We start from the raw sequence: 142,120 nt of genomic DNA on the forward strand, positions 1-142,120 counted from the left end.
CTTCAATTTATACAATTCCATTTATCTAGTTTTTCTTTTATTTTTTAGGATTTGGGATCTTTACTCTGGAAGTTTCTACAATGTCAAGGAGCCCTAATGTTTCCCATATACCTTCCTGTTGTATTTTCAGGGTATCTGCTCTTCCACTGATTTTTTTATCCAGTTGGAATTGATTCTGGTGCAGGATGATATAGAATGAAATCACTTCAGTTTTCTCTATGTGCATGGCCAATTTTGCCAGTACCCTTTCATTCCTCTGTTTTTGGCTCCCTTATCATATGTAAGGTGGTTATAGGTCTGAGGTCCATTTATGGGTCATGTCTTCCTTTGGTCCTAAGGCCTATTCTGGTGCCAGTATCACACTGTTTTATTGCTATGGATTTATAATAGAGTTAGAAGCTTGGTTTTGATATTCCACCAGCACTGTTCTTCCTGCTGAGGATTGTTTTTGGTATCCAATATCTTCTATTATTCCACATGAATTTTTTGGATTGCATCTTCCATATCATGAAAGAAGGTCATAGGGATTTTGATGGGTATTGCATTGAATTTGTAGATCTTTTTGCAGTGTTGCCATTTTCCCAATGTTAATCCCCCAATCCAGGAACATAGGAAGTTTTTCCAGTTCCTTCAATCTGCTTTAAATTTTAAATTTCATCATAGAGGTTCTTTGTATCTTTAAGTCAATTGTTCTGTTGCGTTTTTTATGTTATTGCAAATGGAATTGCTTTCCTGAATTTGGTCTTGCTCTCCTCGTGGTTGGCATAAAAAATACTACTGGTTTTTGATTATTAATTTCACACCCTGCCACTTTGTCAAAATTTCAGATTAGTTGCTGTAACTTTGGTTAGGAATTTATGAGGTTCTTTTTTCCCCCTATTTGTATTCCCTTTATGTTTGTGTTTTTCCTTATTGCTCTGGCTAGGAATTTCAATATTATATTGTTGAGGAGTGGAGAGAGAAGACATCCCTTTCTTGTTCCTGATTTTAAATGGAATGCTTTTCACTGATCACCATTGAATCTAATGCTGGCAGTAGGTTTGTCATATTCAGTCTTTGTTATATTAAGGAATGTTCTATGGATTCCTAGCTTCTCCAGTACACCAGCAAAAAGCTGGAAGAGGAGTTGTGGCTCAAGAAGTAGAGTGGGAGCTGCGAGTTAAAAAGCTGAGGAATTACTTCTGCCTCCATGCTGGTCTCGCCTCCCACCTTTCCCTGTGTAATTTGGCTTAACACGAGTCCCCTCCTCTTTTATTATTTTTCCTTCCCCTCTCTCTTTCCATCCTGTGTGGGCTCACAGTTTGCTGTCCCCCCAAATAAACTCTTTTCTGCCTGGACCACGAGGTGGTTTCCTTTCAACGAACCTTACATCAAGAAGTATAGACATTCAGTCCACAGGACTGAATAAGTCTGGCAGGGAATGAGACAACTCCTCCAGAGCTGGTTGGCCACTGTATGATTCCAATAAAGATTAGAAGTGACAAGATTGCATGTAGGACAATTAAACTCAAGACAGAAAGTGACTGCAATGTGTCAGCTTCATTTGTAGGTATTTATTGGTGAGAAGTGATTAACACACAAATAAAACCACACAGATCTGCAGTTTAATGAGAAGTACATATCCATCAAAAAGTATAGTGCACCTTGGCACTCCTGCAGCACATTTCTGTAATCCCAGAGACTAGGAGGCTGAGAACTAAGGACCACAGTTTAAAACTCCAGGCAGCTGATAGTGGTAAAAGAACTTTATTCCCGATTAACCATCAAAAAAACAGATGCGGTAGTGTGGCTCAAGTGGTAGAGCACTAGCCTTGAGTAGAAAAGGCTAAGAAAGATTGTGAGACCCTGAATACTAAAACCAAAAGAAAGGAAATTAAGAGTAGAGGAATCTATTAACTTCGCACATGAACTGTATGAGAATTAAAACATATAACAAAGGTGCTTCTTATATATGGTGCTTGGTAAATAAGAACTTGAATCAGGATCCAATCACAGATCTTTCTAGATTTGATATGTATGATTTTAGCTGTGACAATGGCTTCTCCTGATAAGGAACTGCATAAACATGAGTAAAAATTGGGAGTTTGTATGTTTGTGTAACAATGAAAGCCACCCACCCCTCACTTTGAGCAACTGATATATACTCATAAAAAGTATTTAAATAATGAAATACCTAAACGAACATAGTGACCCCCATGTCTCACATTTGTAAAGCAAGCTACTCAGGAGGCTGAGCTCTGAGGATCGTGGTCCAAAGCCAGCCAGGGCAGGAACGTCCATGAGACTCTTATCTCCAATGAACCAGCAAAGAGCTGGAAGTGGATTGCTAGCCTGGAGCCTGGAGCCCAACAGCATTTAAGTCTTGTTTTTATGCCCCAGGACCACAAACACACACACACACACACACACACACACACACACACACACACACACACACACACACACACACACCAGAAGTGTGGCAAACACCACACAGGAGAAAGTAGTCCCCCCGTCCCCATGCCCCCCACCAATCATCTATGGTCAGGGGTCAGCAGTTACAGAGCCATGGGATGCAGAGACAGCCATTCTCAGAGCTGTACATTTCTGCTCTTATGCTATCTCTGCTTTGGGCCCCACTAACTGACAAATGATGACCCATCGGCCCTAACATCTCTGAATAAATGAACACTGACAATCTAAAAGCACCCCCCACCCCCAGTGCTACCCGAGCAGCTAAAAGCCTTTGGTACTTTTCTACCATCTCTATTGTATTAGTTGCTCCGCCACCATCCTTGAGGCAAAAGAAGGTAAAAGGTCTCAGTGATGCTCACAGACTATTATTACGAAGGGGAGTTCTTTCCCCACTCAGGCACTTTGCTCAGCTCCACTACGTAACCTACCTGCTACTTGCATTTACTATTTGTTCCTCACTCCTTTTCCCTTCTTAATTTCCATCCTCAATAGGTAGTAGCACCAAACATTGGTTTATCTAATAGAGCAGGGTTTGCCAGCTGGAAGGGGTCACACACGGATAACAGCTTGATTCCTCAGCACCTTCACTACCAGTTCCCTGGATGGGTGCTCAGATATTCACAGGCTGTGTGTTGTGTAGCATTTTTAGAGTATGTTTTGGTTTTTGGCTCTGGGCCAGTACTGAGAGCTGAACTCAGTAAGAAGTCTTTCTGAGGCCCCATTTCACTGATGATGGTTAGATATTAAGTAATCATACCTTTCTGTTTGTACATTTTCGTAGGTGTGGGACCTGGCTGTTGTGTGTACATCTGGGTGGGCAGGAAGCGAATGTCACTTGTAGAAGAGCAAATGATGTGTGGCCTCCATTCTCAAGGAAAGTTAGGTCAACTCTGAACTGGCTTTACATCCTGAGATTTGTCGTCCCAAATACATTGGGATGTCTTTTGGCATTTGGTTTTGAATTCTTTCTCTAGCTTTTCCACAGAATTTGACCTTCGTATGTTTGAGGTTGGTCAGGGGTTTGTTTCCTTGTTTGTTTTGTTGTGTTCTGTTGTGCTAGCTGTGGGTCTTGAACGCAGGGCCTAGGTGCTGTCCCTGAGCTTTCCTGATCTTATGCTTAAGCCCCAGGCCCACTTCTGGCTCTTTTGGAGCCAGAGGTCCTCCAAAGCTGGCTTTGAACTGTGATCCTCAGATCTCAGATATCTGGAGTAGCTAGGATTCTAGGCAAAAACAGCACTTTCATTACATGGTTTTGAAAAATGAGCTCTATTTATGATTGATTGATACAGTAAATTATAGATAGTAAGGGATTGTCCCACATCTCAGAGGGTTGCTTATAACCATCAAGGAAAAGAATATTGTTTTCCAGTTCTTTTCAGGTCAGATACTCCAAGTCCTGAGGGTGTATGCACAGGACACACACTGGGTACCTTCAGTCTCCATGATTTAGAGAATTTTTCATGATGGCTTTTGATGTTAAGCTCTAATTTTATTCCAATTTGATCTGAGAGAATGCAGGAGATAATTTCAACATTTCTGAATTTGCACAGATTTTCTTTAGAACCTAAAATATAACCCATTTTGTAAATTGCATGTGCTTCTGAATAGAACGTGTATTCTGATGCTGCTAGGTGAGATACTCTATAGACATCTGTGAAGTCTAATTGGTCAATGAAGTTCTTTAGTTCTGAGTTTTCTCTGATTAATTTTTGCTGGGTTGATCTATTGAGAGATGACTTGATGTATTAAACTCACCAACAATCTGTTCACTTGTAACCACATGTGTTTTAGGGTAAAAAGTATCAGTTTGATGAGATTAGATGCTCCAGCATTTGGCGTATAGATGTTTAGAATTGTTATGTCCTGGGCTGGGAAGGTGGCTCAGTGATAGAGTGCTTGCCTTGCATGTATGAGGCCCTGGGCTCGAGTCCTCAGCACCACATAAGCAAAAAGAGAAAAGTCCGAAGTGGCACTGTGGCTCAAGTGATAGAGCACTAGCCTTGAGCTGAAGAGCTGAGGGACAGCGCCCAGGCCCAGGGTTTAGGCCCCACAACCAGACCCAAAAAAAGAAAAAGAATTGTTATGTCCTCCTGTAGGAGAGATCCATTTATTAATATGTCACGTCCTTCTTAGTGTCCTCTCATAATTTTAATTTGAAGTCTATTTTTCTATCCACTAGTGGTTTTGCTGTTCTGGCCTGTTTATGGGGCTCTTTGCTTGATAGATTTTATTCCAGCCTTTCACATTCAGAATGTTTGCTTCCTTGGGCAATGTGTGCTTTTTGGTGACAGAAGATAGGTGGATCTTGCTTTAGGATCCAGTTAGTCAATCTATGTCATTTAATTAGGAGTTAAGTCTGTGAATATTGACAGGACTGAGAAGTGTTTGGTAATTTCTGCCATTTATCTATCTTCTTTGGGGCCACGATTGTCTTTTCATACTGTATTTATATGGTCCTCTAGTAAACAGCTTTTTCTCTGCCAGTATCAAGCCTCTTATTTATAATAAACTCCCCAGAAAAGTGAGTAGTAATGTTGTGGCTCAAGTAGATCAGCACTACCTGACAATATGGAGGTAAGGGACAGCACCCAGGCTCAGAGTTAAAGTTCTAGGATGGACACAAGAAGAAACACAGAAGTAAGAAAGGAAGGAGGGAAGGAGGAAGGAAGGAATGAAGAAAGGAAGGAAGGATGGAGGGAGGGAAGAAGGGAAGGAAGGGAAAGGAGGAAGGAAGGAAGGAAGGAAGGAAGAAAGAAAGAAAGAAAGAAAGAAAGAAAGAAAGAAAGAAAGAAAGAAAGAAAGAAAGAAAGAAAGGAAGGAAGGAAGGAAGGAAGGAAGGAAGGAAGGAAGGAAGGAAGGAAGAAAAAGGAAGGAAGGGAAGGAGGGAAGGAGGGAGGGAGGGATGGAAGGAGGGAGGGAGGGACGAAAAGAAAGGAGAGGAGAGGAGAGGAGAGGAGAAAGGGAGTGAGAGAGGGAGGGAGGCCAGCTTGGGCAGGAAAGTCTGTGAGACTCTTATCTTCAATTAACCACCAGAAAATCAGACGTGGCACTGTAGCTCAAGTGGTAGAGCACTTGCCTGGAGCTGTACAGCTGAGGGACAGCTCCCAGGCCCAGAGTTCAAGGCTCAGGACTGAACCAAAAACAAAACAAAACAAAACAGACAAGGAAGTCCACCATCCTAACTTTTCAATATTCCAGGTCATCTTGAAACATTCCCAATCTTAATCTTAATATTAATATTAATATTATATATACATTTTTGTGTGTCAGTATTAGGGACCGAACTCAAAGCTTGGGCACTGTTGCTGAGCATTTTCCCTCAAGATTGGCCCTCTATCTATCAATTAAGCCACAGCCTGACTCCTAACATTTTGCCAGTTCCCTGAAGATGAGAATCTCATGCACTTTCTTGCTTGTGCTGTCTTCAAACTGTGATAGTTAGATCTCAGTCCACTGTGAAATTAGGAATTCTGGGATGGGCCACAAGGTCCAGCTTCAGTATATTTTAATAGATACACACTCTTCTAGAATTCTTGCCCGGGAATTATTAGTAGCCTCTTTCCTGCAAGTCTTTTGCAGTCTTCACCTGAACCTGCCTTAAAACCCATTCTTAACAAGTTACATGAAGATCCCCTTTTGTGCTGTGCTCTAACAATTCATTGGTATTCGGACAAAAGCCGTCATATTCCAGCTGAGATTCAGGCAAGAGCCACCAGCACATGGCCAGCTGAACCCTTTCTCCGAGAGTCTGCTTTTGAAGCCATCCAGTGATTTGCCTTAGCAAAACGTGGCCACCAAAGTTTCTTCCCCAGACCACGATGAAAAGAAAGAAATTCCAGCCACGCAGAGCTGTCTGTATTTCAGTCTAGACGTCGCCCATGGATCCAGCAGACAGTGTTTCTGCCATCCCCGAGCCTCCGGCCGCTTGGCTCCTCCACCCTCCACGGCCCTGGGAGCAGGCGGCCCCCACTTGCACTGAGCGCGTGAGCTGTGTTCAAGCTGCTTGTCTTTTTGGCTGCTGCTTCTCCAGCATGAAAAGCCAGTTACCAGTCGTTCTTGGAGCTCAGCCACTTTGTAAACAATAGGCACCGTTCTGCTCCTCCTTTCAAGTCTTCTTTTCAGAGAGGAGAAAGGACCCCAATGGGAGAGGCCAGTCACGCTGTCCCCCTGCGTTCAGCGTGGGGACAAGGGACGGCTCACGTGGGGATGTGGCAGCCCAGGAAGCCTCTGCTTGTTCTCCCTTTGTTCTGTCATCTGGGGAGGAAAAGACACAGGGCATTCAGGGCCTGGGCACCGCCACTGAGCTTTTGTGCTGAAGACTAGCGCTCTACCACCCGAGCCACAGCTCCACGTCTGGCTTTTTTGTGAGATTAATTGGAGATAAGAGTCTCACAGACTTTCCTGCACAGGCAGGGTTAGAACCTCCATCCTCCCATCTCAGCCTCCTGAGTAATCTGTATTTCAGGGTGAGCCACCGGTGGTTTCTTTGGTGGAACTTAGAATCCTCAGAGATGCCATCAAGCCTCCCTGGACCTCCCGGGCCCCTGGTGCAAGGTGGGGGAGACCCTGCCTGCTCCACAGCCTCCTCTCCCTGGCTCCCCACCGGAGGCCCGGCACCCCCAGGAGGCCCAGGTCACACCGGAGGTCGGCCCCCACCGGAGGCTTGGCCCCTGGTGCCCAAGCCCCTCACCCACTCTACTCCTGCTCCTTGAGCTCGGCCAGCTGGCTTTACAGCTGCTTCACCGGGCTCATGATGGCCTGTGGCTCCTCTGCAGGTTCTGACTTTCATTGCGCTCACTCTCGCCTTTGCTGCTGACAAGAGACATGGCTCACATCGGAAGAAACCAGTATACATTCTTCCTCTCCCCCCCCCCCCCAAAAAAAGCAAAGAAACATGCAGAAATGTCAGAGGCAAACCTAAGAGATGCTCTTGCTGGGGCCTGAGCTAACTAAACGGCCCCCGACTTCATACCTGCCCCCTGTGATCTGAGATGGTCTCTGCTGCAGCCCCTTTGCTATTCCACAAGCTACACAAAATTCTGGGAGCAGCAGCTCCTGTGGCAGGCAAACTTCCTCTTAAAAGCCATGCCTCCTTCTGAGCATCTCAAGGCGAACACCCAAACTCAGGAGCTCACCTCGCTCCTGCTCCATCCTGGGAATCAAGGACAGCGATCCCACGGATCTCCTCCAAGGACAAAGGCTGCATCAAAGACTGCAATGGTCACTCTGCAGATCTTTCCCACCCAGTCCCCCCACCCCAACCACAATTCTCCCTGTTGAACCTGAAGCCCGTGTCTGCACCCTGAAGACGCTGAAGACGTCCTCAGGTGCTGTCAGCCCCCGGCTGCCCTGAATCCACCTCCTTTCTCTGTCCTTCACCAGCTCTCTCTCTTTGGCCAATGGGGGAGAGTCATTGAAACCAATGTAAGACTGCTTCAGAAACATGGGAAAGAGAAAGGAGCCATGGAAGGAAGAAACCTGAAAATACAGACTTACATTAATGCCTCTCTGTCTCTGTCTCTGTCTCTCTGTCTCTGTCTCTGTCTGTCTCTCTGTCTCAGCCTCTGTCTCTCTGTCACTCTGTCTGTCTCTCTGTCTCTCTCTCTATCTCTGCCTCTGTCTCTCTCTGTCTCTGTCTGTCTCTGCCTCTGTCTCTCTGTCTCTGTCTCTCTGTGTCTGTCTGTCTGTCTCTGTCTCTCTGTCTCTGTCTCAGCCTCTGTCTCTCTGTCTCTCTGTCTCTGTCTCTCTGTCTCTGTCTCTCTGTCTCTGTTTCTCTGTCTCTGTCTATGTCTCTGTCTCTCTGTCTCTGTCTATGTCTCTGTCTCTCTGTCTCTCTGTCTATGTCTCTGTCTCTCTGTCTCTCTGTCTGTGTCTCTGTCTCTGTCTCTCTGTCTCTCTGTCTCTCTGTCTGTGTCTCTGTCTCTCTGTCTCTGTCTCTCTCTCCTAGCTACATACTGATCATGACAGTAGTGGGATATGAACTCAGGGCCTCACACTCTTGCTCATCTTTTGTGCTCAAGGCAGGTGCTCTACCACTTGAGTCACACCTACACTTCTGCCTTTTTTTCTGGTTCATTGGAACTAAAAGCCTCTGGGATCCTCATCTCTCAGCTACCTCGGGAGCCAGGATTATAGGCGTGATCCTTGTGTGTCATTGGTACAGTGTGTAAGCCATGCCCTCGGGTGGCTCTCTCTAGATGCGGGGTAGATCCAGGGTGTGGGGATCAAATGGGGTTTGACCCTGGTGTCCAGGGGCTGGGGGAGAGACCTCAGACTTTCACACAGGTGTGCGGTGGGACTTCCAGCATGGTCCCAGAGGAAACATCTACGACAGAGAATGGGGCTGAAGCATGAGGTAGAACCTGAAGGCCCAAAGAAAGTAGATCCAAGTATTTGGGGGTACAGCAGAGGTATGCACGGCCTCTTTGTTCCCCTGGCATGAGAGAAAGGGCTTCTAGAATAGGAGGGTGGTCAAGAAAGGTTTCCACCCCCACCAACACAGGCTGCTCTCCAACTTCCTCCATAGGTGCTCCGCAGCTTGTGGCTCCCTTTGTACGCAGGGAAGAGGAGAGGGCCGGCCCCGGGGTGCCCTCTATGCTTCCCGCAGAAACAAAGACTTGTCCACACAACCACTGCTTATACCACTTCTGTTTTTCTAAGCAAACTGTGTGTATGTGTGTGTATTCACACATGTGCGTGTACTAGTCCTAGGGCTTGAACTCAGGGCCTAAGCACTGGCCCCGAGCTTTTCTGCTCAAGCTTAGCATTCTGTTAGTTTAGCACCGCTCCCCTTCTGGAATATTGTTGGTTCCTTAAAGATGAGTCTCACAGACTTTCCAGCCCAGGCTGGCTTCGACCTGTGATCCTCAGCTCTCAGCCTCGAGTAGCTACAAGTATAGGCATCCATTTCTTTTTTTTTGTTACTATAAAGGCGATGGACAGAGAGACGACAGTGCTGTAAGTCAGATCATAAGTACATTTCTTCTTGGACAACGTCCCCCCTTCCCGTGCTCTCTCCCAGTTGTTCCCTCCAGCCCCCACCCACCAGCTGCAGAGTTCACTTCCCTTATCATGTGCAGTGAGCACCCTTTGTACTTCATTTCTGTGTCACCGTCTACCCTCCCGAAGACAGATAAATGACCATACAAGACAAAACAACAACAGCTATAGAAACCTCTTGTTTCCATTTCCTGGAGTTCATTTTGATAAATATTATTCTGTCTGATCAGAGGCACAGAGGGTTTTTCTCTAAGAGTATTATACACATCCATTTCTTACCTTACATTTCCCACCTTTGGAAAGCTCTTCAAGTTAAATAAAACCGTCACCATTGAGGACAACATGGATCTGCCCCATTACTGGTGGTTAAAGTTGAGAGTGCAACAGGTGAATTATGAATTGATAACAGCAAGTGAGCGCATGGCTGGAGGTGAAGTCTTCGCATCACGTGTGGCTCTGTGGTCTGTCTCCTCCTTTCTGCCCATTGGCTTCACCAGTCATCTCCGTGTCCCTGGTGGTATGTATAGGAGCAGAAGAAGGCCTTGTGCTAAGATTAGGTCCTTAGGTCCTGTCAATGGATGGCTGGACCTTTGTAGTGAATTCTAGTTTGAAGGTGACTCAGTAAAGGGCGGTTCACACATCACAGATGAAAGTTAAGACACCTGCCAGAGTTTCATTGCTGCCATTAAACAGCTGTGTCTCCTTAGCATTTTCCCCTCTGGATTGCTAGGTTGGCGAACTCCATCGTCAGCACCTCCAGAAATGTATTTAAGGATGAAAGGTAGAGAGGACTTGGCTCTGCACTCTGTGACTGTGGCTCACATCTGTAATCTAAGCTTCTCAGGAGACTAAGATTGGGGGACCACAGTTCCAAGCCAGCTCAGGCAGCCCATGTTTAAGCCTGGAGATTCTATTAAATTCTATTAAATATTTTGTTGGCAAAAGTATTTGTTTTTAAGCTTTTGTTGTTGTGGCATTGACCATGTGGTTCTATCACACATTGGGGAAAAATGCTTTGCCACTGAAATTCCAGAACATTACAGCCAACTTTTGTTTTTAAAACCCAAGTGTAGGAAATGGACTCATTACCTTGCTGACATAACTGTAACCCCTCTGTACAGAATTAGCAAAATGAGTCCTTTCCCATAGCTTAGTCCATTCCTTCCCCTCTCCACTGCTCAGCATGCTCCCTTCCTAGGCAATACCAGACCCATGTAGTAAAGTCAGTAAATCATCAGCCTCCAGCCCTCTGTACCTTGGGATGGCACTCCTCTGGGGCAGCTACCACCCTAGAAGGCCGCCAGAGCCCCTTAGAGTGACTTCAGGTCTGGGCAGCTGCAGGACCCTTGTCTACTATACATCCTAGTCCACCACGATGAAGCCCCTGGCCCGCACGTCCACACCAGGGTCTCCGCCTCCTGGCCCCTCCCAGCCCCTCCTAACCCCCTAGGTTACATAGGTCACCCCAGACAATAGCCGGCGCTGCTTCTCACTTCTCCCTTGTGAGAAGGGGTCTTGCTGGTCCCCCTTTCCTAGCAATAAACCTGTTCATTGTTCTTTGTACCTGAATGTCTGTGTGGTTCCCTGGCAAAGTCTGACTAATCTAATTGAGCCAACAAGTATCCTTATAAAAAAACACCCCAAAACAACTCTAAGCGTGACTCAAAACGTTTGTGCTCAAGTAAGTATGTGTGTGTGTGTGTGTGATGAACTTGCTGAAAACAACCTCATTTTAATGCATAAAAACTCATCATGGTGTGAGAAGAAGTCTTTTCTACCAAACTAGAGTGCTTCTGTCATATCTTTGCTTAACTGGCTCTGCAGGCCAACAGAAAAAACGTGAGCTTTAAAACTCAAACCGCGAAGAAGCTCAGAAGATTGGGCACCTTACAAATGTGCCAGAGCTTTCCCCTTACGTGAGTGCTCATGTAATGGCAAGTGTGTAAAGTGTTGCAGGACTACATCAAAGGTTATTCTGTTTGTTTACGTCAAGGTCCTTCAAATAAGAACCTTTTATTTCTTTACTGAGATTAAGTGAGAAGTAAATTTCACAGTATTGTGGGGGGGTTGGTCTTACCTAAATTCACAGACACATTTTAACCATTGTCATGGTCTACAAAGCTTAGGAACGCTACAAACTTTGACACTACACCTATCTTTTCCAAGTCGGGTAATACATACATTTCTTTCCTTCTGCTCAGTGTCAGCCATTCCATCATTCTCGCTCGTCCCCTCCCTCCCATCGCTGCCCTCGAGTTGCTTAGTTCACGTTCATCAAGGTCCGGTGCAGCCGATGGACTCCTGTGGTGTATTTTTTCATCCATTGCCCTCTGGTGCTTTGCCCTCCTCCTGACTTCCCTCAGGTGTGCAGGTATATATACCATGAGGTCAGGAACATGGAGTCATCTAACAATGATGCAACAAATTAAGAAGAGGTCCTTTGCTTCTTGAGTCCTGTTTACGTTGTCCTATCTTGTTGCAGTTTGAATTTAACATCTGCATATCAGGGAGACCATGTGCCGTTTGTCTCTCTGATCTTGGCTTATTTCACTCAACATGATTTCTTCTGGTTCCATCCATTTCCCTGCAAATGCTATTGTTTTGTTTTTTCTAATGGCTGCATAATATTCCATTGTATATAGGTACCACAGTGTTTGGATCCATTCATCTGTAGTGGGGCATCTGCGTTGTTTCCATATCCTGGCTATTGTAAACAGTGCTGCAGTGAACATGGAGGTGCATGTTTCCTTGTATCCTGGTTCCTGTTGCTCAGGATAGATGCCTAGGAGTGGTATGGCTGGGTCATAGGGGAGGTCTAAACTTAGCTTTCTGAGGACCCTCCAGACTGCTTTCCAGAGTGGTTATATTAGTGTACATTCCCACCATCAGTGCAGTAGTGTTCCATTTCTGCTAGGTTTTCCTTGTTTAGTGAATAAAGATTCTGGAAATAGTTCTTTATGATCATTTTGATGTCTTGGATGTTTGTTGTAATTTTTGCTCTGGCATCCCTGATCTTATGGATTTGGGTCTCCTCTCTTCTTTTTTTTACTATGATGTGTCTAGAAGTGCTCCTCCTGGATCCTGTTTGCTAGGTGTTCTGTATACTTCTGATATGTAGGTGAGATTTTATCTTTTAAGATTAGGGAAATTTTAGGTAATAATCTTGTTGAATAAGTATTGCATCCCCCTATTCTGTATCCCTCTCCTCCATCAATTCCAGTTATACAAAGTTTGAATTTCTGGGCATTGTCTGCCCGTTCTTGGACTTCTCTTTGGTAAGTTCTGAGTATTTTCTCCAAATCTATGACTTTTTCTCCAGCTGCTGCATTTTGTCTTTGGCTCCTGATATTCTATTTTCCATCTCATTCATTCTGTCAACTATGGCTTCCATTGTGTTTTGCATGGTGGAAATGGAACCATTTATGATATCTATATCGGTTCACAAAGTGTTAATTTCATTTTTAACAGCTATGTACCATGTCTATTCTTGACTGTATCTCTTGAAATTCTTTGGCTATCTCTTCTTTGTATTTGAATCATGGATCTATTCATCACCCTATTTCTTTGGCCAATTCCTTCATCATCTCTTTCATTGATCATTTGTCCTCCATTTCTTCTTTACTCTCACTAGAGTTCTTTCCTGAGTTGCTGCTGGCTATGGAGTTGTTTTTCTGTCTTGACGATTCATGCGTTTTATAATTTTTTTGCTGCGATGTTCACCAGAGGATCTGGGGATTAGCAGAGTCAAAGCCCAAACTCTGACTGATTTTGGTCAATAGGTGGCAGCCTTTGCTTGGTTCTGGGTTTGTTCCTGGTTGGTTGTCAGTGGTGATCTCCAGTCACAGGCTGGCTGAAAGGAATTCTGCCCAGTCTGCAGCCAAGAATGAGCGGGTTGATGGGTTTTCCAAGGTAGTAATTACTTTCAGAAGGGTTGGGCTTGTGATGGGTGCACTGGGTGTGTTTTTGGTTGTGTGTGCCTTGGCCCTGGGTGGTTTCTCTCCTCTCCAGGGGTGCTTGATCCCTTGCTTCTTATGCATACGGGCGTGCTCCGCCCACGGTCAGCACGCACACTTATGGCACCTCAGACTGGACAGGGATTTCAGCACACACAACACCCGTGGGAGTGTGCTGGCCGCGGGGTCAGGTATGCTCTTTCCCTGCAGGAGCTGGAATTCAGGTGCCCCGGGTGGGCAGATCCTGTGAGGAGAGAGGCCCAGGCCTCCAGCCACAGGGTTGCTGCCTGGCGTGGCACACACATCGGTGCCCTGGGTGCTGGGGGGGGTAGGGAGTGGACGTCCTCTGCTGCTGGGCATCCCAGCTAGCAGGGGAGGGGTGGACACTTGCCTCTGAGCTTTGCCAGGTGTGAGTGCAGCTTAGCTCCCCAGCTTGGCAGGTTTGGGTGGGGGTAGTGGTGGAGGAGGCTTCTGTCCTCTCTGTCCCCTTACAGTGCCGCAGTCCTTCCTGGGCAGGGCAGTGGGGGTCCAGTAAGCCCTGCTGGTCACCGCCAGTGTTGGCCTCTATGGAGGAGGCCCCCCCCCTGGCAGGATACGCAGAGTCCTGGGACCGGTTGTAGATTGACCAGTGTGCTGTGGGAGGTGCTGCACTCCTGGTCTCAGCCTGTCTGCGCTATCCAGGTGCGACTCTTCTACATCAGGGTTCCCACAGATCCCTGATGGTGCTGAGATGCTGAGCAGCTGCAGGGCGCTGTCCAGGCCTGGGGTGCTGAAACATGTTCCTGCCCTGTGTACACAGGGAGGTCCCTCTTTGTGTGCACAGTTGACTTGCTTCCCCACCCTTCTTTACTCTGTCTGTTCCTGTGATTCTCTCTTACTCAGTTGTTTTGCTGTTGGAGGTCTCTTGGAGGGTTTAGGGGGTGTGGATTCTCCTTTCTCTCTTTTTGGTTGGAGAGACTTAGGGTGAGTCTTGGGGTCCTCCAAATAAACACCTATAACTCAAATGTTATTTTCCATTGTTTAAGGTCTGTTTCCCCGAGTATGTAAGGTACAGTGGATACAGTGCCAACAATGGTTTCAATCTTCATTAGTAACCTACAGGGCTATATTCAGCTAAATTTAATCAGTTCCATAAGTTGTGGTTTCTAAACTCTCATCATGACCACGATTGAGATTTGTTGTCACAGATTTGATCCTCTGCAACATTTACAGTCAGACCCACATAAAGATAAACAACTCTTACCAATATTTTTTGGTCAAACTTAACTTTTATTGTTAATAAGTTCCAGGTAAGCCTTGCTTAAAAAATGATTTATGAAGTTCTCCTCGTTGCTTCAATTGGAAATGAAAAGGGCCTCTTGGCATCGACGCTCGCTTGATCTGCCAGTCACTCCCTATCCACCATGGGACATGCCATCTCAGCACCTAGTAAGAAGAGACCTCCTAGACCCCCGGGACAGAGCTAGTCCTGGTGATAAAGTCTACCCTGAGGCACTTGGAAAAAACTGCATAAATGAGGGTGGATGGTGCGAGATCCTAAATGGAGTCACTCGGTGCTTGCCCTTCAAAACTCACCAGAGCGAGAAGGTCAAAAGAAAATATTTATAAGTATGCCTATTTAATGCCCATACCCGTCTTTCTTGTAAGTGGACAGGAACTTACACTCTTGACCTTGATACCTACTACGTCTACTTATACCGGGTCTCCCATACATACTCTGTAGTGCAAACATCTGTAATCCAGATATCTATAGTCCAGATACGGTAAGATCAAGGCCTCCCACTGGGATCTTAACCACTGCAATCCAGCCATAGCTTCAGAGTGGTAATTCTTAACCAGTCCATTTTGCTCTCCCCTATGCAGTTGCTGGATATTAATCAGTCAGAAGTAGTCAGGGACCTGATCCACCAGTCACAGGGCCACCTGGATTTCAAGAGAGCGGGACTTGCCAGATCATCCACCGTTTGCCCTTTCCACTGTGACTGGATGGCTGCCGGTCCCTCTGTGTTTGTGTGCCCTCTAGTAATGTTTTGACTTACTGTTCAGTCTCTGCCTCATAAGACTTCTTTCAGATTTCAGCCAAGGATGCTTACATGTGTTCACCACCCAGGAAGGGTTACTGCTGCCTCCTCCTGGACCACATGACACCTCTGCCTTCTATCCCAAGCTTAACTCCACCTGCTAGCAGGAAGTAGCTATAGAGATTTGGTGCTCCTTTTTAACTATCAAAAGTTGGGAATGTTAAGCATGCTCAGGGAACAATGGACGCTTCTCTTCTCTCTTCTGCAGGGGAAAGCATATGTGGATGCACAACCCTTTGGTATCCCCAAGGGACAGCAGGCAGAACAACCTAGAAGTCTCTGCCCAGCACCATAAACCCAGATAACTGGTGTACCTGGGAGTACCCCATGCTAATGGGTCACTTCTACATTGGTAGCCATACCCCCTCGTGCCTGCCCTAAGTTGGCTCTGTGCACACCAACTGATCATGAAGGGTACAAGATGGGCTCTCCCCAATGAACTCCCTTCTTCCTGAACCACGTGGCAGTCTCCTCTCAGAAAACTGTACACTTGGGTGCTGAGAAATCATAACCTTCTGCGTACTTTTTTGGAAATGACTTTATTGATTCATTAATACAGTAAATTGTGAACAGTCAAGGACTGCCCTAGAACATGATCCAGTTGCTAACAATCATTTAGAAAAACAAGGTAATGGTCCAGTTCTTTCCAGGCTGAATCCACTACAGATTCCTGATAATGTGTGCCCATGTAGCCCAACATAGTTATGATTGAAATGAAAAGTCCAGAAACAGAGGTTCTCTCTCTTTCACCCATTCTGAATGTTGAGGACAGTGCTCCTGGAGAATGCTCATATGTCACATCTTTCATTTTGTCTTTTTCTTTCTTAATTTTTTCCAGCCCAATGACTTTAAATAAGGACCTGAACACTGTCTCTGAGCTTCTTTTGCTTAAGGTTAATACTCTGCCACTTGAACAATAGTGCCACTTACACCTTTTTCTGTGTATGTGGTACTGATGAAACAAACAAGGGCTTCGTGTAAGCCAGGTAAGTGCTCTACCACTGAGCCACAATCCCAACCCCAACTTTCATTTTGGAGTGTTCAGATGAGAGCCCAGGAGAGGCTCCTGACTACAGAGGCAGAGCAGAAAGGCGAGGAAGATTCTCGATAGAGATGACCCAGTAGCCATCAGGCCCCAGGGTGTAAAAGGTCCAGTATTTGTAATGATGACAGAAACCGATACAGATCTGGACCTTCTGAGTAGTCCCCATGTCTCTCAATGACTGCTCCAACTGAGCCTGAACATGGGCAAATCTCTCAGGTTCGAAGTTCCCTACCCACCGTTCATGATGGGGGTAGCACTCCAGAGGGGCAGGATAGATCCCTTGTCTCAAACAGCTCAGTCTGGCTGTGTGGCTCAGGAGGCTCTGCAGGACAGAAATGGAGATGTGGTTTCCATAGAAACTGAAGAAGCTGAGGTGGGAGCACTGGCTCAGGGCGGGCAGCATGCACAAGAGCTGGGGATCCATGATGGCACAGTCCTCCTGAGCCAGGGTTTCCAGGGTGCTGGCCCCGTGCTCCAGTAGGGCTCTCAGGGGCTCAGGACTGAAGTTGTCCAGGGGCAAACTCCTCAGACGCAGGTGCTTGAGCTGCCTGGAGCAGGGACACTGGGACAGGAACCACAAGTCAGCCTCGTTCAGTGGACACGAACTCAGAGACAAGGTCTTCAAAAGGGTGAGGTTCCTGAGGATGGTGGGCAGCTGTCCATAAAGGAAGAAGACTTTGTGCACATACAGCTCCTGCAGATGCTGCAGCTGTCCCAGATGTACAGCGTATTTGCAGGAATATGAGAAATTCTTGTATCTGCAAGTGACATTGACTCTCATCCTGGAGAATTGGAGGATGCGAAGGTTCTTCATCTGACTTAGGTAAGGGACAACTTTTTTCAAGGTTTCTCGATGCCAGAATTTATTCACCTTCAGCTCCTGGATGGAGTCCAGCCTCACCACACGCAGAGCCTTCTGGATTTCAGAGATGGAGTCAGACAGAATCAGCAGCTTCCTGGAGCACTGCTGGACTCGTTCTTGCCTCTCCCTGGCCCACTGGAGCAGGCGGGCTTGGAGAACATCCTGGGCGCCATCTTTGATGGTCAGGTCCATGAGTAAAATCAAGGGCTGCTCTTCAGTCATCATTAAACGACAGCTCTCTGTTGGCTTGTCAGTCAGGACATCTGGATAAGCGACTCGGGCCATTGAAGGGTAGCCCTCTATCCAGATGTTGGGGTGCTCATTCCGCAGGTTGAGAACTTGCAGTTTCCACTGACTGGGGCGCTCTTTCTTGGCCAGTAGCAGATGGAGCCCATCCAGGACAGCGCTTAAGGTTTCCAGGTCTGGAGACTCTGCCAGATCCCCCAGGGGGAGGCAGGAGAAGGGCCAGGCCTGCACCAGGGCCTTCAGCATCTCTGTGTGGGCCCTGGCATAGACCTCCACGAAGAGCGAAGGGAACAGCAACACCGGTAGATCCTCCAGGGCAGAGATGGCCAGGGCCTGGTTGCTCAGCAGGCTCTGCATGGCCAGATACTGGAGCGAGGGTGGGGTCCTGTCGCTCATCTTCATGGCAAGAACTGGAGCAGATGTGGACCAGGTGTGCAGGACTCTCTGAATCCCAGCAGGGCTAAGCACTCAAGGCAGACTCAAGGCCTCTGCTCTTCTCTGGCCCTTTGGCATCTTTATACCCCAGTCCCACCCTCCCCTCTGTGTATCTACCAATGGGATAACAGATTCTGATGGGATTTCTGAGTAACACCCACCACACCCTGGCTGGGTGTAACAATCTAGATTACTTGAAAGAGAGATTCTACTCAGAGTGATAAGATTATAGGCAGGACCCAGGTGGCCCAGCTTCCATTTCAAATGTGAAACACACACACACACACACACACTCACACACTCACACACTTTGGCCCTTATTTGTTAACCCTTTGAGAAATTTCCACAGATATTTCACTACCTTGAGCCTGCAAAAGTTCCAAGAACATCAGCCAGCCCAATCTGATAGCATCCACAAACACTTCTCTAGAAAATTATTTCCCTCCCTCCCTCCCTCCCTCCATCCGTCCCTCCCTTCCTACTTCCCTCCCTTCCTCCCTCCTACCCTCCCTCCATCCCTTCCTCCCTCCCTTCCTTCCTTCCTTCCTTCCTTCCTTCCTTCCTTCCTTCCTTCCTTCCTTCCTGTCTTTTTTTTATTGTTCATCTCACAACTTGAATTGAGGGCATGGCCAGTGTCCTTGAGCTTCTTTTCCTCAATGCTTTTGCTCCAACATTTGAATCACAACACTAATTTCTTCTTTTTTCTGTGGAGTTTATTGAAGATAGGAATCTAAGTCATGGCAGAGATATGGCTGTTTATCAGAAAAGCAGAGAAATACAGTGAGAAATGTCAAGGCAGAGTCCCTAAAAAGGTGGATAACATGGCAGGATTACCAAACACTTCCTAGTCCTCACTCTCAATGTTAATAGACTTAACTCTTTAATTCAATGACATAGATTCACTAGTAGGATAAAAGAGCAAGATCTATCCATGTGCAAGACACATCTTGCCAAGAAAAACAAACATTTTGAATGTGAAAGACTGGAATAAATGCTTTCAAGAAAATTGCTCCCATAAACAGGTTGGAGTAGCAGTAATAATATCAGAAAAAATAGATTTCAATTTAAAATTAGAAGAGACAAAGGGCATTACAAACTAATAAAGGGATCTCTTCTAGAAGCTTCTAACCATTCTAAATATCTATTCACCAATACCAGAGCACCCAACTTCATCAAACTAATACTATAGGACCTAAAAAAAAAAAACCCATAGAATCAAAAATAGTAATTGTTGGTGATTTTAACATACCACTGTTTCACTGGATAAATGAACCCATAAAGTGTAACAGAAAAAACTCAGAACTAAATCCCCTAAATATCTGCATTGACTGACTAGACTTCACAGACATCTACAGAATATTTGACCAGGCATCATCAGAATACATATTTTTCTGAGAAGCACATGGAATATTTTCCAAAACAAATAACATATAAGTCTGTGCAGAAAGTCTGCACAAGTTCTGAAATATTAAAATTATTCCCAGCATTCTGTCAGACCACATGCTGTATTATTATAGTTCAATATAAACAGTCATCATGGGCTGGGAAGGTGGCTCAGTGGTAGAGCACTTACCTTGCATGCATGAGGCCCTGGGTTCCATTCCTCAGCACCACATAAGCAGAAAAAAGCCATAAGTAGCTCTGTGGCTCAAGTGGTAGGGTGCTAGCCTTGAGCTGAAGAGGTGAGGGACGGTGCCCAGGCCCAGAGTTCACCCCACCATTATTGACCAAACACACACCCACACACACACACTCACACACCAACCAGTCATAATAAAATCTCTATAACTCATGGAGACTGAATAATATATTGTTGCAGAAGAAGTGGTTCATTGAAAAGATCAGAATGGAAGTAGAAACACAAGATGGAAGATAGACAGCCTGTGCCACAAATAGTGCTGGCAGTTTTGGCTATCCACATGCAGAAAACTGAAGTTAGATCCTTCCATAACACATCGCACAAGAGTCAGTTCCCATTAGATCACAGACATCAATGGAACACCAGACCCCCTGGAAATATTACTGGAAGGGATAGGAGAAGCAGGAAGGCTCCTTGGTATAGGCCAAAACTCCTAAATAAAGACCCAGAATCACCACAAGTTAAATAATAACTAGATGAATGGAACTGAAAAAACTGAAGAGCTTCTGCATGGCAAAGGACACAGTAGCAAGACAAATAGCCCACAGAATGGGATAACATCTTTACTTACTAGTGCCTCCTATCTAAAATGTAAGTACAGCTAAACAAATTAACCCTACCAAAAACAAAACCTCAAAGTAATGACTAGTCCGCTAGAGCTTTAAAGAGTGATTTCTATGAAAAAGAAACATGAATGGCCCATAGACACATGAAGAGGTGTTCCACATTCCTAGCTATAAAAGGAATACAAATCAAATCAACTTTGAGATTCTACCTCATCCCAATTAGAATGGCTACTATCAAAAAAAAAAACCATCCAAAAATCCCTAACAATAAAAGATGATGTTGAAGATATGGCCAAAAGGGAACAATACTACAAATGTTGGTGGGGAATGTAGACTTGTGTAACTACTAAGGAAGGCAGTATGGAGGTTCCCCAACTAACCATCCATAAAACTTCATTCTTATGCAAATGGCCCAAATCAGGCCACATTAAAACAGCACAACCCTGATCTCTGCAGCACTGATACCCTAGCTAAGATATGGAGCCAATCCAGTTGTCCCTCAGTGGATAAAGGAATGAGGAAAATCTGGTATATATATGCCATGGAACTTTATGCTTCCATCAGAAAGAATGTTATTTCCCTACTCATGTGGAAATGGAAGACTTTGAGAAAATTACACTAAGTAAAGTAAGCCAGACCCAAAGAAACAAAATGCACGGTTTCCCTCATTTGTTATCATTCAAATGTGCGTATAAATCTATGGTAAATCCAAAGGATAGTAAAAGACTTGGACATGATTAATCAAACAGCCTTGTAAATACTCACACAGTGAGAAGAAAGGAGGATATGCTTAGAAAAGTATCATAAGGGTTCAATTTGCATGATGGGATCATATAAAATGATGCTAATCAAAATGAACTCTAAGAAATGGAAGCTAGCCCGATTTCATTGCATTCTCTGTTCCTTTTATTTCATTTTTCTTTTCTTTTTTGCCTCTTTTTGTTGTTTTTTATTTCTGTGCCTTTGTCTTGTATGCACATTTATCTCATTTGGGAGAGGATGGGGAAGCGTGGAAATGGTGGGAAATGAACTTTACACTTTGGAGGGGAGGTCAGTGGGAAGGAGAAAAAGTGGAAGGAATGAAGGACACCGTTTTAAAGGAAATGTACTCAAATTGTAATCCTTCTGTATATCATCTTCACAATTAAATTTAAAGGTTAACAGAAAGCTTCTCAACGACTTTCTGGTCAGACTGGCTTTGAACTGCCATCCTGACATCTAGTCTTCCTGACTAGGAGAATTAAAGGTGTGAGCCACCAAAGTCCTGTGTAAGTCAATATTCTTTCTTTTTCCCTCCTTTCCTCTCTCCCTCCCTCCCTCCCTCTCCCTCCCTCCCTCCCTGTCTCCCTCCCTGTCTCCCTCCCTCACTTCCTTCCTTCCTTCCTTCTTTCCTTCCTTCCTTCTTTCCTTCCTTCTTTTCTTCCTTCTTCCCTCCCTCCGTCCCTCCTACACCCCTCCTCTCCTTTCTTTCCTTCCTGCCTTCCTTCTTTTTGGTGTGCTAGGTGAACAGGAGGTGAATATTTCTTATTCTCAAGTTATGTTTCATCAAATCGCAGTGACTACAGTTTAACTACTGAGAATTCTCATCCAAGAGTACACATGAGCTTAAGAAATAGATTTAATGTTCTCATGAGGGAGTATTCAGTATTTGATGGCAATTCCCCTACACAACATCTTTTCAGCAAAATTAGATCTATGTATGTTGGACCTTGATGCTGGCTTGTTTCAGGTTTTTTTTGTGCCAGTTGTGGTTGTCTGTTAAAATCTTAGAAAGAGGGAGGGCCTCTTTGTCTTGTCACTCAAAAGAAAATTAGCTGCTGCTGTCCCGTGTATCACACCTGTAGTCATACGCACTCAGGAGGCTGAACTCTGAGGTTCATGATTCAAAGCCAGCAACACAGATGAGTCTAAGGGACTCTTGCCTCCAGTAAACCCACCAAGAAACAGAAGTGGAGCTGTGGCTTGAGTGGTATGCCTCAGCCATGAGGGAAAAAGCCAAGTCAAAACAAGAGGCCCTGAGTACCTTCATATAAGGAGAGAGACAGGGAGGGAGAGAGGGGGGGAGACAGAGAAAAAAGAGAGAGAGAGGAGAGAGAGGGAGGGAGGGAAGAAGGACGGAGGGTGACATAAGAGAAGGCAGACAGGAAGAAAGGAAGGAAGGAAGTGAAGAAAGGAGGATGGAAAGGAAAGAAAGAAAAAGGGAAAAAGACAGAATAAAAAGAAGGAAGGAGGGAAAGAGGGAAAGACAAAAGGGAAAGAAATAAGGAAATTTGTAGAACTCGTTGTGAATGCTATAAGGTTGGACTGAGTGATTTTCTTTGAGCCTTTTGCTGGCTCAGGGCAGAGTAACATTGGAAATGTCTGGAGGGAACAAGATATAAGGGAGGGAAGTCTCTGTGTCCATTTTATTTCAGATTTGAAAGAGAAGCTTGACTGAGTGGGTCCAGACTATAAGGCCATTGGTTTTGTCCCGGAATCCTAGTTTGAATTAATCTGCAAGGTGGCACCTTTCCAGGTGTGCTGGGTGTGTCTCAGAAATCCCATCAGAGGCTGCTCTCTGATTGGTGGATCTGCAGTGCTGAGGGTGGGGTTGGATTATAAAGATGCCCAGGGTCCAGAAAGAAGCAGAGTGCTCTGGAGTCTGCAGTGGGTGTCTGGCCGTGCTGGGAGGCAGAGAGCCCCTCACAACTGGCCAACTTCTGATCCACATCTCATCCATCAAGATGAGCCTCAGGAACCCACCCTCCTTCCAGCATCTGGCCATGCAAAGCCTACTGAGCAACCCATCCTGGGCCATCTCTGCCATGGAGACTCTGCCAGTACTGGTCTTCCCTTCACTCTTCATGGAGGTCTATGCCAGGGCCCACACAGAGGTGCTGAAGGCCCTGGTCCAGGCCTGGCCCTTCCGCTGCCTCCCCCTGGGGGACCTGGCAGAGTCTCCAGACCTGGAAACCTTCAAGGCTGTCCTGGATGGGCTCGATCTGCTACTGGCCAAGAAGGAGCGCCCCAGTCAGTGGAAACTGCAAGTGCTCAGTCTGCAGAAGGAGCACCCCAACATCTGGACATGGGGGTACCCTTCAATGGCCCGTATCTCTTCTCCAGACATCCTGACTGACAAGCCAACAGAGAGCCACTGCTCAGGGATGACTGAAGAGCAGCCCTTGATGATCACCATGGATCTGACCATCAAACATGGCACCCAGGATGCTCTCCAAGTCCACCTGCTCGACTGGGCCAGGGAGAGGAGAGAAAGAGTTCAGCTGTGCTCCAGGAAGCTGCAGATTTGGTCTGACTCCATCTCTGAAATCCAGAAGGCTCTGCACGTGGTGAGGCTGGACTCCATCCAGGAACTGGTGGTGAGTGAATTCTGGAATCGAGAGACTATGAAGATCTTTGCCCCTTATCTCAGCCAGATGAAGAACCTTCACCTCCTGAAGCTCTCGAAGATGCGTGCCGACTTCTACACTGCCAGCCAAAAGAACTCTTGGTATTCCTGGAAAATTGGGGCCCATCTGGGCCAGCTGCAGCATCTCCAGGAGCTTCATGTGCACGAAGTCCTCTTCCTTTATGGAAAGCTGCCCGCCGCCCTCAGGAGCCTGAGGCCTTTGAAGGCCTTGTCTCTGAGCGCATGTGCACTGCAGGAGGCCGACTTGAGGTGTCTGTCCCAGGCCCCCTGCACCAGGCAGCTCCAGCACCTGCAACTGACCAGTTTGTTCATGGATAACTCGAGTCCTGAGTCCCTGCGAGACCTGCTGGAGCACGTGGCCAGCACCCTGGAGACCCTGGCCCTGGAGGACTGTGCCTTCACGGATGCCCATCTCTCGGCCATTCTGCCGGGCTTGAGCCAGTGCTCCCAGCTCCACGTCTTCAGTGTTTATGGGAACCACATCTCCATGGCTGCCCTGTACAACCTCCTGAGCCACACGGCCAGGTTGGGCCACTTAAGCCGAGGCCTCTATCCTGCCCCTCTGGAGAGCTACCACCCTCAGGAGTGGGGGCTAGAGAACATCGACCCTGAGAGACTTGCCCTGGTTCTGGCAAGCTTGGGGCAGGTATTGAGAGACCTGGGGCCAACCCAGAGGGTCCAAATCTGTACTGATTTCTGTCATCACCAGAACAAGTGCCAGTTCTACAGCCTGGGCCCGGATGGTTCCTGGGTGCTCACAGAGGAGGGGCTTCCCAGCCTTTCTGCTCTGTCTGTGTAGTTGGGCTCCTCTCTTCTGGAATCTCTTCTCAGCATCAGAGTAAAAGCCAGGACATAAGAGAATTCTCCAGGGCCACAGACCCAAATGTTCAGCGTGGGTGGAAGAGACAGGGCTTATTGAGCAACCTGAGCAACTCTCTTTTTACTTAAGACCCCAGCTCAGTTCTGCAACTTAGCCCTTGACCTAAGCCAGCCACAGACAGTCCTGGGAACCCTGGATGCCAGGATCTCGAAGTATCTGATATAGCCTTGCACAGACTATCCTGGGAACCAGAGATGCTAGGATGTCAAGGTATCTGAAATTCCAGAACAGCCTTCCTGGGGTCTGGTGACCATTCTCTGAACTGGACACCCTGCTAAAGTTTAGCATGCATCCTCTTGAAGACTCCCCTGTGCAAGCCAACCAGTGCAAATTACGTCTGGATCTAACCAACAACCTGTTTCTGGTCCTTTCTCTCTGTGTAGTGTGCCAATCATACTATGGAGTTGTTTTATGATTTTCCCATGGTGTGTAGTGATTTGTTACAAGATGCTATGATGTATGCAAAGCCCCTGCCTTCCCTAAAAAGTGTACAACAGGTGCTGTAATCCTGGGCTTGGGGCCGGCTCTCAGCATTGTAGGCTGCTGACTTGTACACAGCGGGAGGGGGGAGAGGGGTTGAGAGGGGGAGGGCAATAGGGAGACCAAGCTTCAGTTTGAAATAAAGACTCCTTTGCTTTTACATTGGTGACAGTCTCTGGTGGTCTTTTGGGTAAGGATTTCCGAATCCAGCTTTACCTTATGATCCTGAGATTTTCAGGTCAATTGTAGCTCTGGAGCCCCAGGTGTTTCTGGGTACTTTCGGGGTACATGTGTCCTGTGCACCCACCATCAGAAATCTCAAATGAATTCTGCCTAGAAAGAACTCAAATACGATCTTGTCTTTCTAAATCGTTGTAAGCAAACTTCTAACTGTGTACAGTTTTCTATGTCTACACATCAATTAATTCATTTCCAAAGAAAAAAGAACAGTAAGCAGAAGGATGTCATTTCTCAGAATCCAAAAATCAGAGTACTGCTTCTGCCCAGAATTCTAGCCCCTAAACCACTTAGAAATCTGAGAATCACAGTTCAAAGACAGCTGGTCAGGAAAGTCCACGAGACTCTCATCTCTAGTGAACCACCAGAAAACCAGAAGTGGAGCTGTGGGTCAATGTGGTAGAGGACTGGCCTTGAGCAAAAGAGCTCTGCATTCAAAGTCAAGATCAGTAACAACAACCCAAAGAGAATAAGTCACCCCTCAGGCTCAAGCTGGTGGCTCACACCTGTAATTATAACTAGTCTGGGGATCACAATCTGAGGATCACAGTTCACCTTCAATCTGGGCAAGAGCCTCTTAGACTCTTATCTCCAATAAGCCACCAAAAGCTGGAAGTGGAATCTGTGGGTCATGTGGTAGATTGCCAGCTTTGAATGGAAAGAGCTGGGGGACAGACAGTGCCAGACCATGAGTTCAAATCCCACTAGAAGCACACACACACAGACACACAGACACACAGACACAGACACAGACACACAGACACACAGACAGAGACACACACACACACGCACATACATACACACACACACACACACACACACACACACACACACACACACACACTGAAAGAACAAAGAAGAGAAAACCGGAAAGCATGAAAAGAAGAAATAATCTTGCCTTCTTAGAGACTGAAAGCATTTTTTGAATGAATAAATAAAATAACTGAATTAATGAATATGTGTGTCCTGCTATGTGGATGATACTTACAAAGAGCAGTCAAATGCCCTTTCTGATCTTCCAAATCTGATGCTGAACCGCAGGGTTGGTGATATCAGCTGGGCCCAGCATGTACTGAACACAACAGGTTGAGACCTTAGAAAGAGAGAGGGCCTCTGTCCTGTCCTACAAAAGAAACTAGCTGCTGGCACCTAGTGTATCACTCCTGTAATCCCAGGCAAAGAGGAGGCTGAGCTCTGAGGTTCATGGTTCAAAGCCAGCGAGGCAGATGAGTTCAAGGGATTCTTGTTTCCAGTAAACCCACAAAAAACAGAAGTAGAGCTGTGGCTTGAGTGCTCGGCCATCAGCCTTGAGGGAAAAAGCCAAATCAAAACAAGAGGCCCTGAGTACTTGCATACAAAGAGAGAGGGGGCAGGAGGGAGGGAGGGATGGTGAGAGAGAAGGTGAGAGAGAGCAGAAAAAGGGATAGAAAAAGAAAAAAGGGACAGAGAGAGAGGGTGAGAGAAAAAGCAAGAGCAAGAAAGAGGGAGAGAAAGAGAGAAAAGAGAGAAAGGGAAAGAGGGAGGGGCAACGTAAGCAAAGGAGGACAGGAAGGAAAGAAGTGAAAGAATTTTCTAGAAAAGTGTTTGTGGATGCTATCAGATTGGGCTGGCTGATGTTCTTGGAACATTTGCAGGCTCAAGGCAGTGAAATATCTGTGGAACTTTCTCAAAGGGTTAACAAATAAAGGCCGGATGTGTGTGTGTGTTTGTGTGTGTGTGTGTGTGTGTGTGTGTGTGTGTGTGTGTGTGTGTGTGTGTGTGTGTTACACATTTGAAATGGAAGCTGGGCTCAGTGGGTCCTGCCTTTAATCCTATCAGTCTGGGTAGAATCTCTGTTTAAATTCATCTAGATGGTTAGACCCAGACAGGGTGTGGTGGGTGTTACTCAGAAATCCCATCAGGATCTGCTCTCCCATTGGTAGATACACAGAGGGGAGGGTGGGGCTAGGATATAAAGATACCAAACAGCCAGAAAAGAGCAGAAGCCTGGAGTCAGCTGTGATTGCCTGGCCCTACTGAGATTCAGAGTGTCCTGCACACCTGGTCCATATCTACTCCACTTCTGGCCCGTGAAGATGAGCCGCAGAACCCTACCCTCGCTCCAGTATCTGGCCATGCAGAGTCTGCTGAGCAACCAGGCTCTGGCCATCTCTGCCCTGGAGGATCTACCGGTGTTGCTGTTCCCTTTGCTGTTCGTGGAGGTCTAAGCCAGGGCCCACACAGAGATGCTGAAGGCCCTGGTGCAGGCCTGGCCCTTTCCCTGCCTCCCCCTGGGGGACCTGGCAGAGTCTCCAGACCTGGAAACCTTCAAGGCTGTCCTGGATGGGCTCGATCTGCTACTGGCCAAGAAGGAGTGCCCCAGTCGGTGGAAACTGCAAGTCCTCGACCTGCGGAATGAGCACCCCAACATCTGGATAGAGGGCTACCCTTCAATGGCCCAAATCTCTTATCCAGATGTCCTGACTGACAAACCAACAGAGAGCTGTGCTTCAATGATGACTGAAGAGCAGCCCTTGATGGTCATCAGGGATCTCACCATCAAAGATGGCGCCCAGAATGCTCTCCAAGCCTACCTGCTCCAGTGGGCCAGGAAGAGGAAAGAACGAGTCCAGCTGTGCTCCTGGAAGCTGCGGATTCTGTCTGGCTCCATCTATAAAATCCAGAAGGCTCTGCGTGTGGTGAGACTGGACTCCATCCAGGAGCTGGTGGTGAGTAATTTCCCATGTCAAGAACTTCTGAAAACATTTGCCCCTTACCTGGGCCACATGAAGAACCTTCACATCCTCAACTTCTCCAAGATGTGTGGCAGCTTCTTCACTTCCAGCTCCAGGAATGGCTGGTGTTCCTGCAAATTTGGGGCACAGCTGGGGCAGCTGCAGCATCTGCAGGAGCTTTATGTACACGATGTCTGCTTCCACTACGAACAGCCGCCCTCCATCCTCAGGATGCTGACGTCTTTAAAGACCTTGTCTCTGAGTTCGTGTCTGCTGAGCGAAGCTCACCTGAGGTTCCTGTTCCAGTGTCCCTGCACCAAACAGCTCAAGCACCTGCGTCTGAGGAGCCTGTCCACGGTCTGCTTCAGTCTTGAGACCCTGCTAGACCTGCTGCATGGAGTGGCCGGCACCCTGGAGACCCTGGCCCTGGAGGACTTAGCCTTCACGGATGTCCAGCTCTCGGCCATCCTGCCCGCCCTGAGTCAGTGTTCCCAACTCAGGTTCTTCAGCTTCTATGGAAACCACATCTCCATGGCCGCCTTGAAGATCCTCCTGTGCCACACGGCCCAGATGGGCCATTTGAGACGAGGGCTCTATCCTGCCCCTCTGGAGAGCTACTACCCTCAAAATCAGTGGCCATGGGACATCCACCCGGAGAGATTTGCCCAGGTTCTTGCTGTCTTGGCACAGACTTTGAGGGACATGGGACCAAGCCATAAAGTCCAGATCTGTACCAAATTCAGTCATTACCTGAACAAATACCGATTCTGTACCCTGGAGTCAAATGGCTCCTGGCTGCTCACAGAAGAGCATCTTTCTGGCCTTTCTACTCTGTCTTTGTAGTTGTGCACCTCTCTTCTAGAATTGCTTCCTAGCAGCAGAAATGAAAGCCAGGAAGAGCATTCTCCAGGGGGCACAGACCCCCGTGTTCAGTGTAGATGGAAGAGACAGGGCATCTGGTCCTGAGTTTGTCAGTTCAATTGTAACTCTGGAACCCCAGGAGTTTGTGAGTGCTTTGGGGTTCCATGTGTTCTGTGCACACAGCAGCAGGAATCTGGAGTCAATTCTGCCTGGAAAGAACTGGATCATGATTTTGTTTTTCTGAATGGTTGTAAGAAAACCCCTAAGTTGTAGAATAATCCCTTACCATCTATAATTTTCTGTATCGATCAAAAATAAAAAAATGAAAAAGCATGAGTAGAAAGATATCATTTTTCAGCACCAAAGAATGAGGAGTGTGCATACCTAGAACCTTAACTCTGCAAGTCGGAGATCTGAGCGTTTCCATACATAGGCAGCCTGGGCACAGACATCTTTGAGACTCTTATCTCTAGTGAACCTCCAAAAGTGGCAAGAAGTGGAGCTGTGGCTCAAGTAGTAGAGTTCTGGCATTGTGAACCAAAGCTCAGAGATAGCACCTAGATGCAAGAACTGGCACAAATACACAAACAAATAAACCCTTACCCAAGGTCTAGAATGGGGATTAAAAAGAAACTTGCATGAAAGGAAGGGAGGGAAGGATATAGGGAGAGAGGGAGGGAGGGAGGGAAGGAAGGAAAGATGAAGAAGAATAGGAAGGGATTCAGAGAGGGAAAGAACTCCAGAGAAAAGATTTCCTGCAGGCTTTGTGGATGTTATCAATTCGGATGACTTCTCTCCTTGCAGGCTTTGCAGTGGAACATCTGTGAGAATGTCTGGAGGGATTAAGGAATAAAAGTGGAGGTCATTTTGATAAAGTGTGATTTACAATACAGAGAGAAGCTGGGCTGTGTGGGACAGGCCTTTAAACCTATCCCTTTTTGGTTAAAATCAATATTTGAATTAATCTCAAGTGCAAAAGCCAACCAAGGTGTGCATGGTGTGTCTCAAAAATTCCATCAGAAGCTGCTCTCTCATTGGCAGGTATGCAATGGTGAGGCTGGGGTTGGGCGTGAAGGATATCTAGGGATCAGAGAACAGAAGAAGAATTCTGGATTGCACAGTGAGTGCCTGGCCCTGTTGGGATTCAGAGAGCCCTGCACACCTGGCCCACATCTGGTCCATCAAGATGAGCATTGGAGCCCCACCCTCGCTCCAGCATCTAGCCATGCAGAGTCTGCTGAGCAACCAGGCCCTGGCCATCTTTGCTGTAGACGATCTTCCTCTGCTGCTGTTCCCTTCGCTGTTCATAGAGATCTATGCCCAGGGCCACACAGAGGTGCTGAAGGACCTGGGGCAGGCCTGGCCCTTCCCCTGCCTCCCCCTGAGGGATCTGGCAGAGTCTCCCGACCTGGAGACCTTCAAGGCTGTCCTGGATGGGCTGGATCTGCTACTTGCCAAGAAGGAGCTCCCAGGCAATGTAAACTACAAGTTATCAATCTGTGGAGATATGGACATGGGGGTATGTCTCCATGCCCGCATCGCTCCTCTAGATGTTCTTACTGACAGGCGAGCTGTAAAGCACTGCTCAGCAAAGACTGCAGAGAAACCCTTGGTGAAAATTATGCATCTGCTCATCGAAGATGGCGCCCAGGATGCTCTCCAAACCCACCTGCTACACTGGGCCAGGGAGAGGAGAGAATGAGTCCAGCTGTGCTCCAGGAAGCTGCAGATTTGGTCTGACTCCATCTCTGAAATCCAGAAGGCTCTGCTTGTGGTGTGGCTGGACTCCATCCAGGAACTGGTGGGGAGTGAATTTTGGCATCCAGGAATAAGGAAAGAACTTGCTCCTAACTTGGGTGGAATGAAGAACCTTCACATCCTCAACTGTCCCAATACGGGTGGCGACTTGGACCCTCACCCTCATAAGGAGTTCCAGTATCCCTGGATGATCAGGGAGCATCTAGGACAGCTGCAGCATCTCCAGGAGCTTCATGTGCATCACATTGTCTTGCTTAATGCAAATATACCCACCATCATCAGGAGCCTACCGCCTTTGAAGACCTTGTCTCTGACTTCATGTCTTCTGAAGGTGTTATGCCAAGGTCACAGGCCCCCTTCCAAGAAGACCACCAAGATTCAGACTCTATAGCTGTTTTATCTAAATGGGCTGCAGCTCAGGCCTCTTCCTACACTCCGACACAGCGGAGCCTAGGAGGAGAGCCCCGAGCTAAGGATTTGCAGGTCTTATAAAGGCACACAATCAACGAGGTATTTTGATTACCACCATATGTTGCTTTGCTAGATAGAAACAAGCAACAAGTGGTCACTGCCTCAAACTTTAACCTTTCATTCCCCTCCTTGACTTATGGTCCTGAGCCACAATCTTGTAGCTCTGGCCCGAAACTAAACTCCAACAGCTCTTGATCTTGAATGAGTATACCAATAACAATCAGTCCATTTTTCTTTTCTTGAGGCGTATGTGGAGTGGTTGGGTAGGATGCTTGGAGACTTCCCATGTTTCTCCATGGTCGTCCAGGGCAAAGGGGTCAGCCGGTCTGGCGTGGGAGCAGTGGATCCAAGCAGCAATGCCATCCACCTTAAGAGCAGTGGGTGTAGCCAGTAGCACCATGTAAGGTCCCTTCCACCATGGATCCAGAGATCTCAAGTTGTGCCTTCGAACACCCAGTCCCCTGGTTTAAACAAATGGGGGGGGGTAGGAATAGAAGCAGAACCTTATAATGCTCTAAGCTGGGGCCACATATGCCCCAGCTGTAAATAGTCAAGCTTACACAGAAATTCAGTATCATCCAAATCAGCAAGCAATTCAGTCTGAAGGCTAGGGATAATGGGTGGAGGCTGTCCATACATTATTTCAAAAGGAGTAAAGCCAAGCCGATAGGGTGAATTTCTTATTCTAAACAAGGTGAAAGGAAGGAGTGATACCCAGTCTGCGCCAGTCTCTAAGGCCAATTTAGTTAAGGTCTCTTTTAGAATCCCATTCATACCTGCCCTGAACTCTGGGGTCTATAAGCACAGAGCAATTTCAAATCCATCCCCAGTGCTGCGGCTATTCCCTGACTTACTTTTGAGCCAGTACATTGTCTGACCCGGTGGTGGATGGGAAGCCATACCTGGGTAGGATTTTTTCCAGGATCTTCTTAGCCATGATGTTCGTGGTCTCATGCTTTGTTGGGTAAGCTTCAACCCATACTGAAAAGGTGTCTACAAAAACTAGCAAATATTTATATCCAAATTTTCCAGTTTTAATTTCTGTGAAGTCTACTTCCCATTACACACCTGGCCTATCTCCACCGAGGCAATCTCTTTTGGAACCGGTTGATTGGGGGAATTGGTGAGCTGACAGGCTTTGAAATTTTTTTTTTAATTGTATTTTATTTTATTTGAGAACATACTGTACAGAGGGGCTACAATTACATGGGCAGTATAATGCATACATTTCTTACCAAGCATTGCAGCCTCCTTCTTTGTTTACCCTTCACCTCCCTTCCCAGCCTCCCCCCTCCCCCCACCCAATTATACCCCCCTCCCCCCCCACACCGACATTGTAAAGTTGGTTTTGACATGACATTTTGTACTTCTCATTGTTGTAACAGGTCCACCTGAATCCTTAAACGACTTGTTTGTCCCCATCTCCTCCACATGTTATACTGACATCAAATATAGCGAAAGCGGGGGTTACACTGTGGGGGAGGGACATACAAAGCAACAAAGAAATAATCTTATAAATGCGTTAGAAACACATGCATGAAACAAACGAAAACATTAAAATACATATTTAAGGGTTCGTTTTCCTAACATCACATTATCTGACCTTTTCTGCTTGACTCATACCTATACTAGATATTGCAAATAAGGGAAACCATGGGACCTATGCTTCTTTGGGCCTGGCTTACTTCACTTAATATAATTTTTTCCAAGCCTTTCCATTTCCTAACAAATGGGGAAATGTCATTCTTTCTGATGGAGGCATAGAATTCCATTGTGTATATATACCACATTTTCTTGATCCATTCATCTACTGAGGGGCATCTGGGTTGGTTCCATATCTTAGCTATGGTAAATAATGCTGCAATAAACATAGTTGTGCTGGTAGCTTTAGTGTGGTCTTGTTTGTAAACATTTGGGTAAATGCCCAAAAGTGGGATTGCTGGCTCATAGGGGAGATCTATGTGAAGTCTTTTGAGGAACCTCCATACTGCTTTCCAAAGTGGTTGAACAAGTTTACATTCCCACCAACAATGAAGTAAGGTTCCTTTCTGTCCACATCCCCTCCAGCATCTGTTGTTGTTAGAGTTCTTGATTTTTGCTGTTCTAACTGGAGTGAGGTGATATCTCAATGTTGTTTTGATTTGCATTTCTTTTATGGCTAGGGATGTTGAACATTTCTTCATGTGTCTATTGGCCATCCTTCTTTCTTCTTCAGAGAAGTTTCTCTTTAAGTCTTTCGCCCACTTATTTATTGGGCAGTTGTTTCTTTGAGGATTTGTTGTTGGGTGGTTTAATTTTTTGAGTTCCAAGTATATTTTAGATATGAGACCCTTGTCCGTTGTATGGCTAGTAAAGATCTTCTCCCAATCGGTGGGCTTTCTATTGATCTTGCTAGCTATGTCATTTGCCCTGCAGAAGCTCTGCAGAAACTAATTGTTGGGGATTTTAACACACCACTCTCCCCACTAGATAGATCAACTCGGCAAAAACTCAACAGAGAAACCGCAGATCTAAACAGCTGCATAGATCAACTAGACTTAACAGACATTTACCGAACATTTCACCCAGCAGCATCAGAATTCACATTCTTCTCAGCAGCACATGGAACGTTTTCTAAAATAGACCACATTTTAGACCACAAAGCAAACTTGTCTAAATTCAGAAACATTGAAGTTATACCTTGCATTCTCTCTGACCACAAGGGAATAAAATTAGAACTCAACAGCAAAAGCCACCAAAGAAAGTCCGGTATCACATGGAGGCTGAACAACACACTGCTGAATCATGAGTGGGTCATGGAAGAGATTAGAATGGAAATTCAAATGTTCATGCTATTCAACAAAAATGAACACACAAATTACCAGCTCCTCTGGGACACAGCAAAGGCAGTACTCAGAGGCAAGTTTATAGCTCTGAGCTCCTACATCAACAAATTGGAGAGATCGGAAACTAACAATTTAATGACACATCTAAACCTCCTTGAAAAAGAGCAGCAAGATAAACCCCAATCCAGTAGACGGAAAGAAATAATCAAAATTAAATCAGAATTAAATGAATTAGAATCCAAAAAAACTATAGAAAGAATCAACAAAACAAAGAGTTGGTTCTTCAAAAATCTTAACAAAATTGACAGACCCTTAGCAAACCTTATCAGAAAAAGGAGAGAACACACCCAAATTAATAAACTCAGAGATGAGAATGGAAACATCACCACGGAAACAACCAAGATTCCGAACATTATAAGGGAATACTTCTCAAAACTTTATGCTAATAAGTTTGAGAACTTGACAGAAATGGACCTTTTCCTAGCAAATATTGACATGCCAAAACTAAACCAAGATGAGTTAAACCAGCTTAACAGGCCCATATCAAGCATTGAAATAGAAACAGCAATAAGAGACCTCCCAGCTAAGAAAAGTCCAGGACCAGATGGTTTTACAGCGGAATTTTACAAGGCCTTCAAAGCAGAGCTCACACCAATACTCCTCCAACTCTTCAATGAAATTGAAAGAGAAAGCTCACTACCAAACACATTCTATGAAGCCATCATAACCCTCATCCCCAAACCAGGCAGGGACTCATCAAAGAAAGAGAACTATAGACCCATTTCTTTGATGAACATTGATGCAAAACTTCTCAACAAAATTTTGGCCAATCGACTTCAAAAATTCATCCAAAAAATCGTACACCATGATCAAACAGGATTCATTTCAGGGATGCAAAGCTGGTTCAATATACGCAAATCAATTAATATTATTCATCACATCAACAGGAGCAAGAATAAGAACCACATGGTTATCTCAATAGATGCAGAAAAAGCATTTGACAAGATCCAACACCCCTTTATGATGAAGGTTCTGGAAAAATTAGGAATCCATGGATCATTCCTCAATACAAAAAAGGCTGTATATGACAAACCTACAGCCAGCATTATACTCAATGGTGAAAAACTAAAGCCATTTCCTCTTAACTCAGGAACAAGACAAGGATGCCCACTCTCTCCACTTCTCTTCAATCTAGTATTAGAATGCCTAGCTACAGCAATAAGACAAGATGCAGACATAAAGGGGATCCAAATAGGGAAAGAAGAAATAAAACTCTCCCTCTTTGCAGATGACATGATCTTGTATTTAAAGAATCCCATAGACTCCACTCCCAAATTACTCAAGCTGATTCAAAACTTTGGCAAAGTAGCAGGTTATAAAATTAACCCCCAACAATCAATGGCTTTTCTATATGCCAACAATGAGAAAAGTGTGGCTGAAATTAGGAAAGCAACTCCATTTGTAATAGCCCCACAAAAAATAAAATACCTAGGAATTAACTTAACCAAAGAAGTAAAGGACCTGTATGATGAAAACTTTAAAATCTTGAAAAAGGAAATCAACACAGAACTTAAAAAATGGCAAAACCTCCCATGCTCCTGGATTGGCAAGATTAACATCGTGAAAATGGCAATACTTCCCAAGGCTATCTACAAATTCAACGCGATACCTATCAAAATTCCACGCTCATTCTTCAAGGAAATAGAAGAGGCAATCCAAAAATTCATATGGAACAATAAAAGACCCCGAATAGCAAAAACGCTCCTCAACGGAAAGAACACTGCTGGAGGAATATCAATACCAAATTTCAAACTCTACTATAAAGCCATAGTAATCAAAACAGCTTGGTATTGGCATAAGAACAGACATCAGGACCAGTGGAATAGAATTGAAAACCCAGAAATGAACCTACAGACCTATAGCCATCTAATCTTTGATAAGGAAGCTAAAACAATAGAATGGAAGAAAGACAGCCTCTTCAGTAAATGGTGCTGGCAAAATTGGTTAACTACATGTAGAAAACTAAAGCTAGATCCTTATATATCACCCTGCACCAGAATCAACTCCAAATGGATCAAAGACCTTGAACTCAAAGCAGACACTCTGAAAACATTACAGGATGGAATAGGAGAAACCCTAGGTCTCCTTGGCTCAGGCCGAAATTTTCTGAATAGAGACCCGGAAGCACAACAAATCAAAGAAAGGTTGGACAAATGGGATTGCATAAGGTTGCAGGGCTTTGAAATTTTTAACAATGTCCTCAATAAGTTGATTTCCTTGCCTAATTTTTACTTCTGAGTGTCAGAGCAAGTCCTACATTCTTCGGGTTCCCATGTGAGAAACCCGATGGATTCTCTTAATAATCAATCCCCTTGCCCAATCTTTGTGGCAAGGTAAGTTTCCTCTCACCAGTTTTCCACCAGTCTTTGTTTCCTTCTTTGTCTGGGGGTTTATAGGCCATGGGAATTTTCTTCATCCACTCCAAGTCTTCTTGGGAGTACTGAGGCTCAGGAGGCAAAGCTCATGGTCCTGGGTCTACTAGAGTCAGTAATTCCGCTCTGGGTTGGAGGGCTGCCTCCTTAGCTGCCTGATCAGCCCAGTTATTTCCTTTGGTTATAGAATCAGTTCCCTTTTGATGGCCAGGGCAGTGCATAATGGCAATATTTCCTGGTTCCCATATGGCCCGGATGAGGCTTTAAATTTCTTGTTTGTTTTCAATAGTCTTTCCCTCAGCTGTCAGCAGCCCCCTCTGTTGGTAAATGGCTCCATGTATATGGACAGTGACAAAAGCATACCGACTGTCTGTGTAAATGTTTAGTCTCTTCCCTTTTCCCATCTGTAGGGCTTTTGTTAGTCCCATTAGCTCTGCTGTTTGTGCAGACATTCCCTGGGGAAGTGCTTCTGCCCACACTATCTCAGTGTCCGTGGTGACTGCTGTGCCCGTGTACCTTTTTCCATCTCGAATGAAACTGCTGCTGTCTGTGAACCAGGTATGCTCAGCATGAGATAGTGGATAGTCTAACAAATCTGGCCTCTTTTCCTTACCCCGCTCTCTCTTTTCACACTCAATTTCATGTTCTCGGTCCTTCCTTTCCTGTCTTTGCTCCTCTGTCTCTCTCTTATGTAGAGAGCTGCGAGAGGCCGCACCTGGAAGATGGTGCCGGTTTCCGCCCTCCGCCTTCCCGATGGTGAGTGCTCTCGTGGTAAACAACTCCTGATATGGCTAAGGCAAAGAATCTGGCTTGCTTCCGCGCACCTGAACCTATTGGTGGTTCCCACGTGGCGTATCAGGGTTGGCTACCCAGCGGGTACTTAAGGCTGTGGGGAATTCTCCCCGGTGTTGGGGTCACAAGATTAAAAAAAGGTCCTGAATAAACGGCAGAGAGAAGAGTCCGGTGTCGCGTCTCCTTGCTGGTCCAGGCGGTAGCGACACGTGGTGGCCCGTACGGGGACTCAGCCATAACCCCAACGAGGACTCAGAACTCTCTGCGGTCAGGGTGGTGCACCGGTAAGTCCCCAGGTAAAAGGGGAATCCGCGACAAAAGCGGGGGTAAGTCCCCAGGTAAAAGGGGAATCCGCCACAAGAGCGGGGAGTAAGTTCCCAGGTAAAAGGGGAATCCGCCAGAAGAGCGGAGGGATTTTTGCTCTTCTCGGTAGATAAAGAGAGAATGAGAACCCGGGGCTAGTCAATAGAGTAGCCAAAAGTGAAAGTAAAAGTTTGTTTACCAGCTTTAAATGTTTAAAACATGGGCGCTTCTTCTTCGCACCCAATTTTTTTGGCTCTCAATGAGCTACTGCACTCAAAAAAGTTAAAAATAAAAAAGAGTACTTTAGAGAGATTTTTTAATGAATGTGACACCGTTGCCCCATGGTTCGCTGTCTCTGGAAGCCTCACGGTGGCCTCTTGGGAGAAACTAGGGAGGGACCTAGATTTTGCCTCTGAACAAGGAACGCTTAAGAGCGGAGTGAGACCAATATGGAAACTGATAAGAGGCTGTCTCGAGGACCAGCGTTGCAGTGAGGCGGTAGAGAATGGTCAGGCCGCCTTAGAAATGCTGCAGGAAGAAAGATCAGAAAGGGCAGACAGCGAAAAGGAGGAGAGCGGGGGTGGGGGGTCATACCCTGATTTTGCCGAACTAGAGACCTCTGAGTCTACAGACTCAGAGGAACTACAATCACTCATAGAACAAATAGAAAAAACAAAGATAAGAAAGAGGAGGAAAGGGAAGGAGAGAGAGGACCCAGATAAAGACGAATGCACACCCTCCGTGAACCGCCCCACACCTTCGGCCCCTCCGCTCTATGCGGAGGACCCCGGAAGTGGCAGCCCCGGCTGTTCTTTCAGCCCAGGCGTGTGGAAAGCGGTCAGAACCGAGTTACATCTAGCCTGTCCAATATTTCAGGATCCACAGGGACAGCGATATCATGAACCCTGAGATTTTAAGGTTATAAAATCTTTAGCTGAGTCTGTGCGGACATATGGAATCACAGCCTCCTTTACTGTAGCCCAGGTGGAGGCCCTAAACAGACATTGCATGACACCCGGTGATTGGAGTGGGCTCGCACGAGCTTGTTTGAGCCAAGGTCAGTATTTAGATTGGAAGGCCTTTTTGATTGAATTTGCTAGTGAAGAGGCTGCGGCCAATCAGGCTGGGGGAAACCCAGCTTGGGACAGAGATATGCTGCTTGGACAGGGGAGATTCGCCAATCAGCCGATAGGCTACCCGGTCCAAGTTTATGAACAAATCAATAAAATTGGCATAAAGGCATGGAAGGCCTTACCAAATAAAGGCGAGGTGAGTGGCAATCTCACCAAAATCCTGCAGGGCTCTATGGAGCCGTTTTCGGACTTTGTTGCTCGTATGGTCGAGGCCGCTGGCAGAATTTTTGGTGACCCAGACGCAGCCATGCCATTAATTAAACAGCTTGTTTACGAGCAGTGTACTAAGGAATGCAGAGCCGCCATAACCCCATATAAAAATAGGGGACTAGAAGCATGGATGAAAGTTTGCAGAGAGCTGGGCGGACCACTAACTAATGCTGGATTAGCTGCTGCTGTGGTGCAATTAACCCAGAAGAAAGGAGGAGGCTCAGGTGCGTGCTTTAGATGCGGCAAGATGGGACACATAAAGCGTAATTGCCCTGAAAGAGGAAGTGTGATAGAAACAGGAAAGGGACAACAGCCTAAGCGGCTTGGGCTGTGCCCTAGATGTAAAAGGGGGAAGCACTGGGCAGTTGAATGCCGATCTGTGAAAGACATCAATGGTCGAACCTTAACGCAGGCCCATTCAAAAAACGGGCAGCAGGGCCCCCGCCCTCAGGGCCCGCAAATATATGGGGCAGTCGAGAACCAGGACAGGAGCTACTACCCAGAACAGTGGCCGACCCTCCGGCAACCCAAGGACCGCGGAGAGCCACGGCGGGCTCAGCAGGACTGGACCTCCGTGCCACCACCAGACTCGTATTAACTCCCCGAATGGGGGTCCAGTTAGTTGACACAGACTTCCAAGGACCCCTTGAGCCTGGCACGGTGGGATTGTTGATAGGGAGGTCATCCACAATTCTGTGGGGCCTTAAGGTGCATCCTGGTGTGATTGACCCAGACTATACTGGAATTGTAAAGATTATGGTTGAATCTCCTAAAGGAATTTTAGCCATCTCCCCAGGAGATAGAATTGCTCAGCTTTTGATTTTACCCAGTTTACATGACCATTTTGCGGCTCTGCCCAAGCTAAGAGGAAAAGGGGGTTTTGGATCCACGGGAACAGACTTAACATTCCTGTCTCTTGATTTGGACCAAAGACCAGTTCTTGAACTCAATGTTGATAATAAGAAAATTTTGGGCCTTTTGGATACTGGGGCAGACAGGAGCATTATTGCCAGAAAAGATTGGCCATCAGGATGGCCTGTACAAGCGTCCTCCCAAACCTTACAAGGTCTGGGATATGCTAAGGCCCCTGACATGAGTGCGAGACAGCTGCACTGGAGTGATGAAGAAGGACATTCTGGTATAATACAGCCTTATGTGTTAGAGCTCCCGGTTTCCTTATGGGGCAGAGACCTTATGAAAGAAATGGGATTTAAATTAAGTAATGACTATTCCCCTGCATCACAGGACATGATGGTGCGTATGGGTTATCACCCCAGTTTTGGACTAGGTAAATTTCTACGAGGGAACAAGGAGCCTATTAAAGTGTACCAGAGAAACCACAGGCAGGGCTTGGGTTTTTCCTAGGGGCCACTGGGGGAGGGATCCCCATATCCTGGAAAACAGAGGAGCCGGTGTGGGTGCCTCAGTGGCCACTTTCCTCTGAAAAATTAACTGCCGCCAGGACATTAGTACAGGAACAGTTAACCCAAGGACACATTAAACCATCAGTATCCCCGTGGAATACACCCATTTTTGTTATTAAAAAGAAGTCCGGAAAATGGCGTTTGTTACACGATTTACGAGCCATCAATAACCAGATGCAAATTGTGGGCCCTGTACAACGAGGCCTACCTTTGCTTTATTCCCTGCCGGCCTTTTGGCCCATTATTGTGATTGATATAAAGGATTGTTTTTTTTTCCATTCCCCTGCATGATCAAGACAGTGTGAGGTTTGCTTTTACTATTCCCTCCTGCAATCATGAGGAGCCAGATAAAAGATATGAGTGGGTAGTTTTGCCTCAGGGGATGGCCAATAGTCCTACTATGTGCCAACTTTATGTGGATGAAACTCTTGCCCCTCTTAGACAAAAATATCCCAAATTAAGATGCATTCATTATATGGATGATATTTTACTAACAGCAAAGAGTAAACATATGCTGGAAAAGGCGTATGTGGATTTGATTGAGATGCTAAAGCACAGAGGACTGTCTATAGCTCCTGAAAAGGTACAGCAGGACCAGGTTATAGATTACTTAGGAGCGAAAATATGTAAACATTGCGTTACTCCACAAAAGGTAGAGTTGAGAAAAGATAATCTAAAAACCTTAAATGATTTTCAAAAATTGTTAGGAGATATTAATTGGGTTAGAAGCTATTTAAAGCTACCAAATTATGAGTTGAGACCCCTTTATGCTATATTACAAGGAGACTCTGCTTTGGATTCTCCTAGACAGTTAACCAAAGAGGCAAGAGAGACTTTACATAAGATAGAAGAGAGATTACAAAATGCCTGCTTACAGAGAATACAGGAAGACAAGAGTATTACCCTGTGTATACTCCCTACCTTGTCTCAACCTACTGGGTTGTTGTGGCAAGAAGGCCCGCTGTTTTGGATTCACCCGAAAATATCACCGGCCAAGTCCATTGAATATTACCCTACTGCTGTGGCTGGTGTTGCACTCTCTGGAATTCAACAATGCTTACAGTATTTTGGAATTGCCCCGTCTATCATTATAGTTCCTTACACCAGCCATCAAGTTCAAACTTTGTGTGCTACTATAGATGATTGGGCTATTTTACAATGTAGCTTTACTGGACAAATAGACAACCACTTTCCAAAACATCCCCTTTTGGGGTTTTTCAAGGAACACCCAATTATCTTTCCTAAGGTAATGACTTCTCAACCTATTGTAAGTGCCCCTAATGTATTTACTGATGGCTCAAAAACGGGATGTGGTGTATACATAGTTGAGGCACAACGACCGGTACAACACCAGTTTCAGCCCGGTGCTCCTCAGATGGTAGAGTTAAAAATTGTTATAAAAGTTTTTGAAGCATGCCGGTTTTCTTTTAATTTAATATCTGATTCTGCTTATGTTATTAATGCTCTCAAGGTTTTAGAGGTTGCCAGACCTATTAAGAGTTCCAGTCCGGTTGGTCCATTGTTTCAACAATTACAACAGTTGATTTGGCAGAGAAAATCATGCTTTTATCCCTTGCATATTCGGGCTCATACGGGCCTGCCAGGACCCCTGGGCAAAGGAAATGATGTAGTGGATCAATGGACCAGACAAGAATGGGTATTTATTAGCTCTGCCTTAGACAGAGCCAAAACCTTTCATAAAACATTTCATGTTAATGCAAAAGCACTACAACAAAAATTTCAAATTTCTCGAGCCGATGCGAGACAGGTGATATTAGACTGTCCTCGATGTGTAATTTATCAGCATCCGCCTAGTGTTGGGGTTAATCCCCGGGGTTTGCTCCCGCTAAAAGTTTGGCAGATGGATGTGACTCACATCTCTGAGTTTGGACACCAAAAATATGTACATGTGTCTGTGGACACCTGTTCAGGTGTTATACATGCCACGTCCTCGGCTGGAGAAAAGGCACGCAATGTTATTGCCCATTGTTTGGAGGCCTGGGCAGCCTGGGGAAAACCTTATCAACTTAAGACTGACAATGGACCTGCGTACACAGGACAACAGTTTGCCTCCTTTTGTCATCAAATGGAGGTGCAACTTATACATGGTTTGCCTTACAATCCCCAAGGCCAAGGCATTGTGGAACGTGCTCACCGCACGATAAAAGAGTGCCTACAAAAACAAAAGGGGGGAATTGGCCATGGCCGTACCCCAAAGGAAAGACTTTCTCTTGCTTTATTTACTATTAATTTTTTAAATTTGGATGCTCAGAGTCCATCCGCAGCAGATAGACATAATGAACCTTATGGCCCAGCAAAAGGGATGGTAAAATGGAAGGATGTCTTGACAGGGCTCTGGCGTGGGCCCGATCCCGTACTGACATGGGCACGAGGCTCTGTTTGTGTTTTTCCTCAGGACCAACAAGATCCGGTGTGGGTGCCTGAATGCCTCACTAGAAAAGCCCAGTGTGAAGAGGCACGAGATGCGGGGGGTGATGGTCCTCCTGCTCATCCTTGCGATGGTGCAACTGGGAAGACCAGTACCGAGATGGGGAACCCTGTCTGTGTTCCCGAGACCGATGCCCATATGACATGATGCATAACTGTTTCCTTGATTACAGCCTTTTCGGGTTCTGGTACCGTGACTGGTGTTGTGGCAACTGCTACGGGTTGTGGCGCCCAAAGTGTTAAACCTAAATCTTCTATTACTCACGGGCCTACCTCTGTGTGTGTATCCCCCATTTTTGTTCATTGTGAGTATGGAAGAACTTACCTTGTGCATTAACCCAATGCTGGAATGCCTCAAAGTTTAAATATGCTTTAGTTACCCGAATGCCTCATTGGGTGTCTGTGCCTGAGGATGCTCCTAATGCTATGACCCAATCATCTTAAGGAGAAGGGCTGGGAAGGTGGCTCAGTGGTAGAGCACTTGCCTTGCATGCCTGAGGCCCTGGGTTCGATTCCTCAGCACCACATAAGCAAGAAGAGAAAAAAGCCGGAAGTGGCGCTGTAGCTCAAGTGGTAAGAGTGCTAGCCTTGAGCTGAAGAGCTAAGGGACAGCGCCCAGGCCCAGAGTTCAGGCCCAGGAAAAAACCTATTCAAAAAACGCTGCAAATTTGTCTAAACAGTTGTTTAGTTATCTTTTAGGTAATTGAACTGGGGAGTTCGACAGCCTGATGGAACAGCTCAGGGTTGCCATCGTCATGGTGAACTCGACCCGAGTGGATGCCGGATTGGCGGAGGGGTTATCTTCATGGATCTCCGCTGCTATGATTCATCTCAAGGAGGGGGCGGGTTTGGGAGCCCTGACAGGCCTCCTGGTGTTAGCCTCCTTGGTATGTCTGTGGTGCATTTGCCAAATTAGAGGTTCTCAGCGTCGCAGTGCAGCCATGATTATCCAAGCCTTTACAGTCATTGGAGCAGGTCAGTCCCCCTAAGCGTGGCTTGCCACCCTAAAACAATGAACACAGATTGCAAAGCCAAAGTACTGCAGTCGAGAGGCATGAGTTTTGCCCTCGAGGAGAGCATGTTTGATTGCACACGGGTTCGATTCGCCTTTTCCTGTCCTTGTGAAAAACGAATCAATGGACAGGCTGAGTCATCCCTAGAGAAGGCGCCCTCTGGGAGAAGGCTTGTATGCAGTCCTTGCAATTGCACAACAGGGATCAGACTTCTGTTCTCATCTGTGTTCTTTAAACAAAAAAGGGGGAACTGTAGAGAGCTGCGAGAGGCCGCACCTGGAAGATGGTGCCGGTGTCCGCCCTCCGCCTTCCCGATGGCGAGTGCTCTCGTGGTAAACAACTCCTGATATGGCTAAGGCAAAGAATCTGGCTTGCTTGCGCGCACCTGAACCTATTGGTGGTTCCCACGTGGCGTATCAGGGTTGGCTACCCAGCGGGTACTTAAGGCTGTGGGGAATTCTCCCCGGTGTTGGGGTCACAAGATTAAAAAAAGGTCCTGAATAAACGGCAGAGAGAAGAGTCCAGTGTCGCGTCTCCTTGCTGGTCGAGGCGGTAGCGACACTCTTATTGTAATCCTTTTCTGCCATGGCTACTAGATCCCTAATAGGCTTTTCACCAAGTTTGTCTAGAGCCTGCAACTTTCTCTTTATGTCTGGTGCAGCTTGATTTATACAGGCAAACATGATCATCTGAGCCGACTCCTGGGTCTCAAGATCATATGGGGTATATTGACTACAAGCTTCCATGAGCCGCTCAAGATATGCTGCCTGACTTTCACTTCCTCCCTGTCTAACCTCATAAATTTTGGCCATATTAAATCCTGGGGTTTCTCAGAAAAGGGGGCATTTTGGGTGTACCCATTGTGTAGATATCTGGTAGAAAATGGCCAATATTGGAGTTGCTGTTGACCATCCACATCCACAGTCCCTACGGCGCGTAAGGGAAAAACAGCTGCATTAGATGGGGGGTTGATCCCACGGCGGCGTCAAGTGACTGGCCCCTCAGAAACTTTAAGAGCAGGTACCGAGGGTTCTATAGATCCCTCCTCCTCTTGATCATTTTCAGGTTCTGCAAAAGGAACCTGGGAAGGGGAGTATGGGGGAGGAAACATTACTTCTTTCAAGTTATCTCCCTGAAAAACTGGGGGGTACCTTTTCTTTTCTTCTTTCTCAGCTTCTTTTTATAAGTCTAGGGGGCTAGATGGAGTGGTGACCATGGTTTCCAGTCCCATCAGTTATTTAGTCCAAAAAACAATAAACAGTACAAACAAGACACATGCAGGCCTGACAGTTACCAAAAAAAGAAGTGGAGATCTCCTGAATTGGTCTGCTGAATCCCGTAATGGGACACACACCCCCACAGCAGAAGGGGCAGACCCACAGTGGGCAAGTTGGAACTCGGAACCGACTCTCACCCCACAATTCACACAGGCAAGGTTCCAAGGACCCTCACCCCACATGGCAGGGTTCCAAGGACCTCTGACCCACATGGTGGGGTTCCAAGTACCCCCGACCCACATGGCGGGCTTCCAAGGATCCCGGGCCCACATGGCAGGGTTACACCCGCCTCACAAGAGGATCTGGGATGCCTGGCATTTCATCGCTCGATTCCAGTTCCTTCTCCAGAATGAAAGCCCTGGCCCGGGTGGATGGAGACGTGATGATTGTGGGCTTCTTCCCCCTCAACACTTTTGGACTGGACCGCAGGGACGGTGGCTCAGCCCAGGACGAGCCCAGGACACAGTGAGTGAGCTGGCTCTCTGTCTGTGGTCGGCCTGCTGATGAGAGGGGGGATTGCGAGAAGTGTCTGTAATCACCTCCAGTGTGCTCACACCACAGCCTCGCCAGAAACAGCCTTATTGTACTGTGTTGCTCAGCTCCCTTCAAAGGTGAAGAGAGTGTCCGTTTCACATCTGCTTAGCTTCCTGGCAGGGCCAGGAACTCATCTCATTCCTGGTTTACAGGTCACCCTCCTCCTAGAACCCCTTTTCTTATTGACTTCTATTTTTTTCATGTTTCCTTGTTTTCCTTTAACTTTCTAAACTGTACCTGAATATTGTCTGTCAATGTGCGTATGTAGACAAATTTATTCTTGTGCTTGCTGCTGATGCCCATTGATTTGTTCACTGCGTTCTCATCTATAATGTTTTAGGGTGGTTGTGAGGAGAGTTTGGTCTGAATACCATTTTGGGCTTTTTTTTTTCCTTTTGCTGGTCCTGGGTTTTAACTAGGAGCTGTGTCCAAGCTTCTCAGACTCTAGGCTAATGCTCTACCACTGGAGCCACAACACCTCTTCAGGCTTTTTCTGAGTAGTTTATTAGAGATAAGGGTCTCAAGTACTTTCCTGCCTAAGCTGGCTTAGAGCCGCAGTCCTCAGGTCTCAGATTATTGAGTTGCTAGGATTATAGTCATGAGCAACCTGCACCCTGCACTAATTCTGTTTTACATAAATATATAGAGTAAATATTTGTCTACCTTACTTGTTAAAATAGCCAGTGATGCTGGGTGCCGGTGGCTCAGGCCTGTCATCCCAGCTACTCAGGAGGCTGAGATCTGAGGATCACATTTCAAAGCCAGCCCAGGCAGGAAAATATGTGAGACTCTTATCTCTAATTAACCACCAGAAAAAAAAAAAAAAGAAGTGGCACTGTGGCTCAACTGGTAGATGGCTATCCTTGAGCTGAACAGTTCAGGGACACTGCCCAGGCCCAGATTTTACTACTGTCCTGTCCAAGTTTTCTCCATTTTCTCTGATCGAGATTGGGTAAGCTGTACAACCCTAGGGGTTTGTCCATTTCTTCTGTTATCATGTTTATAGACATCAGTTATTTGTCCTGAAAAATCTCCCTCTTGTCTTAGACTAACCAGGGATCCTTTTGTGTACTTTTTGAAGAATCACTTCTTTGTTTTGTTCACGTTTGGTAGTGTGTGTATGTGTGCTGCTTGTATTAGAATTTGAACTTGGGGCCTGGGCACTGTCCTTGAGCATTTTTGCTCACAACTAGCATTTTACTACCTTGAGTCACAGCTCCATTTCCATATTTTTGGTGGTTAATTGGACATAAGAGTGTTATGGGCTTTCCTGCCTAAGCTGGCTTTGAACTCTGATCCTCAGATCCCAGCCTTCTGAGTAGCTAGATTACCCATGTGAGCCACTCATATCTGATTCTGGTTGTTTTTTTATTAGCCTATTTTAGCAATATGTAATTGTGATGTTTGCAGGCATGAGTACAGTGTATCCTAATCAATTTGCACCCCAACCTCCCATAATGCTCAGTTTCCCCTCCCCCTTCCTAATTTTTGTTCTGTTTTTATGTCAGCCACAATTTTTATGTTTTATTTTCTTGTATTAATTTTGTATTAATTTTGTGTAGTTTTGTTTTGCTTTTCTAGTTTTGCTTGAAATGATGCTAAAGGTTATCTGGACATCTTTCTGTTCCTTTAATTTCAGCATTGATTGTTATCTAGCTGCTTGGTTTTCCTTTTCTGTATCCCATGAATTTCATTATGCTTTGTTTCCATTTTGGTCTCAAAAATCATTTTCTTCTCAATTTTTGCTTTGCTACATTGGTTGTGCAAAAACAATGTATTTAGCTTTCATACATTTCTGTTGCTTTCCAAGGTTTTTGTTTTGTTTTGTCAGTCCTGGGGCTTGAACTCAGGATCTGGGCACTGTCCCTGAGCTACTTTCACTCAAGATTACAACTCTACCACTTGAGCCACAGTGAGCTTTTTCTGTTTATGGGCTGCTGAGAAATTGAACCCAGGGCTTCATACATGTGAGGCAAGCAAACTACTTCTAGGCCACATTCCCAAGCCTCAAAGATTTTCATGTTCAGTGATTTCTAACTCTTTTACAGTATGGCCTAAACATATGTCTGATATGATTCAATTTTTATGAAAATATTTTAAATCTTTCTTATGGTCTGTCACACGATCTAAAGAGATAAAAGAAACAAAGATTTGCACTTCACATGTGTGGGACCAGAACCCAGGTCCTGAGTGTTGGTCTCAGAATGGCCAGTTCATGTTTCATGGATAGCAGTCACTTTTCTGTGTCCACATCTGGCAGAGAAGAGACGCTCCCTGTCTGTCTCTCTGGGCTGTCATGAGGAGATGAGCCTCATACAGTAAAATCCTCTTTTGTGACCTCCCATTGTCCCAGTGACCAACATTCAAAGTTGGACAGCAGTGTGCACAATGGTTAATGTTTCATTATTGATTGTGTGGAGTAACTCCTTCATAGTCCTGTCATTGGATCTGAAGGGAGTCATCTGTAATTCCTCCTCCTCTCTATTCCCACTTCAAGAACTACCAGTTTGTCTTGGCCTTGGCTTTTGCCGTTGAGGAGATCAACAGGAACCCCCATCTTTTGCACAATGTGACTCTGGGATTTGAGATCTACCAGATGGATCACACTGCATCATTGGTATTGGAAAGCCCCTTCCTCTGGTTCTCGGGGAAGCACGGGCTCCCAATTACACCTGTAAGGGCATGAGCAAGTCGGCAGCTGTGCTGACGGGCCCGTCAGCCCTCACCTCTGCCATGATCGGCACTCTGCTGGCACTCTACAGATTTCCACAGGTGAGGGCTCTGGGCCAGGGAGACGTGAACTCGGCTGATGTGCAGGGGTGTGAAGAGAGCAAAGGGAAGATACTGCATTTAGATGCTGCATCAGGGTGTGCAGCCCCAGTGGGGCATCCACAGTCCCTTCATTTGGAAAAGAGGAGAGGGAGAGGATGTGGCACAGGTTCTTAGCCTGATGATTCACTTCCCAGAAAGCTGTCAGGAATTACAAGATGAGCTAAAACGGGATGCACAAACCTTCCTTCCTATCTCTCCCAGATGTGATTGTGGTTCAGGCTGACCCTCCTCCTCTCATGTTCCCTTTCCTTTTAGCTCACCTTTGGGCCCTTTGACCCTGTCCTGAATGTCCATGGCTAGTTTCCTTCTCTCTACCAAGGATTCTCTCTACCAAGGATTCCTCTCTTGCTCTGGGCCTGGTCTCCCTGATGCTCCACTTTGGCTGGGCCTGGGTGGGGCTGTTGGTCTCAGAAGAGGAGAATGGGATTTTGATTCTTCCACAACTGAGAGAAGAGATGGGCAGACATAGGATCTGTGTTGCCTTTGAGGCTTTGATCCCAGTGAAATTTCTGTCAAATATAATAAAAGCCTTGGTAATACAAACAGAGATTATGAAATCCTCCGCAAATGTGATCGTCATTTATGGTGACACTGAACTCCTGGTTAATGTCATGAGCTATTCGATGGATTTTCTTGTGACAGGGAAAATCTTGGTCATGAACTCTCAGTACAATGTATTGGTCAAAAGGAGGTATTTCATGTTTGACACATTCCACACCCTTCTGACTTTTTTACACCACCATGAAGAAATCGCTGGATTCACCAGTTTTATGCAGTTAGTCAGAGTCAGTCCTTCCAAATATCCAGAGGATGTTTACCTTGCTCAGTTGTGGTTTCTGAATTTCAACTGCTCTGAGTCTGAGTCTGCCGGTGTGGCCGGGGAGAGCTGTCCTCGAGAGGCCTCCCTGGCCTGGTTGCCCAGGCACCTTTTCAACATGGGCATGTCTGAAGAGAGTTTCAATGTCTACCAAGCCATGCATGCTGTGAGCCAGGCCCTCCACCACATGTTCCTTCACCAAACAGTCCTGCCACAGGTGGGAAATGTGAAAAGAATGGTGTTCTCCCCTTCTCAGGTAACTTTCTAGAGGGGTTGCTTTCCTAGAGAAAATCTGTTTTACATCCCCATTGGTGCTTTGTGTTACAAATCACCCCCATATCCTCATTTTTTCACTGTTATAAGTTAATCTTTTTTCAATAAATTTCTTAATTCGGAAAACAGGATAATTAGTTCTTTGTTTTTTTTTGGTTGGTTGTGGAGCTTGAATTCAGGGCCAGCACCCTGTCTCTGAGCTCCTTTGCTCAAGGCTAGGGCTCTATCACATGAGCCACGGCTCTACTTCCAGTTTTCTGGTTTTGTTGGACTTAAGAATCTCATAGACTTTCCTGGGATCCTGGCCTTCAACCCCAATCCTTAGATTTCATCCTCCTGAGTAGCTAGGACTACAGGTGTATGCCACTAGTGCCCAATGATAACTGTTTAATAACCAGTTTCCATGGAGCACATTTCCAACTTCATTTAAAACTCTGGGACTATTCCCAAAATTAATGGTGACAGCTAGCTTTAGTTAGGCTGGCCTGAGACCTGTGGTCTTTCTAAATAGGTGGGTGTACTTCCTCCTGAATGTAGGTCTTCAATCCTCTCCTGAGTCACCAAGACTTAGAAACAGGAGGACACGCTGTTTCTGTTCAGGTTTTCATTGATTCTGTTGCCCTGGCTGCTTGTGTTGCACTTGGACAAGGCTACTGGAGTAAGATTATGGGGCGTCCCCTCCTCCGGGTTATCTGATTCATTCTGGGTCGCCCTTCACCGAGAGCTGCATCTCTTTCAGCTGCAGCCCTTTCTGAAGAACCTCCACTTTGAGATTCCTACTGGAGACCACATCATTCTGGATGATGAAAGGAAGCTCGAGGCCGAGTATGACATTGTGAATTTTCAGGATTTTCCAGGAGGTCTTGAACTAAAGGTAAAAGTGGGAAGGTTTTCTCCATATGATTCACGTGGTCTACAGCTGTCCTTGTGTGAAGATGTGATCGAGTGGCCCCAGGCATTTACACAGTGCTTGTAATCATGATGCTGGAACTCAGCCAGGTTTCTCCTGGATTTTATGCTGTTGTGCTCATTGCTCAGCAGTGTACATGTAGCAACATCCAAGCAAATGAATTTTGTCATTAATTGATTCTTGATGGAAAGCTTACTTACAAATGTATTTCTATATCTTCATGTGTTGCATATTGTACAATATAAATGACAGCTGAGTTCCTGAGCGATCTCTCCCTGAGGCAAATCAATTTACAGAGAGGAAAGGGTGAACTTACAAAGTCTGAAGGTTGATTTGCTCACAGGTGTGGGCGCTTTTGTTGTGGTTGTCTGGTCCTTGGCTCCGTATCTTTGGTGAGATAACACTATGGAAGAGTGTGTGCAGAGGAAGACCTCATTTCTAGTAGGGAAATAACAGCTATTGGCCTGAGATATCTATAACCACCAAAAGAGGAAATTAGTGCTTCAGGGTCTGCTTTTAAATGTTCTGGAATCTAGGGACCATTTGCTGGAGCCTCTCAGGAGGTGTAGTGATAGAGGGTCCTGGGCCAAAACAGCCCAGGCAGAAAAATCTGTGAGAATCCATCTTGTTGTGGCTCTAGTGGCAAAGGCCGGCCTTGAGCAAGAAGGCCGAGCAAGCTGGAGGCCCTGAGTTCAAGCTCCAGTAGCACCAGATCATTCGATACATACATGCATGCATCCAACCATCCATCCATCCTTCCATCCATCCTTCCATCCATCGTTCATGTCCTTTCCTTATATATTTAGGGGGAGGATAGACACTAATGACGACAAAAAGCAGCATGATAGGTTTGCTTCTAGAATGTACTTTCCCTCCTCCTGAAGCTTCCAAGATTTCCCAGGGAGCTCACACCTTAGGATTCGATGAAGATTTTAAGCCAAGAGCCCCTAGGGGCCATGTCCCCTTCATCTGAGAAGAGAATCTAATGTCTAGATGTCTGTGGCTGCCATAACCAGGGGTAAGACAGTCCTGGGAGACCCGGCCAAAGAAATGATACATCAAGGGATGGAGGGAATCCAAAGGCTCATTGTGCTTTGATTGCATGGCCTTCTGAACAAGTATGACAGGGGGAGGAGTGACCGCAGATTAGCGCAGAAACTGGGGCATGGGTTTGTCCTGTGGTTACAGCCATTCCTAGGAGATATGATTTGCACACATAGGAGTAGCTGGCCCCTTCTTGTTGCAGTAACACATCCAAGGCCTCCGCCCCGCACCCCGCTGGGCCCTGCACCCCGCCAGCGGCTCCTGAGTCCCAGGCCCGTGGGATGGGCCTTGCACGCGCACAGCGCACACGCAGCCTCCCTGGGACCCGGTGCACATGTGCATGCGCCGGGGGAGGCGGGGACTGCTAGGAGCCACGCCTCCCCCGACTTCCTGTCCCGGTTCGGGGCGGGCTCAGGCCGGGAGTGCGGCCGCCGGGCAGGGAGCAGGTCCCACACAGGTGAGACGGGTCGGCCCCGCGGGGACGGGCAGGCTGCCCCAGGGCCAAGGCTGGAGCCTGGTCTTTCCGGGAGGGGCGCACGCCCGTCACTCATCTGAGCAGTCCAATCAGAGGCCGGCAGCTGGAGCGGCTTCCGGTGCCGCCATTTTCGAAGCAGGCGTGCATGCAGTGTTGTGAGAATTGCGGCCATGTGACTGCTCCCCCCATCTGGAGCCTTGGCACCCACGGTGGGCCCGAGGCTGGCAGAGAGGGTGAGCCCTGGGCGCGTGGTGCCGGCCCCGCAGGCCCAGCGGGCCTCCCTGCTGGCCGGGCGGTGCTGGCCGGGCGGGCAGGGGAGTGGGCCAATGGCTTTCTAGAAGGAACTGGCCGGGGGCGCGGCCGCGGGGGCGGGGCCAGTGTCACAGGGGCGGGGCCGTGGGGCGTGGTCACGAGCCAGGCCCATGCGGAGGGGCGTGGTCAGTGCCACGGTGGGGTGGAGCCTGTGTGGAGAGGCGTGGTCAGTGCCTCAGGGGCGGGGCCCGCATGGAGGGGCGTGGTCAGTGCCTCAGGGGCGGTGTCCTGGGGCCGGGCCCGCATGGAGGGGCATGGTCATTGCCACGGGGTGGGGTCCCGGGGGCAGGGCCCGCGCGGAGGGGCGTGGTCAGTGTCACAGGGTGGGGTCCCGGGGGCGGGGCCCGCATGGAGGGGCGTGGAGGGGCCTGGAGTGGCTCTGGGCAAGTCATGAATAGTTTGCTTTAGTTCCTCTCTTGGGGAGGGGCTGAGAGATTGCCCCTCCATCCGTTTTTTGTTTCCTCTTGAAGAGGAGTTCCGTCTTTATGGAACTTAGATCTACATTCACTTTTCCAATGGTACCCTTTTTGACACCGAGCACATAAGTCTGGTGCTTTTCCTAATCCCTTCTGTTGCTTTTGAGCTCTACACTCCTTTTGAACGTGGCCTGGTTTGCCACAATTATGACATACTCTTTGTTCAGGATTATATCCTGAGCCTCTGGTTACCTTTTTCACATTTGTTTGAAAAGGCGTTTCTTTTATGGCAGCAGCATACGCAAGTCCCTGAATCATAGCAGGAGAAGCATCTATGCAAGCCTTAACATAGTCTTATAGGCCTCCTGTTTTCCTCACTGGCCTGATTAATTCCTGACACACAGTGTTAGCATTCTCCCATGCCAATTGTTTGAGAATGATTTGAGCTCCCTCAGAAGGAGGGAACATTCTTGTAATAGCTTCCTCCAACCTAGCTATGAATTCCTCATATGGCTCCTCAGGCCGTTGCTTAATTCCTGATAGAACAGTGGTCTTTCCTTCCCCTGATGGTAACTTTTTCCAGGCCGTAATAGCAAGCTTAGTGATGGTTTCTAAAATCTCCTTTGAGAGTTTAAGTTGTTTTCTAATGTCTGCATAATCCTCCTGACCAGTTAACATGGAGACTGTAGGCTTAGGGCCTGAATTCGTGAATAATCGCCGTTGCACTTCTTTAACAAGGTCCTCATATTCTGTTCTCCATAATATGTATTGCCCCGGGGTTAGCACTGACTTTGCAGTTTGATACCAATCTTAAGGAGTTAGCCAATCGGCTGCTATAGAGTCAAGGACTGTTAAAGTAAAAGGGGCAGAAGGACCCATAGTTTTTACTGCTGTTTGTAATTCTTTTAGTAATTTTAAGGATAATGGCTCCCACTGAGGTGGGCCCTGGTCCAGGTCAACAATAGGGAAAGTGAACGTAGTATCGCCGAGCTTTTTTGCCTCTAACATAGCTGCTCGGAAACCTGTGAGCGGAAGTGCGGGCGTTTTCATTTCTTCAGCATTATTGTCCCCGTCTTTATCTAAATCTATACATGGTTTTTCCTTGTTACCTAAGTTTGTAGCTTCCATCGTTGTGCCATAGTTTTGACACCGATCGGAGCTCTTTAACTCAGAGGTTTCTTTGACTGCGGGACCTGCTTCCTTGGCTAAGCATTTTTGCTCAGCCTTTTCCTCCATAAGATCTCTTATCTGAATCCATGACGAATAGACTGTCATAGGGACTGCTGCTGAGCCATGAGCTTGGTAGAACTCTTTTATCCCTTGTCCTACTTTTTGCCAATCTTGTAGAGAAAGGCTTCCTTCCTTCGGGAACCAAGGATTAGTTTGTAACACAAAATTATAAAATTTTTTCACTGTTGCTGTGGAGGTCTTAATGCCTCGTGCTTTTAGCATATGTTTTAAGATAGAGACAAACTTATTCTTATTTTTAGAAGATGAACTCCCCATGATTTACTCGTTATCTTTCTCAGTCACAACTGAGGGGCCTGCAGCACCCCAACGAGCTTCTGACTACTATTCCAGGTGAAAGGAAAAGAGAGAGAGATGCTTACCTCCCAAGGTTCCTTGACTGAAGAAACTGCTTCGTGCCCCGCTCTGAGCCCCACTTTGGGGGCCACCTGCCGCGGACCGGGTTCTGTCGGGACGACGGAGGATACCTAGGGGAGGAACCTGGAATAGGATGGGGAGATGGCAAACAGACAACTCACACACATTAGGAGTGGATGCTGAGTGCTGAGTGCTGAGTGCAATTTAATGCAGAGGATAACAAACTTTTATAACAGAAGTCTTCATAAGAAAAGGGGCAAAAGGTTACACAATCTTGCTGCAAGGCTTCGTTCTTGGATGGTCACCAGCTGGTCGCCTGAAAGGGCAAAAGTTTACACAATCTTGCTGCAGGGCTTCATTTTTATTGGTCACCAGCTGGTCGCCTGAAAGGCACTTGTTTCCGGCTTATCTCTAAGAAATATAATGGGTTTCGACGTTTGTCACCATCTCACCATTACCTTATTTTTATAGAGGCCTTAATTATCCCATAAGATTTTTCCTGTTCCTTCTTTAATAGTAAGGTCACGGAGGCCTAGATCTAGCAAGTCTCTTAGTAAATGAGAGTACCAGGAAGTTCTTTCTCCTAAGTAGTTATCTCAGCAATTGCCATACATTCCTTCTGTTCTAGCCGCGCCTACAGCTTCTTGTAAATTTCTTACAATTCCTTCTGCTGGAGTGACTTTGTGAAACCCCCAATACTTTTATATTTGCTTATGGCTTGTCTACTAGCCTCCATAAGAGGGGTTTCAGGGTAGCACTTAACTCTGGTGAGTTAGTCATATTTTTAAGACACTCATCAGATATTGGAGTCATCAACCCTCTTAAGAAAGAGCTTTGAATACGGGAACATTGACAATGAGTAAGTACAATGAACAGCAGAAAGATTGATAGGCACTCTTATGAGAAAGACAAAAACACATCTTTTCCCAGGGGTTTTTCCAGCCTTTTCCCAGGAGTAGGCCTCTTAGAAGCCCTATTCTCCGAGGTAGACTTCAGTGAAGTCCCAAAACTCAGAGATAGGTCTCTGAAGCCTCTATCTTGGTCTGATAGATTGTTTCCCATGCTAAGCAGACTCTACTGGGGTCGGCGTGGCAGTCTTTGCCATGGGGTGGGGTCCCGGGGGCAGGGCCCGGATGGAGGGGCATGGTCAGTGCTTCTGGGGTGGGGTCCCGGGGGCGGGGCCCGCGTGGAGGGGCGTGGTCGGTGCCGGGGGGCGGGGCCCTGCCTCTAGTCAGCGTCCTGACGGTAGGCTGGCGGGAAAGGCGGCCAGCTCGGTGCTGGGTAAAGTCAGGGCGGTGGAGTCGGACATCACAGACCTGAAGGAGGGACAGAGCCTGAAGGGAATTTTCTTCTTTTCTGCCAGTCCTGGGGCTTGAGCTCGGGCCCGGGCGCTGTCCCGGAGCTGCTTCTGCTCGAGGCTGGAGCTCTACCCCTTGAGCCACAGCTCCACTTCTGGCTTTCTGCTTTAATTAGAACTAAGAGTTTCACAGACTGTCCTACCCAGGCTGCATCTGAAACACGGTCCTCCGACCTCAGCCTCCTAAGGAGCGAGGATTACAGGGGTGAGCACCGGCTCCCGCTGCATGGTGAATTACTCATGAGCAACTGCTCCTCCGCTTGGGAACATGCATCTCCCTGCCTTTGGTTTCCATGACATAGACCCTCAGAAAGGTGGGGTTTGGTCCAAGAAGTAGTTATCTGCCTGATACGTGGCAGGGTCCCTGAGCTCTTCATTTCCCACGGATTCACAGGTGAGTGGGAGAGACAAACTGCATTCAACATCCTACAAAACCCTTCCATGAGCACCTGCAGAGATGGATGGGGAAAGTTGGCTATCACCACGATGTCGCATGTGGTTAATGTGATCTGTGCAGAATCATGAGAGTTAATATGATATCATGAAAACAAAACCAGAAACCCTGTAGAATACATTCTTAGCACAATAGAAATGAAGCAATGGTACATTACCAATACATGTTATGGTCATGTGTGAGGTATAAAGATGACAAGGCTGGGTGCCAGTGGCTCACACCTGTCAGCCTAGTTCCTCAGAAGGCTGAGATCTGAGGATTGCAGTTCAGTGTTAACCCAGACGCGAAAGGCCATGAGACTCTTCTCTCCAATGAACCACCAGAAAAGTGGAAGTGGTAGGGCGTTAGCCTTGAGTAGAAAAGCCCAGGGACAAGGCCCAAGCCCTGAGTTCAAATCCCATGACCAAAAAGAAAGGGAAGTACTGAATGGTACCTTATTGTCACCAGACATGGACCAGTGCACAAGATGTGCAGATCATCAGTACGCCAACCCTGAGAGAAGCCGCTGCCTGCTGAAAGCTGAGGGCTTCCTGGCTTATGAAGACCCCTTGGGCACGGCTCTAGCCTGCACCGCTCTCTGCTGCTCTGCACTTACAGCTGCTGTTCTAGGGGTGTTTGTCAAGCACCAAGACACCCCCATTGTCAGGGCCATTAACTGGGCCCTCAGCTACCTCCTGCTCATCTCCCTCACCTGCTGCTTCCTCTGCTCCTTGCTCTTCCTGGGCCGTCCCCACACAGCCACCTGCATCCTGCAGCACAGCACATTCGCAGTGGTCTTCACCGTGGCTGTGTCCACGGTCCTGGCCAAGACCCTCAATGTGGTTCTGGCCTTCACGCTCACGGCTCCAGGCAGAAGCACCTGGCAGTGGCTGGTGTCCCAGGCTCCAAACCTCCTCATCCCCATCTGCACCCTCGTCCAGGAGACTCTCTGTGGCCTCTGGCTGGGGACCTCTCCTCCATTTGTGGACACAAATGCACACTCTGAATATGGCCACGTCATCATCCTGTGCAACAAGGGCTCCCTCACCGCCTTCTACTGTGTGCTGGGATACCTGGGCGGCCTGGCCCTGGCCAGCTTCACGGTGGCTTTCCTGGCCAGGAACCTGCCTGACACCTTCAATGAGGCCAAGTTCCTCAGCTTCAGCATGCTGCTGTTCTGCAGTGTGTGGCTCAGCTTCCTGCCTGTCCACCACAGTGCCAAGGGGAAGGCCATGGTGGCCATCGAGGTCTTCTCCATCCTGGTCTCCAGTGCGGCCTCCTGGGCTGCATCTTTGCCCCTAAGTGCTATGTCATCCTGTTAAGGCCGGAGAGAAATTCTCTGCATAGACTCAGGGATAGACCCCATTCTGGGAGAAACATAGGCTTAAAAACATAGGCTACCTAAAATTAATGAAGGGTCTTAGACAAATCTGTTCTGTTGCTCTGGACAGGTGTTTATACTATGGGATATCTTTGAACTTCTTTTCTCCAGTTGTGCTGTAGTCACTACAAATTGTAACCCACATTCCTGTAAGTTTGCATTGTATTTTAGGTAGTAGCTGTGCCTCTAATTTAAACTATGTCTAATCCTGCCAATCCCTTCCATGCATCTGTCTTGTCTTCTTTTGTCTTCCCCTTTGCTCTCTGTTATTTTTTCCTAAACGTTATCCTGATCAAATTCCTGTCTAAGCCTTAGTAGTGGTGAGTTCTCGAACTCACTGACATTTTTCTCCCTTAAAAAGTTCTGTCTTGCCTGGAGTCAGTGACTCATACCTGTTATCCCTGATACTCAGGAGGCTGAGATCTTAGGATCATGGTTCAAAGCCAGCCTGGGCAGGAAACTCTTTGAGACTCCGATCTCCAGTTAACTACGAGAAAACCAGAACTGGTGCTGTGGTTCAAGTGGTTGAGTGCTCGCCTTGAGCTGAAGAGCTCAGGACTAGCACCCAGGCACAGAGTTCAAGCCCCACGACTAACAACAACAATAAAAAGTTCTGTTTTGAATAAATATGTTGACGATAGCATGTTTTGTTAGCTACTAGTGTATTTCTACTTACACATTTGCGTTTTGGAGTATTTTCTAGTCTATTTTTGCCAAATCTTTTTATAATAGGCCTTCAGACTTGAAGAATAGTACAATTAGCTGGTTATATGTAACCAGAGTATCTGTATGTAGCTGTGTGATATGCAGGATGGCCTAGGGAAAGTAAGGCAAAAACTAAAAGTGGACCCCAGCCTGTCACCATGCATTAACATCAACTCAAAATGCATTAAAGACCTTAACATCAAACCGGAAACTCTGAAACTACTGCACAGGCAGGAATTTCCTGAATAGAGCCCCAGGGTCATCATAAATTGGAGAGCGATTCCACAAATGGGACTACCTTAAAATAAAAAGTTTCTGCACAGCTAAAGACATAGCTACCAAAGTAGAAAGACAACCAACTAATTGAGAAAATATATTTACCAACAATATATCAGATAAGGGTCTAATATCCATTATAGACAGACAACTCCAGAAACTAATCCCTCCCAAATCTATTAAACCAATCATTAAATAGGCAAAGGAGCTAAAGAGAGACTTCTCAGAAGAACAGATAAAAATGGCAAAGAAACACATGAGGAAATGTTCATCATCCCTAGCTATAAAGGAAACGCAAATAAATACAACCTGTGATACCACCTTACCCAACTCAAAATAACCTATATCCTAAATTCAATCAATGACAAATACTGGAGGGGATGAGTTCATTGCTGGTGGGACAGCCAGTTTGGAAAGCAGTCTGGAGGGTACCTCAGAAAGCTAAATATAGACCTCCCCTGTGATCCAGCCATAGGCATCTACCTTGAAAACAGGAACCAAGAAACAAGGACACATGCACCTCTATATTTATTGCAGCACTATTCACAATAGCCAAGACATGGAAACGACCCAGATGCCCCACTCCAGATGAATGGATCCAAACACTGTGGTACCTATATACAATGGAATATTATGCGGCCATTAGAAAGGACAAAATAATGGCATTCATGGGGAAATGGATAGAACAGAGAGACAAATGGTCTCCCTGATATGTGGATGTTAAATACAAAATGCAAGTCGATTCCACAAAGTAGACAAGACTGAAGAAACAAAGGACCCCCATGCAATTTGTCATATCATCTCAAAATGACTCCATGTTCTTGACCACATATATGGTGTGTGTGTGTGCGTGCGCACAACTGAGGGAAGGTAGGTGGAAGGCACAGAAATATAGAAGATAGGGGCCCATCAACTGCACTGGACATAGATGAAAATGAGCTAAGTAACTCAAGGGCAGCAATGGGAGGGAGGGAATGAGAGGGAAAGAGGGAATAGCTTACACTAAGCAAAAGGAAAGAAATGTGCATATCACCTGAGGTGGAAGAAATAGTTGTATTCTCAAAGCTTATAGAATTCACAAACATTATAGACCATGATCATGAAAATTTGTCTTGTGAAGTTTAAAATGTGCTTGTGACTTTAAGTGAAATATGTGAAATGTATGTAATTAATCTCAATGAAAAATTATTTTTAAAAGGTTCACTGATATTTGACTTGGTTTGCGTTTGAACTATGACCCTCAGATCTCAGAATTCCTAAGTATCTAGGATTCTAGGAATCCTAGAATTTTTTGAGAGGAGTTTCTTGGAGATAATATTCTCAGATACATTCCTGCCTGGTTGGCTTCTAACTGACAGCCTCAGATTGCAGCCTCCTGAGTAGAATTACAGGCATGAGACACTAGTAGCAGATATATTTCTTTCCTGCTTTTTGTTTTGGATTTTTTGTGTGTGTGTACCCAGGTGGGCAGAAAGTAAATATTACTTATAGTAGTACATAGGAACATAATTGGCATTTTGAACACATATTTGATCAAATCTCAACCACAACAGCTTTAATTAATGAAAATTCTCATCCCCAAATATCTGGGAGAAGTAATAGTTTTCTGGCTTTAATGAGACTTATTTCGAAGGAAATGAAGGATAGGGTGACAGAGTGCAAACAGAAATGTAGTCATTACCTGAGTCATGAAACTGTAGTCCCTCTGTACATCACCTTAAGAAAAAAAATTAAAAATATAAAAGACTCACAGATTTCTTGCTAGACTGGCTTCTAACTTCCATCCTCTGATCTCAGCCTTTGACTAATAGATTGACCAACAGGATTGCAGGATCCCAGTGTGAAGCTTACTTTCTTTCTTTCTTTCTTTTCTTTTTTTTTTTTTTGGTATGCATGGGTGGCCAGGAAGTGAATATTTCTAGTAGAGCAAATAAAGTATGGCTTGCATTCTTAAAGCAAGTTTAATCAAATCTCAACCACTGTGGTTGAACTACTGAGAATCCTTACCGCAAAGATGTGAGAGACATAGAAATGGTTCTCTAGCCCTCAATGGAGGCCATTTGATATTTGGTGTTGAAATTTCCCCCCTTATATTCCCCAAGAATATGATTTATGTATGTTTGATCTTGGTCTACTACCTGAGCCATAATTCCACTTCAGGGTTATTTGGAGTTTCAAGGGCTCTCCTGCCAGGCTGGCTTTGAACTGTGATCCTTAGTTTTCAGCTTTGCTGAGTAGGTAGGATTCTTGCCATGAACAATACTCTCATTCTTTAATGCCAAAAGTGGTATCTTTCTACTCATGCTTTTCCATTCTATTACTGTGGGATAGTCCCACAATATAGACTTTTTTTTACAACCATTAAGACAAACAAGATAGTAACTGGGTGCAAGTGGCTCACATTTGTAATCCTACCTACTCAGGCTGAGATCTGAGGATCACGGTTCAAAGCCAGCTTGAGCAGGAAAGTCCATGAGACTCTTATCTCCAATAAACCACCAAAAAACCGGAAGTGATGCTGTGGCTCAAGTGGTAGAGAGCTTGCCTTGAGCTAAACAGCTGAGGGACAGTGCCCAGGCCCAGAGTTCAAGCCCCACAACTGCCAAAAATGAAAGAAGAAAAACAAGATTGTTGTCCAGATCACTCCAGGCTGAATTCACTCCAGACTCCTGATGTTGTGTGCACAAGACCTATGTAAACCCCCCCCCCCCCAAGCACTCAGCAACTCCTGGATCTCCAGAGCTAAGGACTAAACCGCCTATCTCTTCCATGAACCCTGATGTTTGGAGGTTTTGCCCCCTGGAGAATGCATTTCTGTCCCTGCTTTCATTTCTGCTATTGAGAAGAGATTGCAGGAGAGAGCCACCATACAACATAGGCAGAGCAGAGAGGCCAGCAAGATCCTTTTCTGTGACCACACAAGAACCATCTGGTTCCAGCCTGTGATCGGTAGTTGTTCTGGTAATGACAGAAAGTGATACAGATCTGGACCTTCTGGGTTATCTCCATGTCTCTCAATGCCTGTGCCAAGCCAGCCCAAACCTTGGGCTACCTCTAAGGTAGGTCCCCAGAGGGGCAGGATAGAGTCCCCATCTCAAATGGCCCAGCCTGGCCATGTGGCTCAGGAGGCTCTGCAGGGCAGACAGAGATGGGGTTTCTGTCAAAATGGAAGAATCTGAGCTGGGAGCACTGGCTCAGGCTGGCAGGATGGCTGAGAGATGGGCATCAGTGATGGCACAGTCCAGGATTGCAAGGGTGCCAGCTGGCTACTTAATTCAGGATGGCTTGCAGAGGCTCAAGAACAAGTATGTTCATGTATAAACTCCTTAAACAGGTGCTTGAGCATTGGGACAGGAACCAAATGTTGGCTTCCTTTAGTGGACATGAACTCAGAGACAAGGTCTTCAACAGCTTCAGGCTCTTGAGGATGGAGGGCAAGTTTTCATCAGGGAAGATCATATCATACACATGAAGTTCCTGGAGATGTTGCAGGTGCTCCAGATATGCCCCAAATTTCCAGGAATATGAGAAATTCTTGGGACTAAATACGTTGAAGTAGCCACCTATCTTAGAGAAGTTAAGGATGCGGAGGTTCTTCATCTGCCCCAGGTAAAGGGTAAGTTTTCCCATAGTTTGTGGGTACCAAAATTCACTCACCCCTAGTTCCTGGATGGAGGTCTGCCTCACCACAAGCAGAGTCTGCTGGATTTCAGAGATGGAGCCACAGCGAATCTGGAGCTTCCTTCAGCACAACTAAACTCATTGTTTCCTCTTTCTGGCTGACACATGGGAGCACATAGGCATGCTGATCATCCTGGGTACCATCTTTGATGATCAGGATCATGGTGATCCTCAAGGGCTGTTCATCATTGCTCAACCACAACTCTCTGTGGGATTATCAATGAGGACCTCTCGAGACGAACTTTGGGCCAAGGAGAGATATCACTGTGTCCAGATCTCTTGAGTACTTGCAGTTTCCACTGACTAGGAGGCTCCTTCTTGGCAAGTAGCAGATGGAGTCCATCCAGGACAGCATGGAAGGTTTCTAGATTTCTAGGAAGCATATCCTTGGGCAAGGATCACAGGGCTCAATACCTTTGGGTGTATTACTACACAATGACACTTGTTGAGGTTGTTGATGGTGGCACATTACAGTAATCCTAGCTACTCAGGTGGCTGAGATCTGAGAATCAGGTTCCAACCCAGCCAGCCTGGGCAGAAACGTCCCCATGAGACTCTAATCCCCAATTAACCACTCAAAAACAAGAAGTGGTGCCGTGGCTCAAAGTGATAAAGAGCTAGCTTTGAGCAAAAAGAGCTCAGGGACACGGCCAGGTCCTTGAGTTCAAGTACAACAATGGAAAAAAAAACCAATGTGCTTATTGAAAGGAACTGCAAGAAATGGAATGTACCATTTGTAGTTCCCCACCCCCTTTCATTTATTCCCTTTTGTCACTTTTTTTATTCTGTACCCTTTGTCTTATTTATATTTTTCTGATTTGGGGAAGAGAAGAAGTGGAGAAACAGTGGGACAAAGGGTGTCCTGATTCATCAGTGATATTAATCACACACTCTGTTGGAAATGAACTTTACACCTTAGGGGTGATGAAAGTGGGAAGGGGGGATTGGAAGGGAATGTAGAAGAGAGTGACACTGTGTAAAAGGAAATGTACTTATTTTCCGAATCATGGAAATGTAATCCCTCTGTACATCACCTTCACAATAAAATTTTAAAATATTAAAAGAACGAGTCTCCCAGACTTTCCTGCTAGACTGGCATGGAACTGCCGTCCTCTTATCTCAGCCTGTTGAATAGTACAATTACAGGCAGAATCCACCAGATCTCAATGTGATCCTTCTTTTTATCTTTCTTTCTTTTAGAGTGACTGGATGATCAGGAAGTGAATATTTCTTATAGAAGAACAAATGAATTGTGGCCTGCATTTTCAAGGTGCCTTTCATGAAATCTGAACTGGTATTAGATATTGACATTTGTCATCCCAAGTATGTGAGAGAAGCAGGAAGAGTTCTCTTGCTTTCATGGAATGTCTTTTGCATTTGGTTTTGAATTTCTTCCCTAGCTTTTCTACAAAATTTGTTTTATGTATGTTTGAGGTTGGTCATGGAATTTTTTTGAATTTTTCTTTTGTTACATTTTGTTGTTCCACCTGTGGGGCTTGAACTCAGGGCCTGGGTACTGTCCCTGTGCTGTCCTGCTTAAAGCCAGCACTCTTACCTGAGCCACAGCCCCACTTCTGGCTTTTTTGGAGGTTCACCTCAGATGAGCATCTAGAGGCCTTTCCTGCCCTAGCTGGTTTTGAATTGTAATCCTCAGATCTCAGACTTGCTAAGTAGCTAGAATTTGGGGGGGGGCGGATAATACTCTCATTCTATGGTGTCTTTCTACTTCCTATTTTCCTTTCTTTTACTTTAAAATAAATTGATTGGCTCATTATACATTAAATAGTATAGAGTGCTGGGCTGCCCCAGGTTTAGAGGGTTTACACATAATCATTTAGGAAAACAAGATCATGTTCCAATTCTTTAGCTGAATTTCTCCTGATTCCTGATGGTGTGTGCACAGAACACAAGCACCCATAAAAACTCAACAACACAGCCCAGCTTCTTTTGCAAATGTATAAAATGAACTGAACACAAAAGATTTCCCACCTAATTCCTCAAGACATTCCTACAGATGTCCCCCTGCCCTGAGCCTGCAAAGAACCTGAAAAGAACATCCAGCCCAATTTACAGCTTCCAACAAGATACCTGGAAATTCTATCTCTGCAGTTCTTTCCCTCCCTCTCTCCTTCCTTCACACCCAACTTTCCTTCACTCCATTCCTTCTTAGCTTTTCTCCTTCCCTCCCACCTTCCTTCCGTCCCTCCTGCCTGCATTCCCTCCTTCCCTTCACTCCCTTCCCTCTTACCTTCCTTTCTTCCTTCATTCCTTCCCTCCTTGATTCCTTCATACCTTTCTTCCTTCTTCCCTTCTTTCCTTACTTTGTCCTCTCTCCCTCAGTCACTGCCTTCTCTTCTGCCTGGCTGCCTTCTTCTCTTCCTTTCTTTTTTTATTGTGTGCTGAACTTGGACTTGCACTCAGGGCCTTGGGAGTATTCCAAATTGCTTTATGTCAAGGCCAGTGCTCTACCAATTGAGCCACAACACTAATCACCCAATTGGTAAAACGCTCTCACTGATTTTTGGCCCAGAATGGGTTTTAACTGTGACCCTCAGATCTCAAACTTTTTGAGTGCCTTCAATTCTAGGAATCCTAGAATATTTTGTGAGGAGTTTCTTGGAGACAGTACTCTCAAATATATTCCTGCTTGGCTGGCTTCTACCGGAAACCCTAAGATATCAGACTCCTGAATAGGATTACTATCATGAGATGCTAGAAACGAATGCATGTTTTCTTCTTTTTGTGTGTGTGCATGTGTGTGTGTGTGTGTGTGTGTGTGTGTGTGTGTGTGTGTGTGTGCACGCATGTACACGTGTGTTCCTCTGTGGATATAAAGTGAATTTTATCTTAGAAGTGCAAAAGAACTGTGGTTTGCATTATGAAGGCACATTTGATCAAATCTCAACCAATACAGATTTATCTATTGAAAATTCTTATGCTCAAATATGTTGGAGAATTAGAAAGAGTTCTCTTGATTTATAGATTGTCATTTGGCATTTGATGTTCAATTTTTCCTCAAACTTAATCCCCAGAATTTGATCTATGATTGACCCATGTCATAAGTTTGTTTGTTTGTGCCAATGTTGGCACAGTGCTCAATGCCAGCACTCTACTAGTTGAGCCACAGCTCCACTTGTGGCTTTTTTGGAGATTCACTAGAGATGAGAATCTCAAGGACTTTCCTGCCCAAGCTGGCTTTGAACTGTGATCCTCAGATCTCAGATGTCCTGAGCAGCTATGCTTCTAGGTGGAACCAATACACTCATTTTTTTGGTGCTGAGAAATGATATCTTTTTACTCATGTTTTTCTTTTCTTTTTATTTATGATTGATTGATACAGAAATTTATAGATAATAAATGATGTTCTCACAGCTTAGATTGGCCCACAGCAAGATCTTGTTTCAGTTCTTTCCAGGCCTAATATACTCCAAATTTCTGAGAATGTGTGTACAGGGCACATGGACCCAAAAGCACTCTTAAACTCCTGGGGCTTCAGAGTTATGTTTGACCTGAAAAACTAAGGACCAGATGCCCTGTGTCTTCCAACCACATTGAACTTTGGAGTTTGCTAGGCCTGGAGAATGCACTACTGTCCAGTCTTTCATTTCTGATGCTGAGAAGAAATTCCAGGAGAGATGGCCAAACTACACAGGCAGAGCAGAAAGCCCAGGAAGATCTTCCTCTGTGACCACCCAGGAACCATCAGGTGCCATGCTGTAGGACTGGCACTTGTTTCGGTGATGACAGAAACGTGTACAGATCTGGACCTTCTGGTTTGTCCCGATATCTCTTAATACCTGTGCCAAGCCAGCCCGAACATTGGCAAATCTCTCATGGTCAATGTACCTTTGCCTCCACTCTTGTGGGCGGTAGCTCTCCAGAGGGGCAGGATAGAGCCCTCGTCTCAAATGGCCCAGCCTGGCCATGTGGCTCAGGAGGTTCTGCAGGGTGGCCATGGAGATGTGATTTCCATAGAAACTGAAGAGGCTAAGCTGAGAGCATTGGCTCAGGATGGGCAAGATGGCTGAGAGCTGGGCGTCATTGATGGCACAGTCTTCCAGGGCCAGGGTCTCCAGGGTTCCCACCACTCTACCCAACAAGGCTTTCAGGGGCTCAGAACTGAATGACTCCATGGGCAATCTCCTCAGACGCAGGTGCTTGAGCTGCCTGGAGCAGGGACACTGGGACAGAAAGCTCAGGTCAGCTTCCTTCAGCAGACATGAACTCAGAGACAAGGTCTTCAAAGGCGGCAGGCTCCTGATGATGGCGGGTATATTTGCATTAAGCAAGATAATGTGATGCACATGAAGCTCCTGGAGATGCTGCAGCTGCCCTAGATGCTCCCCTATCATCCAGGGATACCATAAATTCTTGTGAGGGTGACTGTAGAAGTCGCCACCCATGTTGTAGAAGTTGAGAATGTGAAGGTTCTTCATTCGACCCAAGTAAGGAGCAAGTTCTTTCATAATTCCTGGATGCCCGAATTCACTCACCACAAGTTCCTGGATGGAGTCCAGCCTCACCACAAGCAGAGCCTTCTGGATTTCAGAGAAGGAGTCAGACAGAATCTGCAGCTTCCTGGAGTAGAGCTGTACTTGTTCTCTCCTCTCCCTAGCCCACTGGAGCAGGTAGGCTTGGAGAGTGTCCTGGGCGCCATCTTTGATGGTCAGGTCCATGGCTATGGTCAAGGGAGGCTTTTCAGTCATCCCTGAGCAGTGGCTCTCTCTTGGCTTGTCAGTGAGGACATCCGGACAAGATAGTCGGGCCATGGAGGGGTAGCCCTGTATCCAGATGTTGGGGTGCTCCTTCCGCAGGTCGAGGACTTGCAGTTTCCACTGACTGGGGCGCTCCTTCTTGGCCAGTAGCAGATGGAGCCCATTCAGGACAGCATTGAAGGTTTCCAGGTCTGGAGACTCTGCCAGGTCCCCCAGGGGGAGGCAGGAGAAGGGCCAGGCCTGCACCAGGGCCTTCAGCACCTCTGTGGGGCCCTGGGCATAGACCTCTATGAAGAGCGAAGGGAACAGCAGCAGAGGCAGATCTTCCAGGGCAGAGATGGCCAGGGCCTGGTTGCTCAGCAGACTCTGCATGGCCAGATGCTGGAGCGAGGGAGGGGCTCCAGTGCTCATCTTGATGGACCAGAATTGGACCAGGTGTGCAGGGCTCTCTGAATCACAGCAAGTTGAGGCACTGACTGCAGGATTCAGAACTCTGCTTCTGTTCTCCATCCCTAGGCATCTTTAAAGCCCAACCCCTTCCCCTCCCCATTCCATATCTGCCAATCAGAGAGCAGCTTCTGATGGGATTTCTGAGTCACACCCAGCACACCTTGGTTGGGTGTTTCACTTGAGATCAATTCAAACACTGGTTTAACCAAAAAATGATAGGATTAAAGGCCTGTCCCACACAGCCTAGCTTTTCTTTGAAATGTAAATCACAAGAAATGTACGCATTATCCTGCCCATGTAATTGTAACTCCTCTGTACAGTATGTTCACAAATAAAATAAAATTAAATTAAAAAAAAAGAAATGTAAATCACACTTTACCAAAATGACTTCCCACTCTTATACTTTAATCCCTTCAGACTTTCCCACAGATGTTGCACGGCCCTGAGCTACAAAGCATGCAAGGAGAGAAGTCACCCGAAGTTATAACACCCACAAGACATCAGGAAATTGTTCTCTGGATTTCTTTCCCTCTTCCTTCACTTCCTACCTTCCTTGCTTCCTTCCTCTTCTCTTTCCTTCCTCTCATGTTTCTTTTTGTACCCATTCTAGAACTTTAACTCTGAGCCTGGGTGTTGTTCCTTATCTTTTCTTTGTCAAATGTAGTGCTTTACCACTTGAGTCATAACAGTACTTCTCCCTTTTCTAAGCAGTTGATTGGAAACAATAGTCTTCTGGCAGAGAAATCCCTGTTTAACAGAGAACCATAGTATAAAAAGACAAGTCATGGCCCCCGAAAACATGGATAAATGGCAGAAATTACCAAATACTTCTCAATCCTAACTATTCATATTCATGGACTTTATCAATTAAATGACATAGATTGACTAGGTGGATCAGACAGCAAGACCCATTTATCTTCTGTTACCAACAGGCACACATTGCCCAAAGATTCAAACAGATTCTGAATGCGAAAGGCTGGAATAAAAATCTATCAAGCAGCCGGGCGCTGGTGGCTCACGCCTGTAATCCTAGCTACTCAGGAGGCTGAGATCTGAGGATCGCGGTTCAAAGCCAGCCCGGGCAGGAGAGACCATAAGACTCCTATCTCCAATAAACCACCAGAAAACCGGAAGTGGCAAAGGAACTGTGGTTTACATTTGAAGACACATTTGATACAAAAAATTCTCACCCCCAAATATGTTGGAGAAGTAGAAACTTCTCTTGGATTTCATGGATGTCATTTGGAATTTGATGTTTAATTTTCCCTCAGACCTTTTCCCCAGAAATTGGTCTATGTGTGACTGACCTTGGTCATAGGTGGGTATGTTTGTTTGTGCCAATTCTGGCACGTAGGTGCTGTCCCTAATTTTTGTGCTCAATGTCAGCACTCTACTACTTAAGCCAGAGCTCCATTTCTGGGTTATTTGAAGGTTTGCTAGAGTTGAGAGTCTCAAGGACTTTCCTGCCCACGGTAGCTTTGAACTGTGATCCACAGATCTCAGACTTGCTGAGTAACTAGGAATCTAGCCACAAACAATACTCTCATTCTATGGTGCCGCAAAAAGATCTCTTTCTACTCATGCTTTTCCATTCTTTTTATTTGTGATTGATTGATACAGTAAATTATATATAGTAAGAGATTGTCACATGATACGAGTTTGCTTACAACCATTAAGAAAAACAAGAGTATATTCCAGTTCTTTCTAGGCTGAATTGACTTCAGATTCCTGATGGTGTGTGCACAGAACACACTCAGAATCCTGGAACTGCAGAGCTATGATTTTTCCACCCACACAGAACTTTGGAAAGTGTGCCCCGTGGGAGAATGCATTTCTGCCCCAGCTTCCATTTCTGACGTTGAAAAGCTTGTAGGAGAGAGTGGCGCCTTACTACACAGGCAGAGCAGAAAGGCCAGTAAGGTCCTCTTCTGTGACCACCCAGGTACCATCAAGAGTCAGACTATACAGTTGGCACGTGTTATGGCGATGACAGAAACTGGTACAGATCTGGACCTTCTGATTTGTTCCCACATCTCTCAATGTCTGCACCAAGGTAGCCCCAACCTCAGCAAATCTCCCAGGGTCGAAGTTCTCTAGATACCAATCTTCAGGGTGGTAGCACTCTAGAGGGGCAGGATAGAACCCCCTTCTCAAATGACCCAGCCTGGCCATGTGGCTCAGGAGGTTCTGTAGGGTGGCCATGGAAATACAGTTTCCATAGAAACTGAAGAAGCGGAGCTGGGAGCATTGGCTCAGGGTGGGCAGGATGGCCGAGAGCTGGGCATCAGTGATATAACACTCCTCCAAGGCCAGGGTCTCCAAGGTGCAGGCTACATGCTCCAGGAAGGCTCTCAGGGGCTCAGCACGTTTCATTGGCAAAGTCCTCAAATGCAAGTGCTTGAGCTGCCTGGTGCAGGCATACTGGGACAAAAACCTCAGGTCGGTTTCCGGCAGTGCACATGAGCTCAGAGACAACATCTTCAGAGGCGGCAGGCTCCTGAGGATGGTGGGAATAGTTGCAATAAACAAAATGTTGTGCACATGAAGCTCTTGGAGATGCTTTAGACGCCCCAGATACCCCCCGATTATCCAGGGATATTGGGAATTTTCGTGGGAGCGAGGGATGTCAGTCCACATGCTGGAGCACTTGAGGTTCTTCATATGGCCCAGGTAAAGAGTAAATATTCTCAAGGTTCCTGGAAGCCAAAATTCACTCACCACCAGTTCTTGGATGGAGTCCAGCCTCACCACACCCAGAGCCTTCTGGATTTTAGACACGGAGCCAGACAGAATCCGCAGCTTTCTTGAGCACAGCTGGACTCGTTCTTTCCTCTTCCTGGCCCACTGGAGCAAGTGGGCTTGGAGAGCATTCTGGGTGCCATCTTTGATGGTGAGATCCCTGATGACCATCAAGGGCTGCTCTTCAATCATCATTGAACCACAGCTCTCTGTTGGCCTGTCAGTCAGGACATCTGGATAAGAGATTTGGGCCATTGAATGGTAACCCTGTATCCAGATGTTTGGGTGATCATTCCGCAGGTCAAGTACTTGCAGTTTCCACCGACTGGGGCGCTCCCTCTTGGCAAGTAGCAGATCAATTCCATCCAGGACAGCCTTGAAGGTTTCCAGGTCTGGTGACTCGACCAGGTCCCCTAGGGGGAGGCAGGGCAAGGGCCAGGCCTGCACCATGGCTTTCAGCATCTCCGTGTAGCCCTGTTTATAGATCTCCATGAAGAGCAAAGTGATCAGCACCGCCGGCAGATCCTCCAAGGCAGAGATGGACAGGGACTGGTTGCTCAGCACACTCTGTATGGCCAGATGTTGGAGCGAGGGTGGGGTTCTCATGCTCATCTTGATGGATCAGATGTGGACCAGGTATGAAAGGCTCTCAAAATCCCAGCAGGGCCAGGCACTGCAGAATTCTCCTTTTGTTCTTTGATCCCTGGGCATTTTTATAGCCCAACCCCACCCTCACCTTTGCATTTCTACCAATGAGAGGGCAGCTTCTGATGGGATTTCTGAGACACACCCAGTACACCTTGGTTGGGTGTTGCCCTTGAAATTATTTCAAACAGTGAACCAAAAAGTGATAGGATTAAAGTCCTGACCCACACAGGCCAGGATCTCTTTGAAATATAAAACACACTGGAGCAAAAAGAATCACCACCCTTGTACCTTCATCTTTCCAGACATTCCCACAGGCATTCTGCTGCCTTGAAACTGCAAAGAGTCCAAGCAGAGCACACAGCCCAACTTTGTAGCATCTACAACTAATTCAGTAAATTTAGTTTCTGTACTTTTTCTCTTCCTTCCTTCTTTCATTTCTTTCTTTCTTTCTTCCTTCCTCCCCTGCCTTCCTTTCTCCTCTTCCTTTCTTCCTTCCTTCCTGCCTCCCTCCCTCCCTCCCTTCCTTCCATCCTCCTTTCTTTTTTGGTGCTGGTCCTAGAAATTTACCTATGAATCTGATCACTGTCCCTTAACTTCATAATGTCAGTGATAGTATTCTACCAAAGAGCCACAACAGTATCTGACTTTTTCTGAGGGGTTTATTGGAGATAAGGATCTTGATATTAGAATAGAAATGGCTGTTTACCAGGGAACCAAATACATGTTTTGAGATATGACAAGGCGCAGGCCCTAAGAAGGTGGATAACATGGCAGGAATTACCAAATTCTTCTCACTCCTAATTATCAATATTCATGGACTTCACCTTGCTCACAAAAAACAAACATATCCTGAAAGTAAAAGGCTGGGATAAAATCTTCCAAGGAAATGGCCCCCATAAACAGGCAAAGTTGCAATTCTAATATCAGATAAAATAGATTTCAAATTAAAATTAGCAAGAACAGATAAAGAAGGTCACTACATACAATTTAAGGGATCTCCCCTTCAGGAGGATTTTACAATTCTAAATACATATTCACCAAACAACAGAGCACCCAATTTATCCAAGAAACACTACTTTCCTTCAAATCTCACATAGATCCAAAGACATTAATTGTTGGGGACCTAAACACAGCACTATCCCCCCTGGATAGATCAACCAAGCAAAAACTCAACAGAAAAACCTTGGATCTAAACATCTGCATAGATGAACTAGAATTAACAGATATTTACCTAATATTTCACCCAGCAGCATCAAATTATCTTCTTCTCAGTAGCACATGGAACATTCTCCAAAATAGACCACAATCTAGGCCACAAAGCAAATCTGTCCAAATTCAGAAACATTGAAGTTATGCCCTGCATTCTCTTAGACCACAAGGGAATAAAATTATGAAACACCAAAAGCCATCAAAGAAAGTCCTGTAACACATGGAGAATCAACAAGACACGAGTGGGTCATGGAAGAGATTAGAAAGGAAATTCAAATGTTCATGATATTCAACAAAAAGAAATACATAAATCACCAGCTCCTCTGGAACAAAGTAAAGGCAGTATTCAGAGGCACGTTTATAGCCCTGAGTTCATACATCAACAAATTGGAGAGATCTGAAACCAACAATTTAATGAGATATCTGAACCTCCTTGAAAAAGAGCAGCAAGATAAACCCCAATCCGGTAGACAGAAAGAAATAATTAAAATTAAATCAGAATTAAATGAATTAGAATCCAAAAAAAAACAGCAAGAATAAAACAAAGAGTTGGTTCTTTGAAAAAATTAACAAAATTGACAGATCCTTAGCAAATCTTACAGAGAGAGAGAGAGAGAGAGAGAGAGAGAGAGAGAGAGAGGGAGAGAGAGAGAGAGAGAGAGAGAGAGAGAGAGAGAGAGAGAGAGAGAGAGAGAGAGAGAGAGAGAGAGAGAGAGAGAGAGAGAGAGAGAGAGAGAGAGAGAGAGAGAGAACACCCAAATAAACAAACCCAGAGATGAGAATGGAAACATCACTACAGAAGCAACCAAGATCTAGAACATTATAAGGGAATACTTCTCAAATCTTTATGCTAAGAAGTTTGAGAATCTGGAAGAAATGGATGGTTTTCTAGCAAATATCTACATGCTGAAACTAAACCAAGATGAGTTAAACCAACTTAACAGACCCATATCAAACATCAAAATAGAAACAGCAGTAAGAGACCTCCCACCCAAGAAAAGCCCAGGATGAATGGATTTACAGATGAACTGCAAGACCTTCAAAGCAGAACTTACACCAATACTCCTCCAACTCTTCAATGAAATTGAAAGTGAAAGTTCACTACCAAACTCTTTCGATGAAGCCATTGTAACCCTCATCCCCAAACCAGGCAGGAACTCATCAAAGAGCACTATAGAGTCTTTTCTTTGAAGAACATCGATGCAAAACTTCTCAACAAAATTTCGGTCACTTGACTTCAACAACTCATCAAAAAATCATACACCACGATCAAACAGGATTCATTTTAGGGATGCAAATTTGTTTAATATGTGCCAATTTATCACACCAACAAGAGCAAGGATAAGAACCACATGATTATCTCAATAGATGCTTCTGCATTTGACAAGATCCAACACCCCTTTATGATGAAGGCTCTGGAAAAACGAATCCATGGAACATGCCTCAATACAATGAAAGCTGTATATGACAAACCTACAGCATTATACTTAATGGTGAAAAGCTAAAGCCATTTCCTCTAAACTCAGGAATGAGACAAAGATGTCCACTCTCTCCGCTTTTCTTCAGTTTAGTATTAGAATGCCTAGCTACAGCAATAAGACAGCATGCATAAAGGGGATTAAAACAGGAAAAGATGAAGTAAAACTTTCCTCTTTGCAAATGACATGATCTTGTCTTTAAAGAATCCCATAACATGAGGCTGGGAAGGTGGCTCAGTGGTAGAGCACTTGCCTTGCATGCCTGAGGCCCTGGGTTCGATTCCTCAGCACCACATAAGCAAAAAGAAAAAAGCCGGAAGTGGGGCTGTGGCTCAAGTGGTAGAGCGCTAGCCTTGAGCTGAAGAGCTGAGGGACAGTGCCCAGGCCCAGAGTTCAGGCCCCACAACCAGACCCCCCCCCCCAAAAAAAAGAATCCCATAACTACACTCCCAAATTACTGAAGCTGACTTGAAACTTTGGAAAAATAGCAGGATATAAAATTAACCCTCAAAAACCAATGGCTTTCTTCAGAAAATGGTGCTGGCAAAATTGGTTAATTGCCTGTGGAAAAAAAAAAAAAACAAAAAACTAAAGCTAGCTACTTATATATAATCTTTTTTTTGGGGGGTGGAGGTCCGATCGTGGGGCCTGACTTCTTGGCCTGGGTGCTGTCTCTCAGCTCTTCAGCTCAAGGCTTGCACTCTACCACTTGAGCCACAGCGCCAATTCCGGCTTTTTTCTTTTTTGCTTATGTGGTGCTGAGGAATTGAACCCAGGGCCTCAGGCATGCAAGGGAAGCGCTCTACCACTGAGCCACCTTCCCAGCCCCACTTAAATATAATCTTGCACCAGAATCAACTCCAAATGGATCAAAGACCTTGGAGTCAAAGCAGACACCCTGAAAACATTACAGGACAGAATAGGAGAAACCCTAGGTCTCCTTGGCACAGGCCAAAATTTTCTTAATACAGACCCAAAAACACAACAAATGAAAGAACGGTTGGATAAATGGGATTGCATGAAGCTGCAGAGCTTCTGCATGGCAAAGGACATAGCTAGCAAGATCGATAGAAAGCCCACAGATTGGGAGAAATTTTTCTCTAGCCATACAACAGAAAAGGGTCTCAGATCTAAAATATACTTGGAACTCAATTAAATCCCCCAACAACAAATCCTCAAAGAAACAACTGCCCAATAAATAAGTGGGCTAAAGGCTTACAGAGAAAATTCTCTGAAGAGGAAATAAGAATGGCCAATAGACATGTGAATAAATGATCAACCTCCCTAGCCATAAAAGAAATGCAAATCAAAACAACATTAAGATACCACCTCACCCCAGTTAGAATGGCTATAGTCAAGAACCCTAATAACAACAGATGCTGGAGGGGATGTGGACAGAAGGGAACCCTACTGCATTGTTGGTGGGAATGTAAACGTGTTCAACCACTTTGGAAAGCAGTATGGAGGTTCCTCAAAAGACTCTACATAGAGCTCCCCTATGACCCAGCAATCCCACTTTTGGGCATTTATCCAAAAGATCACAAACAAGACCATACTAAAGCTACCAGCACAACTATGTTTATTGTAGCATTATTTACCATAGCTAAGATATGGAACCAACACAGATACCCCTCAGTAGATGAATGGATTTTTTTTTGGGTCCGGTCATGGGGCCTGAACTCTGGGCCTGGGCACTGTCCTTCAGCCCTTCAGCTCAAGGCTAGTGCTCTACCACTTGAGCCACAGTGCCACTTCCGGTTTTTTTCTTTTTTGCTTATGTGGTACTGAGGAGTCGAACTCAGGTCCTCAGGCATGCAAGGCAAGCGCTCTACCACTAAGCCACCTCCCCAGCCCAGATGAATGGATTTTTTAAAATGTGGTATATATGTACAATGGAATTCTATGCCTCCATCAGAAAGAATGACATCGCCCATTTGTTAGGGAATGGAAAGATTTAGAAAAGGTTATATTAAGTGAAGTAAGCCAGGCCAAAAGAAACATAGGTATCATGGTTTCCCTTATTTGCAATAAGTAGTATATGTCTGGGACAAGCAGAAAAGGTCATAAGCTATGTACATATGACCAGATAAGATGATGTTAAGCAAAATGAAACAAGTGATTTTTTTCTTTCTATTGTTTCTAATGTATTTATAAGGTATCATGTGATTTTTTTTATTGCTTTGTATGTTCCTCCCCCACGGTATAGCCCATTTTCACTGTATTTGATGTCAGTGTAATTTGGGGAGAGGAAGGGAACAAACAAAATATTTAAATAGAGATACAGGTTGACCCATTGTATCAATGTACAAGACACTGTTGGACAACGAACTTTACAATTTAGGTGCGGGGGGGGGGTAGTTGTACAGGTGGGAGGGAAGGGAGGTAGGGAAAACACAAAGGAGGAGCCAACAGTGCTTGATAAGAAATGTACTCATTACCTTACTCATGTAACTGTAACACCTCTGTACAGTATTTCCACAATAAAAACATTTAAAAAATCAATGGCTTTTCTGTATGCCAACAATGAGAAGAGTGTGGCTAAAATCAGGAAAGCAACTCCTTTTGTAATAGCCACCCCAAATTAAAATACCTAGGATTTAACTAAAGAAGTGAAGGACCTCTGTGATGAAAACTTTAAAAACCTGAAAAAGGAAATCAAAACAGAACTAAGGAAGTGGAAAAACCTCCCAGCCTCCTGGATTGGGAGGATCAAGATCGTGAAAATGGCAATACTGCCAAAGACTATATACAAAGTCAAAGCAATACCTATCAATATTCCAACCTCATTCTTCAAAGAAATAGAAGAAGCAACCCAAAAATTCATATGGAACAATAAAAGACTCTGAATAGCAAAAACTGGCCCTAGCAGAAAGAACAGTGCTGGAGGAATTTCAATACCAAATTTCAAACTCTATTTATAAAGCCATAGTACTGGCACTGGCACAAGAACAGACCTCAGGACCAATGGAATGGAACCTAGAAATGAACCTACAGACGTATAGCCATCTATTCTTCTATAAGGAAGCTAAAAATATAGATTAGAAGAAAGACAGCCTTTTCAGGAAATGGTGCTGGCAAAATTGGTTAATTGCCTGTAGAGAACTAAAGCTAGGTCCTTCTATATCACCCTACACCAGAATAAACTCCAAATGGATCAAAGACCTCAGAGTCGAAGCAGATACCCTGAAAACATGAAGGAATAGGAGAAACTCTAGGGATCCTTGGCAGAGACCTCAGATCTCAGCCTCCAGAGTAGCTGGGGTTACAAGTGTGAGCCATGGGTGGCCATTTGGAAACGTTTTAGGTATAAAATTGAACTGCTGCTTTGTCTGAAAGGTTAAAGTGTGAGGCAGTGACCACTTGTTGCTTGTTTCTGTCTACCAAAGCAACACATGGTGGTAATCAAAACACCTGGTTGATTGTGTGCCTATATAAGACTTGCAAATCCATAGCTCGGGGCTCTCCTCCTAGGCTCCACTGTGTCGGAGTGTAAGACGAGGCCCGAGCTGCAGCCCATTTAAATAAAACAGCTGTAGAGTCTGACTCTCGGTGGTCTTCTTGCAGGGGGGCGGGTCCTGCGACCTTGGCATAACATATTAGTAGGGGCTCATCCGGGATACCCCTCAAAGAGCCCCAGGACCTCAGACTCCAAAGGTAAAACATCGCTGTCTTTGTTAATTTGTCTTGTGCTGTCATTTGTCTGTTTTACTTTTGTTTTCCCTTGTGAGGATGGCTGCTCTGATTCGTAAAGGGTTATCGAAGCAGACATGCTTGCACGACAACCCTGGAGGAACTGGGAGACATCCCAGATCCTCGTGTGGGGCGGGGGTCCTTGGAACCCCAGCGTGTGGAGTGGGGTGGGGTCCTTGGAACCCCGCCCTGTGGTGGGGGGGGGTCTTTGGAACCGCGCCCGTGTGAATTGTGGGGCGGGGGTCAGTTTGGTGTTGGGCCGGAACTGACCAAGAGGGCCTCCTACCCGAGGCCCAACTCCACTGTGGGTCTGCTCCTTCTGCTGTGGGGCGTGGATGTCCCATTACAGGAGTCAGCGGACCAATTCAGAAGATCTCCACTTCATAAGCTTTTTTTTTTTTTGTAACTGTCAGGCCTGTGTGTGTCTTGTTTGTACTGTTTATTGTTTTTTGGACTGTACGACTGACGGGACTGGAAACCATCGGCACCACTCCATCTAGTCCCCTGGACTTACAAAAAGAACTAAGAAAGAGGAAAAGAAATTGTACCCCCCGGTTTTTCAGGGAGATAACCTGGAAGAAGAAATGTTTCCTCCCCCATATTCCCCTTCCCAGGTTCCTTTTGCAGAACCTGAGAATGATCAAGAGGAGGAGGGAGCTATAGAACCCTCGGCACCTGCCTTTAAAGTTTCTGAGGGGCCAGTCACTCGACGACGCCGTGGGATCAGCCCCCCTTCTAGTATAGCTGTTTTTCCATTACACACTGTAGGTCCTGTGGATGGGGATGGTCAACAGCAGCTCCAATATTGGCCATTTTCTACCAGTGATCTATACAATGGGCACACCCAAAATGCCCCCTTTTCTGAGAAACCCCAGGATTTAATTCGTTTGCTTGAAACTATTCTCTTTACTCATCAGCCCACTTGGGATGATTGCAGTCAGCTTTTACAGGTTCTTTTTACCACCCAAGAGAGAGACTGTATCCAAGAGGTGGCCTGGAAACATATCCCTGGCCTCACAGGCGCGCCCATCACGGATCCTGCCCTGATCGCTGCCTATTTTCCTGAGATCCGACCAACATGGGACTACAATACAGTTGAAGGTAGGGAGCGACTCCTCGTCTACTGCCAGGGTCTCTTGACAGGTCTCAAGGTGGCGACTCGCCAACCTACTAATAAGGACAAAGTTTATGATTTTAGACAGGGAGGAAGTGAAAGTCCGGCAGCATATCTTGAGCAGCTCATGGAAGCTTTTAGTTAATATACCCCGTATGACCTTGAGACCCAGGAGTCGGCTCAGATGATTATGTTTGCCTATATAAATCAAGCTGCACCAGACATAAAGAGAAAGTTGCAGGCTGTAAACAAACTTGGTGAAAACTCTATTAGGGATCTAGTAGCCTCGGCGGAAAAGGTTTACAATAAGAGAGAGACAGAGGAGCAAAGACAGGAAAGGAAGGACCGAGAACATGAAATTGAGCTTGAAAAGAGAGACCGGGCCAAGGAAAAGAGGCCAGACTTGTTGGACTATCCACTATCTCATGCTGAGCATACCTGGTTCACAGACAGCAGCAGTTTCATTCGAGATGGAAAAAGGTACGCGGGCACAGCAGTCACCACGGACACTGAGATAGTGTGGGCACTCCCCTAGGGAATGTCAGCACAAAGTGCAGAACTAGTGGCACTAACAAAAGCCCTACAGATGGGAAAAGGGAAGAGACTAAACATTTACACAGACGGTCGGTATGCTTTTGTCACTGTGCATGTCCATGGAGCCATTTACCAAGAGAGAGGGCTGCTGACAGCTGAGGGAAAGACTATTAAAAACAAACAAGAAATTTTAAGCCTCATCTGGGCCATATGGGAACCAGGAAATATTGCCATTATGCACTGCCCTGGCCATCAAAAGGGAACTGATTCTATAACCAAAGGAAATAACTTGGCTGATCAGGCAGCTTAGGAGGCAGCTCTCCAACCCAGAGTGTTAGTACTGACTGTAGTAGACCCAGGGCCACAAGCTTTGCTTCCTGAGCCTCAGTTTCAAGACTGGTGGAAAACTGGTGAGGGGAAACTTATGTTGCCACAAAGATTGGGCAAGCAGATTCTTAAGAGAATCCATCGGGTCTCTCACTTGGGAACCCGAAGAATGCAGGACTTGCTCCAACACTCAGAAGTAAAAATTAGGCAAGGAAATCAACTCATTGAGGACATTGTTAAAAACTGTAAAGCCTGTCAGCTCACCAATGCCCCCAATCAGCCGGTTACAAAAGGAGCTCGCCTCCGTGGAGATAGGCCAGGTGTGTAATGGGAAGTAGACTTCACAGAAATTAAAACTGGAAAATTTGGATATAAATATTTGCTAGTTTTTGTAGACACTTTTCCAGGATGGGCTGAAGCCTACCCAACAAAGCACGAGACCGCAAACGTAGTGTCTAAGAAGATCCTGGAAGAAATCTTACCCAGGTATGGCTTCCCATCCACCGATGGGTTGGACAATGGACCGGCCTTTGTCTCAAAAGTAAATCAGGGAATAGCCGATGCACTAGGGATAGATTGGAAATTGCACTGTGCTTATAGACCCCCAGAGTTCAGGGCAGGTAGAAAGAATGAATTGGACTCTAAAGAAGACCTTACCTAAATTGGCCTTGGAGACTGGTGCAGACTGGGTATCGCTCCTTCCTTTTGCATTGTTTAGAATAAGCAATTCACCTTATCAGCTTGGCTTTACTCCTTTTGAAATAATGTATGGACAGCCTCCACCCATTATCCCTAGCCTTCAGACTGAATTGCTTGCTGATTTGGATGATACTGAATTTCTGTGTAAGCTTGACTATTTACAGCTGGGGCATAAGAGTATGTAGTCCCAGCTTAGAGCATTATAAGATTCTGCTTCTATTCCTACCCCCATTTGTTTAAACCAGGGGACTGGGTGTTTGTTCGAAGGCACAACTTGAAATCTCTGGAACCACGGTGGAAAGGACCTTACATGGTGCTACTGGCTCACCTACTGACCTTAAGGTGGATGGCATTGCTGCTTGGATCCACTGCTCCCATGCTAGACCGGCTGACCCCTTTGCCCTGGATGACCATGGGGAAACATGGGAAGTCTCCAAGCATCCTACCCAACCACTCCGCATACGCCTCAAGAAAAGAAAAATGGACTGATTGTTATTGGTATACTTGTTCAAGATCAAGAGCTGTTGGAGTTTAGTTTTGGGCTGGAGCCACAAGATTGTGGCTCAGGACCATAAGTCAAGGGGGGGAATGAAAGGTTAAAGTTTGAGGCAGTGACCACTTGTTACTTGTTTATGTCTAGCAAAGCAATATGTGGTGGTAATCAAAACACCTGGTTGATTGTGTGCCTTTATAAGACCTGCAAATCCTTAGCTTGGGGCTCTACTCCTGGGCTCCGCTGTGTCGGAATGTAGGAAGAGGCCTGAGCTGCAGCCCATTTAAATAAAACAGCTGTAGAGTCTGACTCTCGGTGGTCTTCTTGTGGTGGGGGTCCTGAGACTTTGGCATAACATTTCTTGTGAATTTAATGAATTTTTTGGTCCCTCCCCCCACCCCACCCCACCTCCTGGAATTACAGGAAGATGAAAAAAAATTACTTAAGCATTAGTCAAATGTGTTTATTCTGCATTTATAACGGAAAAGGAAGTTTGCCTTCGTAACTTTCAGTTATGTTTCAGTTCACCTTGAAGCATTCCCAATAATTAATCTCAGTATTGTACTAGACATTTTTTTGTGGCAGTATTGGGGCTGGATCTCAGGACCTTGGAGATGACTCAGGTTTTTCACTCAAGATTGGTCCTCTACTGCATTAGCCACAGCTCCACTTCTAACATTTTGATGATTCACTGAGGATAAGACTCTCATGGGCTTTCTTGTTCCTGCTGGCTTTGAACTGTGATCTTTAGATCTCAGTCCCCTGAGAATCTCGGATTACAGCAGTCAGCTACCTGGACAAGCATCAGCATATATTAATAGATACACACCCTCTCAAAGAATTCTTGCCTGGGATTATTTTAGCAGCCTATTTCCTACAAGTCTTTTACAATCTTCACCTGTACCTGTGTTAAAACCCATTCTTCACAACTTACACAGAGATAAACTTTTGGCTGAGCACTCACAGAATTCATTTGCTTTCTGGCAAAAGCCATCTCATTCCAGTTCTGTCGTCAGCTTAAGGAGCTATGCACCAAATGCTAAATTGGAAGCAATTACACACACTCTCTTTCTGTCTCTGTCTCTCTCTGTGTGTGTGTGTGTGTGTGTGTGTGAGAGAGAGAGAGAGAGAGAGAGAGAGTGTGTGTGTATGCCAGTACTGGGGCTTGAATTCCAGGACTGATTGCTGTCCCTTATTTACATTTCTCATTAAGGCTGGTTCTCTACCACTTGAGCCACAGCTCTGCTTCCCTCTGTGTGCTGGCTAGTTGGAGTTAATAGCCGAATGGATTTGTGTGCCCCAGTTGGCTTTGAATCTCATCCTCACATGTCGGGCTCCTGAGTAGCTGAGCTTACCTGAGTGAGCCAACAGCACCTGGCTAGCTGAACGCTTTCTCTGGGAGTCTCCAGTGATTTGCCTTAGCAAAACGTGGCCACCAAATTTCTTCCCCTCGACTCTGATGAAAAAGTAATTCTAGCCATATAGTGCCATTTGTTTATAAGACAAGATGTCACAGTCCCATGGATTAGCAGAAAGTGTTTCTGCCATCCCTGAGCCTCTGGCGGTTTGGCTCCTCCACCCGCCACATCCCTGTGAGCAGATTGCCCCCACTTGCACTGAGCGCAGGAGCTGTGTTCAAGTTGCTTGTCTTTTTAGCTGCTGCTTCTCCACCATTGAGAACCAGCTACCAATTGTTCCTGAAGCTCAGCCACTGTTTAAACAATAGGCACCGATCATTTCCTCATCTCAAGTCTTCTTTTCAGAGAGGAGGAAAGACCCCATGAGAGAAGCCAGCCCTAATGCCCCTCTGCATTCAGCATGGGGCAGGTGATGGTTCACGTGTGGGGGTGGGTTTTTGGAATCCAGTAAGTCCAGCCTCTGTTCTTGTTTTGTTCTGTCATCTGGGGAGGAAAAGCCACAGGAGCCTCAGGGCCTGGGTGCTGTGACTGAGCTTTTGTGCTGTGGACTAGTGCTCTACCACCTGAGCCAATGCTCCACTTGTGGGTTTTTTTTTTAATTAATTGAAGATAAATGTCTCACACACTTTCCTTCCCAGGCTGGCTTTGAATTGTGATCCTCAGGTTCACTTATTCTTCAGAGCATGGGTATCCAGTAGTTTCTTTACTGAAATTTAGAAACATCATTGACTCCATCAAAATCCCCTGAATCTCCGAGACCATAAGGCAAGGTGGAGGTGACCCCACCTCCTTGGCAAAGCTCCTCACCCACACTCCTCACCTTTGGCCCTGTCCCTGAATCACAGGCTCTTCCCCAGTGTGCTCCACCTGAAGAAACTCCCCCTCTTCTCAAGCCCCTGCCCCAACCCTCACCTATCCCTGAAGCTGGGCCAATGGCCTGACAGCTGCATCACCAGGTTCCTGGTGGCCTCCAGCTTCTCCTGAAGGTTCTGAATCTCATTTTTCTCACTGTTACCTTCATTGCTGTCAAGGATCATGCCTCATATCTATGGAAACCTGTGTAAACTTTTTTCCTAACAGCAAAAAACGTGCAGAAATGTCAGAGGCAAAGTGAAGAGATGTTGCTGCTGGAGCCCAGGGATTAACTCAACGCCCCCTGACTTTGTGTCTGTGCTCTGCGATCTGAGATTTTTCTCTGGTGCATCCACTTTGCCATCACATATTTCCAGAAGGCCCGAGAAGATTCTCAGAGAAGCATCTTTTTTTTTAATTTAATTTAATTTTATTTGTGAACATACTGTACAGAGGAGTTACAATTACATGGGCAGGATAATGCGTACATTTCTTACCAAGCATTGCAGCCTCCTCCTTTGTTTACCCTTCACATCCCTTCCCAGCCTCCCCCCTCCCCCCTCAGAGAAGCATCTTATGGAACACAAACAGCCCCTCACTTGTGCAATGCCTTCTTCTGCACATCTCAAAACAGCCCAAACTCGGGAGCTCACCTCGCTCCTATTCATTCTTCAGACCTTTATCACCTCTGAACCCAAAGTCTCCCTATTGAACATGAAGCCCATGTCTGCACCCCTGAGGATGCTGAAGACATCTTCAGGCACTGTCTGTCCCTGGCTGCCCTGGAATCCAGCTCCTTTCTCTGCCCTTCACCAGCTCTCTTTATTTGGCATATGGGGATGAATGGCCAGAAATAATGTAAGACTCTCCAGGACTGGGCCTGGGAACTAGAAACCTGCTTACAGAAACTCAGGAATAAAAACGGAGACCTACAATGAATAATCCTGAAATTACACAATGCATTATTGCATCTATCTATCTATCTATCTATCTATCTATCTATCTATCTATCTATCTATCTATCTATCTATCTATCTATCTATCTATCTATCTATCTATCTATCTATCTATCTATCTATCTATCTATCTATCTATCTGTCTGTCTGTCTGTCTGTCTATCTATCTATCTATCTATCTATCTATCTATCTATCTATCTATCTATCTATCTATCTATCTATCTATCTGTCTGTCTGTCTGTCTGTCTGTCTGTCGGTCTGTCTGTCTGTCTGTCTGTCTGTCTGTCTGTCTGTCTGTCTGTCTATCTATCTATCTATCTATCTATCTATCTATCAATTTATCTATCTATCTATCTATTACCTATCTATAGACCTATTGATCATGCAAATAGAGGAGTTTGAACTCAGTCTCACACTCATGCTCATTTTTTTTTGCTCACATAGGTGCTCTACCACTTGATCCACACATTCACTTCCAAATTTTGCTGGTTCACTGGAGTTAAAAGTGTATGGGATCCTAAGCTCCCAGCCACCCAAGTAGCCAGGACTATAGGCATGAGCCTTGTGTGCTAATATTACAACATCTAAGCCACACACTAAGGCAGCCTCTGTCCAGAGGAGGGGCAGAGCAGGGCCAAGGGAATCAAATGGGGTTTTGACACTGGTCCCCAGAAGTTGGGGAAAGATTTCAAATGTTCACACAAATGTGCTGTGGGTCTCTCAGGTCCTCGATGAAAGATCTAGGAGAGAGAATGTTGCTGAAGCATGAGGTAGGATCAGTGGGGTGGGCTGCAGAAATGAGGTCCAAGCATGTAGGGGTACAGCAGAGGTATGCACTGCTTCTCTTTCCCCTGGTATGAGAGAAAAGGCTTCTAGAATAGGAAGCTGGTCAAGGAAATGTTTCAACTTGAGCTGCCACAGGCTCTCCTCCAATGTCCACCCCAGGTTTGCTGGCAGCTCCAGCCTCCTGCTGTACTCAGGGAAGAGGACCGGCCCTGGGTTGCTCTCTATGCTTCCTACAGAAACAGCTGTTGTGGAGAAATGATTTGCCCACACAGCAATCACTTGTACATCTGTTTTCCTAGGCAGATTGTGTGTGTAGTATGGTGTGTGTGTGTGTGTGTGTGTGTGTGTGTGTGTGTGTGTGTGTGTGTGTGTGTCTGTCTGTCTGTCTGTCTGTCTGTCTGTCTGTCTGGGTGTCTGGGTGTGCTCGTATTGGGGCTGAACTCAGGGCCTAGTCACTGGACCTGAGCTTTGTTGCTCAAGCTTAATTCTTCTAGTTTAGCCACAGCTCCACTTCTGGAATTATGTTGGTACATTGGAGATAAAAATCTCAGGATTTAAAGCCCAAGGTGGCTTCTACCTCTGATCCTCAGATCTCAGCCTCAAGAATAGCTAGAATCTGAGTCATCATATTTTTTTTGCAATCATTATTAAAAAGTTGATGGACAGAGATTTGACAATGAAATAAATCAGCTCATGAGAACATTTCTTTTTTAGACAATGACCACTCTTGGACTCTTGGCATTGATTCTCATTTGATCTGTCAATCACCCCTCATCCAACATGAGACATGCCATCAGTCAGTGAAGTTATGCCATCCTAGCAATGAGGAGAAGAGACCTCCTAGACCCACCAAGACAGAGCTAGTCCTGGTGACGAGGGTTTACCAGAGGCCCTTGGCAAAAACATCCTAAATAGAGTCACTCTGTGCTTGCCCTTTCAAAATTCACGAGTCAGGAGGTTAAAAGAAAGTAGATCATAAGTATGCCTATTTAAAACTCATCCCTATCTTGTAAGTGGACAGGAACTTACATTCTTGATCATGATACCTGCTATTTCTATTTACGGTGTTTTTCCATCCATACTCCGTAGTTCAAATGTCTGTAATCCAGGCATTTTTGCCCATTTACAGGAATGATGCAGGACTCCCACCAGGCCCTTAAACACTCCAATCCCCCTAGCTTCTAAATTTTTATTCTTAACTAGTCTATTGTGCTGTCCTATGTGCGGTTGCCAGACCTAAATCAGTCACATGTATTCAGGGACATGATCCACCAGGTCCAGGATCATCTGGCTTACAAGACAGACAAGTACCCATGACATCCAACATCTTTCCTTTCCACTGTGAATTAATGGCTGCCCTTTTATCTGTCTTTGTGTGCCTTCTGATAATGTTTTGTCTTATTGTTCAGTTGCTACCTTATAAGATGTCTTTCAGATTTCAACCAAGGATATATACATGCATTCACCACCTCGGAATGGTTACTGTTACTTTCTCCTGGACCAGATGAAATCCTGCCTTCTACCCCTAACGTCCACTCTGCTTGACAAAAGGAAATAGCTATAGATAGTCAACGCCCCTTTGTAACTATCAAAATGTTGGAATGTTAAGTCTGCTCAGGGAGAATGGACCCTTCTCTTTTCTCTTCTCCAGGGGATACCATAAGAAGATGCCCAAATGTTTGTTCTCCCCGAAGAACAGCACATGGATCTGCTGAGAAGCCCCTGGCCCAACACCTTAAACCCACGTAAATGGGAACATAGGGAGGCCCCCCATGTCACTAGGTCACTTGCAGCAAACCCTCCTTCCCTCCCTAAGTTGGCTTCCTGCACAACCACATATCTTGCAAGCTGCAAGAGGGGCTCTCCCAAATGAACTCTTTCTACCTGAACCACGAGGCAGTCTCCTCTCAGAAACCTGTACACTTTGGTGCTGAGAAATGATAACCTTCTTATTCTTTATTCTTTTGTAAATGACTTTATTGATTCATTGATACAGTAAATTGTGGACAGTCAGGGACTGCCCCAGGCCTGGGGGGATTTCCTCACAATCATTTAGCCAAACAAGATCATGGTCAAGTTCCTTCCAGGCTGAATTCACTCCAGATTCCTGAGGATGTGTACCCATGTAGACCAAAAGTGCTCAGCATCTCCGGGAGTAACATAGCTACGATTGAAAAGAAAAGCTCAGAAACAGGTCTCTCTCTTCCACCCACACTGACTTATTGGGGTCTATGCCCCCCTGGAGAGTGCTTTTACACCAAAGCCTTCATTTCTTTTTTATTTTTATTTTGCCAGTCTTGGGAGTTGGTCTGAGGACAAGGGCACTATCCATGAGCTACTTCTGCTCAAGGCTAGTACTCTGCAACTTGAAAAACAGCATCACTTCTTGCTTTTTCTGAGTGGGACTGAGGAAATGAACTCAGGGCTTCATGCATACTAGGCAAGCACTCTACCACTAAGACCCAATTCCAGACTCCAACTTTCATTTCTGAGTGCTCAGAAGAGAGCCCAGGAGGGACGCACCTGACTACAGAGGCAGAGCAGAAAGGCCAGGAAGATGCTCCATGGTGACCACCCAGTTGCCTTCGGGCCCCAGGGTATAGAATTGGCATGTTTTGTGACTATGAGAGAAATTGGTACAGATCTGGACCTTCTGAGTAGTCCCCATGTCTCTCAATGCCTGTGCCAACTTAGCCTGAACCTGGGCAAATCTCTGAGAGTCAAAGTTCCCAACCCTACAGCCTTGAGGGGGGTAGCTCTCCAGAGGGGCAGGGTAGAGCCCTCGTCTCAAATGAGGCAGCCTGGCCGTGTGGCTCAGAAGGCTCTGCACGGCAGACATGGAGATGTGGTTTCCATAGAAACTGAAGACGCGGAGCTGGGAGCACTGGATCAGGGCAGGCAGCATGCCCAAGAGCTGGGGATCCGTGATGGCACAGTCCTCCAGGGCCAGGGTCTCCAGGGTGCCGGCCGCCTGCTCCAGTAGAGCTCTCAGGGGCTCAGGACTGAAGTTGTCCAGGGGCAAACTCCTCAGACGCAGGTGCTTGAGCTGCCTGGAGCAGGGACACTGGGACAGGAACCACAAGTCAGCCTCCTTCAGTGGACACGAACTCAGAGACAAGGTCTTCAAAAGGGTGAGGTTCCTGAGGATGGTGGGCAGCTGTCCATAAAGGAAGAAGACTTTGTGCACATACAGCTCCTGCAGATGCTGCAGCTGTCCCAGATGTACAGCATATTTGCAGGAATATGAGAAATTCTTGTGTCTGGAAGTGTTGAAGTTGGCACTCATCCTGGAGAATTTGAGGATGCGAAGGTTCTTCATCTGGCTCAGGTATGGAGCCTTCTGGATTATGTAGATGGAATTGGAATGAATCTGCAGCTTCCTCGAGCGCAGTTGGACTCTTTCTTGCTTCTCCCTGGCCCACTGGAGCAGGTAGGCTTGGAGAGCATTCTGGGAGCCATCTTTGATGGTCAGGTTCTTGTGTATAATCAAGGGCTGCTCTTCAGTTATCAACAAACTACTGCTCTCTGTTGGCCTGTTATTCAGGACATCTGGATAAGAGATTCGGGCCATTGAAGGGTAGCCCTGTATCCAGATGTTGGGGTGATCATTCCGCAGGTCGAGGACTTGCAGTTTTCACCGACTGGGGCGCTCCTTCTTGGCAAGTAGCAGATCAAGCCCATCCAGGACAGTGTTGAAGGTTTCCAGGTCTGGAGACTCTGCCAGGTCCCCCAGGGGGAGGCAGGAGAAGGGCCAGGCCTGCACCAGGGCCTTCAGCATCTCTGTTTGGGCCCTGGCATAGACCTCCTCGAACAGTGAAGGGAACAGCAACACCGGTAGATCCTCCAGGGCAGCGATGGCCAGAGCCTGGTTGCTCAGCAGACTCTGCATGGCCAGATGCTGGAGCGAGGCTGGGGTCCTGCGGCTCATCTTCATGGATGGGATGTGCACAAGATTTGAGCCAGCAGTGCAGGCTCTCTGCTGGACACTGATTGCAGGCCCCAGGATTCTGTTGCTCTCCTCTCGTCTCTGGGCATCTTTATAACTAAAACCCACACTCGCCCTTACATATCTACCAATCAGAGAGCAGCCTCTGATGGGATTTCTGAGACACGCCCATCACACCCAGTCTGCTGGATTAATTGAAGCATTGGTTCTAAGCAGACTGATAGGATTATAGGTGTGACCGGGTTGGTGAGGCTTCCATTTAAAATTTATAACACAGTCAAACAAGCATTTCCCACACTTACATGTTAATCCGTTGAGAAACATTCACAGATATTTCACTATCCTGAGGCTGTAATGATTCCAAGAATATTAGCCAGCCCAATGTTATAGCATCCACCAACATATCTCTAAGAAATTTTCTTTTCCTTTCCTTCCTTCTTCCCTTCCCCCCTCCCTCCCTGCTTTCCTTTCTACTTTCCTTCCTTCCTTTCTCCCTCCCTCCCTTCTTTCTTTCCTGGCTGCCTTTTCCTTTTTTAAATCTTGTGCTGGACTGGGACTTAAACCCAGGGCCTAGGGGCTGCTTATGTGTTACTTTAAGTCAAGGACAGTGCTCTACCACTTGAGCCATAACAGAAATCCTGAATCCAAAAACGTCTCACTGGGCTGGGAAGGTGGCTTATTGGTGGAACATTTGCCTTGTGTGCATGAGGCCCTGGGTTGGATTCCTCAGCACCACATAAGCAAAAAGAAAAAAGCCAGAAGTGGTGCTGTGGCTCAAGCGGTAGAGCGCTAGCCTTGAGCTGAAGAGCTTAGTACAGCGCCCAGGCCCAGAGTTCAGGCCCCACAACCGGACCCCCCAAAAAAACAACCAAAAATGTCTCACCTGTTACTGGCCCAGTGTGTGTGTGAACTGTGACCCTCAGATCTCAGACTTCTTGAGTAGTCAGGATTCGAGGAATCCTAGAATTTTTGTGAGAAGTTTCTTGGTGATAATATTCTCACATGCATTCCTGCCTGGCTGGTTTCTAACTGACATCCTCAGATCTCAGTCTCCGGAATCAAATTAAAAGCAAGAGACATGTGTCTAGGTGAGCACAAAGTGAATTCTTCATATAGAAGTGCGAAGGAACTGTCATCTGCATGCTTCAGACACATGTGACCAAATCTCAACCAGCACAGCTTTAAGTACGGAAAATTCTCATCCCCAAATATTGGAGAAAGAGAAAGAATTCTCTTGGCTTTAGTGGGATGTCATTTGGAAAGGAATGCAGGATGGGGTGACACTGTACAAGAAGAAACGTAGTCATTACTTGAATCATGAAACTGTAGTCCTGTACCTCAACTTAAGAAAATAATTTAATAATTTTAAAGAAAGTGTCTCCGATTTTCCTGCTAGACTAGCTTCTAACTGCCATCCTCTGATCTTAGCCTTTGACTAGTAGAATTACAGGCAGCATCTACCAGATGCCAGTGTGAATCTTTCTTTCATTTTTTTTAAAATTTCTGGTGTTTCTGGGTGGACAGGAATTGAATATTTCCAGTAGAAGAGCAAATGAAGTGTGGCCTGCATTCTCGAGGCAAATTTGATCATATCTCAATCACTATGGTGTAAACTACTAAGAATACTTACTCCAAAAGGTGTGAGATGTGGAAAGGGTTCTCTTGCCCTCAACGGAGGCCATATGGTATTTGATGTTGAAATTTACCCTGTAACTTTCCCACAGAACATGATCTATATCTGTTTGTCCTTGTTCATAGGCTTGTTTGTTTGTGCCAGCTTTGTCACCAGGGCTGTCCCTGAACTTTTGTGCTCCATGTCAGCAGTATACTACTAGAGCCACAGTTCAACTTCCAGGTTATTTGGAGGTTTACCACAGATGATAGTCTCAAGAACTCTCCTCCCCAGCCTGATTTTTCAATGTGATCCTCAGTTCTCAGAATTGCTGAGTAGCAAAGATTCTAGCCACAAGCAATACTCTCTTTGGTGACAAGAAATAACATCTTTCTACTCATGGTTTTCCATTCTTTTTATTTTTCATTGTCTGATACAGTAAACTATACATATTAATTATACACATTGTCCCACAATGGAGAGCTTTGCTTACTTAAAACCATTAAAAAAACAAAATCATCTGGGCGCCGGTGGCTCATGCCTGTAATCCTCGCTACTCAGGAGGCTGAGATCTAAGGATCATGGGTCAAACCAGCCCGGACAAGAAAAGTCCGAGACTCTTATCTCCAATAAACTACTAGAAAGCCAGAAGTGGCACTGTGGCTCAAGCAGTAGAGCACTCGCCTTGAGCTGAAGAGCTGAGGGATAGCACTCAAGCCCAGAGTTCAGGCCCCATGACTGACCAAAAAAGAAAAAAACAAAAAAGAAAAACACCTGAACAGGTGTCCACAGACACATGTACATATTTTTGGTGTCCAAACTCAGAGGTGTGAGTCACATCCATCTGCCAAACTTTTAGCGGGAGCAAACCCTGGGGATTAACCCCAACACTAGGCGGATGCTGATAAATTACACATCGAGGACAGTCTAATATCACCTGTCTCGAATCGGCTCGAGAAATTTGAAATTTTTGTTGTAGTGCTTTTGCATTAACATGAAATGTTTTATGAAATGTTTTGGCTCTGTCTAAGGCAGAGCTAATAAATACCCATTCTTGTCTGGTCCATTGATCCACTACATCATTTCCTTTGCCCAGGGGTCCTGGCAGGCCCGTATGAGCCCGAATATGCAAGGGATAAAAGCATGATTTCCTCTGCCAAATCAACTGTTGTAATTGTTGAAACAATGGACCAACCGGACTGGAACCCTTAATAGGTCCGGCAACCTCTAAAACCTTGAGAGCATTAATAACATAAGCAGAATCTGATATTAAATTAAAAGAAAACGGGCATGCTTCAAAAACTTTTATAACAATTTTTAACTCTACCATCTGAGGAGCACCGGGCTGAAACTGGTGTTGTACCGGTCGTTGTGCCTCAACCATGTATACACCACATCCCGTTTTTGAGCCATCAGTAAATACATTAGGGGCACTTACAATAGGTTGAGAAGTCGTTACCTTAGGAAAGATAATTGGGTGTTCCTTGAAAAACCCCAAAAGGGGATGTTTTGGAAAGTGGTTGTCTATTTGTCCAGTAAAGCTACATTGTAAAATAGCCCAATCATCTATAGTAGCACACAAAGTTTGAACTTGATGGCTGGTGTAAGGAACTATAATGATAGACAGGGCAATTCCAAAATACTGTAAGCACTGTTGAATTCCAGAGAGTGCAACACCAGCCACAGCAGTAGGGTAATATTCAATAGACTTGGCCGGTGGTATTTTCGGGTGAATCCAAAACAACGGGCCTTCTTGCCACAACAACCCAGTAGGTTGAGACAAGGTAGGGAGTATACACAGGGTAATACTCTTGTCTTCCTGTATTCTCTGTAAGCAGGCATTTTGTAATCTCTCTTCTATCTTATGTAAAGTCTCTCTTGCCTCTTTGGTTAACTGTCTAGGAGAATCCAAAGCAGAGTCTCCTTGTAATATAGCATAAAGGGGTCTCAACTCATAATTTGGTAGCTTTAAATAGCTTCTAACCCAATTAATATCTCCTAACAATTTTTGAAAATCATTTAAGGTTTTTAGATTATCTTTTCTCAACTCTACCTTTTGTGGAGTAACGCAATTTTTACATATTTTCGCTCCTAAGTAATCTATAACCTGGTCCTGCTGTACCTTTTCAGGAGCTATAGACAGTCCTCTGTGCTTTAGCATCTCAATCAAATCCACATACGCCTTTTCCAGCATATGTTTACTCTTTGCTGTTAGTAAAATATCATCCATATAATGAATGCATCTTAATTTGGGATATTTTTGTCTAAGAGGGGCAAGAGTTTCATTCACATAAAGTTGGCACATAGTAGGACTATTGGCCATCCCCTGAGGCAAAACTACCCACTCATATCTTTTATCTGGCTCCTCATGATTGCAGGAGGGAATAGTAAAAGCAAACCTCACACTGTCTTGATCATGCAGGGGAATGGAAAAAAAAACAATCCTTTATATCAATCACAATAATGGGCCAATAGGCCGGCAGGGAAGAAAGCAAAGGTAGGCCTCGTTGTACGGGGCCCATAATTTGCATCTGGTTATTGATGGCTCGTAAATTGTGTAACAAACGCCATTTTCCGGACTTCTTTTTAATAACAAAAATGGGTGTATTCCACGGGGATACTGATGGTTTAATGTGTCCTTGGGTTAACTGTTCCTGTACTAATGTCCTGGCGGCAGTTAATTTTTCAGAGGAAAGTGGCCACTGAGGCACCCACACCGGCTCCTCTGTTTTCCAGGATATGGGGATCCCTCCCCCAGTGGCCCCTAGGAAAAACCCAAGCCCTGCCTGTGGTTTCTCTGGTACACTTTAATAGGCTCCTTGTTCCCTCGTAGAAATTTACCTAGTCCAAAACTGGGGTGATAACCCATATGCACCATCATGTCCTGTGATGCAGGGGAATAGTCATTACTTAATTTAAATCCCATTTCTTTCATAAGGTCTCTGCCCCATAAGGAAACCGGGAGCTCTAACACATAAGGCTGTATTATACCAGAATGTCTTTCTTCATCACTCCAGTGCAGCTGTCTCGCACTCATGTCAGGGGCCTTAGCATATCCCAGACCTTGTAAGGTTTGGGAGGACGCTTGTACAGGCCATCCTGATGGCCAATCTTTTCTGGCAATAATGCTCCTGTCTGCCCCAGTATCCAAAAGGCCCAAAATTTTCTTATTATCAACATTGAGTTCAAGAACTGGTCTTTGGTCCAAATCAAGAGACAGGAATGTTAAGTCTGTTCCCGTGGATCCAAAACCCCCTTTTCCTCTTAGCTTGGGCTGAGCCGCAAAATGGTCATGTAAACTGGGTAAAATCAAAAGCTGAGCAATTCTATCTCCTGGGGAGATGGCTAAAATTCCTTTAGGAGATTCAACCATAATCTTTACAATTCCAGTATAGTCTGGGTCAATCACACCAGGATGCACCTTAAGGCCCCACAGAATTGTGGATGACCTCCCTATCAACAATCCCACCGTGCCAGGCTCAAGGGGTCCTTGGAAGTCTGTGTCAACTAACTGGACCCCCATTTGGGGAGTTAATACGAGTCTGGTGGTGGCACGGAGGTCCAGTCCTGCTGAGCCCGCAGTGGCTCTCCGCGGTCCTTGGGGTGCCGGAGGGTCGGCCACTGTTCTGGGTAGTAGCTCCTGTCCTGGTTCTCGACTGCCCCATATATTTGCGGGCCCTGAGGGCGGGGGCCCTGCTGCCCGTTTTTTGAATGGGCCTGCGTTAAGGTTCGACCGTTGATGTCTTTCACAGATCGGCATTCAACTGCTCAGTGCTTCCCCCTTTTACATCTAGGGCACAGCCCAAGCCGCTTAGGCTGTTGTCCCTTTCCTGTTTCTATCACACTTCCTCTTTCAGGGCAATTATGCTTTATGTGTCCCATCTTGCCGCATCTAAAGCACGCACCTGAGCCTCCTCCTTTCTTCTGGGTTAATTGCACCACACAGCAGCAGCTAATCCAGCATTAGTTAGTGGTCCGCCCAGCTCTCTGCAAACTTTCATCCATGCTTCTAGTCCCCTATTTTTATATGGGGTTATGGCGGCTCTGCATTCCTTAGTACACTGCTCGTAAACAAGCTGTTTAATTAATGGCATGGCTGCGTCTGGGTCACCAAAAATTCTGCCAGCGGCCTCGACCATACGAGCAACAAAGTCCGAAAACGGCTCCATAGAGCCCTGCAGGATTTTGGTGAGATTGCCACTCACCTCGCCTTTATTTGGTAAGGCCTTCCATGCCTTTATGCCAATTTTATTGATTTGTTCATAAACTTGGACCGGGTAGCCTATCTGCTGATTGGCGAATCTCCCCTGTCCAAGCAGCATATCTCTGTCCCAAGCTGGGTTTCCCCCAGCCTGATTGGCCGCAGCCTCTACACTAGCAAATTCAATCAAAAAGGCCTTCCAATCTAAATACTGACCTGGGCTCAAACAAGCTCGTGCGAGCCCACTCCAATCACCGGGTGTCATGCAATGTCTGTTTAGGGCCTCCACCTGGGCTACAGTAAAGGAGGCTGTGATTCCATATGTCCGCACAGACTCAGCTAAAGATTTTATAACCTTAAAATCTAAGGGTTCATGATATCGCTGTCCCTGTGGATCCTGAAATATTGGACAGGCTAGATGTAACTCGGTTCTGACCGCTTTCCACACGCCTGGGCTGAAAGAACAGCCGGAGCAGCCACTTCCGGGGTCCTCCGCATAGAGCAGAGGGGCCGAAGGTGTGGGGCGGTGCACGGAGGGTGTGCATTCGTCTTTATCTGGGTCCTCTCTCTCCTTCCCTTTCCTCCTCTTTCTTATCTTTGTTTTTTCTATTTGTTCTATGAGTGATTGTAGTTCCTCTGAGTCTGTAGACTCAGAGGTCTCCAGTTCGGCAAAATCAGGGTATGACCCCCCCCCCCGCTCTCCTCCTTTTCGCTGTCTGCCCTTTCTGATCTTTCTTCCTGCAGCATTTCTAAGGCGGCCTGACCATTCTCTACCGCCTCACTGCAACGCTGGTCCTCGAGACAGCCTCTTATCAGTTTCCATATTGGTCTCACTCCGCTCTTAAGCGTTCCTTGTTCAGAGGCAAAATCTAGGTCCCTCCCTAGTTTCTCCCAAGAGGCCACCGTGAGGCTTCCAGAGACAGCGAACCATGGGGCAACGGTGTCACATTCATTAAAAAATCTCTCTAAAGTACTCTTTTTTATTTTTAACTTTTTTGAGTGCAGTAGCTCATTGAGAGCCAAAAAAATTGGGTGCGAAGAAGAAGCGCCCATGTTTTAAACATTTAAAGCTGGTAAACAAACTTTTACTTTCACTTTTGGCTACTCTATTGACTAGCACTGCGTTCTCACTCTCTCTTTATCTACCAAGAAGAGCAAAAATCCCCCCGCTCTTGTGGCGGATTCCCCTTTTACCTGGGAACTTACTCCCCGCTCTTGTGGCAGATTCCCCTTTTACCTGGGGACTTACCCCCGCTTTTGTTGCGGATTCCCCTTTTACCTGGGGACTTACCGGTGCACCACCTTGACCGCAGAGAGTTCTGAGTCCTCGTTGGGGTTATGGCTGAGTCCCCGTACGGGCCACCACGTGTCGCTACCGCCTCGACCAGCAAGGAGACGCGACACCAGACTCTTATCTCTGCCGTTTATTCAGGACCTTTTTTTAATCTTGTGACCCCAACACCGGGGAGAATTCCCCACAGCCTTAAGTACCCGCTGGGTAGCCAACCCTGATACGCCACGTGGGAACCACCAATAGGTTCAGGTGCGCGGAAGCAAGCCAGATTCTTTGCCTTAGCCATATCAGGAGTTGTTTACTACGAGAGCACTCGCCATCGGGAAGGCGGAGGGCGGAAACCGGCACCATCTTCCAGGTGCGGCCTCTCGCAGCTCTCTACATAAGAGAGAGACAGAGGAGCAAAGACAGGAAAGGAAGGACCGAGAACATGAAATTGAGTGTGAAAAGAGAGAGCGGGGTAAGGAAAAGAGGCCAGATTTGTTGGACTATCCACTATCGCATGCTGAGCATACCTGGTTCACAGACAGCAGCAGTTTCATTCGAGATGGAAAAAGGTACACGGGCACAGCAGTCACCACGGACACTGAGATCGTGTGGGCCGAAGCACTTCCCCAGGGAATGTCTGCACAAACAGCAGAGCTAATGGGACTAACAAAAGCCCTACAGATGGGAAAAGGGAAGAGACTAAACATTTACACAGACAGTCGGTATGCTTTTGTCACTGTCCATATACATGGAGCCATTTACCAACAGAGGGGGCTGCTGACAGCTGAGGGAAAGACTATTGAAAACAAACAAGAAATTTAAAGCCTCATCCGGGCCATATGGGAACCAGGAAATATTGCCATTATGCACTGCCCTGGCCATCAAAAGGGAACTGATTCTATAACCAAAGGAAATAACTGGGCTGATCAGGCAGCTAAGGAGGCAGCCCTCCAACCCAGAGCGGAATTACTGACTCTAGTAGACCCAGGACCATGAGCTTTGCCTCCTGAGCCTCAGTACTCCCAAGAAGACTTGGAGTGGATAAAGAAAATTCCCATGGCCTATAAACCCCCAGACAAAGAAGGAAACAAAGACTGGTGGAAAACTGGTGAGAGGAAACTTACCTTGCCACAAAGATTGGGCAAGGGGATTATTAAGAGAATCCATCGGGTTTCTCACATGGGAACCCGAAGAATGTAGGACTTGCTCTGACACTCAGAAGTAAAAATTAGGCAAGGAAATCAACTAATTGAGGATATTGTTATAAATTTCAAAGCCCTGCAACCTTATGCAATCCCATTTGTCCAACCTTTCTTTGATTTGTTGTGCTTCCGGGTCTCTATTCAGAAAATTTCGGCCTGAGCCAAGGAGACCTAGGGTTTCTCCTATTCCATCCTGTAATGTTTTCAGAGTGTCTGCTTTGAGTTCAAGGTCTTTGATCCATTTGGAGTTGATTCTGGTGCAGGGTGATATATAAGGATCTAGCTTTAGTTTTCTACATGTAGTTAACCAATTTTGCCAGCACCATTTACTGAAGAGGCTGTCTTTCTTCCATTCTATTGTTTTAGCTTCCTTATCAAAGATTAGATGGCTATAGGTCTGTAGGTTCATTTCTGGGTTTTCAATTCTATTCCATTGGTCCTGAGGTCTGTTCTTATGCCAATACCAAGCTGTTTTGATTACTATGGCTTTATAGTAGAGTTTGAAATTTGGTATTGATATTCCTCCAGCAGTGTTCTTTCCATTGAGGAGCGTTTTTGCTATTCGGGGTCTTTTATTGTTCCATATGAATTTTTGGATTGCCTCTTCTATTTCCTTGAAGAATGAGCGTGGAATTTTGATAGGTATCGCGTTGAATTTGTAGATAGCCTTGGGAAGTATTGCCATTTTCACGATGTTAATCTTGCCAATCCAGGAGCATGGGAGGTTTTGCCATTTTTTAAGTTCTGTGTTGATTTCCTTTTTCAAGATTTTAAAGTTTTCATCATACAGGTCCTTTACTTCTTTGGTTAAGTTAATTCCTAGGTATTTTATTTTTTGTGGGGCTATTACAAATGGAGTTGCTTTCCTAATTTCAGCCACACTTTTCTCATTGTTGGCATATAGAAAAGCCATTGATTGTTGGGGGTTAATTTTATAACCTGCTACTTTGCCAAAGTTTTGAATCAGCTTGAGTAATTTGGGAGTGGAGTCTATGGGATTCTTTAAATACAAGATCATGTCATCTGCAAAGAGGGAGAGTTTTATTTCTTCTTTCCCCTTTTATGTCTGCATCTTGTCTTATTGCTGTAGCTAGGCATTCTAATACTAGATTGAAGAGAAGTGGAGAGAGTGGGCATCCTTGTCTTGTTCCTGAGTTAAGAGGAAATGGCTTTAGTTTTTCACCATTGAGTATAATGCTGGCTGTAGGTTTGTCATATACAGCCTTTATTGTATTGAGGAATGATCCATGGATTCCTAATTTTTCCAGAACCTTCATCATAAAGGGGTGTTGGATCTTGTCAAATGCTTTTTCTGCATCTATTGAGATAACCATGTGGTTCTTATTTTTGCTCCTGTTGATGTGATGAATAATATTAATTGATTTGCGTATATTGAACCAGCTTTGCATCCCTGAAATGAATCCTGTTCGATCATGGTGTACGATTTTTTGGATGAATTTTTGAAGTCGATTGGCCAAAATTTTGTTGAGAAGTTTTGCATCAATGTTCATCAAAGAAATGGGTCTATAGTTCTCTTTCTTTGATGAGTCCCTGCCTGGTTTGGGGATGAGGGTTATGATGGCTTCATAGAATGTGTTTGGTAGTGAGCTTTCTCTTTCAATTTCATTGAAGAGTTGGAGGAGTATTGGTGTGAGCTCTGCTTTGAAGGCCTTGTAAAATTCCACTGTAAAACCATCTGGTCCTGGACTTTTCTTAGCTGGGAGGTCTCTTATTGCTGTTTCTATTTCAATGCTTGATATGGGCCTGTTAAGCTGGTTTAACTCATCTTGGTTTAGTTTTGGCATGTCAATATTTGCTAGGAAAAGGTCCATTTCTGTCAAGTTCTCAAACTTATTAGCATAAAGTTTTGAGAAGTATTCCCTTATAATGTTCTGAATCTTGGTTGTTTCCGTGGTGATGTTTCTATTCTCATCTCTGAGTTTATTAATTTGGGTGTGTTCTCTCCTTTTTCTGATAAGGTTTGCTAAGGGTCTGTCAATTTTGTTAAGTTTTTTGAAGAACCAACTCTTTGTTTTGTTGATTCTTTCTATAGTTTTTTTGGATTCTAATTCATTTAATTCTGATTTAATTTTGATTATTTCTTTCCGTCTACTGGATTGGGGTTTATCTTGCTGCTCTTTTTCAAGGAGGTTTAGATGTGTCATTAAATTGTTAGTTTCCGATCTCTCCAATTTGTTGATGTAGGAGCTCAGAGCTATAATCTTGCCTCTGAGTACTGCCTTTGTTGTGTCCCAGAGGAGCTGTTAATTTGTGTGTTCATTTTTGTTGAATAGCATGAACATTTGAATTTCCATTCTAATCTCTTCCATGACCCACTCATGATTCAGCAGTGTGTTGTTCAGCCTTCATGTGATACCGGACTTTCTTTGGTGGCTTTTGGTGTTGAGTTCTAATTTTATTCCCTTGTGGTCAGAGAGAATGCAAGGTATAACTTCAATGTTTCTGAATTTAGACAAGTTTGCTTTGTGGCCTAAAATGTGGTCTATTTTAGAAAACGTTCCATGTGCTGCTGAGAAGAACGTGTATTCTGATGCTGCTGGGTGAAATGTTCGGTAAATGTCTGTTAAGTCTAGTTGATCTACGCAGCTGTTTAGATCTGCGGTTTCTCTGTTGAGTTTTTGCCGAGTTGATCTATCTAGTGGGGAGAGTGGTGTGTTCAAATCCCCAACAATTAGTGTCTGCAGAGCATCTGCAGGGCAAATGACATAGCTAGCAAGATCAATAGAAAGCCCACCGATTGGGAGAAGATCTTTACTAGCCATACAACGGACAAGGGTCTCATATCTAAAATATACTTGGAACTCAAAAAATTAAACCACCCAACAACAAATCCTCAAAGAAACAACTGCCCAATAAATAAGTGGGCGAAAGACTTAAAGAGAAACTTCTCTGAAGAAGAAAGAAGGATGGCCAATAGACACATGAAGAAATGTTCAACATCCCTAGACATAAAAGAAATGCAAATCAAAACAACATTGAGATATCACCTCACTCCAGTTAGAACAGCAAAAATCAAGAACTCTAACAACAACAGATGCTGGAGGGGATGTGGACAGAAAGGAACCTTACTTCATTGTTGGTGGGAATGTAAACTTGTTCAACCACTTTGGAAAGCAGTATGGAGATTCCTCAAAAGACTTCACATAGATCTCCCCTATGATCCAGCAATCCCACTTTTGGGCATTTACCCAAATGTTTACAAACAAGACCACACTAAAGCTACCAGCACAACTATGTTTATTGCAGCATTATTTACCATAGCTAAGATATGGAACCAACCCAGATGCCCCTCAGTAGATGAATGGATCAAGAAAATGTGGTATATATACACAATGGAATTCTATGCCTCCATCAGAAAGAATGACATTTCCCCATTTGTTAGGAAATGGAAAGGTTTGGAAAAAATTATATTAAGTGAAGTAAGCCAGGCCCAAAGAAGCATAGGTCCCATGGTTTCCCTTATTTGTAATATCTAGTATAGATATGAGTCAAGCAGAAAAGGTCAGATAATGTGATGTTAGGAAAACGAACCCTTAAATATGTATTTTAATGTTTTCGTTTCTTTCATGCATGTGTTTCTAACGCATTTATAAGATTATTTCTTTGTTGCTTTGTATGTCCCTCCCCCACAGTGTAACCCCCGCTTTCGCTATATTTGATGTCAGTATAACATGTGGAGGAGATGGGGACAAACAAGTCATTTAAGGATTCAGGTGGACCTGTTACAACAATGAGAAGTACAAAATGTCATGTCAAAACCAACTTTACAATGTCGGTGTGGGGGGGAAGGGGGGTATAATTGTGTGGGGGGAGGGGGGAGGCTGGGAAGGGAGGTGAAGGGTAAACAAAGGAGGAGGCTGCAATGCTTGGTAAGAAATGTATGCATTATCCTGCCCATGTAATTGTAGCCCCTCTGTACAGTATGTTCTCAAATAAAATAAAATACAATTAAAAAAAATTTCAAAGCCTATCAGCTCACCAATGCCCCCAATCAACCGGTTCCAAAAGAGCTTGCCTCGGTGGAGATAGGCCAGGTGTGTAATGGGAAGTAGACTTCACAGAAATTAAAACTGGAAAATTTGGATATAAATATTTGCTAGTTTTTGTAGACACCTTTTCAGTATGGGTTGAAGCTTACCCAACAAAGCATGAGACCACGAACATCATGGCTAAGAAGATCCTGGAAAAAATCCTACCCAGGTATGGCTTCCCATCCACCATCGGGTCAGACAATGTACTGGCTCAAAAGTAAGTCAGGGAATAGCCGCAGCACTGGGGATGGATTTGAAATTGCTCTGTGTTTATAGACCCCAGAGTTCAGAGCAGGTATGAATGGGATTCTAAAAGAGACCTTAACTAAATTGGCCTTAGAGACTGGCGCAGACTGGGTATCACTCCTTCCTTTCACCTTGTTTAGAATAAGAAATTCACCCTATCAGCTTGGCTTTACTCCTTTTGAAATAATGTATGGACAGCCTCCACCCATTATCCCTAGCCTTCAGACTGAATTGCTTGCTGATTTGGATGATACTGAATTTCTGTGTAAGCTTGACTATTTACAGCTGGGGCATATGTGGCCCCAGCTTAGAGCATTATAAGGTTCTGCTTCTATTCCTACCCCCCCCCCGCATTTGTTTAAACCAGGGGACTGGGTGTTCGAAGGCACAACTTGAGATCTCTGGAACCATGGTGGAAGGGACTTACATGGTGCTACTGGCTACACCCACTGCTCTTAAGGTGGATGGCATTGCTGCTTGGATCCACTGCTCCTACGCCAGACCGGCTGAACCCTTTGCCCTGTACGACCATGGAGAAACATGGGAAGTCTCCAAGCATCCTACCCAACCACTCCACATACGCCTCAAGAAAAGAAAAATGGACTGATTGTTATTGGTATACTCATTCAAGATCAAGAGCTGTTGGAGTTTAGTTTCGCGCCAGAGCTACAAGATTGTGGCTCAGGACCATAAGTCAAGGAGGGGAATGAAAGGTTAAAGTTTGAGGCAGTGACCACTTGTTGCTTGTTTCTATCTAGCAAAGCAACATATGGTGGTAATCAAAATACCTCGTTGATTGTGTGCCTTTATAAGACCTGCAAATCCTTAGCTCGGGGCTCTCCTCCTAGGCTCCGCTGTGTCGGAGTGTAGGAAGAGGCCTGAGCTGCAGCCCATTTAGATAAAACAGCTATAGAGTCTGAATCTTGGTGGTCTTCTTGGAAGGGGGCCTGTGACCTTGGCATAACACCTTCAGAAGACATGAAGTCAGAGACAAGGTCTTCAAAGGCGGTAGGCTCCTGATGATGGTGGGTATATTTGCATTAAGCAAGACAATGTGATGCACATGAAGCTCCTGGAGATGCTGCAGCTGTCCTAGATGCTCCCTGATCATCCAGGGATACTGGAACTCCTTATGAGGGTGAGGGTCCAAGTCGCCACCCGTATTGGGACAGTTGAGGATGTGAAGGTTCTTCATTCCACCCAAGTTAGGAGCAAGTTCTTTCCTTATTCCTGGATGCCAAAATTCACTCCCCACCAGTTCCTGGATGGAGTCCAGCCACACCACAAGCAGAGCCTTCTGGATTTCAGAGATGGAGTCAGACCAAATCTGCAGCTTCCTGGAGCACAGCTGGACTCATTCTCTCCTCTCCCTGGCCCAGTGTAGCAGGTGGGTTTGGAGAGCATCCTGGGCGCCATCTTCGATGAGCAGATGCATAATTTTCACCAAGGGTTTCTCTGCAGTCTTTGCTGAGCAGTGATTTACAGCTCACTTGTCAGTCAGAACATCTGGAGGAGCGATGCGGGCATGGAGACATACCCCCATGTCCATATCTCCACAGATTGATAACTTGTAGTTTACATTGCCTGGGAGCTCCTTCTTGGCAAGTAGCAGATCCAGCCCATCCAGGACAGCCTTGAAGGTCTCCAGGTCGGGAGACTCTGCCAGATCCCTCAGGGGGAGGCAGGGGAAGGGCCAGGCCTGCACCAGGTCCTTCAGCACCTCTGTGTGGCCCTGGGCATAGATCTCTATGAACAGCGAAGGGAACAGCAGCAGAGGAAGATCGTCTACAGCAAAGATGGCCAGGGCCTGGTTGCTCAGCAGACTCTGCATGGCTAGATGCTGGAGCGAGGGTGGGGCTCCAATGCTCATCTTGATGGACCAGATGTGGGCCAGGTGTGCAGGGCTCTCTGAATCCCAACAGGGCCAGGCACTCACTGTGCAATCCAGAATTCTTCTTCTGTTCTCTGATCCCTAGATATCCTTCACGCCCAACCCCAGCCTCACCATTGCATACCTGCCAATGAGAGAGCAGCTTCTGATGGAATTTTTGAGACACACCATGCACACCTTGGTTGGCTTTTGCACTTGAGATTAATTCAAATATTGATTTTAACCAAAAAGGGATAGGTTTAAAGGCCTGTCCCACACAGCCCAGCTTCTCTCTGTATTGTAAATCACACTTTATCAAAATGACCTCCACTTTTATTCCTTAATCCCGCCAGACATTCTCACAGATGTTCCACTGCAAAGCCTGCAAGGAGAGAAGTCATCCGAATTGATAACATCCACAAAGCCTGCAGGAAATCTTTTCTCTGGAGTTCTTTCCCTCTCTGAATCCCTTCCTATTCTTCTTCATCCTTCCTTCCTTCCCTCCCTCCCTCCCTCTCTCCCTATATCCTTCCCTCCCTTCCTTTCTTGCAAGTTTCTTTTTAATCCCCATTCTAGACCTTGGGTAAGGGTTTATTTGTTTGTGTATTTGTGCCAGTTCTTGCATCTAGGTGCTATCTCTGAGCTTTGGTTCACAATGCCAGAACTCTACTACTTGAGCCACAGCTCCACTTCTTGCCACTTTTGGAGGTTCACTAGAGATAAGAGTCTCAAAGATGTCTGTGCCCAGGCTGCCTATGTATTGAAACGCTCAGATCTCCGACTTGCAGAGTTAAGGTTCTAGGTATGCACACTCCTCATTCTTTGGTGCTGAAAAATGATATCTTTCTACTCATGCTTTTTCATTTTTTTTATTTTTGATCGATACAGAAAATTATAGATGGTAAGGGATTATTCCACAATTTAGGGGTTTTCTTACAACTATTCAGAAAAACAAAATCATGATCCAGTTCTTTCCAGGCAGAATTGACTCCAGATTCCTGCTGCTGTGTGCACAGGACACATGGAACCCCAAAGCACTCACAAACTCCTGGGGTTCCAGAGTTACAATTGAACTGACAAACTCAGGACCAGATGCCCTGTCTCTTCCATCTACACTGAACACGGGGGTCTGTGCCCCCTGGAGAATGCTCTTCCTGGCTTTCATTTCTGCTGCTAGGAAGCAATTCTAGAAGAGAGGTGCACAACTACAAAGACAGAGTAGAAAGGCCAGAAAGATGCTCTTCTGTGAGCAGCCAGGAGCCATTTGACTCCAGGGTACAGAATCAGTATTTGTTCAGGTAATGACTGAATTTGGTACAGATCTGGACTTTATGGCTTGGTCCCATGTCCCTCAAAGTCTGTGCCAAGACAGCAAGAACCTGGGCAAATCTCTCCGGGTGGATGTCCCATGGCCACTGATTTTGAGGGTAGTAGCTCTCCAGAGGGGCAGGATAGAGCCCTCGTCTCAAATGACCCATCTGGGCCGTGTGGCACAGGAGGATCTTCAGGGCGGCCATGGAGATGTGGTTTCCATAGAAGCTGAAGAACCTGAGTTGGGAACACTGACTCAGGGCGGGCAGGATGGCCGAGAGCTGGACATCCTTGAAGGCTAAGTCCTCCAGGGCCAGGGTCTCCAGGGTGCCGACCACTCCATGCAGCAGGTCTAGCAGGGTCTCAAGACTGAAGCAGACCGTGGACAGGCTCCTCAGACGCAGGTGCTTGAGCTGTTTGGTGCAGGGACACTGGAACAGGAACCTCAGGTGAGCTTCGCTCAGCAGACACGAACTCAGAGACAAGGTCTTTAAGGACGTCAGCATCCTGAGGATGGAGGGCGGCTGTTCGTAGTGGAAGCAGACATCGTGTACATAAAGCTCCTGCAGATGCTGCAGCTGCCCCAGCTGTGCCCCAAATTTGCAGGAACACCAGCCATTCCTGGAGCTGGAAGTGAAGAAGCTGCCACACATCTTGGAGAAGTTGAGGATGTGAAGGTTCTTCATGTGGCCCAGGTAAGGGACAAATGTTTTCAGAAGTTCTTGACATGGGAAATTACTCACCACCAGCTCCTGGATGGAGTCCAGTCTCACCACACGCAGAGCCTTCTGGATTTTATAGATGGAGCCAGACAGAATCCGCAGCTTCCTGGAGCACAGCTGGACTCGTTCTTGCCTCTGCCTGGCCCACTGGAGCAGGTAGGCTTGGAGAGCATTCTGGGCGCCATCTTTGATGGTGAGATCCCTGATGACCATCAAGGGCTGCTCTTCAGTCATCATTGAACCACAGCTCTCTGTTGGTTTATCAGTCAGGACATCTGGATAAGAGATTTGGGCCATTGAAGGGTAGCCCTGTATCCAGATGTTGGGGTGCTCATTCCGCAGGTCGAGGACTTGCAGTTTCCACCGACTGGGGCGCTCCTTCTTGGCCAGTATCAGATCGAGCCCATCCAGGAGAGCCTTGAAGGTTTCCAGGTCTGGAGACTCTGCCAGGTCCCCCAGGGGGAGGCAGGGAAAGGGCCAGGCCTGCACCAGGGCCTTCAGCATCTCTGTGTGGGCCCTGGCATAGACCTCCACGAACAGCAAAGGGAACAGCAACACCGGTAGATCCTCCAGGGCAGAGATGGCCAGAGCCTGGTTGTTCAGCAGACTCTGCATGGCCAGATACTGGAGCGAGGGTAGGGTTCTGCGGCTCATCTTCACGGGCCAGAAGTGGAGTAGATATGGACCAGGTGTGCAGGACACTCTGAATCTCAGTAGGGCCAGGCAATCACAGCAGACTCCAGGCTTCTGCTCTTTTCTGGCTGTTTGGTATCTTTATATCCTAGCCCCACCCTCCCCTCTGTGTATCTACCAATGGGAGAGCAGATCTTGATGGGATTTCTGAGTAACACCCACCACACCCTGTCTGGGTCTAACCAGCTAGATTAATTTAAACAGAGATTCTACCCAGACTGATAGGATTAAAGGCAGGACCCACTGAGCCCAGCTTCCATTTCAAATGTGTAACACACACACACACACACACACACACACACACACACACACACAAACACACACACACATCCGGCCTTTATTTGTTAACCCTTTGAGAAAGTTCCACAGATATTTCACTGCCTTGAGCCTGCAAATGTTCCAAGAACATCAGCCAGCCCAATCTGATAGCATCCACAAACACTTTTCTAGAAAATTCTTTCACTTCCTTCCTTCCTGTCCTCCTTTGCTTACGTTGCCCCTCCCTCTTTCCCTTTCTCTCTTTTCTCTCTTTCTCTCCCTCTTTCTTGCTCTTGCTTTTTCTCTCACCCTCTCTCTCTGTCCCTTTTTTCTTTTTCTATCCCTTTTTCTGCTCTCTCTCACCTTCTCTCTCACCATCCCTCCCTCCCTCCTGCCCCCTCTCTCTTTGTATGCAAGTACTCAGGGCCTCTTGTTTTGATTTGGCTTTTTCCCTCAAGGCTGATGGCCGAGCACTCAAGCCACAGCTCTACTTCTGTTTTTTGTGGGTTTACTGGAGACAAGAATCCCTTGAACTCATCTGCCTCACTGGCTTTGAACCATGAACCTCAGAGCTCAGCCTCCTCTTTGCCTGGGATTACAAGAGTGATACACTAGGTGCCAGCAGCTAGTTTCTTTTGAAGGACAGGACAGAGGCCCTCTCTCTTTCTAAGGTCTCAACCTGTTGTGTTCAGTACATGCTGGGCCCAGCTGATATCACCAACCCTGCGGTTCAGCATCAGATTTGGAAGATCAGAAAGGGCATTTGACTGCTCTTTGTAAGTATCATCCACATAGCAGGACACACATATTCATTAATTCAGTTATTTTATTGATTCATTCGAAAAATGCTTTCAGTCTCTAAGAAGGCAAGATTATTTCTTCTTTTCATGCTTTCTGGTTTTCTCTTCTTTGTTCTTTCAGTGTGTGTGTGTGTGTGTGTGTGTGTGTGTGTGTGTGTGTGTGTGTGTGTGTGTGTATGTGCGTGTGTGTGTGTGTCTGTGTCTCTGTGTGTGTGTGTGTGTGTGTTTGTGCTTCTAGTGGGATTTGAACTCATGGTCTGGCACTGTCTGTCCCCCAGCTCTTTCCATTCAAAGCTGGCAATCTACCACATGACCCACAGATTCCACTTCCAGCTTTTGGTGGCTAATTGGAGATAAGAGTCTAAGAGGCTCTTGCCCAGATTGAAGGTGAACTGTGATCCTCAGATTGTGATCCCCAGACTAGTTATAATTACAGGTGTGAGCCACCAGCCTGAGCCTGAGGGGTGACTTATTCTCTTTGGGTTGTTGTTACTGATCTTGACTTTGAATGCAGAGCTCTTTTGCTCAAGGCCAGTACTCTACCACATTGACCCACAGCTCCACTTCTGGTTTTCTGGTGGTTCACTAGAGATGAGAGTCTCGTGGACTTTCCTGACCAGCTGTCTTTGAACTGTGATTCTCAGATTTCTAAGTGGTTTAGGGGCTAGAATTCTGGGCAGAAGCAGTACTCTGATTTTTGGATTCTGAGAAATGACATCCTTCTGCTTACTGTTCTTTTTTCTTTGGAAATGAATTAATTGATGTGTAGACATAGAAAACTGTACACAGTCAGAAGTTTGCTTACAACGATTTAGAAAGACAAGATCGTATTTGAGTTCTTTCTAGGCAGAATTCATTTGAGATTTCTGATGGTGGGTGCACAGGACACATGTACCCCGAAAGTACCCAGAAACACCTGGGGCTCCAGAGCTACAATTGACCTGAAAATCTCAGGATCATAAGGTAAAGCTGGATTCGGAAATCCTTACCCAAAAGACCACCAGAGACTGTCACCAATGTAAAAGCAAAGGAGTCTTTATTGCAAACTGAAGCTTGGTCTCCCTATTGCCCTCCCCCTCTCAACCCCTCTCCCCCCTCCCGCTGTGTACAAGTCAGCAGCCTACAATGCTGAGAGGCGGCCCCAAGCCCAGGGTTACAGCACCTGTTGTACACTTTTTAGGGAAGGCAGGGGCTTTGCATACATCATAGCATCTTGTAACAAATCACTACACACCATGGGAAAATCATAAAACAACTCCATAGTATGATTGGCGCACTACACAGAGAGAAAGGACCAGAAACAGGTTGTTGGTTAGATCCAGACGTAGTTTGCACTGGTTGGCTTGCACAGGGGAGTCTTCAAGAGGATGCATGCTAAACTGCAGGGTGTCCAGTTCAGAGAATGGTCACCAGACTCCAGGAAGGCTGTTCTGGAATTTCAGATACCTTGACATCCTAGCATCTCTGGTTCCCAGGATAGTCTGTGCAAGGCTATTTCAGATACTTCGAGATCCTGGCATCCACGATTCCCAGATTTGGACCCTCTGGGTTGGCCCCAGGTCTCTCAATACCTGCCCCAAGCTTGCCAGAACCAGGGCAAGTCTCTCAGGGTCGATGTTCTCTAGCCCCCACTCCTGAGGGTGGTAGCTCTCCAGAGGGGCAGGATAGAGGCCTCGGTTTAAGTGGCCCAACCTGGCCGTGTGGCTCAGGAGGTTGTACAGGGCAGCCATGGAGATGTGGTTCCCATAAACACTGAAGACGCGGAGCTGGGAGCACTGGCTCAGGCCCGGCAGGATGGCCGAGAGATGGGCATCCGTGAAGGCACAGTCCTCCAGGGCCAGGGTCTCCAGGGTGCTGGCCACGTGCTCCAGCAGGTCTCGCAGGGACTCAGGACTCGAGTTATCCATGAACAAACTGGTCAGTTGCAGGTGCTGGAGCTGCCTGGTGCAGGGGGCCTGGGACAGACACCTCAAGTCGGCCTCCTGCAGTGCACAGGCGCTCAGAGACAAGGCCTTCAAAGGCCTCAGGCTCCTGAGGATGGCGGGCAGCTTTCCATAAAGGAAAAGGACTTCGTGCACATGAAGCTCCTGGAGATGCTGCAGCTGGCCCAGATGGGCCCCAATTTTCCAGGAATACCAAGAGTTCTTTTGGCTGGCAGTGTAGAAGTCGGCACGCATCTTGGAGAGCTTCAGGAGGTGAAGGTTCTTCATCTGGCTGAGATAAGGGGCAAAGATCTTCATAGTCTCTCGATTCCAGAATTCACTCACCACCAGTTCCTGGATGGAGTCCAGCCTCACCACATGCAGAGCCTTCAGGATTTCAGAGATGGAGTCAGACCAAATCTGCAGCTTCCTGGAGCACAGCTGAACTCTTTCTCTCCTCTCCCTGGCCCAGTTGAGCAGGTGGGCTTGGAGAGCATCCTGGGTGCCATGTTTGATGGTCAGATCCATGGTGATCATCAAGGGCTGCTCTTCAGTCATCCCTGAGCAGTGGCTCTCTGTTGGCTTGTCAGTCAGGATGTCTGGAGAAGAGATACGGGCCATTGAAGGGTACCCCCATGTCCAGATGTTGGGGTGCTCCTTCTGCAGACTGAGCACTTGCAGTTTCCACTGACTGGGGCGCTCTTTCTTGGCCAGTAGCAGATCGAGCCCATCCAGGACAGCCTTGAAGGTTTCCAGGTCTGGAGACTCTGCCAGGTCCCCCAGGGGGAGGCAGCGGAAGGGCCAGGACTGGACCAGGGCCTTCAGCACCTCTGTGTGGGCCCTGGCATAGACCTCCATGAAGAGTGAAGGGAAGACCAGTACTGGCAGAGTCTCCATGGCAGAGATGGCCCAGGATGGGTTGCTCAGTAGGCTTTGCATGGCCAGATGCTGGAAGGAGGGTGGGTTCCTGAGGCTCATCTTGATGGATGAGATGTGGATCAGAAGTGGGCCAGTTTTGAGGGGCTCTCTGCCTCCCAGCACGGCCAGGCACCCACTACAGACTCCAGAGCACTCTGCTTCTTTCTGGACCCTGGGCATCTTTATAATCCAACCCCACCCTCAGCACTGCAGATCCACCAATCAGAGAGCAGCCTCTGATGGGATTTCTGAGACACACCCAGCACACCTGGAAAGGTGCCACCTTGCAGATTAATTCAAACTAGGATTCCGGGACAAAACCAATGGCCCTATAGACTGGACCCACTCAGTCAAGCTTCTCTTTCAAATCTGAAATAAAATGGACACAGAGACTTCCCTCCCTTATATCTTGTTCCCTCCAGACATTTCCAATGTTACTCTGCCCTGAGCCAGCAAAAGGCTCAAAGAAAATCACTCAGTCCAACCTTATAGCATTCACAACGAGTTCTACAAATTTCCTTATTTCTTTCCCTTTTTTCTTTCCCTCTTTCCCTCCTTCCTTCTTTTTATTCTGTCTTTTTCCCTTTTTCTTTCTTTCCTTTCCATCCTCCTTTCTTCACTTCCTTCCTTCCTTTCTTCCTGTCTGCCTTCTCTTATGTCACCCTCCGTCCTTCTTCCCTCCCTCCCTCTCTCTCCTCTCTCTCTCTTTTTTCTCTATCTCCCCCCCTCTCTCCCTCCCTGTCTCTCTCCTTATATGAAGGTACTCAGGGCCTCTTGTTTTGACTTGGCTTTTTCCCTCAGGGCTGAGGCATACCACTCAAGCCACAGCTCCACTTCTATTTCTTGGTGGGTTTACTGGAGGCAAGAGTCCCTTGGACTCATCTGTGTTGCTGGCTTTGAATCATGAAACTCAGAGTTCAGCCTCCTGAGTGCGTATGACTACAGGTGTGATACACAGGACAGCAGCAGCTAATTTTCTTTTGAGTGACAAGACAAAGAGGCCCTCCCTCTTTCTAAGATTTTAACAGACAACCACAACTGGCACAAAAAAAACCTGAAACAAGCCAGCATCAAGGTCCAACATACATAGATCTAATTTTGCTGAAAAGATGTTGTGTAGGGGAATTGCCATCAAATACTGAATACTCCCTCATGAGAACATTAAATCTATTTCTTAAGCTCATGCGTACTCTTGGATGAGAATTCTCAGTAGTTAAACTGTAGTCACTGCGATTTGATGAAACATGACTTGAGAATAAGAAATATTCACCTCCTGTTCACCTAGCACACCAAAAAGAAGGAAGGCAGGAAGGAAAGTAAGTTGAGGAGGGGTATAGGAGGGACGGAGGGAGGGAAGAAGGAAGGAAGGAAGGAAGGAAAGAAGGAAGGAAGGAAGGAAAGAAGGAAGGAAGGAAAGAAGGAAGGAAGGAAGGAAGTGAGGGAGGGATGAAGGGAGGGAGACAGGGAGGGAGGGAGGGAGGGAGAGGGAGGGAGGGAGGGAGAGAGGAAAGGAGGGAAAAAGAAAGAATATTGACTTACAGGACTTTGGTGGCTCACACCTTTAATTCTCCTAGTCAGGAAGACTAGATGTCAGGATGGCAGTTCAAAGCCAGTCTGACCAGAAAGTCGTTGAGAAGCTTTCTGTTAACCTTTAAATTTAATTGTGAAGATGATATACAGAAGGATTACAATTTGAGTACATTTCCTTTAAAACGGTGTCCTTCATTCCTTCCACTTTTTCTCCTTCCCACTGACCTCCCCTCCAAAGTGTAAAGTTCATTTCCCACCATTTCCGCGCTTCCCCATCCTCTCCCAAATGAGATAAATGTGCATACAAGACAAAGGCACAGAAATAAAAAACAACAAAAAGAGGCAAGAAAGAAAAGAAAAATGAAATAAAAGGAACAGAGAATGCAATGAAATCGGGCTAGCTTCCATTTCTTAGAGTTCATTTTGATTAGCATCATTTTATATGATCCCATCATGCAAATTGAACCCTTGTGATCCTTTTCTAAGCATAACATCCTTTCTTCTCACTGTGTGAGTATTTACAAGGCTGTTTGATTAATCATGTCCAAGTCTTTTACTATCCTTTGGATTTACCATAGATTTATATGCACATTTGAATGATAACAAATGAGGGAAACCGTGCATTCTGTTTCTTTGGGTCTGGCTTACTTTACTTAGTGTAATTTTCTCAAAGTCTTCCATTTCCACATGAGTAGGGAAATAACATTCTTTCTGATGGAAGCATAATGTTCCATGGGATATATATAGCACATTTTTCTCATTCATTTATCCACTGAGGGACAACTGGATTGGCTCCATATCTTAGCTAGAGTATCAGTGCCGCAGAGATCAGGGTTGTGCTGTTTTAATGTGGCCTGATTTGGGCCATTTGCATAAGAATGAAGTTTTATGGATGGTTAGTTGGGGAACCTCCATACTGCCTTCCTTAGTAGTTACACAAGTCTACATTCCCCACCAACATTTGTAGTATTGTTCCCTTTTGGCCATATCCTCAACATCATCTTTTATTGTTAGGGATTTTTGGATTTTTTTTTTGTTTGTTTGTTTTTTGATAGTAGCCATTCTAATTGGGATGAGGTAGAATCTCAAAGTTGATTTGATTTGTATTCCTTTTATAGCTAGGAATGTGGAACACCTCTTCATGTATCTATGGGCCATTCATGTTTCTTTTTCATAGAAATCACTCTTTAAATCTCTAGCGGGCTAGTCATTACTTTGAGATTTTGGTTTTGGTAGGGTTAATTTGTTTAGCTGTACTTACATTTTAGATAGGAGGCTCTAGTCAGATGAAATGCAAGTAAAGATGTTATCCCATTCTGTGGGCTATTTGTCTTGCTACTGTGTCCTTTGCCATGCAGAAGCTCTTCAGTTTTTTCAGTTCCATTCATCTAGTTATTATTTAACTTGTGGTGATTCTGGGTCTTTATTTAGGAGTTTTGGCCTATACCAAGGAGCCTTCCCGCTTCTCCTATCCCTTCCAGTAATATTTCCAGGGGGTCTGGTGTTCCATTGATGTCTGTGATCTAATGGGAACTGACTCTTGTGCGATGTGTTATGGAAGGATCTAACTTCAGTTTTCTGCATGTGGATAGCCAAAACTGCCAGCACTATTTGTGGCACAGGCTGTCTATCTTCCATCCTGTGTTTCTACTTCCATTCTGATCTTTTCAATGAACCACTTCTTCTGCAACAATATATTATTCAGTCTCCATGAGTTATAGAGATTTTATGATGACTGGTTGGTGTGTGAGTGTGTGTGTGTGTGTGTTTGGTCAATAATGGTGGGGTGAACTCTGGGCCTGGGCACCGTCCCTCACCTCTTCAGCTCAAGGCTAGCACCCTACCACTTGAGCCACAGAGCTACTTATGGCTTTTTTCTGCTTATGTGGTGCTGAGGAATGGAACCCAGGGCCTCATGCATGCAAGGTAAGTGCTCTACCACTGAGCCACCTTCCCAGCCCATGATGACTGTTTATATTGAATTATAATAATACAGCATGTGGTCTGACAGAATGCTGGGAATAATTTTAATATTTCAGAACTTGTGCAGACTTTCTGCACAGACTTATATGTTATTTGTTTTGGAAAATATTCCATGTGCTTCTCAGAAATATATGTATTCTGATGATGCCTGGTCAAATATTCTGTAGATGTCTGTGAAGGCTAGTCAGGCAGATATTTAAGGGATTTAGTTCTGAGGTTTTTCCGTTATACTTTATGGGTTCATTTATCCAGTGAAACAGTGGTATGTTAAAATCACCAACAATTACTATTTTTGATTTTATGGGTTTTTTTTAGGTCCTATAGTATTAGTTTGATGAAGTTGGGTGCTCTGGTATTGGTGAATAGATATTTAGAATTATTAGAAACTTCTAGAAGAGATCCCTTTATTAGTTTGTAATGCCCTTTGTCTCTTCTAATTTTAAATTGAAATCTATTTTTCTGATATTATTATTGCTACTCCAACCTGTTTATGGGAGCAATTTTCTTGAAAGGATTTATTCCAGTCTTTCACATTCAAAATGTTTGTTTTTCTTGGCAAGAGGTGTCTTGCACATGGATAGATCTTGCTCTTTTATCCTACTAGTGAATCTATGTCATTGAATTAAAGAGTTAAGTCTATTAACATTGAGAGTGAGGACTGAGAAGTGTTTGGTAATCCTGCCATGTTATTCACCTTTTTAGGGACTCTGCCTTGACATTTCTCACTGTATTTCTCTGGTTTTCTGATAAACAGCCATATCTCTGCCATGACTTAGATTCCTATCTTCAATAAACTCCACAGAAAAAAAGAGGAAAGTACTGTTTTGGTTCAAATGTTGGAGCAAAAGTATTGAGGAAAAGAAGCTCAAGGACACTGGCCATGCCCTCAATTCAAGTTGTGAGATGAACAATAAAAATAAGACAGGAAGGAAGGAAGTAAGGAATGAAGGAACGAACCAATGAACAAATGAATGAATGAAGGAACAAAGGAAGGAACAAAGGAAGGAAGAAAAGAAAGAATGAGGGAAAAAGGAAGGAAGGAAGGAGGAAGGGAGGGAGGGAAATAATTTTCTAGAGAAATGTTTGTGCATGCTATAAGATTGGGCTGGCTGAAGTTCTTGGAACTTTTGCAGGCTCAAGGCAGTGAAATAGCTGTGGAAATTTCTCAAAGGGATAAAAAATAAGCACAGGAAATGTGTGTGTAGGTGTGTGTGTGTGTGTGTGTGTGTGTGTGTGTGTGTGTGTGTATGTGTGTGTGTGTGTGTGTGTGTGTGTGTTACTCATGTGAAATGGAAGTTGGGCCCAGTGGGTCCTGCCTATAATCCTATCAGTCTGAGTAGAATCTCTGTTTAAATTAATCTAGACCATTAGACTCAGCGGAGGTGTGGTGGGTGTTACTCAGAAATCCCATCAGAATCTGCTCTCCCATTGGTAGATACACAGAGGGGAGGGTGGGACTGGGGTATAAAGATGCCAAAGGGCCAGAGAAGAGCAGAAGCCTGGAGTCTGCCTTGAGTGCCTATCCCTGCTGGGATTCAGAGAGTCCTGCATACCTGGTCCACATCTGCTCCACTTCTGGCCCTTGAAGATGAGCCACAGGACCCCACCCTCGCTCCAGTATCTGGCCATGCAGAGCCTGCTGAGCAACCAGGCCCTGGCCATCTCTGCCCTGGAGGATCTATCGGTGTTGCTGTTCCCTTCGCTGTTCGTGGAGCTCTATGCCAGGGCCCACACAGAGGTGCTGAAGGCCCTGGTGCAGGCCTGGCCCTTCTCCTGCCTCCCCCAGGGGGACCTGGCAGAGTCTCCAGACCTGGAAACCTTCAGCGCTGTCCTGGATGGGCTCAATCTGCTTCTGGCCAAGAAGGAGCGCCCCAGTCAGTGGATACTGCAAGTTCTCGACCTGCGGAATGAGCACCCAAAGATCTGGATACAGGGCTACCCTTCAATGGCCCAAATCTCTTATCCAGATGTCCTGACTGACAGGCCAACAGAGAGCTGTGGTTCAATGATGACTGAAGAGCAGCCCTTGATTTTACTCATGGACCTGACCATCAAACATGGCACCCAGGATGCTCTCCAAGCCCACCTGCTCCAGTGGGCCAGGCAGAGGCAAGAACAAGTCCAGCTGTGCTCCAGGAAGCTGCTGATTCTTTCTGGCTCCATCTCTGAAATCCAGAAGGCTCTGCGTGTGGTGAGGCTGGACTCCATCCAGGAGCTAAAGGTGAATAAATTCTGGCATCGAGAAACCATGAAAAAAGTTGTCCCTTACCTAAGTCAGATGAAGAACCTTCGCATCCTCCAATTCTCCAGGATGAGACTGACTGTCACTTGCAGACACAAGAATTTCTCATATTCCTACAAATATGCTGTACATCTGGGACAGCTGTATCATCTGCAGGAGCTGTATGTGCACGACGTCTTCTTCCTTTATGGACGGCTGCCCACCGTCCTCAGAAACCTCACCCTTTTGAAGACCTTGTCTCTGAGTTCGTGTCCACTGAAGGAGGCTGACTTGTGGTTCCTGTCCCAGTGTCCCTGCTCCAGGCAACTCAAGCACCTGCGTCTGAGGAGTTTGCCCCTGGACAACTTCAGTCCTGAGCCCCTGAGAGCCCTACTGGAGCATGAGGCCGGCACCCTGGAGACCCTGGCCCTGGAGGACTGTGCCATTACAGATTCCCAGCTCTAGTGCATGCTGCCCGCCCTGAGCCAATGCTCCCAGCTCAGCTTCTTCAGTTTCTATGGAAACCACATCTCCATTTCTATCCTGCAGAGCCTCCTGAGCCACACAGCCAGACTGGACTGTTTGAGACAAGGGATCTATCCTGCCCCTGTGGAGTGCTACCCCCATCATGAACGGTGGGTAGGGGACTTCGAACCTGAGAGATTTGCCCAGGTTCAGGCTCAGTTGGAGCATTCATTGAGAGACATGGAGACTACTCAGAAGGTCCAGATCTGTATCGATTTCTGTCATCATCACAAATACTGGACCTTTTACACCCTGGGGTCTGATGGCTACTGGGCGGTCACCGTCAAGAATCATCCTGGCCTTTCTGCTCTGCCTCTGTAGTCATGAGCCTCTCCTGGGCTCTCATCTGAGCACTCCAAAATGAAAGTTGGGGTTGGGATTGTGGCTCAGTGATAGAGCGATCACCTGCCTTGCAGGAAGCCCTTGTTTGATTCATCAGTACCACATACACAGAAAAAGTTGGAAGTGGAACTGTTGTTCATGTGGCAGAGTATTAACCTTAAGAAAAGAAGCTCAGAGACAGTGTCCAGGTCCTTCTTTCAAGTCATAGGACTGGCAAAAATAAGAAATAAAAAACAAAATGAAAGATCTGACATAAGAGCATTCTCCTGGAGCACCGACCCCAACACTCAGAATGGATGGAAGAGAGAGAACCTCTGTTTCTGGAATTTTCATTTCAATCATAACTATGTTGGGCTATACATGGGCACACATTATCAGGAATCTGTAGTGGATTCAGCCTGGAAAGAACTGGACCATGACCTTGTTTTTCTAAATGATTGTGAGCAACTGGCTCATGTTCTAGGGCAGTCCTTGACTGTTCACAATTTGCTGTATTAATGAATCAATAAAGTCATTTCCAAAATAATACAGATAATGTTATTATTTCTCAGCACGCAAGTGTACAGTTTTCTGAGAGGAGACTGCCACGTGGTTCAGGAAGAAGGGAGTTCATTGGGGAGAGCCCATCTTGTGGCTTTCATGATCTGTTGGTGTGCACAGAGCCAACTGAGGGCAGGCACGAGGGGCTATGGCTACCAATGTAGAAGTGACCTATTAGCCAGGATCCTCCCAGTACTCCCAGGTACACCAGTTACCTGGGTTTATAGTGGTGGGCAGGGACTTCTAGGTTGGTCTGCCTGCTGTCCCTTGGGGATAACAAAGGGTTGGAGAAGAGGGAAGAGAAGGGTCCATTGTTCCCTGAGCAGGCTTACCATTCCAAACTTTTGATAGTTAAAAAGGAGCACCAAATCTCTATAGCTACTTCCTGCTAGCAGGTGGAGTTAAGCTTGGGGATAGAAGGCAGAGGTGTCATGTGGTCCAGGAGGAGGCAGCAGTAACCCTTCCTGGGTGGTGAACACATGTAAGCATCCTTGGCTGAAATCTGAAAGAAGTCTTATGAGGCAGAGACTGAACAGTAAGTTAAAACATTACTGGAGGGCACACAAACACAGAGGGACCGGCAGCCATCCAGTCACAGTGGAAAGGGCAAACGGTGGATGATCTGGCAAGTCCCTCTCTCTTGCAATCCAGGTGGCCCTGTGACTGGTGGATCAGGCCCCTGACTACTTCTGACTGATTAATATCCAGCAACTGCATAGGGGAGAGCTAAATGGACTGGTTATAATAACCACTCCGAAGCTAGGGCTGGATTGCAGTGGTTAAGATCCCAGTGGGAGGCCTTGATCTTACTGTAACTGGACTATAGATACCTCGATTACAGATGTTTGCACTACAGAGTATGTATGGGAGACCCCTTATAAGTAGACTAGAAGGTATCAAGGTCAAGAGTGTAAGTTCCTGTCCACTTACAAGAAAGACGGGTATGGGCATTAAATAGGCATACTTATAAATATTTTCTTTTGACCTCCTGGCTCTGGTGAGTTTTGAAGGGCAAGCACAGAGTGACTCCATTTAGCATCTCGCACCATCCACCCTCATCTGTGCAGTTTTTTCCAAGTGTCTCGGGGTAGACCTCATCACCAGGACTAGCTCTGTCCTGGGGGTCTAGCAGATCTTTTCTGGCTAGGTGCTGAGATGGCATGTCCCATGGTGTTCTGTGCTCATCCTGGGCCGAGCTATCTTCCCTGCAGTCCAGTTGCAAAGCGTTGAGGGGGAAAAACCCCACAATCATCATGTCTCCATCCACCCGGACCAGGGCTTTCATTCTGGAGAAGGAACTGGAATTGAGCGATGAAATTCCAGGCATGGAAAGGCAGAAGAGGAGGAAGAAGATCATTGAAGCTTCAGCTCAGCGGGGACTCCGGCTGGCAGCTTACATGACAATAGTGCAGGCAGATGATGTGTTGTGGGTGACAAGCCTTATTATGCCTCAGTGGCCACTGTGTCCCTCTCCTTCTTTCAGACTCCCCTGGAGGTCTGGGGAGCATGCCCTCAGACTCTGCAGCTGAGGTTCTCATCAGCAGAAAAACACGAGCTGTAAAACATGTTTGGTTATCTGCCCGTCCACATCCAGTGCTGTGACCTCATCCAGGAGAATGAGGCTCCAGGGAGGGAATCTTCCCGTTACTTTTAGAAACTTCACTGCAGCAAAAGGATGAATCAGTGAATGCAGCCCCAGGGTTGGGCCAGTAAAGGGGAACCAGTCTGCCAGCCCAGTAGCAAGGACTCCACCAGAGTCACAGGGACCTCACACCCTCCAAATTCCACATGGGGGGGGGAGGTCCCACAACTCCAGTCTGGCTGACCCACCCAGAACTTCAGTCACCAAAGGCTGTATGAGAAATGAAAGGAACTTCCAAGAGCTGGTGGCTCATGTCTGTAATCCTAGCTACTCAGGAAACTGAGAGATGAGGATCTCAGTTCCAAGCCAGCCTGGGCGGCAAAGTCCATGAGACTCTTATCTTCAACAAACCACTAGATTACTGCAAGTGGTCCTGTGGCTCAAGAGGCGGAATGGGAGCCTTGAGCAATAGAGCTCAGGGACTGCACCCAGGCCCTGTGATAAAGTCTTATTGAAGGAATGAGCTCCAGTGTATTATCTCAGGTGCATCCAGATGTCAGGCTAGACCCCAGGTGTGCATGGACATGCTTGACACAGGCTGGAAAATGGGACCTCAGCCTGGCCATCCACATTCTATTGTAGGCCTAACCTGTAGGGGGCACTGAGGCTGAGCTGTGAGGCAGGAAAGGGTTAGGAGGTTGGAATGCCAGAAGGCTGAGAATTGGACCCCCAGAAAGTCAGCCAAGACAAGACAGATGGAGAGCTGTGTGAACCGTACAAAGATTGAGATTTTGGAAGTAAGATCACTCCCTTCTGCTCCCTAAAGATAAGGCAGCCAATATTCTCTATGCGCACCTACCTTATCTTCTGTCCACATCTGCAATCATCGCCCCTGTACAGAACCAAAGTAAACTCTACCTCCTTGCTCAGAATGTATAAAAGCCTAATTCCAGCCCCATCTACTTGCACAATCTCCAATCCCACAGTAAGGTTGCTACCCCTCACTGTTGCTCAATAAATTCTCCAGCATGTTTCTTCTGTTCTCCTCCACCAGCAAGGAAACAAGTAGAAAGAAGGAAGGAAGGAAAGAAAGAAAGAAAGAAAGAAAGAAAGAAAGAAAGAAAGAAAGAAAGAAAGAAAGAAAGAAAGAAAGAAAGAAAGAAAGAAAGAAAGAAGGAAGGAAAGAAAGAAAGAAAGAAAGAAAGAAAGGAAGAAAGGAAGAAAGAAAGAAAGAAAGAAAGAAAGAAAGAAAGAAAGAAAGAAAGAAAGAAAGAAAGAAAGAAAGAAGGACGGAAGGAAATAAAGAAAGAAAGAAAGAAAGAAAGAAAGAAAGAAAGAAAGAAAGAAAGAAAGAAAGAAAGAAAGGAAGAAAGAAAGAAAGAAAGAAAGGAAGAAAGAAAGAAAGAAAGAAAGAAAGAAAGAAGAAAGGAACTAGCCTCCATGGGTAGCTATAGTTCAAACCACAAAGTAATGTCCTCACCCTGACTGCTTGTAAATGGCCTGACCCCAGCAGGCGGTGGGATTCACCCCAAATCAGGGAACTTGGCAGTCAGAGGTCACTCAGGGCTTAGGGATTTCTGGGTTATGCAGCCATAGTATTTGGGCAAAGACTGTAATGGCAAGCTCACATAGAGATGGAAGGCTCTGATTCCAGCAAGCTGAGGGCCAGAGAGGAAGGAAAGCGTTGGTAACACCACCTTAACTGCAGGACCACAGGGCTGAACACTTCCAGCCAGTGGACTTACATTGGCTGCCTAAACCTCAGTGCAGAGTACAGACAAGATCAAACAGACAAATGAACCAGGGCCTGGAAAGGTCAACAATGCACAGTAACAGTTGTCTCTTGAACAGCAAAGAAGAAAGACAAAAGAAAGAAGGATGTCAACAAACTGTGAGAGGCCATGTATGAAAATAAGCTCAAACAGCTCAATGATTTGAGGAACAAAATATAAGATAAGAGAAGATGGAGATATAATCCTAGCTACTCAGGATGCCCAGATCTGATGATTGAGATTCAAAGCCAGCCAGGGCAGGAAAGTGTCTGAGACTAACCACCAGAAAACTGGAAGTGGTACTTTGGATTTACCGTACATTTATAGGCACATTTGAATGATAACAAATAAGGGAAAACGTGCATTCTGTTTCTTTGGGTCTGGCTTACTTTACTTAGTGTAATTTTCTCAAAGTCTTCCATTTCCACATGAGTAGGGAAATAACATTCTTTCTGATGGAAGCATAAAGTTCCATGGCATATATATATACCACATTTTCTTCATTCATTTATCCACTGAGGGGAAACTGGGTTGGCTCCATATCTTAGCTAGGGTATCAGTGCCGCAGAGATCAGGGTTGTGCTGTTTTAATGTGACCTGGTTTGGGCCATTTGCATAAGAATGAAGTTTTATGGTTGGTTAGTTGGAGAACCTCCATACTGCCTTCCTTAGTAGTTACACAAGTCTACATTCCCCACCAACATTTGTAGTATTGTTCCCTCTTGGCTATATCCTCAACATCATCTGTTATTGTTAGGGATTTTTGGATGGTTTTTTTTTGTTTGTTTTTTAATAGTAGGCATTCTAATTGGGATGAGGTAGAATCTCAATGTTGATTTGATTTGTATTTCTTTTAGGGCTAGGGATGTGTAATAACTCCTCATGTGTCTATGGGCCATTCATGTTTCTTTTTCATAGAAATCACTCTTTAAATCTCTAGCTGGCTAGTCATTACTTTGAGATTTTGTTTTTGGTAGGTTTAATTTGTTTAGCTGTACTTATATTTTAGATAGGAGGCACTAGTCAGATGAAATGCAAGTAAAGATTTTATCCCATTCCGTGGGCTATTTGTCTAGCTACTGTGTCCTTTGCTGTGCAGAAGCTCTTCAGTTTTTTCAGTTCCATTCATCTAGTTATTATTTAACTTGTGGTGATTCTGGATCTTTATTTAGGAAGTTTTGGCCTATGCCAAGGAGCCTTCCTGCTTCTCCTATCCCTTCCAGTAATATTTCCAGGGGGTCTGGTGTTCCATTGACTTCCCAGCCCATGATGATTGTTTATATTGAACTATAATAATACATCATGTGGTCTGACAGAATGCTGGGAATAATTTTAGTATTTCAGAACTTGTGCAGACTTTCTGCACAGACTTACATATTATTTGTTTTGGAAAATATTCCATGTGCTTCTCAGAAAAATATGTATTCTGATGATGCCTGGTCAAATATTCTGTAGATGTCTGTGAAGGCTAGTCAGTCAATGCAGATATTTAGGGGATTTAGTTCTGAGGTTTTTCTGTTACACTTTATGGGTTCATTTATCCAGTGCAACAGTGGTGTGTTAAAATCACCAACAATTACTATTTTTGATTCTATGGGTTTTTTTTAGGTCCTGTAGTTTTAGTTTGATGAAGTTGGGTGTTCTGATATTGGTGAATATATATTTAGAATTGTTAGAAACTTCTAGAAGAGATCCCTTTATTAGTTTGTAATGCCCTTTGTCTCTTCTAATTTTAAATTGAAATCTATTTTTCTGATATTATTATTGCTACTCCAACCTGTTTATGGGAGCAATTTTCTTGAAAAGTTTTATTACATTCTTTCACATTCAAAATGTTTGGTTTTCTTGGCAAGATGTGTCTTGCACATGGATAGATCTTGCTCTTTTATCCTACTAGTGAATCTATGTCATTGAATTAAAGAGTTAAGTCTATTAACATTGAGAGTGAGGACTAGGAAGTGTTGGGTAATCCTGCCATGTTATCCACCTTTTTAGGGACTCTGCCTTGACATTTCTCACTGTATTTCTCTGGTTTTCTGATAAACAGCCATATCTCTGCCATGACTTAGATTCCTATCTTCAATAAACTCCACAGAAAAAAGAAGGAAGTAGTGTTGTGATTCAAATATTGGAGCAAAAGCATTGAGGAAAAGAAGCTCAAGGACACTGGCCATGCCCTCAATTCAAGTTGTGAGAGGAACAATAAAAAAAAGACAGGAAGGAAGGAAGGGAGGAAGGAAGGAAGGAAGGCAGGAAGGCAGGGAGGGAGGGAGGAAGGGATGGAGGGAGGGAAGGAGGGAGGAAGGGAGGGAAATAGGAAGGGAGGGACGGACGGAGGGAGGGAGGGAGGGAGGGAAATAATTTTCAAGAGAAGTGTTTGTGGATGCTATCAGATTGGGCTGGCTGATGTTCTTGGAACTTTTGCAGGCTCAAGGTAGTGAAATATCTGTGGAAATTTCTCAAAGGGTTAACAAATAAGGGCCAAAGTGTGTGAGTGTGTGAGTGTGTGAGTGTGTGTGTGTGTGTGTGTTACACATTTGAAATGGAAGTTGGGCCCAGTGGGTCCTGTCTATAATCTTATCACTCTGAGTAGAATCTCTCTTTCAAGTAATCTAGATTGTTAGACCCAGCCAGGGTGTGGTGGGTGTTACTCAGAAATCCCATCAGAATCTGCTGTCCCATTGCTAGATACACAGAGGGGAGGGTGGGACTGGGGTATAAAGATGCCAAAGGGCCAGAGAAGAGCAGAAGCCTGGAGTCTGCCTTGAGTGCCTAGCCCTGCTGGGATTCAGAGAGTCCTGCACACCTGGTCCACATCTGCTCCACTTCTGGCCTTGAAGATGAGCGACAGGACACCACCCTCGCTCCAGTATCTGGTCATGCAGAGTCTGCTGAGCGACCAGGCCCTGGCCATCTCTGCCCTGGAAGATCTGCCTCTGCTGCTGTTCCCTTCGCTCTTCATAGAGGTCTATGCCCAGGGCCCCACAGAGGTGCTGAAGGCCCTGGTGCAGGCCTGGCCCTTCTCCTGCCTCCCCCTGGGGGACCTGGCAGAGTCTCCAGACCTGGAAACCTTCAGCGCTGTCCTGGATGGGCTCCATCTGCTACTGGCCAAGAAAGAGCGCCCCAGTCAGTGGAAACTGCAAGTTCTCGACCTGCGGAATGAGCACCCCAACATCTGGATAGAGGGCTACCCTTCAATGGCCCGAGTCGCTTATCCAGATGTCCTGACTGACAAGCCAACAGAGAGCTGTCGTTTAATGATGACTGAAGAGCAGCCCTTGATTGTACTCATGGACCTGACCATCAAACATGGCACCCAGGATGCTCTCCAAGCCCACCTGCTCCAGTGGGCCAGGCAGAGGCAAGAACGAGTCCAGCTGTGCTCCAGGAAGCTGATGATTCTGTCTGACTCCATCTCTGAAATCCAGAAGGCTCTGCGTGTGGTGAGGCTGGACTCCATCCAGGAGCTAAAGGTGAATAAATTCTGGCATCGAGAAACCATGAAAAAAGTTGTCCCTTACCTAAGTCAGATGAAGAACCTTCGCATCCTCCAATTCTCCAGGATGAGAGTCAACGTCACTTGCAGATACAAGAATTTCTCATATTCCTGCAAATACGCTGTACATCTGGGACAGCTGCAGCATCTGCAGGAGCTGTATGTGCACAAAGTCTTCTTCCTTTATGGACAGCTGCCCACCATCCTCAGGAACCTCACCCTTTTGAAGACCTTGTCTCTGAGTTCGTGTCCACTGAAGGAGGCTGACTTGTGGTTCCTGTCCCAGTGTCCCTGCTCCAGGCAACTCAAGCACCTGCGTCTGAGGAGTTTGGCCCTGGACAACTTCAGTCCTGAGCCCCTGAGAGCCCTACTGGAGCACGGGGCCGGCACCCTGGAGACCCTGGCCCTGGAGGACTGTGCCATCATGGATCCCCAGCTCTTGTGCATGCTGCCCGCCCTGAGCCAGTGCTCCCACCTCAGCTTCTTCAGTTTCTATGGAAACCACATCTCCATTTCTGTCCTGCAGAGCCTCCTGAGCCACACAGCCAGACTGAGCTGTTTGAGACAAGGGATCTATCCTGCCCCTCTGGAGTTCTACCCCCATCATGAACGGTGGGTAGGGGACTTCGAACCTGAGAGATTTGCCCAGGTTCAGGCTCAGTTGGAGCAGTCATTGAGAGACATGGGGACTACTCAGAAGGTCCAGATCTGTGTCGATTTCTGTCATCATTACAAATACTGGACCTTTTACACCCTGGGGTCTGATGGCTACTGGGTGGTCACCGTCAAGAATCATCCTGGCCTTTCTGCTCTGCCTCTGTAGTCAGGAGCCTCTCCAGGGCTCTCATCTGAACACTCCAAAATGAAAGTTGGGGTTGGGATTGTGGCTCAGTGGTAGAGCACTTACCTGGCTTACACGAAGCCCTTGTTTGTTTCATCAGTACCACATACACAGAAAAAGGTGTAAGTGGCACTATTGTTCAAGTGGCAGAGTATTAACCTTAAGCAAAAGAAGCTCAGAGACAGTGTCCAGGTCCTTATTTAAAGTCATTGGGCTGGAAAAAATTAAGAAAAAAAAAAGACAAAATGAAAGATCTGACATATGAGCCTTCTCCAGGAGCACCGTCCCCAACATTCAGAATGGGTGAAAGAGAGAGAACCTCTGTTTCTGGACTTTTCATTTCAATCATAACTATGTTGGGCTACATGGGCACACATTATCAGGAATCTGTAGTGGATTCAGCCTGGAAAGAACTGGATCATGACCTTGTTTTTCTAAATGATTGTTAGCAGCTGGATCATGTTCTAGGGCAGTCCTTGACTGTTCACAATTTACTGTATTAATGAATCAATAAAGTCATTTCCAAAAGAGTACGTAGAAGGTTATGATTTCTCAGCACCCAAGTGTACAGTTTTTTGAGAGGAGACTGCCACGTGGTTCAGGAAGAAGGGAGTTCATTGGGGAGAGCCCATCTTGTACCCTTCATGATCTGTTGGTGTGCAGAGAGCCAACTTAGGGCAGGCACGAGGGGGTATGGCTACCAATGTAGAAGTGACCCATTAGCATGGGGTACTCCCAGGTACACCAGTTATCTGGGTTTATGGTGCTGGGCAGAGACTTCTAGGTTGTTCTGCCTGCTGTCCCTTGGGGATACCAAAGGGTTGTGCATCCACATATGCTTTCCCCTGGAGAAGAGAGAAGAGAAGCGTCCATTGTTCCCTGAGCAGGCTTACCATTCCAAACTTTTGATAGTTAAAAAGGAGCACCAAATCTGTAAAGCTAGTCCAGGAGGAGGCAGCAGTAACCCTTCCTGGGTGGTGAACACATGTAAGCATCCTTGGCTGAAATCTGAAAGAAGTCTTATGAGGCAGAGACTGAACAGTAAGTCAAAACATTACTAGGGGGCACACAAACACAGAGGGACCGGCAGCCATCCAGTCACAGTGGAAAGGGCAAACGGTGGATGATCTGGCAAGTCCCTCTCTCTTGCAATCCAGGTGGCCCTGTGACTGGTGGATCAGGCCCCTGACTACTTCTGACTGATTAATATCCAGCAACTGCATAGGGGAGAGCAAAATGGACTGGTTAAGAATTACCACTCTGAAGCTATGGCTGGATTGCAGTGTTTAAGGTCCCAGTGGGAGGCCTTGATCTTACAGTATGTGGACTATAGATACCTGGATTACAGATGTTTGCACTATAGAGTATGTATGGGAGACCCAGTATAAGTAGACATAGTAGGTATCAAGGTCAAGAGTGTAAGTTCCTGTCCACTTACAAGAAAGACGGGTATGGGCATTAAATAGGCATACTTATAAATATTTTCTTTTGACCTCCTGGCTCTGGTGAGTTTTGAAGGGCAAGCACAGAGTGACTCCATTTAGGATCTTGTACCATCCACCCTCATTTGTGCAGTTTTTTCCAAGTGCCTCGGGGTAGACTTTATCACCAGGACTAGCTCTGTCCCGGGGGTCTAGGAGGTCTCTTCTTACTAGGTGCTGAGATGGCATGTCCCATGGTGGATAGGGAGTGACTGACAGATCAAGTGAGCGTCTATGCCAAGAGGCCCTTTTCATTTCCAATTGAAGCAACGAGGAGAACTTCATAAATCATTTTTTAAGCAAGGCTTACCTGGAACTTATTAACAACAACAGTTAAGTTTGACCAAAAAATATTGGTAAGAGTTGTTTATCTTCCTGTGGGTCTGACTGTAAATGCTGCAGAGGATCAAATCTGTGACAACAAATCTCAATCATGGTCATGATGAGAGTTTAGAAACCACAACTTATTGAACTGATTAAATTTAGCTGAATATAGCCCTGTAGGTTACTAATGAAGATTGAAACCATTGTTGGCACTGTATCCACTGTACCTTACATACTCGGGGAAACAGACCTTAAACCACGGAAAATAACATTTGAGTTATAGGTGTTTATTTGGAGGACCCCAAGACTCACCCTAAGTCTCTCCAACCAAAAAGAGAGAAAGGAGAATCCACACCCCCTAAACCCCCAAGAGACCTCCAACAGCAAAACAACTGAGTAAGAGAGAATCACAGGAACAGACGGAGAAAAGAAGGGTGGGGAAGAAAGTCAACTGTGCACACAAAGAGGGGCCTCCCCGTGTACACAGGGCGGGAACATGTTTCAGCACCCCAGGCCTGGACAGCGCCCTGCAGCTGCTCAGCATCTCAGCACCATCAGGGATCTGTGGGAACCCTGATGTAGAAGAGTCCCACCGGGATAGCGCAGACAGGCTGAGACCAGGAGTGCAGCACCTCCCACAGCACACTGGTCAATCCACAACCGGTCCCAGGACCCTGCGTATCCTGCCAGGGGGGGGCCTCCTCCATAGAGGCCAACACTGGCGGTGACCAGCAGGGCTTACTGGACCCCCACTGCCCTGCCCAGGAAGGACTGCCACACTGTAAGGGGGCAGAGAGGACAGAAGCCTTCTCCGCCACTACCCCCACCCAAACCTGCCAAGCTGGGGAGCTAAGCTGCACTCACACCTGGCAAAGCTCAGAGGCAAGTGTCCACCCCTCCCCTGCTAGCTGGGATGCCCAGCAGCAGAGGACGTCCACTCCCTACCCCCCCCCCAGCACCCAGGGCACCGATGTGTGTGCCACGCCAGGCAGCAACCCTGTGGCTGGAGGCCTGGGCCTCTCTCCTCACAGAATCTGCCCACCCGGGGCACCTGAATTCCAGCTCCTGCATGGAAAGAGCATACCTGACCCCGCGGCCAGCACACTCCCACGGGTGTTGTGTGTGCTGAAATCCCTGTCCAGTCTGGGGTGCCATGAGTGTGAGTGCTGACCGTGGGCGGAGCATGCCCGTATGCATAAGAAGCAAGGGATCAAGCACCCCTGGAGAGGAGAGAAACCACCCAGGGCCAAGGCACACACAACCAAAAACACACCCAGTGCACCCATCACAAGCCCAACCCTTCTAAAAGTAATTACTACCTTGGAAAACCCATCAACCTGCTCATTCTTGGCTGCAGACTGGGCAGAATTCCTTTCAGTCAGCCTGTGACTGGAGATCACCACTGACAACCAACCAGGAACAACCCAGAACCAAGCAAAGGCTGCCACCTATTGACCAAAAACAGTCAGAGTTTGGGCTTTGACTCTGCTAATCCCCAGATCCTCTGGTGAACATTGCAGCAAAAAAATTATAAAATGCATGAATAGTCAAGACAGAAAAACAACTCCACAGCCAGCAGCAACTCAGGAAAGAACTCTAGTGAGAGTAAAGAAGAAATGGAGGACAAATGATCAATGAAAGAGATGATGAAGGAATTGGCCAAAGAAATAGGGTGATGAATAGATCCACGATTCAAATACAAAGAAGAGATAGCCAAAGAATTTCAAGAGATGCAGTCAAGAATAGACATGGTACATAGCTGTTAGAAATGAAATTAACACTTTGTGAACCAATATAGATATCATAAATGGTTCCATTTCCACCATGCAAAACACAATGGAAGCCATAGTTGACAGAATGAATGAGATGGAAAATAGAATATCAGGAGCCAAAGACAAAATGCAGCAGCTGGAGAAAAAGTCATAGATTTGGAGAAAATACTCAGAACTTACCAAAGAGAAGTCCAAGAACGGGCAGACAATGCTCAGAAATTCAAACTTTGTATAACTGGAATTGATGGAGGAGAGGGATACAGAATAGGGGGATGCAATACTTATTCAACTAGATTATTACCTAAAATTTCCCTAATCTTAAAAGATAAAATCTCACCTACATATCAGAAGTATACAGAACACCTAGCAAACAGGATCCAGGAAGAACACTTCTAGACACATCATAGTAAAAAAAAGAAGAGAGAAGACCTAAATCCATAAGATCAGGGATGCCAGAGCAAAAATTATAACAAACATCCAAGACATCAAAATGATCATAAAGAACTATTTCCAGAATCTTTATTCACTAAACAAGGAAAACCTAGCAGAAATGGAACACTACTGCACTGATGGTGGGAATGTACACTAATATAACCACTCTGGAAAGCAGTCTGGAGGGTCCTCAGAAAGCTAAGTTTAGACCTCCTCTATGACCCAGGCATACCACTCCTAGGCATCTATCCTGAGCAACAGGAACCAGGATACAAGGACACATGCACCTCCATGTTCACTGCAGCACTGTTTACAATAGCCAGGATATGGAAACAACTCAGATGCCCCACTACAGATGAATGGATCCAAACACTGTGGTACCTATATACAATGGAATATTATGCAGCCATTAGAAAAAACAAAACAATAGCATTTGCAGGGAAATGGATGGAACCAGAAGAAATCATGTTGAGTGAAATAAGCCAAGATCAGAGAGACAAACGGCACATGGTCTCCCTGATATGCAGATGTTAAATTCAAACTGCAACAAGATAGGACAACGTAAACAGGACTCAAGAAGCAAAGGACCTCTTCTTAATTTGTTGCATCATTGTTAGATGACTCCATGTTCCTGACCTCATGGTATATATACCTGCACACCTGAGGGAAGTCAGGAGGAGGGCAAAGCACCAGAGGGCAATGGATGAAAAAATACACCACAGGAGTCCATCGGCTGCACCGGACCTTGATGAACGTGAACTAAGCAACTCGAGGGCAGCGATGGGAGGGAGGGGACGAGCAAGAACGAGGGAATGGCTGACACTGAGCAGAAGGAAAGAAATGTATGTATCACCCGACTTAGAAAAGATAGGTGTAGTGTCAAAGTTTGTAGCGTTCCTAAGCTTTGTAGACCGTGACAATGGTTAAAATGTGTCTGTGACTTTAGGTAAGACCAACCCCCCCACAATACTGTGAAATTTACTTCTCACTTAATCTCAGTAAAGAAATAAAAGGTTCTTATTTGAAGGACCTTGACGTAAACAAACAGAATGAGCTTTGATGTAGTCCTGCAACACTTTACACACTTGCCATTACATGAGCATTCACGTAAGGGGAAAGCTCTGGCACATTTGTAAGGTGCCCAATCTTCTGAGCTTCTTCGCGGTTTGAGTTTTAAAGCTCACGTTTTTTCTGTTGGCCTGCAGAGCCAGTTAAGCAAAGATATGACAGAAGCACTCTAGTTTGGTAGAAAAGACTTCTTCTCACACCATGGTGAGTTTTTATGCATTAAAATGAGGTTGTTTTCAGCAAGTTCATGACACACACACACACACACACACACACACACACACACACACACATACTTACTTGAGCACATACATTTTGAGTCACGCTTAGAGTTGTTTTGGGGTGTTTTTTTTATAAGGATACTTGTTGGCTCAATTAGATTAGTCAGACTTTGCCAGGGAACCACACAGACATTCAGGTACAAAGAACAATGAACAGGTTTATTGCTAGGAAAGGGGGACCAGCAAGACCCCTTCTCACAAGGGAGAAGTGAGAAGCAGCGCCGGCTATTGTCTGGGGTGATCTATGTAACCTAGGGGGTTAGGAGGGGCTGGGAGGGGCCAGGAGGCGGAGACCCTGGTGTGGACGTGCGGGCCAGGGGCTTCATCGTGGTGGACTAGGATGTATAGTAGACAAGGGTCCTGCAGCTGCCCAGACCTGAAGTGACTCTAAGGGGCTCTGGCGGCCTTCTAGGGTGGTAGCTGCCCCAGAGGAGTGCCATCCCAAGGTACAGAGGGCTGGAGGCTGATGATTTACTGACTTTACTACATGGGTCTGGTATTGCCTAGGAAGGGAGCATGCTGAGCAGTGGAGAGGGGAAGGAATGGACTAAGCTATGGGAAAGGACTCATTTTGCTAATTCTGTACAGAGGGGTTACAGTTATGTCAGCAAGGTAATGAGTCCATTTCCTACACTTGGGTTTTAAAAACAAAAGTTGGCTGTAATGTTCTGGAATTTCAGTGGCAAAGCATTTTTCCCCAATGTGTGATAGAACCACATGGTCAATGCCACAACAACAAAAGCTTAAAAACAAATACTTTTGCCAACAAAATATTTAATAGAATTTAATAGAATCTCCAGGCTTAAACATGGGCTGCCTGAGCTGGCTTGGAACTGTGGTCCCCCAATCTTAGTCTCCTGAGAAGCTGAGATTACAAATGTGAGCCACAGTCACAGAGTGCAGAGCCAAGTCCTCTCTACCTTTCATCCTTAAATACATTTCTGGAGGTGCTGACGATGGAGTTCGCCAACCTAGCAATCCACAGGGGAAAATGCTAAGGAGACACAGCTGTTTAATGGCAGCAATGAAACTCTGGCAGGTGTCTTAACTTTCATCTGTGATGTGTGAACCGCCCTTTACTGAGTCACCTTCAAACTAGAATTCACCACAAAGGTCCAGCCATCCATAGACAGGGCCTAAGGACCTAATCTTAGCACATGGCCTTCTTCTGCTCCTATACATACCACCAGGGACACGGAGATGACTGGTGAAGCCAATGGGCAGAAAGGAGGAGACAGACCACAGAGCCACACGTGATGCGAAGACTTCACCTCCAGCCATGTGCTCACTTGCTGTTATCAATTCATAATTCACCTGTTGCACTCTCAACTTTAACCACCAGTAATGGGGCAGATCCATGTTGTCCTCAATGGTGACGGTTTTATTTAACTTGAAGAGCTTTCCAAAGGTGGGAAATGTAAGGTAAGAAATGGATGTGTATAATACTCTTAGAGAAAAACCCTCTGTGCCTCTGATCAGACAGAATAATATTTATCAAAATGAAATCCAGGAAATGGAAACAAGAGGTTTCTGTAGCTGTTGTTGTTTTGTCTTGTATGGTCATTTATCTGTCTTCGGGAGGGTAGACGGTGACACAGAAATGAAGTACAAAGGGTGCTCACTGCACATGATAAGGGAAGTGAACTCTGCAGCTGGTGGGTAGGGGCTGGAGGGAACAAGTGGGAGAGAGCATGGGAAGGGGGGACATTGTCCAAGAAGAAATGTACTTATGATCTGACTTACAGCACTGTCGTCTCTCTGTCCATCACCTTTATAGTAACAACAACAACAAAAAGAAATGGATGCCTATACTTGTAGCTACTCGAGGCTGAGAGCTGAGGATCACAGGTCGAAGCCAGCCTGGGCTGGAAAGTCTGTGAGACTCATCTTTAAGGAACCAACAATATTCCAGAAGGGGAGCGGTGCTAAACTAGCAGAATGCTAAGCTTGAGTAGAAAAGCTTGGGGCCAGTGCTTAGGCCCTGAGTTCAAGCCCTAGGACTAGTACACGCACACGTGTGAATACACACACATACACACAGTTTGCTTAGAAAAACAGAAGTGGTATAAGCAGTGGTTGTGTGGAAAAGTCTTTGCTTCTGCGGGAAGCATAGAGGGCACCCCGGGGCCGGCCCTCTCCTCTTCCCTGCGTACAAAGGGAGCCACAAGCTGCGGAGCACCTATGGTGGAAGTTGGAGAGCAGCCTGTGTTGGTGGGGGTGGAAACCTTTCTTGAGCACCCTCCTATTCTAGAAGCCCTTTCTCTCATGCCAGGGGAACAAAGAGGCCGTGCATACCTCTGCTGTACCCCCAAATACTTGGATCTACTTTCTTTGGGCCTTCAGGTTCTACCTCATGCTTCAGCCCCATTCTCTGTCGTAGATGTTTCTTCTGGGACCATGCTGGAAGTCCCACCGCACACCTGTGTGAAAGTCTGAGGTCTCTCCCCCAGCCCCTGGACACCAGGGTCAAACCCCATTTGATCCCCACACCCTGGATCTACCCCGCATCTAGAGAGAGCCACCCGAGGGCATGGCTTACACACTGTACCAATGACACACAAGGATCACGCCTATAATCCTGGCTCCCGAGGTAGCTGAGAGATGAGGATCCCAGAGGCTTTTAGTTCCAATGAACCAGAAAAAAAGGCAGAAGTGTAGGTGTGACTCAAGTGGTAGAGCACCTGCCTTGAGCACAAAAGATGAGCAAGAGTGTGAGGCACTGAGTTCATATCCCACTACTGTCATGATCAGTATGTAGCTAGGAGAGAGAGACAGAGACAGAGAGACAGAGACACAGACAGAGAGACAGAGAGACGGAGAGACAGAGACAGAGACACAGACAGAGAGACAGAGAGACAGAGAGACAGAGAGACAGAGACATAGACAGAGAGACAGAGAGACAGAGACAGAGAGACAGAGACATAGACAGAGACAGAGAGACAGAGACATAGACAGAGAGACAGAGAAACAGAGACAGAGAGACAGTGACAGAGACACAGAGACAGAGAGACAGAGACAGAGAGACAGAGAGACAGAGGCTGAGACAGAGACAGAGAGACAGAGACAGACAGAGAGACAGACACAGAGAGACAGAGAGACAGAGACAGAGAGACAGAGGCAGAGACAGACAGAGACAGAGAGAGACAGAGGCAGAGATAGAGAGAGAGACAGAGAGACAGACAGAGTGACAGAGAGACAGAGGCTGAGACAGAGAGACAGACAGAGACAGAGACAGAGAGACAGAGAGAGACAGAGAGGCATTAATGTAAGTCTGTATTTTCAGGTTTCTTCCTTCCATGGCTCCTTTCTCTTTCCCATGTTTCTGAAGCAGTCTTACATTGGTTTCAATGACTCTCCCCCATAGGCCAAAGAGAGAGAGCTGGTGAAGGACAGAGAAAGGAGGTGGATTCAGGGCAGCCGGGGGCTGACAGCACCTGAGGACGTCTTCGGCGTCTTCAGGGTGCAGACACGGGCTTCAGGTTCAACAGGGAGAATTGTGGTTGGGGTGGGGGGACTGGGTGGGAAAGATCTGCAGAGTGACCATTGCAGTCTTTGATGCAGCCTTTGTCCTTGGAGGAGATCAATGGGATCGCTGTCCTTGATTCCCAGGATGGAGCAGGAGCGAGGTGAGCTCCTGAGTTTGAGTGTTCGCCTTGAGATGCTAAGAAGGAGGCATGGCTTGTAAGAGGAAGTTTGCCTGCCACAGGAGCTGCTGCTCCCAGAATTTTGTGTAGCTTGTGGAATAGCAAAGGGGCTGCAGCAGAGACCATCTCAGATCGCAGGGGGCAGGTATGAAGTTGGGGGCCGTTTAGTTAGCTCAGGCCCCAGCAAGAGCATCTCTTAGGTATGCCTCTGACATTTCTGCATGTTTCTTTGCTTTTTTGGGCGGGGGAGAGGAAGAATGTATACTGGTTTCTTCCGATGTGAGCCATGTCTCTTGTCAGCAGCAAAGGCGAGAGTGAGCGCAATGAAAGTCAGAACCTGCAGAGGAGCCACAGGCCATCATGAGCCCGGTGAAGCAGCTGTAAAGCCAGCTAGCCAAGCTCAAGGAGCAGGAGTAGAGTGAGTGAGGGGCTTGGGCACCAGGGGCCGAGCCTCCGGTGGGGGCCGGGCCTCCGGTGGGACCTGGGCCTCCTGTGGGGGCCGGGCCTCCGGTGGGGAGCCAGGGAGAGGAGGCTGTGGAGCGGGCAGGGTCTCCCCCACCTTGCACCAGGGGCCGGGGAGGTCCAGGGAGGCTTGATGGCATCTCTGAGGATTCTAAGTTCCACCCAAGAAACCACCGGTGGCTCACCCTGAAATACAGATTACTCAGGAGGCTGAGATGGGAGGATGGAGGTTCTAACCCTGCCTGTGCAGGAAAGTCTGTGAGACTCTTATCTCCAATTAATCTCACAAAAAAAGCCAGATGTGGAGCTGTGGCTCGGGTGGTAGAGCGCTAGTCTTCAGCACAAAAGCTCAGTGGCGGTGCCCAGGCCCTGAATGCCCTGTGTCTTTTCCTCCCCAGATGACAGAACAAAGGGAGAACAAGCAGAGGCTTCCTGGGCTGCCACATCCCCACATGAGCCGTCCCTTGTCCCCACGCTGAACGCAGGGGGACAGCATGACTGGCCTCTCCCATTGGGGTCCTTTCTCCTCTCTGAAAAGAAGACTTGAAAGGAGGAGCAGAACGGTGCCTATTGTTTACAAAGTGGCTGAGCTCCAAGAACGACTGGTAACTGGCTTTTCATGCTGGAGAAGCAGCAGCCAAAAAGACAAGCAGCTTGAACACAGCTCACGCGCTCAGTGCAAGTGGGGGCCGCCTGCTCCCAGGGCCGTGGAGGGTGGAGGAGCCAAGCGGCCGGAGGCTCGGGGATGGCAGAAACACTGTCTGCTGGATCCATGGGCGACGTCTAGACTGAAATACAGACAGCACTGCGTGGCTGGAATTTCTTTCTTTTCATCGTGGTCTGGGGAAGAAACTTTGGTGGCCACATTTTGCTAAGGCAAATCACTGGATGGCTTCAAAAGCAGACTCTCGGAGAAAGGGTTCAGCTGGCCAGGTGCTGGTGGCTCATGCCTGAATCTCAGCTGGAATATGACGGCTTTTGTCCGAATACCAATGAATTGTTAGAGCACAGCACAAAAGGGGATCTTCATGTAACTTGTTAAGAATGGGTTTAAGGCAGGTTCAGGTGAAGACTGCAAAAGACTTGCAGGAAAGAGGCTACTAATAATTCCCGGGCAAGAATTCTAGAAGAGTGTGTATCTATTAAAATATACTGAAGCTGGACCTTGTGGCCCATCCCAGAATCCCTAATTTCACAGTGGACTGAGATCTAACTATCACAGTTTGAAGACAGCACAAGCAAGAAAGTGCATGAGATTCTCATCTTCAGGAAACTGGCAAAATGCTAGGAGTCAGGCTGTGGCTTAATTGATAGATAGAGGGCCAATCTTGAGGGAAAATGCTCAGCAACAGTGCCCAAGCTTTGAGTTCGGTCCCTAATACTGACACACAAAAATGTATATATAATATTAATTTTAATATTAATATTAATATTAAGATTGGGAATGTTTCAAGATGACCTGGAATATTGAAAAGTTAGGATGGTGGACTTCCTTGTCTGTTTTGTTTTGTTTTGTTTTTGGTTCAGTCCTGAGCCTTGAACTCTGGGCCTGGGAGCTGTCCCTCAGCTCTTCAGCTCCAGGCAAGTGCTCTACCACTTGAGCTACAGTGCCACGTCTGATTTTCTGGTGGTTAATTGAAGATAAGAGTCTCACAGACTTTCCTGCCCAAGCTGGCTTTGAACTGTGTGATCCTCAGGTCTCAGCCTCCTGAGTAGCTAGGATGACAGGCATGAGCCACCAGCATCCGGCTTTTCCTTGCCTTTTATAAACATGGAATAAATACAATTTGACTCATGATCATTGTGCTTAAGTAACTGTTTTTATTTATCTTCCTGTGGTTCAGGGCAAAGGAACGCAAGAATTCATTAACTTCACAAGAAAAGGCAGCATTGCATTGAATATCTAAAAATATTCAAAATGGCCACTGATGGCACACACCCATAACCGGAGCTACTCAGAAGGCTGAGATCTGAGGATTGAGGTTCAAAGCCAGCCTTAGCAGAAAAGTCCATGGGACTCTCATCTCCAATGAACCAGCAAGAGCCACGAGTAGAGCTATGGCTCCAGTGATAGAACATTGGCCTTTAGTAATAAAAAGCTAAGGGCAGCACCTAAATGCTGTTCATGTCCAGTACACATGTGATGTGTGCACATGTGTGCTCTCTCTCTCTCTCATACATACACAATATATATATATGTATATATATACATATATATATTCAGAAAGATCCTAGTCTTGTCCTCAAATTGTCTTTAGTTGATTCAGGCAATGAGAGCTTGGTAAGGGAGAAATACCCTGGCACAGTGGGATTATTTGGAAGATGAGCATATTATTATAATGCGAGAATATTAAAGAAAGGTTTTGTGGGCAGAGACCATGGATATGGACACTCAGAGCGGCTGTACACACTGACCCTGCAGCCTGGGTCTCCATACTACCCGTTACTGCCCCCAGAGTGCTGGGCGGATTTTGCTGTGAAAACCTTCAAGCTTTTGAGTTGTTTGGCTGTTGTTTTGGCAGCTCAGGAGAGAGGTGCCCAACGACACAGACAGAGCAGAAAGGCCAGGGAGACCTTCCTATGTGAGCATCCAGTTGCCATCCGGCCTCAGGTTATAGAATTGACACTTGTTCTGAGGCTGCAGAAATGAGTACAGATCTGGACCTTCTGGGTTGTCCTTTTGCCTTCCAAACATGTGCCAACCCAGCCCAAACTTAGGCAAATCCCTCAGTGTAGATGGTCCCAGGGCAATGGCACTGGCACTGTCCCCAGAAGGACAGGATAGAGTCCTCATCTCAAATGGCCCAGCCTGGCTGTGTGGCTCAGGAGGTCCAGCCCTTGTGATCCTCTCCTAAGAATATCCTCCTTTGTTCTCACTGGATGGATATTTGCAGTGCTGTTTAATTAATCTTGTCTTTTACCGTCCATTGGGTTCACTCGTAGATTTACAAGCATATTCTAATGATTACAAATGAGGGACACCATGCAGCCTATGTTTCACTTAGTGTAATTTTCTCCAAGTCTTTCCATTTCTGCATGAATGGTGAAATGTCGTTCTTTCTGGAGGAATCATATAATTCCATTGAGGGCTTCTGGATTGATTCCCTGTCTTATCTGGGCAAACCATGCTGCAGTGAACATGCTTGTGCTGGTGGCTTCCGTGTGTTCTGGATTGTGGTCCTTTGCATAAATACCCAGGACTGAGGTGCTGGGTCAGAGGGAAGTTTTATGTTTAGTTGTGTGTGGAACCTCCATACTACTTTCCTGAGTAGCTGAACAAGTTTACATTCCCACCAATATTTGTAGAACTGTTCCCTTTTGGTGACATTCCCTCTGTCATGTGTTATTTTTAGCTTATTTTTTTTATCATGGCCATTCTAACTGGGATGAGGTAGAATCTCAAAATTGTTTTGATTTGCAATTCTTTTATGACCAGGGACATGGAACATCTCTTCGTGTTTCTACTGGCCATTCTTATTTCTTCTTCAGGGAAGTCTATAAGTCTCTAGCCCACATACTAATTGGGTTGTCATTTATTTGAGGTTTTGTTTTGGTGGGTTTAATTTCTGAGCTCTAATTATGTTTTAGATATAAGGTCCTTGTCTGATGCATAGCTAGTAAAGATCTTATTCCATTCTGTGGGCTATTTGTCTTGCTAGCTGTGTCCTTTGCCATGAAGAAACTCTTCAATTTATACAATTCCATTTATCTAGTTTTTCTTTTATTTTTTAGGATTTGGGATCTTTACTCTGGAAGTTTCTACAATGTCAAGGAGCCCTAATGTTTCCCATATACCTTCCTGTTGTATTTTCAGGGTATCTGCTCTTCCACTGATTTTTTTATCCAGTTGGAATTGATTCTGGTGCAGGATGATATAGAATGAAATCACTTCAGTTTTCTCTATGTGCATGGCCAATTTTGCCAGTACCCTTTCATTCCTCTGTTTTTGGCTCCCTTATCATATGTAAGGTGGTTATAGGTCTGAGGTCCATTTATGGGTCATGTCTTCCTTTGGTCCTAAGGCCTATTCTGGTGCCAGTATCACACTGTTTTATTGCTATGGATTTATAATAGAGTTAGAAGCTTGGTTTTGATATTCCACCAGCACTGTTCTTCCTGCTGAGGATTGTTTTTGGTATCCAATATCTTCTATTATTCCACATGAATTTTTTGGATTGCATCTTCCATATCATGAAAGAAGGTCATAGGGATTTTGATGGGTATTGCATTGAATTTGTAGATCTTTTTGCAGTATTGCCATTTTCCCAATGTTAATCCCCCAATCCAGGAACATAGGAAGTTTTTCCAGTTCCTTCAATCTGCTTTAAATTTTAAATTTCATCATAGAGGTTCTTTGTATCTGTAAGTCAATTGTTCTGTTGCGTTTTTTTATGTTATTGCAAATGGAATTGCTTTCCTGAATTTGGTCTTGCTCTCCTCGTGGTTGGCATAAAAAATACTACTGGTTTTTGATTATTAATTTTACACCCTGCCACTTTGTCAAAATTTCAGATTAGTTGCTGTAACTTTGGTTAGGAATTTATGAGGTTCTTTTTTTCCCCTATTTGTATTCCCTTTATGTTTGTGTTTTTCCTTATTGCTCTGGCTAGGAATTTCAATATTATATTGTTGAGGAGTGGAGAGAGAAGACATGCCTTTCTTGTTCCTGATTTTAAATGGAATGCTTTTCACTGATCACCATTGAATCTAATGCTGGCAGTAGGTTTGTCATATTCAGTCTTTGTTATATTAAGGAATGTTCTATGGATTCCTAGCTTCTCCAGTGCACCAGCAAAAAGCTGGAAGAGGAGTTGTGGCTCAAGAAGTAGAGTGGGAGCTGCGAGTTAAAAAGCTGAGGAATTACTTCTGCCTCCATGCTGGTCCCGCCTCCCACCTTTCCCTGTGTAATTTGGCTTAACACGAGTCCCCTCCTCTTTTATTATTTTTCCTTCCCCTCTCTCTTTCCATCCTGTGTGGGCTCACAGTTTGCTGTCCCCCCAAATAAACTCTTTTCTGCCTGGACCATGAGGTGGTTTCCTTTCAATGAACCTTACATCAAGAAGTATAGACATTCAGTCCACAGGACTGAATAAGTCTGGCAGGGAATGAGACAACTCCTCCAGAGCTGGTTGGCCACTGTATGATTCCAATAAAGATTAGAAGTGACAAGATTGCATGTAGGACAATTAAACTCAAGACAGAAAGTGACTGCAATGTGTCAGCTTCATTTGTAGGTATTTATTGGTGAGAAGTGATTAACACACAAATAAAACCACACAGATCTGCAGTTTAATGAGAAGTACATATCCATCAAAAAGTATAGTGCACCTTGGCACTCCTGCAGCACATTTCTGTAATCCCAGAGACTAGGAGGCTGAGAACTAAGGACCACAGTTTAAAACTCCAGGCAGCTGATAGTGGTAAAAGAACTTTATTCCCGATTAACCATCAAAAAAACAGATGCGGTAGTGTGGCTCGAGTGGTAGAGTACTAGCCTTGAGCAGAAAAGGCTAAGCAAGATTGTGAGACCCTGAATACTAAAACCAAAAGAAAGGAAATTAAGAGTAGAGGAATCTATTAACTTCGCACATGAACTGTATGAGAATTAAAACATATAACAAAGGTGTTTCTTATATATGGTGCTTGGTAAATAAGAACTTGAATCAGGATCCAATCACAGATCTTTCTAGATTTGATATGTATGATTTTAGCTGTGACAATGGCTTCTCCTGATAAGGAACTGCATAAACATGAGTAAAAATTGGGAGTTTGTATGTTTGTGTAACAATAAAAGCCACCCACCCCTCACTTTGAGCAACTGATATATACTCATAAAAAGTATTTAAATAATGAAATACCTAAACGAACATAGTGACCCCCATGTCTCACATTTGTAAAGCAAGCTACTCAGGAGGCTGAGCTCTGAGGATCGTGGTCCAAAGCCAGCCAGGGCAGGAACGTCCATGAGACTCTTATCTCCAATGAACCAGCAAAGAGCTGGAAGTGGATTGCTAGCCTGGAGCCTGGAGCCCAACAGCATTTAAGTCTTGTTTTTATGCCCCAGGACCACAAACACACACACACACACACACACACACACACACACACACACACACACCAGAAGTGTGGCAAACACCACACAGGAGAAAGTAGTCCCCCCGTCCCCATGCCCCCCACCAATCATCTATGGTCAGGGGTCAGCAGTTACAGAGCCATGGGACGCAGAGACAGCCATTCTCAGAGCTGTACATTTCTGCTCTTATGCTATCTCTGCTTTGGGCCCCACTAACTGACAAATGATGACCCATCGGCCCTAACATCTCTGAATAAATGAACACTGACAATCTAAAAGCACCCCCCACCCCCAGTGCTACCCGAGCAGCTAAAAGCCTTTGGTACTTTTCTACCATCTCTATTGTATTAGTTGCTCCGCCACCATCCTCGAGGCAAAAGAAGGTAAAAGGTCTCAGTGATGCTCACAGACTATTATTACGAAGGGGAGTTCTTTCCCCACTCAGGCACTTTGCTCAGCTCCACTACGTAACCTACCTGCTACTTGCATTTACTTTTTGTTCCTCACTCCTTTTCCCTTCTTAATTTCCATCCTCAATAGGTAGTAGCACCAAACATTGGTTTATCTAATAGAGCAGGGTTTGCCAGCTGGAAGGGGTCACACACCGATAACAGCTTGATTCCTCAGCACCTTCACTACCAGTTCCCTGGATGGGTGCTCAGATATTCACAGGCTGTGTGTTGTGTAGCATTTTTAGAGTTTGTTTTGGTTTTTGGCTCTGGGCCAGTACTGAGAGCTGAACTCAGTAAGAAGTCTTTCTGAGGCCCCATTTCACTGATGATGGTTAGATATTAAGTAATCATACCTTTCTGTTTGTACATTTTCGTAGGTGTGGGACCCGGCTGTTGTGTGTACATCTGGTTGGGCAGGAAGCGAATGTCACTTGTAGAAGAGCAAATGATGTGTGGCCTCCATTCTCAAGGAAAGTTAGGTCAACTCTGAACTGGCTTTACATCCTGAGATTTGTCGTCCCAAATACATTGGGATGTCTTTTGGCATTTGGTTTTGAATTCTTTCTCTAGCTTTTCCACAGAATTTGACCTTCGTATGTTTGAGGTTGGTCAGGGGTTTGTTTCCTTGTTTGTTTTGTTGTGTTCTGTTATGCTAGCTGTGGGGCTTGAACGCAGGGCCTAGGTGCTGTCCCTGAGCTTTCCTGATCTTATGCTTAAGCCCCAGGCCCACTTCTGGCTCTTTTGGAGCCAGAGGTCCTCCAAAGCTGGCTTTGAACTGTGATCCTCAGATCTCAGATATCTGGAGTAGCTAGGATTCTAGGCAAAAACAGCACTTTCATTACATGGTTTTGAAAAATGAGCTCTATTTATGATTGATTGATACAGTAAATTATAGATAGTAAGGGATTGTCCCACATCTCAGAGGGTTGCTTATAACCATCAAGGAAAAGAATATTGTTTTCCAGTTCTTTTCAGGCCAGATACTCCAAGTCCTGAGGGTGTGTGCACAGGACACACACTGGGTACCTTCAGTCTCCATGATTTAGAGAATTTTTCATGATGGCTTTTGATGTTAAGCTCTAATTTTATTCCAATTTGATCTGAGAGAATGCAGGAGATAATTTCAACATTTCTGAATTTGCACAGATTTTCTTTAGAACCTAAAATATAACCCATTTTGTAAATTGCATGTGCTTCTGAATAGAACGTGTATTCTGATGCTGCTGGGTGAGATACTCTATAGACATCTGTGAAGTCTAATTGGTCAATGAAGTTCTTTAGTTCTGAGTTTTCTCTGATTAATTTTTGCTGGGTTGATCTATTGAGAGATGACTTGATGTATTAAACTCACCAACAATCTGTTCACTTGTAACCACATGTGTTTTAGGGTAAAAAGTATCAGTTTGATGAGATTAGATGCTCCAGCATTTGGCGTATAGATGTTTAGAATTGTTATGTCCTGGGCTGGGAAGGTGGCTCAGTGGTAGAGTGCTTGCCTTGCATGTATGAGGCCCTGGGCTCGAGTCCTCAGCACCACATAAGCAAAAAGAGAAAAGTCCGAAGTGGCGCTGTGGCTCAAGTGATAGAGCACTAGCCTTGAGCTGAAGAGCTGAGGGACAGCGCCCAGGCCCAGGGTTTAGGCCCCACAACCAGACCCAAAAAAAGAAAAAGAATTGTTATGTCCTCCTGTAGGAGAGATCCATTTATTAATATGTCACGTCCTTCTTAGTGTCCTCTCATAATTTTAATTTGAAGTCTATTTTTCTATCCGCTAGTGGTTTTGCTGTTCTGGCCTGTTTATGGGGCTCTTTGCTTGATAGATTTTATTCCAGCCTTTCACATTCAGAATGTTTGCTTCCTTGGGCAATGTGTGCTTTTTGGTGACAGAAGATAGGTGGATCTTGCTTTAGGATCCGGTTAGTCAATCTATGTCATTTAATTAGGAGTTAAGTCTGTGAATATTGACAGGACTGAGAAGTGTTTGGTAATTTCTGCCATTTATCTATCTTCTTTGGGGCCACGATTGTCTTTTCATACTGTATTTATATGGTCCTCTAGTAAACAGCTTTTTCTCTGCCAGTATCAAGCCTCTTATTTATAATAAACTCCCCAGAAAAGTGAGTAGTAATGTTGTGGCTCAAGTAGATCAGCACTACCTGA

At 45.9% G+C, this 142,120-nt stretch overlaps 10 protein-coding genes and 1 pseudogene across 10 annotated transcripts; 5 read left to right on the top strand and 6 right to left on the bottom strand.

Moving 5' to 3' along the window:
* Nucleotides 1-16,557: 16,557 nt before the first annotated feature.
* On the bottom strand, nt 16,558-18,042 carry LOC138820027 (PRAME family member 7-like). Its single transcript, XM_070011667.1, has one exon. The coding sequence runs from the start codon at nt 18,040-18,042 to the stop codon at nt 16,558-16,560; it is 1,485 nt and encodes a 494-aa protein (XP_069867768.1).
* Nucleotides 18,043-22,883: 4,841 nt separating this feature from the next.
* Nucleotides 22,884-24,485, top strand: LOC138820028 (PRAME family member 8-like). Its single transcript, XM_070011668.1, has one exon. The coding sequence runs from the start codon at nt 22,884-22,886 to the stop codon at nt 24,483-24,485; it is 1,602 nt and encodes a 533-aa protein (XP_069867769.1).
* A 3,023-nt stretch (nt 24,486-27,508) lies between these two features.
* LOC138820029 (PRAME family member 12-like) lies at nt 27,509-28,840 on the top strand. Its single transcript, XM_070011669.1, has one exon. The coding sequence runs from the start codon at nt 27,509-27,511 to the stop codon at nt 28,838-28,840; it is 1,332 nt and encodes a 443-aa protein (XP_069867770.1).
* A 7,418-nt stretch (nt 28,841-36,258) lies between these two features.
* Nucleotides 36,259-57,348, top strand: LOC138820030 (vomeronasal type-2 receptor 116-like; annotated as a pseudogene).
* An 8,291-nt stretch (nt 57,349-65,639) lies between these two features.
* LOC138820031 (PRAME family member 8-like) lies at nt 65,640-67,121 on the bottom strand. Its single transcript, XM_070011671.1, has one exon. It carries the CDS (start codon nt 67,119-67,121, stop codon nt 65,640-65,642), a length of 1,482 nt encoding a protein of 493 aa, XP_069867772.1.
* Nucleotides 67,122-69,050: 1,929 nt separating this feature from the next.
* On the bottom strand, nt 69,051-70,505 carry LOC138820032 (PRAME family member 8-like). The gene has a single exon (XM_070011672.1). The coding sequence runs from the start codon at nt 70,503-70,505 to the stop codon at nt 69,051-69,053; it is 1,455 nt and encodes a 484-aa protein (XP_069867773.1).
* A 16,126-nt stretch (nt 70,506-86,631) lies between these two features.
* Nucleotides 86,632-88,038, bottom strand: LOC138820033 (PRAME family member 12-like). The gene is made up of 2 exons (XM_070011673.1): nt 87,747-88,038; nt 86,632-87,653 (listed from the first exon to the last, which is right to left on the bottom strand). Exons 1-2 carry the CDS (start codon nt 88,036-88,038, stop codon nt 86,632-86,634), a joined length of 1,314 nt encoding a protein of 437 aa, XP_069867774.1.
* A 15,760-nt stretch (nt 88,039-103,798) lies between these two features.
* LOC138820034 (PRAME family member 12-like) lies at nt 103,799-105,202 on the bottom strand. Its single transcript, XM_070011674.1, has one exon. It carries the CDS (start codon nt 105,200-105,202, stop codon nt 103,799-103,801), a length of 1,404 nt encoding a protein of 467 aa, XP_069867775.1.
* A 2,593-nt stretch (nt 105,203-107,795) lies between these two features.
* LOC138820035 (PRAME family member 12-like) lies at nt 107,796-109,199 on the bottom strand. The gene has a single exon (XM_070011675.1). The coding sequence runs from the start codon at nt 109,197-109,199 to the stop codon at nt 107,796-107,798; it is 1,404 nt and encodes a 467-aa protein (XP_069867776.1).
* Nucleotides 109,200-114,240: 5,041 nt separating this feature from the next.
* On the top strand, nt 114,241-115,338 carry LOC138820036 (PRAME family member 12-like). The gene has a single exon (XM_070011676.1). The coding sequence runs from the start codon at nt 114,241-114,243 to the stop codon at nt 115,336-115,338; it is 1,098 nt and encodes a 365-aa protein (XP_069867777.1).
* Nucleotides 115,339-122,474: 7,136 nt separating this feature from the next.
* Nucleotides 122,475-123,953, top strand: LOC138820037 (PRAME family member 12-like). Its single transcript, XM_070011677.1, has one exon. It carries the CDS (start codon nt 122,475-122,477, stop codon nt 123,951-123,953), a length of 1,479 nt encoding a protein of 492 aa, XP_069867778.1.
* The last annotated feature ends 18,167 nt before the right edge of the window (nt 123,954-142,120 follow it).

The sequence above is a fragment of the Dipodomys merriami genome, unplaced genomic scaffold (assembly GCF_024711535.1).
Source record: "Dipodomys merriami isolate MVZ:Mamm:240054 unplaced genomic scaffold, mDipMer1.0.p SCAF_84, whole genome shotgun sequence".
Classification (NCBI taxonomy): domain Eukaryota; kingdom Metazoa; phylum Chordata; class Mammalia; order Rodentia; family Heteromyidae; genus Dipodomys; species Dipodomys merriami.

Excerpts from the sequence above, each read along its gene's own strand:
- LOC138820031 (XM_070011671.1), bottom strand. The coding sequence starts at position 67,121 with ATGAGCACTGGAGCCCCTCCCTCGCTCCAGCATCTGGCCATGCAGAGT.
- LOC138820036 (XM_070011676.1), top strand. The coding sequence starts at position 114,241 with ATGAGCCACAGGACCCCACCCTCGCTCCAGTATCTGGCCATGCAGAGC.
- LOC138820027 (XM_070011667.1), bottom strand. The coding sequence starts at position 18,042 with ATGAAGATGAGCGACAGGACCCCACCCTCGCTCCAGTATCTGGCCATG.
- LOC138820032 (XM_070011672.1), bottom strand. The coding sequence starts at position 70,505 with ATGAGAACCCCACCCTCGCTCCAACATCTGGCCATACAGAGTGTGCTG.
- LOC138820035 (XM_070011675.1), bottom strand. The coding sequence starts at position 109,199 with ATGAGCCTCAGGAACCCACCCTCCTTCCAGCATCTGGCCATGCAAAGC.
- LOC138820033 (XM_070011673.1), bottom strand. The coding sequence starts at position 88,038 with ATGAAGATGAGCCGCAGGACCCCAGCCTCGCTCCAGCATCTGGCCATG. Across the intron at positions 87,654-87,746 it reads TGCCAAGAAGGAGCGCCCCA|ATGTCCTGAATAACAGGCCA; the intron begins GTCGGTGAAAAC and ends TCTCTTATCCAG.
- LOC138820037 (XM_070011677.1), top strand. The coding sequence starts at position 122,475 with ATGAGCGACAGGACACCACCCTCGCTCCAGTATCTGGTCATGCAGAGT.
- LOC138820029 (XM_070011669.1), top strand. The coding sequence starts at position 27,509 with ATGCTGAAGGCCCTGGTGCAGGCCTGGCCCTTTCCCTGCCTCCCCCTG.
- LOC138820034 (XM_070011674.1), bottom strand. The coding sequence starts at position 105,202 with ATGAGCCGCAGAACCCTACCCTCGCTCCAGTATCTGGCCATGCAGAGT.
- LOC138820028 (XM_070011668.1), top strand. The coding sequence starts at position 22,884 with ATGCCCAGGGTCCAGAAAGAAGCAGAGTGCTCTGGAGTCTGCAGTGGG.